At 38.9% G+C, this 128,614-nt stretch overlaps 40 protein-coding genes across 55 annotated transcripts in view; 20 read left to right on the top strand and 20 right to left on the bottom strand.

Moving 5' to 3' along the window:
* Positions 1-4,472, top strand: part of LOC117792388 (tropomodulin) — a 51,242-nt gene extending 46,770 nt beyond the window's left edge. For 3 of the 7 annotated variants that reach the window (XM_034632515.1, XM_034632514.1, XM_034632516.1), the window contains exons 6-7: positions 95-401; positions 1,181-1,325. In XM_034632515.1, coding sequence (XP_034488406.1) covers positions 95-401; positions 1,181-1,196 — 323 coding nt within the window. In that variant the 3' untranslated portion in view covers positions 1,197-1,325. Of the gene's footprint in view, positions 1-94; positions 402-1,180; positions 1,326-2,339; positions 2,668-3,120; positions 3,554-3,915 lie in introns of those variants that run through there. The other 4 variants (XM_034632513.1, XM_034632520.1, XM_034632519.1 and 1 more) reach the window with 4 other exon arrangements.
* A 572-nt stretch (positions 4,473-5,044) lies between these two features.
* LOC117792118 (sodium-independent sulfate anion transporter) lies at positions 5,045-8,182 on the top strand. The gene is made up of 3 exons (XM_034632109.1): positions 5,045-5,629; positions 6,175-7,264; positions 7,325-8,182. Exons 1-3 carry the CDS (start codon positions 5,261-5,263, stop codon positions 7,894-7,896), a joined length of 2,031 nt encoding a protein of 676 aa, XP_034488000.1. The 5' UTR covers positions 5,045-5,260; the 3' UTR covers positions 7,897-8,182.
* On the bottom strand, positions 8,139-9,057 carry LOC117792119 (axoneme-associated protein mst101(2)). The gene is made up of 2 exons (XM_034632110.1): positions 8,954-9,057; positions 8,139-8,900 (listed from the first exon to the last, which is right to left on the bottom strand). The coding sequence occupies exons 1-2, from the start codon at positions 9,035-9,037 to the stop codon at positions 8,178-8,180; spliced, it is 807 nt and encodes a 268-aa protein (XP_034488001.1). The 5' UTR covers positions 9,038-9,057; the 3' UTR covers positions 8,139-8,177.
* Positions 9,058-9,138: 81 nt separating this feature from the next.
* On the top strand, positions 9,139-9,900 carry LOC117789462. Its single transcript, XM_034628493.1, has one exon. The coding sequence runs from the start codon at positions 9,139-9,141 to the stop codon at positions 9,898-9,900; it is 762 nt and encodes a 253-aa protein (XP_034484384.1).
* Positions 9,901-10,107: 207 nt separating this feature from the next.
* LOC117790555 (eukaryotic initiation factor 4A-III) lies at positions 10,108-11,776 on the top strand. Its single transcript, XM_034630036.1, has 4 exons — positions 10,108-10,347; positions 10,420-10,786; positions 10,846-11,037; positions 11,093-11,776. The coding sequence occupies exons 1-4, from the start codon at positions 10,215-10,217 to the stop codon at positions 11,598-11,600; spliced, it is 1,200 nt and encodes a 399-aa protein (XP_034485927.1). The 5' UTR covers positions 10,108-10,214; the 3' UTR covers positions 11,601-11,776.
* On the bottom strand, positions 11,740-13,487 carry LOC117790554 (4-hydroxybenzoate polyprenyltransferase, mitochondrial). Its single transcript, XM_034630035.1, has 2 exons — positions 12,317-13,487; positions 11,740-12,258 (listed from the first exon to the last, which is right to left on the bottom strand). Exons 1-2 carry the CDS (start codon positions 13,346-13,348, stop codon positions 12,043-12,045), a joined length of 1,248 nt encoding a protein of 415 aa, XP_034485926.1. The 5' UTR covers positions 13,349-13,487; the 3' UTR covers positions 11,740-12,042.
* Positions 13,488-15,221: 1,734 nt separating this feature from the next.
* Positions 15,222-16,380, top strand: LOC117791880 (high affinity copper uptake protein 1). The gene is made up of 2 exons (XM_034631794.1): positions 15,222-15,398; positions 15,861-16,380. The coding sequence occupies exons 1-2, from the start codon at positions 15,321-15,323 to the stop codon at positions 16,308-16,310; spliced, it is 528 nt and encodes a 175-aa protein (XP_034487685.1). The 5' UTR covers positions 15,222-15,320; the 3' UTR covers positions 16,311-16,380.
* Positions 16,381-16,524: 144 nt separating this feature from the next.
* Positions 16,525-18,215, bottom strand: LOC117789460 (paired box pox-meso protein). The gene has a single exon (XM_034628492.1). The coding sequence runs from the start codon at positions 18,213-18,215 to the stop codon at positions 17,127-17,129; it is 1,089 nt and encodes a 362-aa protein (XP_034484383.1). The 3' UTR covers positions 16,525-17,126.
* Positions 18,216-20,451: 2,236 nt separating this feature from the next.
* On the top strand, positions 20,452-21,199 carry LOC117790938 (formin-1-like). Its single transcript, XM_034630555.1, has 3 exons — positions 20,452-20,563; positions 20,622-20,682; positions 20,762-21,199. Exons 1-3 carry the CDS (start codon positions 20,462-20,464, stop codon positions 21,016-21,018), a joined length of 420 nt encoding a protein of 139 aa, XP_034486446.1. The 5' UTR covers positions 20,452-20,461; the 3' UTR covers positions 21,019-21,199.
* Positions 21,200-39,375: 18,176 nt separating this feature from the next.
* Positions 39,376-40,234, bottom strand: LOC117790153 (cytochrome c oxidase subunit 7A, mitochondrial). The gene is made up of 3 exons (XM_034629466.1): positions 40,079-40,234; positions 39,579-39,929; positions 39,376-39,515 (listed from the first exon to the last, which is right to left on the bottom strand). Exons 1-2 carry the CDS (start codon positions 40,094-40,096, stop codon positions 39,675-39,677), a joined length of 273 nt encoding a protein of 90 aa, XP_034485357.1. The 5' UTR covers positions 40,097-40,234; the 3' UTR covers positions 39,376-39,515; positions 39,579-39,674.
* A 56-nt stretch (positions 40,235-40,290) lies between these two features.
* Positions 40,291-41,080, top strand: LOC117790152 (ADP-ribosylation factor-like protein 2). The gene is made up of 3 exons (XM_034629465.1): positions 40,291-40,437; positions 40,502-40,856; positions 40,920-41,080. Exons 1-3 carry the CDS (start codon positions 40,373-40,375, stop codon positions 41,052-41,054), a joined length of 555 nt encoding a protein of 184 aa, XP_034485356.1. The 5' UTR covers positions 40,291-40,372; the 3' UTR covers positions 41,055-41,080.
* Positions 40,870-42,737, bottom strand: LOC117790151 (uncharacterized protein F21D5.5). Its single transcript, XM_034629464.1, has one exon. The coding sequence runs from the start codon at positions 42,637-42,639 to the stop codon at positions 41,065-41,067; it is 1,575 nt and encodes a 524-aa protein (XP_034485355.1). The 5' UTR covers positions 42,640-42,737; the 3' UTR covers positions 40,870-41,064.
* A 641-nt stretch (positions 42,738-43,378) lies between these two features.
* On the top strand, positions 43,379-43,967 carry LOC117790507 (cytochrome c oxidase subunit 7A, mitochondrial). Its single transcript, XM_034629968.1, has 2 exons — positions 43,379-43,468; positions 43,530-43,967. Exons 1-2 carry the CDS (start codon positions 43,439-43,441, stop codon positions 43,812-43,814), a joined length of 315 nt encoding a protein of 104 aa, XP_034485859.1. The 5' UTR covers positions 43,379-43,438; the 3' UTR covers positions 43,815-43,967.
* Positions 43,844-46,781, bottom strand: LOC117790505 (probable Dol-P-Man:Man(7)GlcNAc(2)-PP-Dol alpha-1,6-mannosyltransferase). 2 transcript variants are annotated; one of them, XM_034629965.1, is made up of 5 exons: positions 46,123-46,781; positions 45,880-46,053; positions 45,668-45,821; positions 45,233-45,604; positions 43,844-45,168 (listed from the first exon to the last, which is right to left on the bottom strand). In XM_034629965.1, exons 1-5 carry the CDS (start codon positions 46,379-46,381, stop codon positions 44,040-44,042), a joined length of 2,088 nt encoding a protein of 695 aa, XP_034485856.1. In that variant the 5' UTR covers positions 46,382-46,781; the 3' UTR covers positions 43,844-44,039. The 2 variants fall into 2 exon arrangements, with proteins under 2 accessions (XP_034485856.1, XP_034485857.1); XM_034629966.1 differs by having other exon boundaries at positions 46,127-46,194.
* A 108-nt stretch (positions 46,782-46,889) lies between these two features.
* On the top strand, positions 46,890-48,319 carry LOC117790506 (26S proteasome regulatory subunit 6B). The gene is made up of 2 exons (XM_034629967.1): positions 46,890-47,470; positions 47,585-48,319. Exons 1-2 carry the CDS (start codon positions 46,945-46,947, stop codon positions 48,256-48,258), a joined length of 1,200 nt encoding a protein of 399 aa, XP_034485858.1. The 5' UTR covers positions 46,890-46,944; the 3' UTR covers positions 48,259-48,319.
* A 248-nt stretch (positions 48,320-48,567) lies between these two features.
* On the top strand, positions 48,568-52,223 carry LOC117790685. The gene is made up of 6 exons (XM_034630207.1): positions 48,568-48,826; positions 48,890-49,388; positions 49,449-50,549; positions 50,612-50,858; positions 50,919-51,061; positions 51,123-52,223. The coding sequence occupies exons 1-6, from the start codon at positions 48,642-48,644 to the stop codon at positions 52,194-52,196; spliced, it is 3,249 nt and encodes a 1,082-aa protein (XP_034486098.1). The 5' UTR covers positions 48,568-48,641; the 3' UTR covers positions 52,197-52,223.
* LOC117790686 (serine/threonine-protein phosphatase 5) lies at positions 52,211-55,298 on the bottom strand. The gene is made up of 8 exons (XM_034630208.1): positions 55,035-55,298; positions 54,529-54,770; positions 54,319-54,469; positions 54,111-54,232; positions 53,778-54,048; positions 53,266-53,716; positions 53,125-53,206; positions 52,211-53,061 (listed from the first exon to the last, which is right to left on the bottom strand). The coding sequence occupies exons 1-8, from the start codon at positions 55,201-55,203 to the stop codon at positions 53,002-53,004; spliced, it is 1,548 nt and encodes a 515-aa protein (XP_034486099.1). The 5' UTR covers positions 55,204-55,298; the 3' UTR covers positions 52,211-53,001.
* A 267-nt stretch (positions 55,299-55,565) lies between these two features.
* LOC117790292 lies at positions 55,566-56,995 on the top strand. The gene is made up of 2 exons (XM_034629701.1): positions 55,566-56,065; positions 56,137-56,995. The coding sequence occupies exons 1-2, from the start codon at positions 55,814-55,816 to the stop codon at positions 56,749-56,751; spliced, it is 867 nt and encodes a 288-aa protein (XP_034485592.1). The 5' UTR covers positions 55,566-55,813; the 3' UTR covers positions 56,752-56,995.
* A 1,004-nt stretch (positions 56,996-57,999) lies between these two features.
* Positions 58,000-64,089, top strand: LOC117789459. Its single transcript, XM_034628491.1, has 9 exons — positions 58,000-58,984; positions 60,045-60,147; positions 60,923-61,095; positions 61,157-61,261; positions 61,401-61,786; positions 62,433-62,484; positions 62,857-63,053; positions 63,106-63,295; positions 63,359-64,089. Exons 1-9 carry the CDS (start codon positions 58,003-58,005, stop codon positions 64,087-64,089), a joined length of 2,919 nt encoding a protein of 972 aa, XP_034484382.1. The 5' UTR covers positions 58,000-58,002.
* On the bottom strand, positions 59,300-61,295 carry LOC117792512 (probable serine/threonine-protein kinase clkA). Its single transcript, XM_034632685.1, has 2 exons — positions 61,181-61,295; positions 59,300-59,947 (listed from the first exon to the last, which is right to left on the bottom strand). The coding sequence occupies exon 2, from the start codon at positions 59,935-59,937 to the stop codon at positions 59,467-59,469; it is 471 nt and encodes a 156-aa protein (XP_034488576.1). The 5' UTR covers positions 59,938-59,947; positions 61,181-61,295; the 3' UTR covers positions 59,300-59,466.
* Positions 64,090-64,141: 52 nt separating the features above from the next.
* On the bottom strand, positions 64,142-65,597 carry LOC117792511 (charged multivesicular body protein 3). Of its 2 annotated transcripts, XM_034632684.1 has the most exons (4): positions 65,434-65,597; positions 65,063-65,303; positions 64,580-64,996; positions 64,142-64,504 (listed from the first exon to the last, which is right to left on the bottom strand). In XM_034632684.1, exons 1-3 carry the CDS (start codon positions 65,476-65,478, stop codon positions 64,590-64,592), a joined length of 693 nt encoding a protein of 230 aa, XP_034488575.1. In that variant the 5' UTR covers positions 65,479-65,597; the 3' UTR covers positions 64,142-64,504; positions 64,580-64,589. The 2 variants fall into 2 exon arrangements, with proteins under 2 accessions (XP_034488575.1, XP_034488573.1); XM_034632682.1 differs by having other exon boundaries at positions 64,142-64,996.
* A 271-nt stretch (positions 65,598-65,868) lies between these two features.
* On the top strand, positions 65,869-68,458 carry LOC117792509. Its single transcript, XM_034632679.1, has 6 exons — positions 65,869-66,184; positions 66,275-66,532; positions 66,595-66,735; positions 66,798-66,937; positions 66,993-67,123; positions 67,186-68,458. Exons 1-6 carry the CDS (start codon positions 65,939-65,941, stop codon positions 67,686-67,688), a joined length of 1,419 nt encoding a protein of 472 aa, XP_034488570.1. The 5' UTR covers positions 65,869-65,938; the 3' UTR covers positions 67,689-68,458.
* A 305-nt stretch (positions 68,459-68,763) lies between these two features.
* On the bottom strand, positions 68,764-73,257 carry LOC117792510 (GTP-binding protein Di-Ras2). 2 transcript variants are annotated; one of them, XM_034632681.1, is made up of 4 exons: positions 72,532-72,546; positions 71,114-71,412; positions 70,863-71,048; positions 68,764-70,800 (listed from the first exon to the last, which is right to left on the bottom strand). In XM_034632681.1, exons 2-4 carry the CDS (start codon positions 71,282-71,284, stop codon positions 70,462-70,464), a joined length of 696 nt encoding a protein of 231 aa, XP_034488572.1. In that variant the 5' UTR covers positions 71,285-71,412; positions 72,532-72,546; the 3' UTR covers positions 68,764-70,461. The 2 variants fall into 2 exon arrangements, with proteins under 2 accessions (XP_034488572.1, XP_034488571.1); XM_034632680.1 differs by lacking the exon at positions 72,532-72,546 and adding an exon at positions 72,967-73,257 and having other exon boundaries at positions 69,802-70,800.
* A 135-nt stretch (positions 73,258-73,392) lies between these two features.
* Positions 73,393-74,061, top strand: LOC117792513 (metallothionein-1). The gene is made up of 2 exons (XM_034632686.1): positions 73,393-73,564; positions 73,809-74,061. The coding sequence occupies exons 1-2, from the start codon at positions 73,543-73,545 to the stop codon at positions 73,910-73,912; spliced, it is 126 nt and encodes a 41-aa protein (XP_034488577.1). The 5' UTR covers positions 73,393-73,542; the 3' UTR covers positions 73,913-74,061.
* Positions 74,062-75,630: 1,569 nt separating this feature from the next.
* Positions 75,631-79,873, bottom strand: LOC117789870. Its single transcript, XM_034629034.1, has 4 exons — positions 79,056-79,873; positions 76,762-77,310; positions 76,508-76,702; positions 75,631-76,000 (listed from the first exon to the last, which is right to left on the bottom strand). The coding sequence occupies exons 1-4, from the start codon at positions 79,402-79,404 to the stop codon at positions 75,783-75,785; spliced, it is 1,311 nt and encodes a 436-aa protein (XP_034484925.1). The 5' UTR covers positions 79,405-79,873; the 3' UTR covers positions 75,631-75,782.
* Positions 79,874-80,011: 138 nt separating this feature from the next.
* On the bottom strand, positions 80,012-81,178 carry LOC117789872 (40S ribosomal protein S29). The gene is made up of 3 exons (XM_034629035.1): positions 81,038-81,178; positions 80,474-80,573; positions 80,012-80,406 (listed from the first exon to the last, which is right to left on the bottom strand). The coding sequence occupies exons 1-3, from the start codon at positions 81,097-81,099 to the stop codon at positions 80,398-80,400; spliced, it is 171 nt and encodes a 56-aa protein (XP_034484926.1). The 5' UTR covers positions 81,100-81,178; the 3' UTR covers positions 80,012-80,397.
* Positions 81,179-81,307: 129 nt separating this feature from the next.
* LOC117792364 (testis-specific zinc finger protein topi) lies at positions 81,308-86,786 on the bottom strand. Its single transcript, XM_034632474.1, has 4 exons — positions 86,156-86,786; positions 85,114-86,101; positions 82,149-82,420; positions 81,308-82,086 (listed from the first exon to the last, which is right to left on the bottom strand). The coding sequence occupies exons 1-4, from the start codon at positions 86,508-86,510 to the stop codon at positions 81,359-81,361; spliced, it is 2,343 nt and encodes a 780-aa protein (XP_034488365.1). The 5' UTR covers positions 86,511-86,786; the 3' UTR covers positions 81,308-81,358.
* Positions 86,787-87,893: 1,107 nt separating this feature from the next.
* Positions 87,894-90,873, top strand: LOC117791118 (formin-like protein 14). Of its 2 annotated transcripts, XM_034630779.1 has the most exons (5): positions 87,899-88,045; positions 88,350-88,621; positions 88,741-89,187; positions 89,249-90,283; positions 90,348-90,873. In XM_034630779.1, the coding sequence occupies exons 2-5, from the start codon at positions 88,379-88,381 to the stop codon at positions 90,516-90,518; spliced, it is 1,896 nt and encodes a 631-aa protein (XP_034486670.1). In that variant the 5' UTR covers positions 87,899-88,045; positions 88,350-88,378; the 3' UTR covers positions 90,519-90,873. The 2 variants fall into 2 exon arrangements, with proteins under 2 accessions (XP_034486671.1, XP_034486670.1); XM_034630780.1 differs by lacking the exon at positions 88,350-88,621 and having other exon boundaries at positions 87,894-88,045.
* A 147-nt stretch (positions 90,874-91,020) lies between these two features.
* On the top strand, positions 91,021-92,036 carry LOC117791124 (flavin reductase (NADPH)). The gene is made up of 2 exons (XM_034630789.1): positions 91,021-91,229; positions 91,289-92,036. The coding sequence occupies exons 1-2, from the start codon at positions 91,157-91,159 to the stop codon at positions 91,837-91,839; spliced, it is 624 nt and encodes a 207-aa protein (XP_034486680.1). The 5' UTR covers positions 91,021-91,156; the 3' UTR covers positions 91,840-92,036.
* Positions 92,037-92,917: 881 nt separating this feature from the next.
* Positions 92,918-95,586, bottom strand: LOC117791122 (N-alpha-acetyltransferase 80). Of its 2 annotated transcripts, XM_034630786.1 has the most exons (3): positions 95,190-95,586; positions 94,076-94,181; positions 92,918-93,992 (listed from the first exon to the last, which is right to left on the bottom strand). In XM_034630786.1, the coding sequence occupies exons 2-3, from the start codon at positions 94,106-94,108 to the stop codon at positions 93,489-93,491; spliced, it is 537 nt and encodes a 178-aa protein (XP_034486677.1). In that variant the 5' UTR covers positions 94,109-94,181; positions 95,190-95,586; the 3' UTR covers positions 92,918-93,488. The 2 variants fall into 2 exon arrangements, with proteins under 2 accessions (XP_034486677.1, XP_034486676.1); XM_034630785.1 differs by lacking the exon at positions 94,076-94,181 and having other exon boundaries at positions 95,190-95,581.
* A 94-nt stretch (positions 95,587-95,680) lies between these two features.
* LOC117791121 (mediator of RNA polymerase II transcription subunit 6) lies at positions 95,681-97,167 on the top strand. Its single transcript, XM_034630784.1, has 4 exons — positions 95,681-96,333; positions 96,392-96,566; positions 96,628-96,733; positions 96,790-97,167. The coding sequence occupies exons 1-4, from the start codon at positions 96,143-96,145 to the stop codon at positions 97,089-97,091; spliced, it is 774 nt and encodes a 257-aa protein (XP_034486675.1). The 5' UTR covers positions 95,681-96,142; the 3' UTR covers positions 97,092-97,167.
* Positions 97,092-99,067, bottom strand: LOC117791119 (sal-like protein 1). The gene is made up of 3 exons (XM_034630781.1): positions 98,352-99,067; positions 97,462-98,289; positions 97,092-97,404 (listed from the first exon to the last, which is right to left on the bottom strand). The coding sequence occupies exons 1-3, from the start codon at positions 98,902-98,904 to the stop codon at positions 97,184-97,186; spliced, it is 1,602 nt and encodes a 533-aa protein (XP_034486672.1). The 5' UTR covers positions 98,905-99,067; the 3' UTR covers positions 97,092-97,183.
* A 717-nt stretch (positions 99,068-99,784) lies between these two features.
* Positions 99,785-101,769, top strand: LOC117791123 (synaptosomal-associated protein 25). 2 transcript variants are annotated; one of them, XM_034630787.1, is made up of 2 exons: positions 99,785-99,982; positions 100,043-101,769. In XM_034630787.1, exon 2 carries the CDS (start codon positions 100,099-100,101, stop codon positions 100,735-100,737), a length of 639 nt encoding a protein of 212 aa, XP_034486678.1. In that variant the 5' UTR covers positions 99,785-99,982; positions 100,043-100,098; the 3' UTR covers positions 100,738-101,769. The 2 variants fall into 2 exon arrangements, with proteins under 2 accessions (XP_034486678.1, XP_034486679.1); XM_034630788.1 differs by having other exon boundaries at positions 99,785-100,000.
* On the bottom strand, positions 101,763-103,319 carry LOC117791120 (mannose-6-phosphate isomerase). Its single transcript, XM_034630783.1, has 3 exons — positions 103,234-103,319; positions 102,466-103,094; positions 101,763-102,409 (listed from the first exon to the last, which is right to left on the bottom strand). The coding sequence occupies exons 2-3, from the start codon at positions 103,040-103,042 to the stop codon at positions 101,796-101,798; spliced, it is 1,191 nt and encodes a 396-aa protein (XP_034486674.1). The 5' UTR covers positions 103,043-103,094; positions 103,234-103,319; the 3' UTR covers positions 101,763-101,795.
* A 116-nt stretch (positions 103,320-103,435) lies between these two features.
* Positions 103,436-106,628, top strand: LOC117790259 (dipeptidyl peptidase 3). Of its 2 annotated transcripts, none has more exons than XM_034629622.1 (4): positions 103,436-103,553; positions 104,225-104,534; positions 104,602-105,493; positions 105,558-106,628. In XM_034629622.1, exons 2-4 carry the CDS (start codon positions 104,259-104,261, stop codon positions 106,556-106,558), a joined length of 2,169 nt encoding a protein of 722 aa, XP_034485513.1. In that variant the 5' UTR covers positions 103,436-103,553; positions 104,225-104,258; the 3' UTR covers positions 106,559-106,628. The 2 variants fall into 2 exon arrangements, with proteins under 2 accessions (XP_034485513.1, XP_034485512.1); XM_034629621.1 differs by lacking the exon at positions 103,436-103,553 and adding an exon at positions 103,991-104,127 and having other exon boundaries at positions 104,219-104,534.
* LOC117790260 (luciferin sulfotransferase) lies at positions 106,588-107,747 on the bottom strand. Its single transcript, XM_034629623.1, has 2 exons — positions 107,383-107,747; positions 106,588-107,318 (listed from the first exon to the last, which is right to left on the bottom strand). The coding sequence occupies exons 1-2, from the start codon at positions 107,715-107,717 to the stop codon at positions 106,703-106,705; spliced, it is 951 nt and encodes a 316-aa protein (XP_034485514.1). The 5' UTR covers positions 107,718-107,747; the 3' UTR covers positions 106,588-106,702.
* A 1,002-nt stretch (positions 107,748-108,749) lies between these two features.
* Positions 108,750-112,305, bottom strand: LOC117791732. Its single transcript, XM_034631600.1, has 5 exons — positions 111,043-112,305; positions 110,657-110,805; positions 109,597-109,876; positions 109,056-109,349; positions 108,750-108,960 (listed from the first exon to the last, which is right to left on the bottom strand). The coding sequence occupies exons 1-5, from the start codon at positions 111,841-111,843 to the stop codon at positions 108,880-108,882; spliced, it is 1,605 nt and encodes a 534-aa protein (XP_034487491.1). The 5' UTR covers positions 111,844-112,305; the 3' UTR covers positions 108,750-108,879.
* A 709-nt stretch (positions 112,306-113,014) lies between these two features.
* Positions 113,015-114,051, bottom strand: LOC117791690 (ADP-ribosylation factor-like protein 3). The gene is made up of 4 exons (XM_034631508.1): positions 113,844-114,051; positions 113,650-113,790; positions 113,347-113,583; positions 113,015-113,285 (listed from the first exon to the last, which is right to left on the bottom strand). The coding sequence occupies exons 1-4, from the start codon at positions 113,988-113,990 to the stop codon at positions 113,151-113,153; spliced, it is 660 nt and encodes a 219-aa protein (XP_034487399.1). The 5' UTR covers positions 113,991-114,051; the 3' UTR covers positions 113,015-113,150.
* Positions 114,052-114,066: 15 nt separating this feature from the next.
* LOC117791688 (ADP-ribosylation factor-like protein 3) lies at positions 114,067-115,460 on the bottom strand. 2 transcript variants are annotated; one of them, XM_034631507.1, is made up of 4 exons: positions 115,325-115,460; positions 114,692-114,820; positions 114,500-114,631; positions 114,067-114,439 (listed from the first exon to the last, which is right to left on the bottom strand). In XM_034631507.1, exons 1-4 carry the CDS (start codon positions 115,325-115,327, stop codon positions 114,164-114,166), a joined length of 540 nt encoding a protein of 179 aa, XP_034487398.1. In that variant the 5' UTR covers positions 115,328-115,460; the 3' UTR covers positions 114,067-114,163. The 2 variants fall into 2 exon arrangements, with proteins under 2 accessions (XP_034487398.1, XP_034487397.1); XM_034631506.1 differs by having other exon boundaries at positions 114,500-114,820.
* On the top strand, positions 115,297-116,935 carry LOC117791687 (RCC1 domain-containing protein 1). 2 transcript variants are annotated; one of them, XM_034631505.1, is made up of 5 exons: positions 115,297-115,373; positions 115,451-115,683; positions 115,745-116,273; positions 116,335-116,410; positions 116,483-116,935. In XM_034631505.1, exons 2-5 carry the CDS (start codon positions 115,590-115,592, stop codon positions 116,906-116,908), a joined length of 1,125 nt encoding a protein of 374 aa, XP_034487396.1. In that variant the 5' UTR covers positions 115,297-115,373; positions 115,451-115,589; the 3' UTR covers positions 116,909-116,935. The 2 variants fall into 2 exon arrangements, with proteins under 2 accessions (XP_034487396.1, XP_034487395.1); XM_034631504.1 differs by lacking the exon at positions 115,297-115,373 and having other exon boundaries at positions 115,438-115,683.
* Positions 116,936-128,614: the final 11,679 nt, after the last annotated feature.

Raw genomic sequence — 128,614 nt, 5'->3', positions numbered from 1 at the left:
TGATTAAACTGTCCTCTGTGTATATTAAACAAATGCAACCCAACAATCAATCAACCCACCAATCAACCAACAACAACAACACAACGAATTAAAGTTTTCCGCGTGCAAAAACTAAAACCGAATTTGCCCAAATTGATATTGCCCAGCAACATGGAGATTGAACGTGAGCTGGGCAGGTCGGGTTATGGTTCGGCCACGCCCACGCCCTCGCCATCGCCCTCACCATCACCGTCGCCACAGCCGCCGATCGACTATGATGTGGAGGTTGATCCCGACAACATGGTCATACGCGGCGGCGGCGATGCCTACGATCCAGAGATCGATCCCGATAATATGGTGGTGCCGGGCAGTCGCGCCGTAACGCCCAACTACGACGACGAGGGCGTCTATCAAGCGCACACGTGAGTCACAGTGAAGCTATCCAAGCAAGCACCACCACAGCCACCACAGCCACCACAGCCAACACAACCACCACCAACACCAGCACACAACAGGAGCGGAGTCCGCCCAGACACAGTCACAGTCACAAAAATATATATAATGTACAGACAGTCGTATATACCCCGCACCATGCCTCACCTGCTCCGTTGTAACGTTGTTGTTATTGCCTCTCTCTGTCTCAATTTTCTTACTTGACCAATTGTGTTTTTGTGTTTTGACCCTGGTGTAAAGTAAGCCAAACAAACTTAACGTCTTGCAGACCAAGAACGTGTATATAAAACTCAAAACAAAACCAAACAAACAACAATTCTACATTCATCGATATAGATATAGATATATATGTTGTCGTTATCATATTGTTTCATATTGTATATAACTGGGACACGACCATGACCACGCCCACAATCCATCAGCTGCAGCTGTGCTACTAACCGCCCACCCGCCCCTAGAACAGCCCACCAACAAATCTTCTCTTCAGCGGGCTGTTCGGGCTGTTTTTGTATCTGTTTTTATCCCTCTCCGACCCAAACTCAGTCGACTTTTTGTGACCCCCAAAAGTTCCTTTTTTAACACGACAGACAAACAGACTGACAGAAAGTCAGAGTATCGACTCAGATTCAAATTCAGTTTCAATGCGCTTTACATTTTATTTCTTTTGTTTCGTCTATTGTCATTTGTTTTATGTGTATTCTTTCTCTCTCTCTCTCTCTCTCCCTATCTCTATGTTTCTCGTTTACAGTAAGAAAAGATCTTGAATTACGCCTGCAGTTCAGATTTTTCAATAATCTGCATAGAAAATCAACAAGAATTCAATAGGAGCCAAGCGAAATCGCAGATATAAAAGAAAGAAAAACAAAAACTAAATAAAAACCAAATCAAAGCAACTAAAAATTAAACAAAATTTCTAAAGCGTTTTGTAATTGAAAACCCAGTTAAAAAAGAAAATGAAAAGTTTAAGCGAAATTAAACGTGTAAAAAAATATATAAAAAAAATAAATGCTATCTAAGAATCAGCAGCTGCAAAGTTCGCAACAAAAAATATGTTAGAGAGACCAAGAAGTAAATAATATAAACTATATACACATACATATACACATATACATATTTATAATGCGCAAAACGAACCACTGATACATACATACATACATATATACGACTTTATATGTATATGTAAATATATCTACGATATAAAAATAAAGAAATGAATGAACAAATATATATACAAAGAGAAGATATATTTGAAACTGATTTACGACAAAAGTCAAGGCATCTAATACAAAACAAAAACTCTTTAGGCGTAATGTGTATAATTTTGTCTAATTAATTAACACAGGTATATATAAACAATCTGAAATACTTCGTTTTTTAAATACTTTCTAATCATGTTTGCAAGCGTCGACGAAGACTCGCCTAACCCAAAAGCATTTTCGAATTGGCCAATATAGCATATAGCCCCAATATATATATATACGTATCTATATAAATGTATATCTATAGCGACGCGCTTTTGCAGTTTAGATACAATGCGAATGCAGTTTGCTGTAGTCATAAACTAAATTAAATCCTTTAACTCAAAGACTGTTAGCGTACTGATCTTTTTGTACTACCCAAAAACAAAAAAAAAAGAGAAAAAATAAGCTCTATCATCTTGTTTTAATCGATCAGTCATGCATCCGCTAATTGCAACTGCAACTGCATCAAAATTATCATAATTCTGCATGTTTATTTTATTTATTATTTAAGCCCCTTGTTACATTTGTGGCATGCAACTCACACACGCCTCACAACTTTAAAATCCCTCCAACAACAACTAAAATCTCCATCTGGCTTTGTTAATACTTTAATTCAAAAGTTGCTACCGAAATCTACAGAACTCTAATGAACTTCTCTTCGTATAGGAAATAAACTGCGATGTACATTTTTAAGTGAAACTAAAAATCGAACAAATAAATACAAGCAACAACAAATAACTGCAATAAACAATTAAAACTAAATAATAATAAATTTAATTTTAACTCCACAAAAATAAAGTAAACTTAAAACATAAAATGTCAATGGAAGCAACAGAAAATATGTTTATGCTCTTTTATAATTCAACCGAAAACCAACAACAACAACAGCAGCAAAAGCAGTGCCACTACAACAACAACAGCAACAACAACAATGCCAAAACAAGCTACATGAAAATGTAGCATACTTTTCAGCGCAAAAGATCTATGTGAAACAGTTGGTACCAAAAAAATATTCCTCAGCTCAGTTTGTTGTTTGTGCCACAGCTTTGCAGCCAGCATTAACAAGTTGCCAACTAATAACAAAACAAAAACCCAATTCCCCAATTTGCCCAGCCCGAACTAATGCAAAAAAAAAAACAATAATTACTAAACCTAAGATCTTTTTGCTCGAACTTCCTGACTTGTGAGCAGTTTATTTTGCTGTCTACTAAAAAAAAATGACCACAAATTGGCAAAGTGATTTGAGTCTTTGCCTAAAATTGAATGTTATTCCTACTCAATTTGATTGATTGATTGAATATTTGACAATATTTGTTGTAAACTTTGTATTTTGTATAACCCGAACATAATATTAATTATTTCATTTGTGCAACAACTTGACTAATCACAATGTATTTGTTTCTTCTCTTCCCCCCCAACCCACTATCTTTCTCTCTATGTCTTACAGTACGTGTGAAACGCCTAAATCAGCGTAAATAAAAAGACACAGTCAACCAACAACAGCAACAACTACAACAACAATCAAATTTGTGTGTGTGTGTTTGTTTTTACTGTCCAACTTTCTACTAATTAACAACAAACCAGCACCACGAACAACAACAACAACAACACTACTACCACCACCTGAAGAAACAACAGCAACATGAACAACAACAACAGCAACTACTGCAACAACCATTCTATGTGTTCAGCTCAACAACTACAACACCAGCCATGTGATTTTTCCCCTCCTTTGTTAAACAACAACATCAACAACAACCACCACACCACCGCCCTATGTGTAATTGCAACAACAACAAGTACAAGTACAAATAGAACCCAGACCTACACCCACCTACAACCAGCCGCCAACTAACACCGAAGAATGATGTTAACATGCAGTACGTAAAGTATCTGATAACTACATAAAGTATCTTTAAGCCAGTTCAACTCGCGTAGCAATAAAAGTAGCTTGTAAGTAGCTTAGTAAATGTTTATAGTACAACTTATCAGGTCTCCTCTCATATCAATCTACGTATTTTTTTTATTTTCAACTCAATGTTGACACTTGAAATCAGCTGCAAGTGTTTATCGTGCGTCATGCCTCGTTTTATAAATATATATATACACATATAATCTATAACTATTTAACCAATTTTTGATCCGCTGTTAGTGTTGCGTCTCTTAACATGCATATATATATATATATCTATATGAACAATTGAAAACGTTTATTGATTGCACTTTTCATCCATTATTGCAGTTGGTCGTCAGCGTCGCATGGGTCATCTGAGCAGGAATTACACCATTGGCGTTTGGCAATAGGCGCTGAGACGTTTTGGAGCATCTGGGCAGATTATTATCATATACTTATCTATGTATACATCATATACATGCTTATATGAACTAGTTTAACTGTCAACGTTGTTGTTGTTGCCGCCCACTCAGCTGGTTGCTCATCTTTTGTTCAATGTTTGTTGCGTTCGATCATTTAATTTAATTTATTTTTACCAATTTTTTTGGCCACATATTTTTGGGTCTTGTGTTCGGTTATCATATGCCTAATCATTTGTTTGTTATTCGAGTTATGCAAATGTTTGTTGTCTTACACACACACACACATACATACACAGACAAACACTTGAAATTAAATGAATGTTATCTAGATACGATATGAACAATTGGCATTTGTAAAATTCTGCAATAACCAAAAAAAAAAAAAACGAAACAAAGAAAAAACTGAAGCCGCTTTTATTGTGTCGAGTTGTAACCTTAAAAAACAAGATTTTTCCTTAAACAATTTGTCAATTGTTGTTCAGATAAACGCTGCAGCTTTTTATTTGTTGTTTTTAGAATTGGGTAAAGTCAAAATTTGTTAGTTTTAATTAATGCACAGGAAAAGTGCTTGAGCTTATATTTACATACATACACATACATACATAATACTTATATATATATACATTTATATATAGCCATGGTCTCTGAAACAATTTACTGCTATTGAATTATAAAATTGCCTAAACATAATATTACAACTATGTTTAAATATGCATAAAACAAAGAGAAACAAACAAAAGGATACAATTTGTATATTGTAATGATATATCTTACTTTATATGATCTGATATAATGCAATGCTTTTAAAATACAATTTTTAAAAATCATTATGTAAAAAACATTAAAATTAAATAAACCAAAAAAAAATTTAAAAAAAAAAATAAATCAAATGTGACTTTTATTTATTTATTTTTGGATTCATTCAGCAAATCAAAGTCGAGATTTGTCATTTAAGCAACAATCGAAAATATTTGTTAATTTCAATATTTGCGAGCACTATTTGTGCAATTGATGAATGGAAAATTTGTGGCAACGGTGACAGCTGTGCCAGGTGACAAGTCAAACACTGATCTGGTTATGGCCAAGACGTGTGGCCGAAACAAACAACCGATATCCCGTTTCCACATGCTAAGTTATCTGTGGTGACAAATATTGGCGCTTCGATAAGATATCGTTTAGCAGCAGCCCAGCATCCGACATTATCAGTTAGTCAGTGTCTGGCCAAGTTAACGGACGGACCCACCGGATTCACGTGTTTAAACAGTGCTACAATGTCCACAATCGAGAATGAGGTGACCTTCCGAAAGCAGGCGGAAGTGAATCAGAATCTGGAGGCCCAGTTTCGCAGCTCCTCCACAGACTTTATACTGATCACAGATCATCGCACGTCCAAGTACAAGAGCCTCGAGCAATTGGAGGCAGCCAAGCAGGAGGAGGAGTTAAAGCCCTCCTGTTGCACGAACTATGTGCGGAATACATTTCGCATGAAGACGCTGAAGAAGCGTCTGCCCATAATTAGCTGGTTACCCAAGTACAACAAAGCAGATGCCATTGGAGATATTATAGCGGGCTTTACAGTGGGTCTGACAGTTATACCCCAAGGCCTGGCCTACTCCGGCGTGGTGGGTCTGCCCGCAGAGGTGAGTGTGACTGGGATTTATAAAGGATTTAAAAAAAATATCATACTAAGAATCAGGAAAACGAAAACAACCACTTCAATTTAAGTATAGGAATCGGTCCTATTTCGATCAAGGCTTGGCTTCCAAATTCATTCTGCATTGAAATTTAATTGATTTAGTTTAAAAAAAAAAAGCTTTTGGCTCTGGATCTCGGTTTCGATTTCAATATTTTCAATTCCCCCCTTTGGAATTTTAAAAATTTTAATTTTTACAACTCAATTTTTCACTATTAATAAGCTTTTTATAACGTAGAAGCATATATTTCTTAAAATAAATTTGAAAAAAAACTTTGGTAAGCCAAAAATTTTGAGAAAACGAGAATAAAACTTTACAAAATTTGAATAGAAAATTCAAAGTTACTTTTTCCAATTTTAACTAGATTTTTTATACATTTTGAACAATTCTTTATCAGTTGGTTTCCCTTTTTGCCATCGTAATTTTTGATTTTGAATTATTTTATTTTCTTTTTATTGTCTACACTAATTAATAATCCAATAATCACCTAGTCTGGACTCTATGGATCGTTTCTGGGCTGCTTTGTGTACGTGTTGTTGGGCACTTGCAAGGATAATACGATAGGAAGCACAGCTGTGGCCTCATTGATGACATTTCAGTTTGCTCAAGGATCCTGGGCACGTTCTGTGCTGCTCACCTTCCTCACCGGCATCATTGAGATTCTGATGGCCGTCTTCAAATTGGGCTGTTTGGTGGAATTCGTTTCGGGCCCGGTCAGTGCAGGATTCACCAGTGCCGTTTCGTTGATTGTGCTCACCTCGCAGATGAAATACATTTTGGGAGTAAACGCGGATGGTGCGTCCTTCCTGCAGAACTGGATTAGCATGATGAACGACATAAGGAACATACGCATTTGGGACACTTGCCTGGGATTCGGTTGCCTGGCGCTGTTGCTGCTGATACGCAGCCTGAGCAGGATTCGAATTGGACCCAAGGAGAAGGATCAACGCAGCCGACTACAGTGTGTGCTCAATGAGGTGATCAAGTTTGTGGGTGTCACACGGAATGCTTCGATTGTCATAGGTGCCACCTTGGTGGCCATGTATCTGGAGGGGAATGGTAACAATCCGTTCCGCTTGACAGGCTACATTCCACCAGGACTACCGAAGGTGTCGCTCCCTCAGTTCTCGATTGAGGCACAACACGGCAATGCCACAGCCGGCATTCCAGAAGTGTCCGGTGAAAGTTTCTTCGAGATGGTTCAGAGTTTGGGCTATGGCCTGATCATAGTGCCCATTATAGCGCTGCTGGAGAACGTGTCCGTCTGCAAGGCTTTTGCCAAGGATAAACAGATTGACATTAGCCAGGAACTGTTTGCTACCGGTGTGGCAAACATTGCCAATTCCCTGGTGAGCGGATATCGCAGCAATGGAGGCTTGGCTCGTTCCGCCGTCAACAATGCCAGCGGATGTCGCACCAACATGTCCAATCTGTACATTGGCATTATTGTGGTGCTGTCCATCAGCTACCTCACCGAGTACTTCTTCTTCATTCCGAAAGCGGTTCTGGCAGCTATTATCATATCCGCCGTGGTATTCCAGCTGCAATATCAGATCATTATGCCCATGTGGCGCAGCAAACGTGAGTTCCAATCAATCAGCATCCATCTCTAGTGTTTTTAAGAGATTTCTTTATTTACAGGTTCCGATCTTGTGCCTGGCGTTCTGGCTTTTATCACCTGTCTGGTGCTGCCCCTGGAGATTGGCATCATGGTGGCCATTGGAGCCAATCAGCTCTTCATACTCTATCATTCGGCCCGTCCCAAGGTCACTCTGGAGCAGCTGGAGACGGAGCAGGGCATTAAGTTTATAAAGATCACACCGGATCGCTGCTTGATATTTCCCTCCGTGGAGTTCGTTAGGAACATGGTGCTCAAGTCTGGCAGCAAGACAACGCTGCCCGTGGTCATCGATTGCACCTATATCTATGCTGCTGACTTCACCGCTGCCAAAGTCATCTCCTCCATGTTGGACGACTTCCGTCGACGTCAGCAAAAGATTATCTTCTTCAATCTCAAGCCGAGTGTGGTCAGCATCTTTGAGGGACTCAAGACCAAGCTGGTGCTCTGCTACAACACCCATGCACTCAATCTGGAACTTTTGCCAAATGCTACAGAGAATCTCTCGCGCTCAGTGGACTCACTGGACAATGTGGAAGGAGGCGAGAGTGTTAGCATGACGAGCAACAGCACTTTATCCCTGGCGAGATTCTAACTAAAGTCCAGCTCTTGGCATTTATTCGAAATTGCATGAATATTAGTCAAGTAGAATTCTCTATATTTTTCCACCTTCTGTCTGTCTCTAAACGTCGATCTCAGACACTATAAGAGCTAGAGGCTCCAAAAATGATGTATAGGTTCCTGGATACCATAAGCACAACACCGACATGTTAATTTTTGAATAGCTTAAATTTTAATAAAGTTCTTTGCATTATAATGTAAAGAGTCTTCTCTAAATAGTAATAAATTAGTAATAAATATAACATTGACAACATCTTAAATATTTGTATGATGACGTCGCAGTTTGGCGCGTATTTCAGCTTTGCGACGCTCCCGTGTTGCACGTTGCTTGGCTTCTTGAGCGGCACAGGCCGCATGCTCAGCGGCTTTCTTGGTATTCTTGAAATCAGATCTTGCAACATCCAATTGCCGCAGCAGTAAGTCTACTCTCTTCTTGGCCGCCTCAACCAGTTGTTGTTTCTCCGCCAATTCCTGCTGTGCTCCGTTTGCCGCCTGATCCGAGTTGTGCACATTGGCCTGGGCATTCTTGACGGCTTCTGCTAACGTTTTTAGCTGCACTCCTGCCTGCTTCGAGGCCTGGGCAGCTGCATTGCAATTACCCTGTGAGTTCTGCAGAGAGGCGGCCTCCTCTTGAACAACAAGTTCCCCCTCCCGCACCTCTGTTTCCAGCTGCTCAACGATCTGTTGTTTTCCCGATAAAGCAGCTTCAGCGGCTTTAGCTGCCGCCAGAGCCTTGTCTGCCAGCTGAATTATCACTTGGTGAGCTGCATTTTCCGCAGCCGGCAGTTGGGCATCGGATGCAGCCTTTGCCTCCTGGGCGGCTTTGATGGCTATGCTGGAGGCTCTGTGCTTCGGATTGGCGACTGCATTCATGTTGCAGCTCTCTTTCATATGGTTGTGTTCACCACCGATATCCAATGAATTGCTGCCATCGTCATAGACCAAATTGGACACAACCAGCGCCTGTTTATCTAATTCCTGTGATATGTTATATATTCCCACGACTCATCCATTCTCAATTTATGACTTACCTTATCCGACGTGTAGCCAAAAGCTGGAATCAACAGCATCATCAGCATAAGCTGGATTAAAAGTTGTCCAAGCTTCAAAAACATTCTATATCATTTGAGATGTTTTTTTCTAGTGCCAGCAATAAATTGATTTTAAATGTGACGACAACAGAGCTTGGAGATTTATGTAAGATGACAAATTCCCAATGCGTTACGAGTCCTTGGTATTGATCTTCATAGTGAGCATAGTACTGATGGTCAGTGCAAAGTCATCACACTATCAAAAGAAATTCAGATCGGGACTCTGTGCAGGCGGCAATCCGTCCTTTTGCAAGATCAATCTGAAGTCAACAAATATGGCCTCAAAGGCTGCGGATGAGGCGAAAGCTGCTAAGGAGGCACAGACGTGTGCCGGCGAGGAAGCCAGTCATCGGGCCATGGATCAATTGGCTGACAAAGCTGAGCACGCGGCTCGAGCAGCGGAAGCTGCTTTAAAAGGTAAAAAACAATTGCTTGATCGGATGCTTAGCACTCGGAATGGGACCGATGAAGTCATTGAGGAGATAAAAAACGCTATGTGCATCAGTCGATCCAACATACAAGCAGTGGCACGAGTAACTTCAGACTTTAAGCAGACTTTGGAGCAATTACAGTGCTGGCATGACGAAGCCCAGGCTAATCTTGTGAGTCTCCGGGAAATAGCCGCCAATATCAGAAAAGATGTAAAGGAGAAGCAAAAAGTTCTGATGGAATCACAGCAGCGTGTTAATAATCTAAAGAAATGTTTAATGGAAGCTACAGAGGATCTCGATCGTACCGAAAAAATTGCCGAGCAGGCAGAAAGTGCGGCCCAGGAGGCCAAGGAGAGGATCAACGCCGTTAAAGATGCTTTTGAAAAAATTAAAAGGCTCAGGAAGAAAGACGCAAGATCACTAAGATGGATTCTTAAAAGACTAGTCAAAAAATAACATTTAAATAATTTATTCATATTTATTACAATAATAAAGTCGTTTATATATTTTTATTCAATTCAAATAGTTGCCACTTGCTTTTATTTCGGTGGCAGCGCTAACACAAAATATCGATATGCCAAGGTGGTAGCACCATCAGAGCTAATAGCAAAACCTATCGATATATCGACGCCTCATTATCGATAGTTCCGTCTAAATAATTTTTCCATCCCCAAGCCGCATGAAAGTTGACGAAAAAAAAAATATTGGAAAAGTTCTCGATTGTTGGTGAATCAAATATAATTGTTTTATAAATACCACTCAAGTCCAATATGGCACGAAAAAATGCGCAGGCGGAGGATCTCTCGAACGTGGAGTTTGAGACAAGCGAAGATGTTGAGGTGATACCCACCTTCAATGCCATGAACCTCAAGGAGGAGCTGCTACGCGGCATTTATGCGTACGGTAAGTGTTTGCTGCATACATGTATTTCTAGTATTGATCTAATGTCTAAAATTCATCTTATTTCTAATTTAGGTTTCGAAAAGCCTTCGGCTATTCAACAGCGCAGCATCAAGCCGATTGTGAAGGGACGCGATGTTATTGCCCAGGCACAGTCCGGCACAGGCAAAACAGCGACTTTCTCCATATCCATACTGCAGAGTCTGGACACAACGTTGCGGGAGACACAAGTGCTGTGTCTGTCGCCAACACGCGAGTTGGCTGTGCAAATCCAAAAGGTTATTCTGGCGCTGGGCGATATGATGAATGTCCAATGCCATGTGTGCATTGGCGGCACCAATCTGGGTGAGGACATACGCAAGCTGGACTACGGTCAGCATATTGTTAGTGGAACACCTGGACGTGTTTTCGACATGATCAAAAGACGTGTACTTCGCACAAGGTAAATAGCTACAAATTACAATATTTTTCATTTAATATATTTAATGTACCTGTTCGCAGAGCTATCAAAATGCTGGTGCTTGATGAGGCTGATGAGATGTTGAACAAGGGCTTCAAGGAACAAATCTATGACGTATATCGTTATCTACCGCCAGCTACTCAAGTGGTGCTCATCTCTGCAACACTGCCGCATGAAATACTGGAAATGACATCCAAATTCATGACGGATCCTATTCGAATTTTGGTCAAACGGTAAGCGACAATCATAATTATTAGTTTCTTTTTCTAAAATCCATCTCCATTGCAGTGATGAGTTGACTCTGGAAGGCATCAAACAGTTCTTCGTGGCTGTCGAACGCGAGGAATGGAAGTTCGATACACTTTGCGATCTCTATGACACTTTGACCATCACACAGGCTGTCATATTCTGCAACACCAAGCGCAAGGTGGATTGGTTGACTGAAAAAATGAGAGAAGCCAACTTTACAGTGAGCTCCATGCACGGCGACATGCCGCAAAAGGAGCGTGACGAGATTATGAAGGAGTTCCGTGCTGGCCAGTCTCGAGTCCTCATCACAACTGATGTCTGGGCGCGCGGCATTGATGTTCAGCAAGTGTCTCTGGTCATCAATTACGATTTGCCGAACAATCGTGAATTGTACATTCATCGCATTGGACGTTCCGGTCGTTTTGGCCGTAAAGGTGTTGCGATTAACTTTGTCAAATCCGATGATATTCGCATTCTTCGCGATATTGAGCAATACTATTCAACGCAAATCGACGAGATGCCCATGAATGTGGCGGATTTGATTTAAATTTCATTTCTACTAACCTATGTAGTTGCTTTACACATTGTAAAACTGTAATCCACTTTTCTTAACAGTAGCTAATACTGCGACAACTGAAGTTAATACAATAGAAAGAGTATTTGTCATTCACAATACACCATAATCTGTATATGTAATAATAAATAACAATTAGATTTAATACAGAAACCGGTTTGTTTTTAAAGGTTACGGGTCGATAAGCTTCAAAGATATCAACTACACTCAACCTGTTTTGCGTTCTTTGATTTTAACGAGGTATTTTTTTATATTGTAAAACAATAATTCACCTTGGATATCGTTAAAACAATTAATAATTAATTCCATATACAATATGCATAAACTAATTAGCTAACTACAGACTTTGGTCTAGTGCGAAGAAAAGGCGCAAATGATGATTGAAATTAAATTAAGCCAACTAACCTAAGACATTTCAGCTAATTACATCTGGTTTGGATTGTGGTAATGGTACATAGGCAGTAGCTGCTGCTGATGAAGAAGCGGTTGAGGATCTCCGCTGACTTTTAGCATCTTCCGACTTGAGGAGTGTGCCCAGCACAATGCCCAGAAATAGAATAAGGCCGACCTGGTGATTTGAAATGAATTTCTTGGCACAATCACTCGGATTGTCTATGTTAAGTGAGTAAATCTGTCAAGAGAGAAAAGCTTAATAAAAGGTAATTAAATATACACCATGGCATGCTCACCTGTTGGATTAAATGAGCGCCAACGACGCCAACTGCAGCATAGTATGGAAGCGTCTGGTCACAGGCATATCCAGCGGCTGAGAGTCCCGTCAGCATTGCTGCTGTGAATCCCGATAGCCAAGCTTTTGTATTCTCGCCGAATCGAAGCGCCGTAGACTTGACGCCAATTTGCAAATCGTCCAGCTTGTCCTGGTGAGCATAGATGGTGTCGTATACAATAGTCCAGCAGACTCCTGAAAGGTATAGGGGCAAACAGGCATCCAAATTGACAGTGCCCTGAGTGGCACACCATCCCAGCAAAGCGCCCCAATTGAAGCACATGCCGAGCACCAACTGGGGCCAGTAGGTCACCCGCTTCATCAGTGGATATGTGATGACAAGACCCAACGAGCTGGCACCCAACAATATGGATTGCCAATTGAGCTGGACAAGCACCAGTAAGCCCAGACTAAGTTGTGCCGAAAGAAAGACAATGGCATCAAATTGCGAGATCTGACCGGAGGCTAGCGGGCGTGTGCGGGTTCTCTCCACCTTGGCATCTATATCCCGATCCCACAGATCATTGATGGTGCAGCCGGCACCACGCATGATTAACGCACCGGTAGCAAACAAACCCAACATGGTCAAGTCTGGCCAACAACCGGCATCAGCGCTCAGTGCAATACTCCAGCCACATGGCCAGAAGAGTAAATAAGTACCAATAGGCCGATCAATACGCATCAGATGTGCGTAAGGCTTTGTTGCGTCTGCCAAATCCTGTAGAAGCGATGATTTGCCAGGCGGCTTACTTTGCTCTTCCGAAGCTGACAGTGTGGTCGATGTTCTTTGGTGTTGCGTCCATCTCGCCATGTGCTCCTCCAGCATCAACAGCCTTTGCCTCCGATAATCTCCCGCCTGTGTATGCATCCCAATTAACACACGCGCCGGCACAGCTGGCATGTGTTTTGCCTTTGTTGTTTTTGTTGCTGCCGATAGGTACGGCAAATGTATTTTGACTCTGGCATGCAGCCTTAATTGTCGTAACGCAAACATATTAATACTTTGCCAAGTAACTAAACGGGTTTCTTATTGGAATGACGTACACATTGAACTATACAATTGGAGCTATCAATTCAGAAACACTGTTCTTTTCGTATAAAAAATGGCAAGAATTCTGTCTAGAGTTGTCAATACAACGATTCGATAATCGTACGGAATCAGTGCTGTTAACTTTTCAGAGGGAAACAGCTGTTTCTGGCTGGAAAGCATTAAAATTTGCTTTTGTGAGCACTCTTGCACAGTTTTAGAAAACATTAATAGCAAAACATATCTAAGAATATAATTTAAATCGACAGATTTCTGGCTAATAGCATTTTCCAACTTTTCTAGCAAACGAACTTTCAAAATAGCCAGAACTAGCTATAAAATAGCTAAGCTAACAACAGTGACCATATGTCTCAAAATTTCCCTACTTTTGCGTTGCCATATCAATAAAAATAGAATAGCAGCCTTGATGCCTGGTATAAGAATTTGAAAGTAGCGGGTTTGAATTCAAATTGCTTAATCATTAAGAATATTTTGATAATAACGAAAAACAAAATTATAATATGAATGAGATAGAATAGAACTAGTTAATTTTTCCTAAATACAAACATAAATAGGTAAATCGAGCATCAAGAAGTTTGCATCCGTGTAAACTGTTATGCGTAAGGGCTCAAAACTTTCATATATACTCCATACCCTTGCGTAGTATTTGCTAAAAGCTTTCACCAAAATGAAATCCAATTACCAAACCATTTAGGACAAGCCAATATCGTTAACAACAATTTTTTGCACCCGTTACCAATTTTTCGAAATCTGTACACTGCCACCTAGAATGGTCGTAACTTTTGCACACGGCCGTACAGTTTTGCACACGGCCATCAATCTCAACGTTAGACCTCACCAGTTAGAAACAGAACTGAGGAAAGCCAAGTGGGCCTTAAGCAGACATACAGCAAAATCGCTAGAAGACGGTTGCTATCGCTCGAGCTCCATTTAAATATGTAATCATTCTTGTATTTACCCATATGCATAAACAGAGCGCATACCAAACAATAAATCTACAAAAAAAAGAAATGAAAAACAAAATAACTGTGAACACGTAGTAGATCAATGACCAATAATCTTAATTACCACAATATAACTTGTCGCTTTTAAGTATAGTTGAACTTTAGCAAATTCATAAATTATTTAACAGAAACATGTAGTCAAATGCAATATAGATTTTGTACCGCAAATGCTCCCTAGGGAAATACCCTCGGCTGATGAATGATGTAATCGCAGGATGATTTTATAATTACCATGTAGATTATAGTTTCTTGACCTAACTTACAAATATGTAATCAACTAAATGTAAATTTTTAGATAAAAAATAAGCCTATCTTTATACCAAATTTAGTGACTGCAGCTTAGATTGTCTCTGAGATTAATACCCGGAGGCTGGATGCCTCCTAAATAATAACTGTCAATAATATAACATTTATTACAAACCTTTTTTACATTTATGATACCTTCCGCAAGCATGTAGAAATACAGGGTATAAGAAGAGAAATTTAATTTAATTGATTCGTGCAGACTAGGTGACAACCGGATACACAGAATACACATCTGCTAATTACTAAATAATAATTTACACACATACATATCTATGGGTCCAGATTATTACCCCCCGCCCCTATCGCTTTCCCAGATGCCTACCTGTTGGCAATCAATGATGTTGACATCGTTCTCTTTACCCGCTATCGTTGATATCGCTGCTTGCACTCGGTAGTCACTGATAACGCACATTTCTCAGAGATAAGCGCACGGCCCTCGGCTCGGCGGGATAAGTGTCAGGTTTTCTTTAAAAAACAACATTCGCTCGATTGTACCAAGCAGTCGTCGCCTCACTCTCAGCAGTTAAGCAAGTGTCCAAGTGATTATCACTAAACACAAGTATTTTAGTTTGTTATTTATTTGTGAATAATTCATTTACATATTAGAAATGGATTTGATGACTATGGATCACCACCATGAAGAAGAAGCAGATCCATCTGTCAAATCTTGCCCGATGATTATGGTGGTAAGTTTCATAACAGTTTAAACTGCAACTAAAGCTTTTTATAGACATCGAAATTTTGATTTTATTGAACTGGAATGCTGTAAAAGTAACATCGCTCTCATTCGCATCCAGCAGCGAGAGCAGAGATTTCATTTAATTTAATTTGACTTCCAAATATTGTGATCTGTGTGAGCGAGCATAGCATAGCCTATGTATGTATGTATCTCACACTCTCTCTGCACAGGTTCGCTCTCCCTATCACGCGCTCTCCCTCTCGCTAATGCCTAGTTACGCTCTGCTCCGGCACATGCTAATGAATTTGATATTGAGCAAAGCGCAAGCCAAAAAATATTTGTTGTAGCGGGTGCTTCGTTAAAGAGAGTACTGCAATTCCAAGCTATCTTATCTTATTTACCTGCATTACCCTGTATGTCTCTCTTGTCAATATCTACTTAAACTATTGCCCTCTCTTCCTCTCAACAGTTCCATGCGGGCCACTGTGAGCGAATTCTATGGCGTGGCTGGGTAGCAGCGACAGTCACCGAGTTTGTGCTCTCCGCCATTGCCATCTTTGTGGTTTCCTTTCTGTACGAGTTGCTTAAATTTCTGCGAGAGAATCTGATGCGAAGAGAGGCACGCAAGGAAGCTGAACGCATGGCGGAGGAGCTTCGTCAAAAGAGTGTTGGCAATAACTCGGAAACACATCTGGCTGAAGTCAGGGAGAAGACCTACTGGCAGCGTATCTTTGGCTCAGCGCATATTATCCAATCACTACTGAATCTGCTGCAAATTGTCATCTCCTATTTGCTCATGTTGATCTTCATGACATTCAACTATTGGCTCTGCTTGGCTGTGGTTCTTGGCCTGGGCGTCGGCTACTTCTTCTTCGGCTGGGTTAAGAAGGATCCCAAAGAGGGCGAGTGCTGCCCGTGAGAGCCTTATTCAATATACTTATAACTTCAAAGCTTATATATCTGTATAAACTTTTAAGTAAGCATGCAAATGAATAATTTCTGTTTTTATTATTAAGCTAGATCGGGATAGGTAAACGAGCATGTATCTTGTCACCCTCTCTTTACCGCACAGTTATTACAACAAATTAGGCTTCAATGTATTGCTTAAAAAAAAAACAATTTTATTTTTAAAATTTAAAATTTAGATTTATGGCATAAATTAGTCAACTAGCATTTACTTAATGAGCATAATGTACAAATAATTATGAGAACAAGAACCTAGTTAAGCATACACGTATTTACTTTTGTATTGTAGATTATACATTTTATAACAAAACTCAATACTAAACTTTATATTCGTTTTATTTTATAGTTTTATACAATCTTGTGTTGTCAATAAACGTTAGAAACAAAAGAAAATCTCCAAAATTACATAAATAAAATTCGTTAAAACAGAGCTCGTTGCTCGTGCCACAGGACATGGAGTTCCTCATGACCTGGCAGTTCTACACTTAACTAACATTTAAGGCCCGTTGTCACTATTTCTTAGCATTAATTCGATATCAGATAATAATATATTCATTTGAAAATTTTGTTAGAGATCCAAGAGAATCTTTCAGTAAAATTGGGAAACTGTCGGTTCTTTTATGGACACGGGCCTTAGAGTATCTCTTAAACTGTACTCGTATATTTATATGTATAGTTATCGTAGTTAAACCCTTCACAATTCGAACTGGTTCGCAACCAGATCAGCTTACACCAATGACTAACTGGACGAGGTGGATGCTTGGTTAGCTCATAAGCCAGTTGCTCCGGCCGTCATCATGCCTCCGTGATGATGATGATGATGCATGCCACCATTTTGAAAGTACATGTAGTAGTTGTAGGGTGGCTGCTGTGCCGCACCCCCCTCACAATCGAGCAGCGGTTGTCCGCCGGTCGCGGCTGTCACGGGAGACGGAGTCATGGGCAATGGGGACACTGTGTTGCCTTGGCAGCTGGCGCGCAGGGCAACGGCCTGGTGATGGGCCAGAATGTCGGTCACGGAGTGCGATGATGGCCAGTGGCCGGCTGCCACGCCTCGCAGCTGATGTGTCTGCCCCGCCTGGGGGGGAGAGGGGCTGCCACAGGAGACGGCCTTCATGCTGTACGCGGCAGCCGCCGTATACGGCTGATAGATGGAATTGTAGAGATGGGCGTGGGCATGTGCATGATGGGCACTGGCCGCCACAGCGGCTGCCGTATGCTGGTGATGATAGTGATGCTGATGGGCGGAGTGTGAATGCTGTGGTGCATTGCCACCGTTGTTGGCATTGTTGTTGCCACCAGTGCCACCGCTGGTGCCATTGCTGTTCATGCCCAGCGTTGCAGATGCTCCGCTTCCGCCACTGTGATGATGTCCAATGCTGCCCAGCTTATTCCGCAGTATCCGTGAAATGGAACTCACGCTGGGCACATTCGTCTTGTCACAGATGCCCTCGCTGAGCAGACGATCCCGTATCTCCCAGGCAAAGATGCCCGGATCCCGTTGCTTCAGCTCACGTATATAGTTGACCACCTTCGGTGTGGTGACACGTGGCTTGGAGCCACCAATGGCGCCCGGCAGTATGGAGCCCGTCTCATGGTAGCGCGCCAATATCTTCGACACACAGCCATGACTCACCCGCAACTGCCGCGATATGTCGCATGGTCGGATGCCCAGCCGGGCCAACTCCACAATCCGCATTCGCGTCGCATTCGGCAGTGGACGACCGTTCACAAAGACGCCGCCCAGCTGATTCACTTCGCCGTACTGCGGACACTGCGACTCTGTAAGTAGATGGAGCCGAGGGCAAGAGTATGTGGTGAGTAAGAGAGCATAGAAAACAACAACAACAATATGCATACAAGTATAACAAACAACAGCAACTACAAAGAGCAATGCCGAGAAACGAGAAACGAGAAAAGGCGAACAAAAGCACATTTGCGTCTAATTAGCTCCGGTTGGCAAAGGGAGCGATCCGGGAGCGGTTCGGGGCTCTATGGATCTTTGTTTCGTCTGAAAATCGCTACACTTTGCTTCCGAGAACCGCGGATGTGTGTAGGTGTGTGTGTGAAAGTGTGGGAGTAAGTGTATGTTTGTATGTGTGTATCTTACTAAAGATTGTGGGACAAATGCGCCGAACGTGCGGAAATGCGTTTTGGATGCGGACCCAGAGATTACAGAGAGCTGGTAGAGCTGTCCCAGCAAAGACATGACCATTACCTAACTGAACAAATCAATGGTTAATATAGAAATCCTTTACATTACTTAGAGAGTTTAATTGAACCCATTGAAATCTCTAAAATATTAGAAACAACAACCAAAAAGTTTAAGAGTTTCGAACCGAACCCTTTAAAGCTTATATCCCCCAAATCTGAACTCCTTTTGAAAAACTTTCTGCAATTAAAAGTTTAGATATTCAGAACTAAAGAGCTATACCGAACCATTTACATTTTTTTTTTTTTTTAGAAAATGCTTTAAAGATCGGGAAAGAGCATAGACCTTTTATATTATAAATCCTATGATCCTAGCTGTCATTCGAAAAACTGTCTATAATAAAGTATTGTCTCTTGAACTCAGGACTTAAAAGCTGGGACCGTAAGAATTATAAATTTTTAAATAAAATTATAAAATACAAATAATATGCTGATTTTTATAAAAAAGTTGAGAAATCATAGTTAATTTCAATTTTTTTTTTTATAAAAATTTAAAATAATAATTTTTATAAAAAAAAATAAAAATAATAATTTATTCCAATTTTTATTGTAAATTTTTATTGTATTGTAATAAAAGTTGAAATTAATTATTATTTCTAATTTTTATAATACAAATTGAAGTTTAATTTTTTTATAATAAAAAAAATTATTGTTATTATTAAACGGTTTTATAAAATATTTGTTGAATTCAATTTTATTAAATTCATAGCTAATGTTTGCAGACCCTGCTTAAAAGATATACTTCAGCTTCGTTGTAGGACATCTATAATTAAAGCATATAGGATCACCTGTCCTTTTGACCGTTTAAAGTTCGTTATATTAATTTAGCATTTTTAGATAGGTTCTCCCTTTCTCTAATTCCATTAGAATCGCAGCATATTGATTGAATCACCTGCACTTCTGGCAGTCCCCCTTTAAGCTGTATAGTCTGTTCATTACAGTCACTTAAGAAAATTTGCACATCTGCGCCGACTGCAGTCGTCTAATTTAGAAGCATGTAGTTAGCATCATGTTTCACAACAACAACAACAACAACAACAGCAACAAGAACAACAGCAACATGAACAATACAATAGCAACAATAATATAACAACAACTTTAACGAAGAACACGTACAAGGGCCAAGGAAAAAGTGCCTCGAACAGCGCCATAAAAATCACAATAGGGCTGCCGAGTTACACGCGCCAAGTTGCATGTGGCAAGCTGCATGTGGCAAGTGCAAGAAAGCAGGAAGGAACCAAACAAAGACCACTGATTCGAAATGTGTAGAAAGAGCAAAGTCTAAAGAATTAAAAAGAAAACACAAGTGTATCGACCTCGATTGTTCATTCATAATTGAAAATTGCAGTTAGTAGGCGCACTCGTTTTTAGGTGTTATCGAGGCGTTGCAAGTACTCGTTGCAGGTTACTCAAATTACCGATTACAATTCCAATTCGATGCCCATTGGACACTTGTTGCATCCACTGCATCGAATTTCATGTACTTTATGCGTTATGCATTTGCGCATTTGTCAATTGCATTTCAATTATTTCAGTTAGTTCGCACTTGGGCCCATTTGTTGTTGTCGAATAGCCAAATAACCAAATGGGCCAAGCGTTACGTGCAGCTGCATAAATAACTCCCCCCCTTTGATACCCAGCACTTCCAGTTCGAGTTGACTTCCATTGAGAATCTCCAGCTGCGTCTGGGTATCTCCAACTCGTGCCCAAAACCCCACATAATTCTAATTGTTAAACGCCTCGTAAAGGCAACTATTATTTACATATGAGTTGAGTGTGACCTTATACTATACTACCTATATATACAATATATATATAGTCTGGTCATATCTGTTAACTGTGCGCCTATAAAAGGCAGAGTCGCGTATATCTCGTTTGTCAGTCAAAGTCAAGATGCCGATTGGAAGTAAACTAGTTATATTATTGTGCCTCTGCTTGAGCTTACGCTATCCGACAACGGAGGCTAATCCTGCAGAGAATCGTGTGGCAAGATCGGTATGTTTTAACTTATAATTTGCCAGGATTTACTGAAAATTTGTAAACGTCTTTGCAGAGCAACGATCTTTACGATTGGCTCACAAGTCTGTTTGACTATGAGGATTCCGAGGAGATTTGTAAGATTAAAATATTTTTTAATTTTTTGTTTACACTTTATCCAAGCTGAACTAAACGGATTTCAACAATACTTTTCAGTACTCTGTCGCAACTGCACGGTTGTAGTCAGTCAAGATCACCGCAACGGCACGGATACCACAGCAGCTCCTGCAACTGAGGCACCAACTCCTGCACCAGCTCCTGCACCAACTCCTGCACCAACCGCAGCACCACCGAGTGGAAATGATGGCGCACCCAATGTTGCACCTACAGCCGCAACTGCAGCCCCTCCACCTCCTCCCACAGTCGACCCCGCAGCTGTAACACCACCAGCCGCTCCTGCTGAGGGTCAATAAGGAACGTATTCCTCGCTAACCATTTGAGTATTTCCCCTTTTGACTGCAAGGAGTATTATATAACTACCATAGATATTTACATTTTAAGTTAGTTTCGAAAAGGGATTTCGTATACGAGACAAAGGAACGCAAATTTTCAACTTCTCACAAGATTGTATTAAAATAGATATTTAACTGCTTTTTCGATTTGTATAATAATTTACGGTGATGGTATTGCTCTAATGATTAGAGTCTAATCTATGTTTTAATAAATTATCTTAAAGTATATACAGTAGAGTGCATCAATTTTTTCAAAAAACAAAATGGTAACCCAAATTCGTAATCTACGGTCAATTCTAAGATGTTGTCACCAAGAAACCATTGTTCTAAAATCAATTCCTTGTTCCCGATTTTTGAATTGAACAATTTTGTTGTTTTAGTCCAAGATTATATCTTAAGGACAATAAGACCTTTGATATTATAATAATTTTATATACAAGTTTTAGACCTCACAAGTGTTTTGACACTAATCTTGTCAGGATCAGACTAAAAACACTAAAGATATGCTAAAAAAAAAGCATGATAACAATTTCGAAAAAATAAATTTTTGTACTCAAAAACCCGGAATTAAGAATTGACTTTAGAACTATGGTTTCTTGGTGGAAACACCTAAGAATTGACCGTAGACTACGAATATTGGTTACAATTTTTCGATGCACCCTAATATACAGCCTTATATAACATATCTCGAGAATAAACTTCAATGAGAGCAGAAATACTGCCAGGTAATTATTCTAAGGCCCCAAGTAATGCTCTCTTCAGCAGTACATCGGATATACACAATTGTTTTGACATAAGTCACAACAAATCGGCTGGCGCTCGACATAGACCCACACGCATTGCCTGCCGTCTGGTTGTGGTCTGGATCTGGGTCTGGGTCTGGGTGTGAGTCTTTTGAGGGATCTTCCTTTCATTCAGCAACGGACTCGGTGGTTTTTTCTGTAGTCGTATCTGTGAATCTGTCGTCTTTGAACATTTCGCTTGGCAACGTGAGGCATTTTTCCCAGTGACAGCAAAATGTGATACGAAGTCAGCCCAACTTGACATTATGTTTGACATTTGTAATCTTGCGATCGTTAATTATTTTCGAATTGAGTTACAAAGGGAGAACCACAGCCACACAGGAGCCACACAATTTTCCTGTGAGGGAAAAATCACACATTCGACAAATGCTCAACGTTGTTGTTGTTTATGTGCTTCCCCTTTCCATTCATTGCCTGAATTTGTTTCTCGTTTTTTTGTCGTTGGCATTTGTGGCATTCTCAGTGATAGCCACAATTTGTTGCTCTACTCAACAACATTATCTTCGAGTGCTTGACTTTTGCGCTAAACGTTCATAAATTTGTCTCCACAAATATATTTCAGTTGTCTTCCCCAATGAATGATGCCCCTCGTTTTCATTCTATCATTGGTTTTTTTGAAGATCAATGCTTGCTGCGTCATTTTAATGGGTTTTCAAATACGCATCACATCAATTTTGGGCAATTATGGAAGATTAATGGGCGACAAAGTTGACCATTTAAAGATGTTACTTAATTATGATATTCAGTTGTTCCTTCTCCCTTTTGAGAGAACTGATAACAAACAACGACACACACTAACTAGCCCGAATAATTGGACATTATATGTACCATAAGAAGTTGATCTATTATGCAGTTATCAAAAGAAATATTAAATTGAAAAATAAAGACACAACAGCTTAGATCTTAATAAAGTTTTCGATTTTTTCCATATTAAATGATTTATTTCAGATATTCATTTTCTTGTAAAAAGTCATGTCAAATTGAATAAAAATGTTGACTTGTAGAGTTAATAGGTCAGAGGTTGGACCAACTTCATACTTGGATAACTTTGTCAAAACTTTACAGATTTTAAAGCGGAATATCATTATGTTCATGGTTTAACCTCTGTATTTATTTTGCATTCAAATATAATTCAATTTGTAAAAAAAATGTATTTCCTCTAGATCTTGGCTTTGATGCTAAGGGTCCCCCCTTTGAAATTTTGAAAATTTAAAATTTAAAATCCCAAGATTTTACTTTTAATCGACTCCTTATATCATAATTAGTATAAAACAACACTTCAAACTTGACTCTGAGACCTTTTATTTTCTTGCATAAAATCATGTCAAATTGGACAAAAATTTTGACTTGTAAAGTTATTAGGTCAAAGGTCTGACCAACTTTAAACTTTCATAACTTTTTCATAACTAACCCGATTTTCAAGCGGAATGTCATTTTGATCATGATTTGGCCTCCAAATTAATTCTGCATTCAAATATAATTCAATTCGTTAAAAAAATTATCTGCCGTAGATTTAGGCTGAATGCCTTTGAAATTTTGAAAATTTTAAATTTCATGATTTTACTTTTAATGGACTCCTTATAACATAAGGATATTAATATTAAATCATTAATATTAAATTGTAAAGGTCAAAGGTCAAACCAACTTTAAGCTTTCTTACATTTGTCAAAATTTAACCGACTTTTAAGCTTTATGTAATTTTGAACGTGGTTTGCCCTCTTAAGTCTTTAATCATGTTCTTATGGAAGTAAACTTTCGATTTATGATCCATAGCCATATCCGGCCCTCGTCAGAGTCAAAGTCCCCATGCAAATTAGTCACGTATTTTTGCAGTTAGCGCAACAATTAAATTCCTTCAGTTTTCCCATTTGGATTATGGATGAATTGTAGATGAGTCAAGAATTAATATGGAAACGGGGGCACGTCCAAGCACACATACAATTTTGATATATTTGATATATTCAAAGGTCGAAGTTAACATTGATCTGTTAAATATGAGATGATCTTGTTAAAAGACAAGAAAAACATAAAACAATCGTAACTGAAAACAAAGTAAATGCTTATTTAAAGATTCTATTGCAATGGGCGTGCGGAAAGTAAACACTACTTAAGACCAAAATCCACACAAGAGATTTACCAGCGAGCTACCGTCGCGACGGTTTGACGGATGGACGGATTGACGGAATTGAAGGGATCGGATGGGATAGGATGGAATGGGATGGGGTATGCCTGCGATCGTGCCACAATGAACCGATCTTGGGTTATGTCGCTGCCCCGTCGGCGTTCGATTTTTCAGTTTGTCTGACGGTGTTGGTCTTATTAAAGGTGCAAACATGCCACCGCCGTTGAGGATTCAAATTCAAGCGTTGCGTCGGTTACGATCAGAGAGCGCACTATTGACCGGTGTCCACCAACTCGACCCCCTTCCCTCCTTCCCACTCCCTGCTGCCTAGTTCCCTGCTCAGGTGCAGTTGAAGTGTTTGCCCCGTCGCCGTTGGGTTTATTTTGCATGTTTGTTTGCATTTGGGAACCTTCGAATCTAGAGAGGCCACTTTTCATACATCTGAGAATGTATGTGAGTATGTATGTTACCTACTCGTATTATTGTTTATTTAATTTTAGGTTACGCACAAAAATGGGCTTGGGCCTTTAAATGCATGCTTCCGACCATGTTTACAGTGATGTCTATGTCGCTAATATAAAATCTCGCCCAGTTAAGCGATGTCAATTCTCAATCCCTAGTGCAACTTTGTCTCTAATGAGTATCCGTATCCTGGCATTTTCACTAGTCACTCAGCTAATCAAGGCAAACAGAACGCGGTTGATCCAAGTAGCTGCAGCTTCTGTTAATGAAATGTAAACAGCTACAAAATGTGAAGAGCTCGGGCAAACAGCTTAAAAAATCATAAAATCGATTTTATTTTCAGGGACAGAAACCAGATGAAGTTGTGCCCTACCAATATTTGCACATGGATTTTCGTATTTGGAAATCGCTGCGGGTTAGTGATCCTTATGCGGGTCCTCCGTCTGCATCGTCTCCTACTCCTCCAGTTATTTTTCTTAGCGGAAGTCGCTAGCGGTAGCTGCATCATTAGCCATGTTGGGTACAAATGGCTTACAAATGGTTCTGTTTGCATTGAAATTCAACACTTTTTCGAGCTGGACACGCCTGAATGACGCTGGCAACCCTGGCAGCCTGGCAGCCTGGCATGACATACCCTGCCACAAATACCATGCAGGGCATGCATACATCCAACATGGCCCAGACCAGCCCATAAAAAGCTCAATTAAAATTGTCTATAAAGCGAAATTATAATTCATAAATTCTGGGAAATTGCCGAATACAATGGAGTGTCATTGTTCCACAGTAGACGCTGACTTTGACGGACGATAAACAAATTACAGCAGAATCGAGCAACAGTAGCTGATGTAGTTTGAGCTAAATGGTTTTATGGTATCTTCGCTTTTCCCCTTCTTGGAATTATGCAAAAACTTTCGCTTTGACAAAAACCGCACTCGGAAATTCCTTTTGGCAATTAAGTTGAGGCAACTGCATGCCGCATTTGAAGTGTATAAATTATATAAAAGATTTTTAAAATCGTTAAAAGTTCACCCAAAACCCTCAGTGAAGCATGCAAATCCAATTACAGGAGCAATTAACAAATGTTAACTAACTAGAACTAATTAAAAATAATCATATTTTGCTTAAAAAAATGGACGCGGTCGACCGCAAATAAATATAAACATATAAAATTGACATTAGCAATAATCATTTAAATGACTGTTTCATATCAATTCAAAGATTTCGAATGAAAAAAAAAAACATTTACATAATTTTATTTTTATTTTATAGCGGTTGACTCGAGAATACCCTGTAAATAGCTGATCGAGTCAGTTGTTGTTGCTATTCAAACAAAAGTATGAACTTTGTGTTTTTTTATTTTGGATTATTGTGAATATTTGTATATAGTGAATGAATGTGTATAAAGTATACACAGTTATTTACTTAATTTTTATACCTAAGAACACTTTTGGATAAAAGGTACGCTTTCTGTACTCACATTTTTCATTTTATTTATATCCCCTTGTGAACACTTTGAATATTTAAATGGTATACGATAATGCCGAGGCAAATTTATTTCCTACTTCGTCTGCTGATAAGCAACGTTTGAATCCGTTGAACTGTCTATATTTTCCTATTTTTTTTATAAATACTAGTAGTTTTCCACAGATATTACATTAAAATATTAGAAATTTTCGCTGACAGTCTTCAAATGTCAAAAGGCAATAAACTAATTTCATGCATAATTGAATTGAACAAATTTAACAGACAACTGAACATTTGGCCAGCTGATAAGCAATTTCGTTATGAACACATTAAATACTTTGTATTATTTATGACTTGGATTATGGCATGGGCAATAAGCATTTAATCAGCGATTCGCAATTCAGCGACCCCAACAATGACAACAATAGAAAATGCAATATTTTTTTATAAAATAAAATTAAATTAAATAGAAATAATGCAAATTTCAAAAATTGAAGAATGAGCGATACGTCAATTAACACGTTTCCACTTCAAACGAAGCGTTCAATACAAATTGCCATTATAATTTTAATCAAAACGTTGAGAATTGTGTTTAATTAGCTCAACAATTTTCAGGCAAAAGGCAACTTTCAATTAAATTAAATGCAACTAAAATAAATAAAATGATTAATAAAATGGCCGACTGGCAGTTTGTTGCCATCTCTTTTTCTCTGTCTTAAGATTATTTTCAGAAATTGAATATAAATTTGGCATGAAATGGCGTCTTCTTTTTTAAATATTGAGGACATTATCTGTATTATTATTATTTTATAGTCTCGCCCCAAAGCGGATTGCCACAAAAAACTGTAGAAACTGCAAAAAAAGCATGGCAAATTAAATTTCCTTTTTTTTTTTTTTGAAAAACTACAAGTTGCAATATGGCTGTGACGATGCCATAAATCTTAAGCTCTTGGCAAGCACCGATCCAATGTCCCACTGTCCCCCGTGTTGCCGCAGTGCCCGTGGCAACCCTGCAATTTGATTGACAGTCTGTATGCCGATGCCAAAGCCAAGAGGGGAGAGCATCCGAATACCCTATGTATAAATATGTTGGGTATATTATATATAAGGAACTTTAAGCAGGAAGATATTCCTGATTACCCTTTCATTGATTTCATTTTGTATAGATGTAAAAATATCACTACGTTAATCGATAAATCTTTAATTACTTAACAAGCCTTGTTTAAATTTGCTGCTAATATTTCGTCAACATCTATTAAAAGTTAACACTGTATGTTAACGTGCTGTTAAAATCATTAACAAGTTGTTAAAGCATGAAAACACTTTCTGCATATATAGGGTATCTGATAGTTAAGATTTCGCTTTAATTATCATTTTGTTTCGTAAAGAGAAATGTTGATTTTGTTTCGTAAAAATGCAGAAAAAATTAATTTAACAACTCAGTTGAATTCTGTTGAGGCTTTTCGCTAACGCTTACACATTACGTATACGCAGGGTTAGCCCCCAAATATTTCTGCTTATAATTTAGAATTTTAAAATTAATCCTTTCACTTGTTTGTTGACGATTAAACAGCACGTTTAATATATGTATTATGCATATACTAAGTGCGCTGTTAGAGCTTGTCGACAATTTCGCATTCGGAGCGTTGCACAATTTGCCGCACAATCGCTTTTATTTATCAGTGAATTTTACAATTTTTACAAGCAAGCAAGAAAGTCACCAAGTCAAGAAGAAGGAAGCAACTGCCACGCAGACTGTCCATTCTATATGTGTGTCCCTTTTGAACTGTGGCAATGTTATTTCCATTTAATCAGCAAGAGTTCAATTTCCAACGTTATCAAGCAAAAAAAGTCTAAGAGACTACGAATCATCATCTGTTTACTTAACAACGACCGATCTTTAATTTCTTTTTTATATTTTCTTAATACACTATGCAGCACTTTAAAGGGAGTTTAAGTTCCTCCAGAAGTTCACTTTAGTTGAGAGTAGAAAAAGAGGAAATTTAATATAAAATATATCTCACATATCAAGAGTTCACGGAGTCTTCTATTAATCAGATAACTTGAGTATATACTGTAGCGAATAAGCCAGACTTGTTGGATGGTAATAATCTGGAAAATGGACAGGGTCTCGATAACGAAATAACATTGCTTATAAATAAATAAATTGCATCATATAGACGTCTGTGAATGTTCTTCAACTTCAGATTAGCTTCATGTTGATCCACTGCAAGTGCTTTAAATTATAAATTAAGCTCATTACTTTGGATGAAACAGATGCCCTCGCCCTCGTGGATATCAAAAGTACATAAAACTAAATAGATTCCTTCTCAGCGTCAACAACTTTGTCTGTCAACAGAAATGAATGGGTCCATAAATCACGGCAGGCACCACAAAGTGGCGTCGCACTAAACTCACTGAGTTCCACTAGAAGAAAATATGACAGTGTCTACACTGATAGAAAAAATTTTTCTAAAATTAAAATATTGGTCTTAAAACTACGATTTTTGGTCTAACAAATGTGTAGAGAATATAAAATTCTTAGATTAAGAAAACACATCTTGGTTAAAAAAAACAAATGGGAATATAAGATCAAATGTTCTTAATATTTAAGTAAAAAAATTTTTAAACCTATAACTTATTTACCTATTAATAAACATTTTATTCTGGTTTGGTAAATTTTTTAAATGTTATTTTTACTTTTTTTTATTGTAACTGAGTGGGGTTCGAACCCGTGACTGCTTTCTGCCGAAGCGGCGACTCTAACCAGAACGCCACGGCACCACTTTTGTTTTGAAATAAAATATGGCATATTTTTACTTTCCTTACAATTTAAGATTATTATTCTTGTTTCAAGAACCTCGATTTTTTTCGATTAATATTCTTAGAACTAGAAGTATGGTCTTAAAATGATTTTATTTTAAGAATAAAATATTTAAGATGAATGTTCTTGATTTTTGAAGTTTTTCTTTTTTTTCAGTGTGGTGGCGGATTCGAACCTCAAGATTCCCGTTGTGCCCGTTCCCGTTTTTGTTCTCGTTCCCGTTGCCTGGGCATGTAAAAGGGGGCGCGCCCAAGAAATGCTGCGGTGACTTCAATTACGCGTACCAGGAATGTGGACAATGCAAGCTAGCGTTGCCGAAATGCCTACAAACAAATGCTAAAGCTAAATACTAAATGAACAGATCCGACCAATCATTGCCAATGTACTAGAACCGCATCCCCAGCGTTGTTGGCATCCCAGCAATGTGTGAGACAAGGAAACGCCCGTTGACAAACATAAATTTTGTACAAGTTGTACATATGTTTGTATCGAGAAGACTGCAGTTCCGGTTGTAGGTCGTAGTTCTTAGTTCGTAGTTCAAAGAGCAGGCCTTCGGGAATACTAGAATGCCATCAAGGGGTTAGGGTTAGGCCTAGACTGAGTTGAGTTCAAAGAGCTCCCCAGATGTGGTTGTGGTTGCCATCAGATTGATGTTCTCGCATTAATTACCCAGCAAGGAACACGTGCCTCCCTCCTGGCAGATGCAGTGATTAGAAAATCATTAAATTTATGTTAATGAGCTGCAGTAATGTTGTTCTGTTGTTCTGTGTTGGAATGCTCATGTTGCACTTGCACTTGTCACATGTCAGCGAATCCTTTGGGAGCGACAGCAAATGCCATGTCTCCAAGTGGGCGGCCATCATAATGAAATTAACGCACCAGAGAGCAAGCGAAAGTGATTTAATTAAAGTCGTCCTCTCTTTCGTCTGCGGGCCAACGACGCCATATAATCAAGTCAGTGAAGCGTTGGCCAAAACTTGAACGCAATTAGGGAATCGGGGAATCGGGGAATCAGGGAATATCAGACGGAATCACAAGTTTTATGATGCCCTGACCACACTGCAAGTTCCATTCCCATTCCCATTCCCTGTCCCAGTCTCAGTTGAGATCTTTGCTCCTGAATTTGTATGTACATATGAGTGTAGTACGTATGTGTATACTCATCCATTAAGGCGTGCACACATTGACGCGACTTTTTCGTCTCTCAAGTGTTTGCCTGCATTTGTGACCGACCGTCATCGTCTTGCTCTTCCTCTTCCTCTTTGCCTTCGTTCTCCTTTGCCGTCTCAGTAGTCGTTGTTGTTGCCTTTTGTTTTACTGCCCATTTCTGTGATTTTAGCATCTCGCTCTGTGCTTTTTATTTTCATGTTTAGCCACCGAAGTAGATGGCTACCGGTAGCCGTTAGTCACGCATTTCTGCATCTTCGTAGCCAGTGCCAGTGGCTCCAAGTCTCCACATCTGTGTCTGTGTCTACGTCTACGTCTGGGTCTGGGTCTGCAGCAGCGTCTGGAGCAGCTTGGCAAACAATGCTGCGTACAAACAATATGTCAAAACATCGAAAGCAACTCATTAATGGACCGATCTGTGGCTTCACTAGCTTTAAATGTCTAAGAACAGCCGCTTCGTGGGTTACATTTGCTAAGAATAGAGAAGAGAGCGAAATAGACTGGACAGGACTGTCAATAAAATCCTGACATGATAATATAATACTATTCGATCATCCTAACATTTTTGGTTGTTGTATATAGAAAGAATTAGACTTGGCTATATCTACTCTATTATATTTACTGACCAAGAATAAAAATATACTTAAAGAATTTCTTAAATTTAAGGCTGTAAGCCTCCAAACTAAAAGAAAGATTCGGTTCAATGGCTCAAATCTTTGAACTCAAAGTTTTGGTTAAAATTTATACTATAATTTGTATATAATTTCTCAATTGTTTTAAGTTTTTTCTTAATTTGTTAAGTCTTTAAAATTAAATAATTTTAAAATTGTTAATTTTTAAAGAAATTATCTTAAGAAAATAACTATATTATTAAAATATGGACATGAATATAAGAAAGGGATGAAATTTAAATTAATATTTCCTTCCAAGCTGCACTTTAAGTTTTGAAGGAGTATTAGATATTAGTTTAGCTGAAATGATTAGCTACTAACTGTTTTGGATAAGTCTAAATTATGAAATTAGGTCTCAAACTCATAAATAAAGACTACATATTTATTATAGGCAGTGATGGCATCAGGTTCTTACATAATATCAATATCAAGCACTCAGTCAACCACCAATGATTTGCAACGCATGCCAAAATATGGAAATGTTGTTTATTTTGAAGATTGCGCATATGGTTAATTGTGGATCGGCAATTCAACAAATGCGACAACCAAAAAACAAATCTCAATATTTATGGCCAATGATGTAAAGTTTTTTATTTTTTAAGATAAGTGATGACAGGGGAGTGGAGTAAAGCAAATGGACAAACAGAGACATGGACACTTGGCGGCAAAAGTGAAGACCGCACGACAAACATCGGCACAGACCACAAACATTACAACGATCATTAGTTAAATTAGAGGCAATGGCAACGTCGCCACCAGAGGAGACAGACAGACAGATATCTTCAACTTTGGCTGCAACGCCAGCGTCAGCCATCTTCATGGTGAGTAAACAGTTGTCATTGCTACCGGGAGGCTGTCGATCATGCGCAGAAGGCAGCAAGCGGCGTCGGCGTCGGCGCTGCTCATCTTTTGAAACGAAAATCAAAGGCAAACAACAAGTAACAAGTACACATACCGAAAAGTGTCTTGGACTTGGACTCGAAGGTAGCTCTGCTCACTGTTTGCATTGGGACAGATTGCGACAACAAGTCAGGTGCACTCGTACTCGCACTCGTATACTTGCCCGACTGGGCTAGCAGGATGTGGATGTGCCGAAACACTTTATTTTGGACTTTCATAACAACTCGAATTTCCCCACTCAACATGTGTTGGTAAAACACTTCAGTTGAAGTCAAATTGTTATTAGCCGACGGCAAATTTACAATAATAATTCATACAACTTATCATGGTTTAAAGCAAGTTTAACTTAAATTTTAATGAATCATAAAAAAATTAAGCACAATCTGTAATTTACCTGGGTCCATTTCCAGACTGAAGAAATCCACAATTGTATCTGATTTAATCAAACTCAACTTAGCTCAAAACTGCTCCCAAATCCAATACGAATACTTTCTCTGTTATCGTTGCTCGTTCGTTGCTTGCGATTCTTTTTATCGTAATCGGGCAGACGGCAGGAGGAGAAGAAGGTAGCTGTGGTTAGCCGTTAAGTACTTATTCGCACTTGGCTATATTGTTAGTTTCAATTAAGGCATGAAATTTGTACAAATTGACGGCATTCGATGACGGCGCGACGCCAGTTGGGTTGCCTGATTGGATTTCGATTGGATTTACGTTCCGTGTTTTTATTTTTATTTTTTTGGTTGTTTTACAAGTAGTTTTGGATACGCGATACTTGCGATGAGCTGTTGAACCACAACTGTAATCTGATTAGCACATTTTGGCAGCCGATCGGTAACTTTTGTTCGAAAATTATCACGCACTTTTCACACCTGATTTCTGTGTGCGGTATTTTATGGCCACTCTGGCTGACACTGAAAATCGTTGGCCGATTAATCGTAATCGATTTTGATCACACAACACAAAGACACGCACAAAGATTACACCAATTCTTGTCACTTGCAATTCCGCATTAAAATCCAATTATCCGTTGCTTGCTGTTACTGATCCGTGATCCGTTTTGGTTGCATCGCACGTTTCACAGCACAGCTCCAACTTGTTGTTGTTCGTCACCCGTGTCTGCTGAGACTAACGGTCGCTCGTATTCATCAATCCACAGCCACATGCGAAAAGCACCAACAGTCAAACAGTCAAAGCGAACGACACAGCGACTGCGACGCAGCATCCCAAGATCTCGCTCTTTCTCTCTCCATCTCACTCTCGCCAGCCGCTAATGTGCATATGTGTGTGTTTTGCTCTTTTCTCTTACATTCATACTGCACACACACACACACTCACTGAGGGCGGCGATCGCTTTGTATTTGTTGGTTTTAATGGCGTTGTTGCTGTGTATTGGTGTGCGTGTTTTGTAGTTGGCTGGCAAAATAACAAAAATGAAGAATGTCTTCAAACGAACAGGAGCGCACTCGGTTGAGCGTGCGCCCAAAAATAAAAGAAACAAAAGTATTATCTTTAGAAATAAATATCGCTATTTCTTGTAGTTTTAATATGTATTTTTTAATGATTTTATATATTTTTTTTTATAACAAAAATTTATAAACTTTCAATTAAACACATAATTCTGGAGTATATCATTATCTATGTTTATGCATATAAGTAAATATTTCTGATACTTCACAACCCCCGACTAGATCTAAAAATAATTTGGGGCCCAAAACATGACAGATGACCGCGATGCGCTCTTGTGCTCCAACAACGAAGAGTGCATACATATGCATGTTTGTGTGTGTATTATGTGAGTGTGTGTCTTGTAGTTGTAGGTTCGTATCTCAGCTGCGCACGAGTAGTCTGCGCTTGTGACTCTGACTAACCATACGCAACCGGGCGGAGTTAATTTTTGAATGCTTGAATGGCCAATCTGAAGCAAGTAAGCGTATCCGTAGCGTTCCGCAGTGTGCCCGTGCGATGTCATGACTTTTTAGTATCACACACATACATACACACACAACTGACACTAGCTGAGATTGAGGGCGGGGCCGAAGCAGACCGCCGCCAAGTTTGTCAATGCATTTTCCTGATGATAGTGTGTGTATCTATTTTTGCTTCATTAACAAAATCGTATCATTAGAGCGATCGTTGTTCGCTAATAAAGCGGCACAGGGCCAAATCCCTATTCCCTTCTCCCAACTTGAGGGCATGGTTCTCCACCATGTCTCTGCTGCTTCGGCTGCTGCTGGTGCCGTTGCTGAGATGCCGCATTTCGATTCTCGCCGAGCCGTTGCGATTCGCATGGTTAGACTTAATTATAAGAAATGTTGTTGTCTTCATATGATTGTCACTAATATTTAATTTCGTCATTTAATGCTTGCTGCCAATTTTTGTTGTCGTTCGCTCATTAGAACAGCTCTCGTCTCACGTCACTCTATTACATGTTTGTACACACACACGTATTTGCAAATCAATCTGTGCGCTCTCGCTTGTATATGTGAAAGAGCAACCAACTTGCGATTGTGTGCATTGCTCTCACACACACTCGTGAGTGAGTTGGACACACCTCCTTGAGCTCGCTATGGCTTACCTGCGCATACCTTCCTTTGTTGCAAATTTGACTCGTTACTCTCTCTCGCACACGCTCTGACGATCGCCATTGTGAATAGTTTCACTGCGCTTCAAACTATACATTCATATTGACCATATTTTAATCATATTGAGAAAATTTAATTTATTAAGAGTTCAATGAAAACTAATATGCACTTTTGAAATCTAATAACGCATTTATAGTTATTATAATTCTTTATAAACTATTAACTTTTACAACTCTAAGTAAAATGAAACCGAATTTCTTAAAGAACATTTTATTCTTCTTGTTTTCTTCTGTCAATCAATTTATTAAGTAAAGTTAAATAATTTGCTAAAACTTCAATATTTTTGCTTTATTCCTTTCAATTTATCAAAAGGTTCAAAATGTACTATACTAAAAGGTATAGTTGCTTTCTTTTAACTCTCCAAAGTGTTGAGATTAAAAATGGAAATAGCTATTTCATTTTTTATTCAATACCTCTTTTTGAGATTCTTTATTTCTCTAGTTTTTCTTAAATAAATGAGCCGGATCAATCGATTAAATTTTTTCTTGGATATGTTTTAAAGTATTTTGAATGAACTCACTTTATTAAAAAAAACCTTTAATATAAAAAACCAACACTTTTTTTTTTGTATGCTAACTTGTAAATTCCCCAAAACCCAGATTTGTTGCCTTTAAAAACACCGAACTGCCGAAACTTTGATAAAATTGAACCGATATCCTTAGTGAATAAATTTTTGATATCAACAAAATTTTAATTCACTAAGATAAATTAATATTTGGTTTGTTTTATTAAATCAACATTTAATCCAAAAAAATTATAAAAAATAATAAAACGTATTACTAATGAAATTACTTAACCATATGTGATAATGGTGTTATTTTTCGACTTATATAAACATATGTATGTACATAAAAGATAATAATTAAACATATGCGAAAAGTCAAAGCCCCAAATCTCGATTGTGGGGATGCCAACCCAGATGGAGATGGAGAGCAAATTATCTGCGTTTAACAAATTGGATGACATGCTTTGAAGTTGCCGCCAGCAGCGACAAATGACAAGCATAACAAATGAATATTATGTGTTTTTCTTTCTCTTCTCAATCTCTGTCTTATTTTAGTGTTATTCAACATACAACAAAAATAACACCAGCGACAAAATATGCACGACACTTAAGAAAACAAAAGGCGCATCCGTGACAGAGGCGGGTAGAGGCTTCAAATGTCGTAAAGTGGGCAAAATGTGCTATAAAATTGACACATTCGGAGCAGAATCGAATCGTCGAAGACCCAACTTAAATGACATAACACCAAAGGGTGTAAACTCTGGACGGGAAGCGTCGAATTGTCTGCTGCCACTTAAGGTAGGACTGACCCATGACCCAAATCCATACCCAGTTAGATGGGAAGTAGTAACTGATGATTATGTTGTAACATACAATGGTCGGCAGGCACTTGAGTATTGGGTGTCCTTGACGTGGACATAAAACGGCTCAGCGCAACTGCAGTTGACGATGAATTATTGGAATAAACCTGAAGCGGCTCACTTGAGAGGCAACGCACCGCAACTGTCACCTGATCCGAGAGGTTCGCACCCGCGCATTGCTAACAAGCCAATGAAATTGCCTGTAATATTGCGCGGTAGGTTGTTAGGACTAGTCATCGGTTGTGTGAAAGATTTGGACACATGTTTCTACTTCTCGTCGGTTTCAGTTTCAAAGGCTAAAACATCTTCATCGCTTGTCGGAGCATCGGGAAATGGGAAGCGCATCTTTCACGCCGATTCGATTTTGTTGTTGCTGTTCCCATTCTCTTTCCCGTCTTTCCCCTCTTTCTCATCTGGGGGCGTTATGGTTTATAAATTTCAAATATGCATTTCGATATTTTTAAGAGTTTACTTTTCCAGCAACCATATCATCCGTATCTGTTTTTGTTTGTTTATCATAACACAATCCCCAAATTCAATCATGTATGAGCTCTATATAAAATATAATGTGAGATCTTTGGCGAAATGTTGTACCTAAATATGTTGTGATGGATGTACTTCAATGAATTTATATTAGCAAAAACACTACAATGGAAGCTGTGATGCGTTTGTTATTATTAACAGTTACGAATGCATTTTGCATGATCACTTCTTTCAAAAAACAAGTCTTAAAAGATTGCAATTCTCAGGAACAGAAAGTAGTAGTTGTGAAAGCAAATTTGAATAGGAAATATTCTACAGTAACATGGATTACATCCAAATTTCTATTTTAGGCGTAAATATCGTAATTTGTGTATTATTTTTTAATAATAAAAATAAATATCAATTTTTAAGAGTTGCAAATTAACCATGATATTTTAAAAAGGAACATTTATTTTCTATTTATTTTTATTATAAATCACTTTGGGCTGCAGTCCACGCTAGTGACGAGAGCAGACCACAAAAACACATAGGAATTTTTCTGTAACTTTTATAAATATTGAAAAAATCAAGGATAAAAGCTAAATTCCATATTCTTTAATCCAAGATGTGTATTACCAAAATTATAAACATTCATTATTTTTTCAAGTATCCTTAGATTATTTTTCTACATTTCCGTTTAATTACAAATATCTCAGGTATATTGATACTTTATCTCTTAATGTGTGTGTAAAATCACTTAAAATTCCATTAATATTGCGCGCGTATTTGATGTTTTTCTTAAATTATATTGATGGTGTTAATTAAAAACCTTCTTCGGTGGTTTACTCAACATCACTCGGAGTCGAAGTCAAAGTCGGTTCGAAAATGTGTCAGTGGCAGGGATTTTGGGATGTGTCGCCCTCTAACCTGTGCCAGTGGCACGGCTTTGTGGTTTCAAACAATAATTAAAAGCAAATAAATAAACAGATTTGTTCAAAGACTAATTGAAGCTCAAATAAATCAAAATTTAACTAAAAGCGTCGTTCAAGACCACCCAGAAAACCGTTGGCCAAGCGGCGGCAACAAAAGTTGAGTTGTAATCGAAGTGTTAATAGGCCAAACGGGTTTCGTTTTGGACGTGTTGGACGTGCCTAGATAGATCGATACACGAATTTTTTTTAAAGGTTTACTATGGACTCCTCATACTCCTCTTGCTACTACACCGTCTCCACCCACCGAGTGGAAGTAAAGAGCAGTATGACAAAGACGAAACGTTGACGTTGCTCACTCAGCGGCCGTTCATCTGAGAGTTGTCGAGATTTGCCGCAACGCAGAGTAAGATGAACACCGGGAGAGAAAGGTGGAGAGGGAGAGGAAGACGAAGACAGAGACAGAGGCGCAGTAGCAGCGAGTTCGCTTCACGCCCGTTGCACTTGAATGCTTCAACGACATTCTGATTTGTGGTTGCGGCTGCTGCGGTTGATGCGACAACGCTTGCAGAGCATTGGCAACGTCTTGGCCTGGGTCTTGGTTCAGGACTGGCACTGGTACTGGGAGTGGGACTGGGCCCTATGCCTGGACCTGAGCGCACGCCGTTTGCCAGGCAATATTTCACGTGAAAAATAAAGCTACAAAATTTATCTATGCCGTAGTAAAAACAAATAAATGCAAAGCGCCTCTGACAAAGGTGAAAGTTTCCTTAGTCTTCGAGTTATCTTTACCTTGGCCTTAGGCCCCGGGTAAAGTAGCCGTAGAACCAATAGTAATTTTGGTATTTTGGCGAAACATGAATTAATTTTGTACCTTAAAAATATTTTTAGACTGCTAAGTGAATTTGGCAGGCCGTTATGTTAATTATTGACTGAATATCTTTTTAGCGTTAAAACTAATTAGCCAATAAGTAAATGACCGCTAAACTGGACGTAAGTGTTTTTGGATAGGATCGGAGTTTTAATATATTACGATCACAATGGCGCTCTATAATAAATCTGTCTCCCTCGCACACCCCTCATCAAAGCGCGCCACAGTTAATTTCAATATGGCGTCGTTGTCGTTTCCGCATGGCGATGCTCAGTTTCAGATGCTGATGCTCAGTTTCAGATGCTGATGTTGCCGCTGATAGACGCGCTTTAAATGCATAAAATTGCTGACTATAAATAAGATTTAATGAAACACATTTTTCGATTCTTGATTCTGCATCGTACATCTTCCCGCCCTTCTTCATATTGTTTTTGGCAACGCAGAAGGCAAAGGGAAAAACAAAAATGGGGAAAAACATTTAGTTTCGCATCTTCTACGCATTTTGAGTTATTATTGTGATACCACAGTGGGCACTCGTGTGGAACGACAGCCGGAGTTGTGCTCGTAGTCGTTGCAGTTTGTAGATTGTAGACCAAGCCATAATTGGAATTGTTCATAGTATAACATTTTTCACAGTCTATGAAATATAATAAGTTTGCGACAAGTGCACATAATTTCTATCTCATGCTGTGTGCATTTAATTAATTAAGGAAAAATAGAAATTAGATGGTTTTTCGAAAGCAATCAAGCAATTCAGGGAATCTGTGCGAGAATTGAGAATTTACAATGTACTCCATATTGGGAAATGGGGATGATGGGTCGGGTTTAGTGCGTCTTCTAGGTACTTAGCCACCTACACACATCCATCTAAATATGTTAACGGTAAACTCGTGTTCATTTTATGCGGTTCGCGTGCACATCCAAAAATCTAAATGGTCCGTAACTGCAAATGAAATAGCAAAATTGTTGTTCTTCGTCTTATGTATTTCTCCCCCGAGACACACACACCTACACACACATTTACAGATACGAAAACAAACCGAAAGTATGTGTAAATTGCACAGAAAACTCTTAAAATGGCTATATTACAGTTTCCTCTCCTTTTCTTTTTTTCATTTTGCATTTTTCTTATTTTTATTTCAAATGCTTTAATTTTATTTAAGTGTTTATGGAGAAATAACTAATGAAAACGCCTTAAATTGCACATTACGCTGCATTTCCCTGGTGTTTTCTTATTCTTTTTTAGTTATTAATAAACACACACACACACACTCGCACACACATATGCTGTTGCTGGTTGTGTGTTGTGTTAAAGCGCAGCATGATTCGCTCGATTTAAAATACATTTCCATGCCAAAGGCAACGCGCCGAGTTGCCGCCCTTTGATTTATAAAACGGGCTCCTCGCCACATCCAATCCGACACATCGACACAGCGGCGGCAAAATTCGTTTTGCTTGCTGTTTGTTTATTTAATGTCAATGCAGTTTATTTAATTCCTTCTGTATGTGCTTAAGTGTGTGCAAACCAAGTCAAAATATTCGGCAAATTTATTATGAAAAATTGCAGACCATATGTCGTAAGACCTGGACAATCCTTTGATTTGCCGAAATTCGTGCAGAGTGAAAAACATTGTGATATCTTATAACTTTACAGCCAAGTTCTTATATTTCCACGATTGAAATGCTTTTGCGAATGTTCAGTTACACATTAAACTTAGAAATTCTAACACAAGCAACATTCTAGGACTGCGTACACATGGTTTTGTGGATTCAGTTCTGCAATTAATAATATTTAAATAATATTAATAGATAAGATTGTCAATATGTTTCTTTACTTACACTATCAAACCACAGAAATATAAGGAAAACTACGCTGCAATTGGGGATTTGCTGGTAATTGGCTTAGCTTAAGGGTTAGACTATACTGCTGGCGCCTTATTCCTCCTTCTGAGGCACACTGAGTTCCCAGAAGAGCTTGCCCATGCCACCAATGCCGACGAGGGCAAGTGCCATGGTGACGCGGTACAGCACACTATCGAAAGTGGATCCCTTCAAATGGACGGGCTTGCCATCATGCTTCTGGAAGTGCTCCTGAACCTTGCGGATTTCGAAATAGCCCTTCTCGATCTGCTCCTTGTTGGTGGCTGTGGCACGGCGAGTGCTTGCAGTGGCAAAGCTGCGAACAACGGCCTACGTACGATAACAAAATGTGCGGTTAGTTTGGGACTCCAGCAAACTTACGTAATTCATTTCCAATAATATGCTTCCAGGAGAATGGCATGGATAAATCACACATGCCATAATCCACAAAAGCTATACGATTTAACACATATACTTACTCTGGATAGGTTCATCATTTTGTTAAATATATTTTATTTTTAGTTGCTGAAATGCAAATGGTTCAAAGAGCTGAAGCGAAAAATTCACGGGCCCCAGATTATGACAGCTGTTTGACGTCTATGGAGAACAGAGTTGCCATATCCTGTCACAAAATACAGCTCTCATAAATTTGCCATTCACACATTGGCGGCATTCACAACAACACAAAAATATTGTTTTGCTTTGCCGAAGCAGCTGCTGAATTGAGATTAATTTATAAATATAAATAAAGCAACAAGCAGTTAAATTACACAATGGGATTCCTTACAGTATTGAAAAAGATGCGTCAAAAGGAAAAGGAGATGCGTATACTCTTGCTGTAAGTGACAGGCTGTTTATTGAATTTTCGAGTATTGTGATTCATACTCTATACTCTTTCCCAGTGGCCTGGACAATGCCGGAAAGACCACGATCCTAAAGCGTTTCAACGGAGAGCGAATTGATGAAATCTCGCCCACCCTGGGCTTTAATATTAAGACCTTGGAGCACAAAGGCTACACTTTAAACATGTGGGACGTTGGCGGCCAGAAATCGTTGCGTTCATATTGGCGTAATTATTTCGAGTGCACAGATGGCCTCGTCTGGGTTGTGGATAGTGCGGATCGTATGCGTCTCGAGAGTTGCAAGCAGGAGCTGCAGGTGCTGTTGCAAGAAGAACGTCTAGCTGGTGCAACATTACTTGTGCTCTGCAACAAACAGGATTTGCCTGGCGCTCTAAATTCAACAGAAATCAAAGAGGTCTGTTTTTTAGATAACAAACAATGGACGAGTAATTATTTATTAAAATTTTGTGACTTACAGATATTAAGTTTAGAGGACATTACATCACATCACTGGTTGGTAGTTGGAGTTAGCGCAGTAACAGGAGAAAAACTTTTAAGTTCAATGGATTGGCTTATAGATGACATTGCCAAGCGAATATTTACATTAGATTAAAGTCATTAGCTTACTTCTCAAGTAAATACATTCTATATAGCTTCTCATCCTTATCATTGGAAAAGTGCGGCTTAAAATTAACTTTGTGAATGGAGGCAAAACCCTCGTCTAATGTTGGTGCTTGGTACTTTTTCTTCATCATGTTGAAGACCATGTCACTGATTGACGAGTGTCCAGTGTCCAGAAGATCTCTAAAAGCTATATTATGTTTCGCCTGCGTTGGTGTGACATTCATCACGAAGCAACGACATGGAATTTTCAATTCCGCAGCCAGTGCCAGAAACTTTTTACGTGATGCCACATCCACATTGGTATTATCCACCACACAAGACTGACCCTCTTTCAGAGCACGCTGACAGGCGGAGAGACAAGCCTGTGTGCTTCCCAAGGTGTCTGCATTTGCGATCTTGTAGCCTTTACCAGCGAGAGCCTCAGCACAGAAGTGACTCTTGCCAGAGCCGGGAAGACCGACTACGATAATCATTTCACATTTATTTGTGTCGAACTGTGCATCGTTTGGCTCGAACTGATCAATTTGATCGTGCACACTGCTGGGTTCGAACTCAGGCTTGTTCCATTCCTCCACGCGTTTGCCGAGAAAATGAGCCTCGGGTGTGTAGAAGGAGACTCCAATATTGGCAGCAAAGAGGCGATCTGCAGAGGAATGATCCTTGCGTTGCTTGGTGACTCCTTTGCCGGTTTCAGGTCTTCCAGCTGCATCGCCAACAAAGAAGCAACGTTCTACTTTTATAGTTACATTGTCATTCATTTCGTTTTTTAAATGCTCCCACATGCCTGGCAATGGCTTCCGATAGTAACCACTACCAATAGCTATGAAGACCTGCACAGGCACATTCAATTTCTTAACAATGTTTTTGACTTTTAACTTGAAATCGTTGAGATCTACTTTGCCGCGTGCTATGCCAGCTTGATTTGTGAAGAAACATATCTTGAATCCGTCTTTATGCAGCCGTTGGAGCTTCTCGGGAACTTCGGGAAATATGATTTGCCAGTCTTCGGTGTTCTTGGGGAATACATTGCCAGACTTTGTCTTAATAATGGTGCCATCCATGTCGTAACCAGCAATTTTATTGGAAGCTTGCAAGCCGGCGCTACTGAAGATTACCAATTCACCATTGGCAGCTGAATCCCATCTCTCCTCCTCACTAGCAGCTGCTCTCGACATGGATTCTTCAATTTCCATGTTGTCATTTTCGGATTTTGGTATAGGATTAAAGATTACTTCGTACGGATGCCGCCCGTAAACAATTTCCAAAAGGTCTCCATGCTTCAGCTCGCATTCTGTGTGTTGCATGGCCATAACTCCATTGACCCCACAAGGATTGAGACCCAATACCTTTAGTTGAATACTTCCACGGTTTAAATCAACTTGCAGCTGCAGTTGTTTCTTGGAACATCGGGAATCTCGTATGCCGGTTTCCTTGCAGCGACCAACAACATTCTCACCGTTCGTCAATTTTATGGCACTGTGCTCGGCCTCCATCGGTTTCAATGTACAGATTCTCGACGCAGCATCTTTGCCGACTTTGCCCACTGAGCGATTTAAGTATTTAGCCAATGACATGTTTACAAAATATAATTAATTTGAATTGAGGAATTTCACAACATTAAAATCTGCGGGTCTTTTTTGTTTACGACCTAACAAAATAGACTTAAGCCGAGGGATGCCACTCCATTAAAAATTTGCGATCTGGCTTGATTTTTTTACTTAAAAAATACGTAAATTTTCTTAAGACAGAATTTTTTTAATTTTTGCAGAATTTTTGTTCGAATTTTGTCTAATTTTAAATTTACAATTTTCATCAACCTTATTAATTAATTTAAATTTGCAATTCTTATCAGTGTTGGGCGACAATATCGACAAAATAAGTTGACCATCGATAAGAAACGATGTTTTTGATGTATCGGTTTATGAATGTTCGATTATATACGTTAATGATATCGATGCTCTGTATTTCAAACTGTCATAACTTTGAAAAAACTTAACCAATTTTGATTACCTTTTGGACTATAAATTAATTATGCATCAAAATTCGAAAACTTAATTTTTCTTATATCAGTGTCCATTTTTTCACTATCAAGAACTTCAACCTGTTATATATTTTTTAAACTTAAAATCATTTCATTACGAATGTAAATTTTTTCGGTATTTCAATTAATATTGGAATAAAGGGACTTATTCGATTTAAAAACATTGCTCAAGGGTTATCAAATTTATAATGTTGTTATGGTTTTAAACATCAGAATGTGCCAGACTCATATGTCAACGTAGTAGGCTGTATATGTTGTTAGTTCATTCTAAAAACGTTTAACTACTGAAACACAGTAAATAATTTTTCTTCTGCTAAAAATCTCATTGCAAAATGCAGAGAATTTTCATTTCTAAATTTCGTGTAAGTATAAATATAAGCCCTTATATAATTATTCTTACAAATTATTATTAATGTTTTGCAGCCCCTATTGTGTGATATTACCAAGTGGGGTGCTATAGCTCCCATGCTGGCGGAGACACGTTCTTTTCAGGCATCGCCGGATCTAATGCAAAAGGGTGGAGTCGGTCCAGGAAAATTGACTCCCAAAATGGCCAAGCTACAACAGCAATTCCAGGCAGATAATGACAAGCCCGTTTTCCTGAAGGGTGGAAGCATGGACAGTATTCTATACAGACTTACTCTGATACTCGCCGCCCTCGGCACTATTGGCGATTTCTGGTTATTTTTCGGCTACATTGCAGCCTAAAATTATATCCTATAAATACTGAACACTGGTATAGTTGAATGACATTTAATACAAGTTTACAATGTGTTCAATGACTTTTACATCTTTCATTTTCAATTTAACACACGTACTGCAGCATCTCATTCCCAAACAATAAACATGACATTAGCATAATGAGTTTGTCTTTGAAAACAATTTTATTACAAACAACTATTTAAATTACAATCTTTTGCAAGAAACTCGACATCATACTTTTATGCTATCGTCGTCTATTTTGTCAATAACCTGCTTTAAGCAGTCCTTTGTTGATGTCTTTTCCAAGTCGCAGATGCGAGTCAAATCCATAGTAGCGATCTGCTCGATCATCTCCTTAATCTTCTCCTGCTTTATAATGGATTTAACCGATTGCCGCATTCCAGTACGTGCCCCTGTAGGTTTTGGCTGTTCTGCAGAATCGTTTTCGATATGTCGTCCCTTGGCTCTATAGTGTTGTTCGATTATCTTTCGTAATTTCAGTTTAGTTACTGCACGAGATTTCCGAGTCGTGTGTTCAAGTGCAAGATTTCGCAATTCCTGAAAATTGATTTCCTTAGCTACTTCGACAGCATCTGCTTGAAATTCTAATGAGGTTTCCTCCACAGTGGCTACTATACCATCATCGTCGTCAATCTCCACCTCGATCTTTGGCTCCACACTAGAGACTTGTTCTGAAAATTTATTCGAATCGTCTTTAATAGTCTTTGATTCCTCTTGAATTACATTCTCCAAAGGTGTATCCTCTACTGGATCTAACTTGTCTGTTTTAGTTTTATCCTTTTTACGTTTCGCTTTCGTGCTATCCTTAAGACTTTTGTCTTTTGGTAGCTTTTTTTCTTTGTGTAGATCTGTTACGACATTAAATCGTTTCTTAAGAATGCCAATGCAAGGCTTTGTCTTGATGCGTACTGGAAATAGCGAATTGTATTGGATGCCAATGCTGTTGAAGCAATCGACGAATTCCAACGTCTCGAAATCCTCCTGCAAAGTCGTCCACAGCTCCGTGTTATGCTTGTTTTTCGCCTCCACCAACAAGTGACTGTATCTCGCCATCTCTGCTTGAGTATAGTTCATAGTCTCATCCTTGCTGTATGTCCAATCACTGTGTATCTCCATAAAACGCGATACACCGCTCTGCGCAGCCAAATTTGCAATGTGCACCGAAACATTTGGATTGGTCGCCTCCAATCGATGCAGACGGGAAAGCGCCGCACCTCCAGGATAATTTGTGCCGGACACGACAAGCAGAAATATCGTAATAAGGACGTTGAACAGCAAATGTGATGCTGCTATGAGCGCTACGAAGCTATGCCATGCTGATTTGGCACTGTTCATCCACCTGAAAAGACAAAAGACAATCAAATAATTGGAGAGCTTTGAGGATACAATAGATTTCAAATTACATGCGTTGACAGGCACACGCCGCAGCAATGTTAAGCACGGGGAACACGTATATTATGAAGCGCAGCTCCTTGTGTGGCAGCAGAGAGTACAACAGCACAAATCCGAGTGCCGAAAGAGCCAAGGGTCGAATGCGCGGCTCAAAGTAAATGCCAATCGGCACAAATGCCAATGAGACACCCATGGCACGCGGCAGCGCAGAGTAAAAGTACCACAACAGCGGTGATGTGCCCCAATTGGAGCTCTTGTTAAGTATGGTGTTGTACCACAACACTTCGCCTTCGGGCCACAGCAGGCGTCGCCAAAAGAATGAGTCTACCAGCACCGTGGCAGCCAATATACAGACGCCCGCAGGCAAAGCAACCTTCAGCAAGCTGGGAAAGAGACATGCACATTAAACAAAGGAAATAATAAGTAGAATAGAATAACAGCCGTACCCATCAACGGATAACTTCTGCTGCAGTAAGTCCAGAGCTAGCAGCAATCCCAAAAAGAGTGCCAACTCGGATCGAAACACAATGATAGATATTCCCGAGCAAATGATAAAGGGCTTGTATTGTCCACGCATCCAATATGCGATCGCATAGAGCACTGTTCAAAAAGACATTATTTTAGCAAATTAAATATAGTTATTCTTATTTAACCATACCAAGTGGCAGTGCAAAGATGTTTGGTAGTGGGCGTGTCATATAGAAAATGAAATGAAATTGTGTTATTGTTATAGCCGTAAACCACAAACGCACTTCAATGCCATAGATTTTTGTCACAGCCCGACGCAGATTGTTCCACGCAACCGAAATGGCTCCAGCCAAGACGAGGCGAACTGTGAAAGAATTCGAAATACTGCATGAGAAGTAATCAAAGGTGGAATAGAATGGCCAGTGTCTTTTACCTACATATTGTGCCCAGAATTTATTAATGCTCATCGTCTCAAAGAGCACCACAAACGGAGCGGACAATATTGATACAATTAAGGGTCCAATAAATGTGCGAGGCACAACTCCTGGATACTCATGGTGATCATATTCCGTGAAATTGTTCCGCAAATATAAAATATCGTGCATGGCCTGCAGGTTAAAGCTCTCCTCGACTTTAGTGAAAGGCGTATAGACGAGATGAGCCGCCGCAGTCAGAAATACAAGTGCATCCATTTTAGCAGTTGCAGTCACAGTGGTTGCACCAACATCAAATCAGCCGAATTTTTGGATGTACAATTGGCATATTACATAATTGTCATCATTGTTGTGACAGAAAATGCTTCGGTTTTTGGTAAATGCACATATATATTCCACAGGTGACGTATTTTATTTCTACTATCACCAAATAACACAGCCGGCGTTCACACAGTTTCTTCTTATTTTCCAAGGAATTCAATTTGCCAGCATTGCCAAGCTTTTCGAAATTAATCTGGCGTTAAGTGTATGTGTATTTTCTTTGCAACAAATCTTACAATTCCAAAATAAAATCGAAATTTGATTTAAAAATAGAACGACAGTTCCACGTTGAGCAAAACAAGAATAAGAAAACGAAAGAATGAGAAAAAAAACCATAACAGACTTTGCAAACAGCTGTTCTTGACTAACGCAATTTATCGATAACATACGTCGCGACAGAGCTTATCGGCTTATTGCAACTGTCAACACTGTTTCAAACAATTTAAAAATTCAAGTCATTCTCTGTTCACCTTCCTGTCAAGAATTAAAGAAAATATAAAATGGTTCTATATAAGGAGGAATTGGCAGAAAACATTGACTACACCTTGGAAGAGGCTGACTTCTATGTGCGTTATAAGAAATTGCAACTACAGCTGGAACTGCTGCAAGTCCAGGAAGATTATATCAAAGAGGAGCAGCGCAATTTGAAAAAGGAGTATTTGCATGCCCAGGAGGAGGTGAAACGGGCCAAGGCTGTGCCCTTGGTCATTGGTCAATTCCTAGAGGCTGTTGACGAGAACACTGGCATCGTTGCATCCACCACAGGCTCAAATTATTACGTACGCGTCTTGTCCACCATTGATCGGGAACAATTGAAGCCATCGGCTTCAGTGGCCTTGCATAAGCAGAGTAACTGTTTAGTGGATCTAGTGCCACCAGAGGCGGATAGCACCATCTCAATGCTGACGCCGGAAGAGAAACCGGATGTGAGCTACTCGGATATCGGCGGACTTGATATGCAAAAGCAAGAAATTCGTGAAGCCGTTGAGTTGCCGTTAACACACGCTCATTTGTATAAACAAATTGGTAAGTATTTTTTTCCCCATCAGAAGAAAAGTAATTTTTGTATAGTCTTATAAAATTACTCAAAATTATCTTTGATAAAAATACCTTATAATGATTATGTTCTCTGATCTTTAGGCATTGATCCGCCCCGTGGAGTGCTGCTTTATGGCCCACCGGGATGTGGTAAGACCATGCTGGCCAAGGCGGTGGCCAATCAAACTACAGCCGCTTTCATTCGCGTTGTGGGATCGGAGTTTGTGCAGAAATATTTGGGCGAGGGACCGCGTATGGTGCGGGATCTTTTCCGACTGGCCAAACAGAATGCACCATCGGTCATATTCATAGATGAAATCGATGCAATTGCAACAAAACGTTTTGACGCCCAAACCGGCGCTGATCGTGAAGTGCAGCGCATTTTGTTGGAGCTGTTGAATCAAATGGACGGATTCGATGAAACAACCAACATTAAGGTTATCATGGCTACCAATCGCGCGGATACTTTAGATCCGGCTCTACTGCGTCCCGGACGCTTGGATCGTAAAATTGAATTCCCATTGCCGGATCGTCGTCAAAAGCGTTTAGTTTTCACCACCATAACGGCTAAAATGAATCTCGCCGAAGATGTCGATCTCGAGGAGCTTATAGCTCGTCCAGACAAAATCTCAAATGCCGATATTAATGCTATTTGTCAGGAGGCTGGCATGCATGCAGTTCGAGAGAATCGTTATATTGCATGCTCGAAAGACTTTGAAAAGGGATATAAGACTAGTGTACGCAAGGATGAAGCTCAGCACGAGTTTTACAATTAATTAGAGTATGCGTACATATATATTAACTAAATATAATTAAATCAGTCAATATGCATTAAAAGCTTGGGCTTTCTTTCTATTTTAAAAATACCGGTATGGACAAATTTTAGAAATTCTTTCAGTTTTTTCATCGCTTAATGTGATTAGCTAAATTTGTGCTAGGATTTCCCTTAAATTTACTTCCGCTGTTAACTTACAATTTTTAAAAATAATGGCAGAGTTTCCATTTTAAACTAAACGGTTTTTTGAAACGTAAACATATGAATGCCTCACAGTTGATAGAAACAGCTGTTGCTCCAGTTGGTCTGGCAACTCTTTCCAATTGACGCACTTTCGGTTGCTTGTTGTTCAAAATACTTGTTTGTTTTTTTTTTTGAGACAAAATGTCATCGCTGGAGGCCTATGTGATGCGCATTAAGCCGGCAATTGATGATTTCGTTAAACAGCCCAGCAAAACGACATTGGCGAAGGTGGAAAAGGAAGTGAAAGGATTTGATTTTGGACAATCGCGCATATTTCAGGTACAAATTGTGGTGCCACTTGTGATCAAGCTAGATGAACTCGTTGGGTATGTGGAATTGACAATACAAATGTGAGAAATTGATCTTAATTTCTGTTGAGTCCTTAACAGAGAAAGCCAGGAGCTGCGTACCAGCTTACTAGACTGCCTGCGGTATGTTGTTTCTCAGTTGCGCCTTTCGGATGAGAAAGGTTTGCGCTCAATACTTGTGGTGGCATTGCAGCAGTTGCGCGACTCAAAAGGCGCCACAATGCGACCCAATCTCTCCGAGGAAATTAAGCTAGCGGCAGTCCTTTGCATGACTGAAGCATTGCGACGATCCGCTAGCGATGTGTTGGAAGTATTTTACACAAAGGAGACGACGATTGTAATAGGACAAATACTGCTTACACTGTTGGAGCTCATACAGCAGGAGAAGTATCGAAAATTGGTCATTGCATCTCTGGATTGCTTGATGGTTCTTTTCTACGTGCACGATGAGGCCGAAGCAACGGATGTGGTTCTCCGCAATCAAGTAGCAAATACCATATTCATATTCCTGCCCAAAGTCGTTACAGTGCTGTTCAAGGCATCCAAGGCGGATGATAAGATGGGCGAATCCATCAAATCGGTAAGTGGCATTGAATCTATATTCAAGCTTTCTTCTTGACTATATGATATCTCATCTTAGATGGCCATCAAAGCCCTGGGTCGTATCACCTGCATTATGTTTGAGGAAACTACAGATGAGTTCTATATGACACGCTATGATGTGAATGCATTTCAAGCGCTATTTAATGCGGCGCCCGTTGAGAAATCGAATGATATACACATTTTTGGCAGCAAGCGTTTCAATCTTGAGCAAAACGAAGAGCGACTTAAGCAGCTTCAAGCAAATCTACGCTCAGCACAGTGGATTGCAGCTACATCGCAACATATGAGTCCGATTTTCTTGGAAACAACAATACTGCGAGCCCACGATAGTGTTAAAGTGCGACAAGCGTATGCCGAGATTTGTTGTCTTCTGCTCAGAAATTGTGCGCACAATTTAAAGCACAACTTTACCCACTTGCTGGAGAGTGTGCTGGCATTGTCAACTGATGAGGAACCGTCAATTGCTGAGCTGTGTCAAGCGACACTTTCGCATCTGCAACAGCAACCCAGTTTGTCAGGAATCTTCGACGAGAATGCGGAACTTCTGCTGGACGCACATCTCCACAAGTGGCCACGAATTCTACATCGCTGCGATGACAGCGAACAGTTTGTCGAGCTGCTCTTCTTCAAAGGACTCTTGCGCAATCTCAGTCCTGACAGACTGCAACTGCTGTTGTTGGTGCCCAAAAACCTGGAGCTGTTTGTCATGTGTCTGCTGTCGGCGCTTAATCAGCGTACATCGCGAGAACTGCTTAATGAGGATTATTCTCTCCGACAAATCGTTGAAGGCAGTACTAGGGACTTGGCTGCACAGCTCGATAAATTGCCTTGGCGGCAGTTTAAATATCTCAGCTCTAAACGTTGTGTTGATGTCCTTTACGATATTGCTGAGCTATTGGGCGCTGAGCCGACTATAAATCATCTAATCTTTGACTTTTGCCAAGAGTTGATCGAGCAACACAGTCCAGTCATGAATGAGTCTATACTGTTGCTGACGCTTATGGTGACGCCACAGCAAAAGATTGCACGAGGAAGTCGTTTAGTGTTGGCGGAACTTTTCCTGGAACAGCTTCTCGCTGATGAGCACTGGCAATTGGCACTGCAACCGGATGCAGCCTGGCGACTTAAAGTTGATAAGGTTGTCACACACTGTTTATTCATAATCTTGACTTATACAAATTGATGTGTTTATCCTTTCAGCCTACCTCTTGGTTTAAGGATCACACACCTGGCTTATACTCATCTGCTCTGGAGGTGCGCACTCAGGATTGTGACTCGGACGATGAGAGCGAGCCAGTCAACAGTCGTGTGAGCATTTCGGATGCTCAATTTAATGTGCTGCATACTTGTCTGGTTTTGGATGCTTTGGGGCATTGTGCTAAATTTATTGGCGATACATTTGACGGTCACATATTTCGCAGCTTGCACAGGGTATTACTTAAACTGGGTATGCTGCGTATTGGACTGCTCTTTAAATAGTATATCACAGCAATTCTCCAAATTTCAGCCAGCAGCAATACAACTGTACACCAGGCAGCTACATTTGCATTCATGTCTATGCAGCTTGCCTTGAAATATGCACAACCATCGCATTTCATAGAGTGTTCTACGGATTACATCACATTTCATCTCAATACGTTGCTTAAGAGGGTAAGTCTTACTTGGATCAATTACTCTGGTTACTACTACATCCGCAACTTCCTCTTTATAGTCACCGGAGTCTAGCGCTGCCGTTGACATTCTCACCGTCGTAATGCAGTACAGCACGCGTGGAAATGTGCCTCATTTGGATAGTATTTTTCAAACTATATGTGATGAATGCACCAAGTTGCATCAGACAGACAATGTTCATTCCTACCTGCGTGTCTTCAATGCATTTTTGAGACATGTATCAAGCTGGCAAACTAATGCAGCACAAGAGATTGGCGACATTCAAATGCAAGTGGATGAGGTGCAAGATATTTTAAGTAGTTGGCTAAATGTACTCAATAAGCCATCTCCCGACGGGCCTGTTGATTTGGAGAGTGCGCCAATCGAAGAAGCAGATGTAAATATGCCCGAAACAGAGGCTGAGGATCCTTCGACGATGGAGCCTTCAAAGCCTGTGCTGCCGCGTCATATTGAAATGACTAAGGAAATATTGGGACAGGCTATTAGATTTCTCTCAAACACCGAACAGGCACAACAAATTCTTGCACTGGATTGCCTTGCCACCGGTGTCCCACTGCTCGCAGACTATGAGAACGAACTGTTGCCTCTGGTTCATTTGGTATGGTTACCCCTTGTTGAAAAGTTCCGTCAGAAGGATTCGGTGGTGCTAAGCCGCTGCTTTAGCTTGCTACACATTCTCGGGCTGCATGCCAAAGATTTTATTTTAAAGCGTAGTCTCAGCGATGTGATACCACAGTTAAAACAGTTCCTCAAGGCAGCCAGCGTACACAGCTGCACGGAAAAATCGTTGGCACCCACTCAGGAGTACAAGCTTCAGCTGAAACTATTGCAGCATATTGCGCCTTTCATACGCAGTCTACAGATCGAGGGAAAGCACCTCCATGACTTGCTAACCATTGTGGCATTGTATCTGTCTCAGGGACAGCCCAAAGAAATGCAGGATCTTGCAGTGCAAGTATTCCTTAATCTATTTACCTATAACGGACCATTTGTATATGTAACGCTGTTGCAACGGGCTCATCTTAAGGATTACAAGACCAATGTGAATGAAGTTTTTCGCATTGTAGGATTAAGTTTAGCAGCACCAGTTGATGTCGATCTAGATCTTGAATAATAAAAGTCGATTGGTATCATTACACAATTGCTCTATTCTGTATTCCGCTCAATAGTTTAAGGTTACAGAATTTAATGCTAAATGTCTTTTTAATGCCTTTCGAATGATTGAACCAAACACATTGGCTTCCAAACAAGTACTATATACTGACTTGAATTAATTGCAAAATTGAAATGGATTATTGAGGTATTTGTTTCTATAATTTGCGTAATTTTATTAAAATGACTTGATATATAAACAAAAGGGTAAGGATGAAGTAAAAAAAATTAAATTAAGTTTAAAAAATGTAAAAATTTTGAAAAAAAAAATAGAATTACAAGGTATTGGTATTTGTGGTAGACTGTGTGGGCACGCAGATTATTGCCAATTATTAAATGCTATGCATACTCGTAAACATAATACAATTAGTTCACTCTACCGGTTTGCTTTGTTTTTTTTTAAATAGCATAAACACTGCAAAGTGAATACTCAGATGCTTAGCACCAAATAAACTTAGCATCTGACTTTTAAAGCCACATTAATGTAATCAACGTTTTTCTTTTGTATCAAATATAAATGAATTTGTTGTAAAGTGATTGCTATACAGCTGCTTCAGTCCTACATACCACAACAGTGCTATTTAATCATACTAGTAAACAGTAGAATGAATTTGCAAACTGTTGGCATAAAGGTCCATTGAGCATTTTAGAATCCGTTTTTTTGACTGTGTTTGCGACTGTGGGTTCTCAAGCGTGGGCTGGGGAATTCTTTTTATGTGTTTATAGTGTGCTTAGCTATTGTTATGCATAAGGACTGGCTGCTATGACTACGCCAGCCAGTTCATTAGACTATTGGCATATGCCATGGGCTTGACATCGGGATGTGGCTAAAATATACAATTAATATCATTATTATATTCATTCAGTTACTATTCAGTAGGAAAACTTACCACAGCCTCAAAGGATCTGATTTTTGGTGTTAGATTGTTACCAGTAATTGTTATAAAAGCGCCCATGTTGCCCATAGTATCACTGTAAACAAACAATATTAAAGTTGTTGTCGAATGCTGTCTGAACGGAGCTGGACCTACCAATAGTTTGGCGCCGAGAAGACTGTTATACATTGACCATTGTGTGCCATCTCATAGCCCATATCTTTAACCTCGTGGCTGCGAATGATGTAATCCAAGTTGTTAAGCTTACAGAACGTTTCAGTTACGTCGGGACCAAACTGTATGCCCACACCGCGCTTAGATGGACCGCGACCCATCCATTGCTGCGGATCCGACCAGAGCAGCTCGCACATGAGACCCTCCTCCGGTGGCTGACAATTGCGATCGATACGCCGTATGTTATCCAAAGTAACATCGTCTGATGAGAAGAGGCCACCATGCATGACGAGGATCTTCTGATTGATACAATGGCATAGTGGAAGCCAATTGAATACTTGCGTAAATATGTCGGCCATGGTACTAGTATACTTGGCGGTTACCTCGCCCGTAAATCCGTACATTTGATTCATATTGATGCTTTCGTGATTGCCTGAAAATAACATTCAATTAGTTGAGTGGAAAATAATTTACAATGTTGCTTTTTAGCTCACCGCGTGACAGGAAGAAGTGGTTGGGATACAGCAGCTTAAAGCCAAAGAGCGTGAATATACATTCTACAGAGAATGAACCTCTATCAACAAAATCACCATTGAACAGATACGGATTCTTCTCCGATGGCAGTCCGTTTATCTCAAAGATATTCATCAAATCATAGAATTGGCCGTGTATATCGCCACAAATTGTGAACTTCTCCTCACCCGGAACTTTAATGTCCACCAGGGACGGTTGTGCACGCATATACACATCAATGTCACAGAGTATCTGCAAACAAATACAAATTTTACAATAATTTAACACTACTATATGCTATAAAATTGTACTACCTTATAGGCGAATTTGCGATGCAGTCTCTTTTGTGCCTTATAGTGCTCCATAAGGTCTTTCATGAACTGTAAAGTAACCTTGCCATCCTCCAGTTGAGGACCCTTGTAGTCGTCTTCAATAGCTAAATAAATAACATTTGATTAACATCTAAACTACAAAAATCAAGTAATAATCATGTTATCATACAGCTATTCAAATAATACTTACTGATGTTCTCTAAATCTCTATACATCTCCGAGAGCGTCTTCTCCGGCTTATCTACCGCAATAGCTCGCTCAAAAGCGCGCATTTTTACAATTTTGTTGCACTCGTAATATTTGAACTTGGCGTCCTTATCATTGGGCCTGCATTTGGCCACCTGAGAAGATAGTTTATCCTGTAATTATGATTCATTTTCTTTTTAGATTATGTACTCACATATTCAAAATCGGATAGCGCCAGTTTAAACTTGCCCAAGGACATGTGGGCAGCCGCACGCCGATAGTAGCCTTTCAAGTAGCTGGGATCAGTTTTGACCGCCAAAACGCCATCCTGCAGAGCCAGACCAAAGTTTTCTTGGCGCAAATGCGCCATCGCTCGATTTGCATAGTAAATTGCACTGCTGGGATACAGTTCTATGGCTTTGGAATACATGTCGATGGCTTTCGAAAATTCCTTGGCTGCAAAACGTTGAAAAGAGGAATGCGATATTAAACATTGGATGACTTTCAGTTTTTAAAGATAAGCTATCCTCCAAATTGAGAGATACAAATTATCTCACACAGCACTAATGCCAATCCATTGGTTTTAAGGTTAGGTCGAGCAAAGCGTACTAAAAGCACAAGACGCGATAGACCTGTTTAACGTTCTTAGAGGGTTTTGCTTGCTTTACACAATATATCAGAATGTCTAATGACTTGTGTAAGTGATGATTATCAACTTACTTTTGAGCAAATCATTTCCTTTATTTTTGTACTGCTCCGCGGCGGCAAAATCTGGATCTCCTGCTTCCGGCGCTGAATCACGTTTGGCGGCGCTAGTCTCTGCATTGGTCGCTTGTTCCTGCAGATTATCCGTGGATTTCTGTTGAGTTTCCAGTTCGGACGACGACATAATTTGTTTTAATTGATGATTATTTGCTGCCTGACTATTTCTCTAATATTATTTACTGTCTGCAAATTTTCAAGTGTTGATCAACGCCAATATGACTAGAGAGGAGCAACAAGCGAACAGGCGCACTTATCGATATGCTACGACTTCGAAACTCAGATGACTCGAGGTATATTTATAAAGTAAAATATGTCAGAAATATTAATATAAAAATCAGCAGAAAACACAACAAGCAACAAGAATGTACACTTAAAATTTAGTTCTGTCCCTATCTCTCCCTGTACTAGAATCGGTAGCAGGTGCGGGTGCTGTATAACGCCGCATATGCTACTATCGATAACTTCAAAGCCGCAACAGCTGTTGTGAGCTGGGCTTTGCATTCAAGCAGTGAAAAAAGTTAGAAACGGGTTGTTGTTAGTATAGAAACTTTAAAGCGAATAGCAGTATTCAGATACGCAAGTAGAGTCTGGGTTCAATTAACTACAACTAGAATCTCAATTCACATTAGTCGCAACCACAAATTTCATTGCAAATTTACCATTTTAAAGTGACTGTGCGGGGGAGTGTGTGTGTGTGCCTGAGTGAGAACGTGGGAAACACAATATAAGAAAATATGTCTATGAGTAACTTATCAGTAGACGGAGAGTTCCGTTATATTATTCAATGGTTTAACGAATGGAGTGAACTGCAACGCGATGATTTTGTGTATGTATTTGTGGAGTATCTCACGAGAGACGCATCCGTGGGCGCAGGTGAAGGTGGAAGTGGAAATGGAAGTGGAGGCAGCACCTATGTAAATGGCGTTGTGAATTCCCTGGCCACGTCGGGAGTACAGGACAAGCCCATGAGCCTATTTCAATGCCGCGTAACTATAAAAGATACATTTAAATATCTATACATTTACTAACTGCCTGTTTATTTAATTGTCTTGAACAGATTAAACTGTTCCGGGAATGGAATCCCAAATGGCCGGCAGACTTCAAATCTAAACTGCAAGAGCAAATCAACGAGATTGACCCGAAAGTGGGGGAAAAGATCATCAATGAACTGAAGACGCCGCATTCTATGCACAATGGTGACGTATCTGTTCATTTAAATGTAAATGGAACTAGCGGCAACATCGATTGTGAATTGGAGCAGTCGACGGATGTCTCAGTCACAATAGAAACAACGCAAGCAACGACAACTCCAGCCGCCGTAAACGATGTTAGTGAGCAGACTTTGGAGACAGATAATGATAGCCATTTAGCAGCGGTATTGCGTCAAGAAACTCCAGTTGATGATGATGATGATCAGCTAGCCAACAATGATGGCAATACTGATACAAATGGCATTTATGCATCGTCGGCTGCAGTGACAACGATTGCGGTGAACGCGTCTCCAACTCAGCAGCAGCCACAGTCGGAGTCGCCGTCGCAATCAGAGTCGGAGTCGCAGCCGATCGCAGTCGAACCTGTAGAACAGGTCGAGAATCACGTTTCAGCTAGTGTCATTGTCTCTGTTGCTGCTTCTGCTGCTGCTGCTGCGCCAGAAGTAGTCCCGGTGGCATAGATCAACCGCTGCTTATGGCGCTCTTTCCAAGATCAAGTACGAGATACAAAAAAAGGCTTAACGGGAGCAACCTAATGCATTGCACGCCATCAGCATCAATACATTCCATACATACATACATTTCTAGAAAGTAAGACATTCTTTTTTAAGTAAAGTGCATTTCATACACATTTACTAAACATGTTAGTAATTTGTGAATAAGAATATAAGATCAAAATATATACATACATATATGACCATTGAACTGCAATAAACTATTTTTTAAACCTTATTTTTTTGATAAAAAGTAACTGAAAATCATACTGAGAGCAAACACAGCTATATGTATGCATGTGTGTGAGTGCACATGCTCAAAACATGTTTTTTGTATTGTTGTATGTGTTGTTTTTGTTTTTGTGTTGCCGGCACTTCAACGTACGCACGAGATGCCAGTGTGACTCGAATGTCGGGTCTGTTATGATCGCTCGTTCGCTCTCCTTACATCGGCCTGTACTAATTTATCTCTGTAGGCGCATGTGTGTGTGTGTTTCTTTGCATGTATTGTTAGCTCTTTCATAAGCTCAGCTTTTGGGGTATGTGTATAATTTGTTTTTGGTATTCCCTCTTTGTTTTGATTCGCTGTTGATAATAAAATTAAATAAAATTAAAACAAAAACAACAAAGCACGAGCGCCGCCGTCGAAATGAAAATGGAAATAAGATATACTCAGATATTGAACCAATTTATTTCAATTTTATTTTGCACCTCGACGGCATAAGTTGTGTCTGTGTCTCAAAATTCAATGATCAGCTGAGAACTTGCGTATCCGTGTACAAGTGTGTGTATATATGTGTATGTCTCTGCGGTGAGATTCTGTGTTGAAATAAATATCCAAAGCTACTCAAGGAAAGCTCAAAATGCATTGGCTGCCTACAAAGCTCATATACACAACAGTTATTTTCACAGTTTGCTTTCAATGTGAGTACAAATTCTAACGACTTAAACAACGAACTTAACACTTGGATATTTACATAAAGTGCTTTTATCGTTAAGAATGAGAATGAGGCAATTAATGTATTACGAGTAGAAATTAATTTGGAAGCAAAAGAAAAGAAACCAGAACAAACGTCAGCGGGGTGGCTGATTGGCAGTAGGTCATGGTCAATGACTAGAAATTCCCCAAGTAAATGTGCTAACATCATGCTCTGAGCCGCAAAGCGAAGGGCAATAAACTACACATAAATACAGACACAGTCAGACAGACAGACATATATGTATCTATGTATGTATTATAACGAAAACGATGGCAAAAGTGACTCAGTAATTGCTGTGCCGGACTTTTGTCTGGGCTTGTGTCTTGGCGCTCTAGGCACTTCTGGTTTGCAGATATTGACCTTGGTATTGGTATTGGTTTTTTTTCTTTTTTTTGGTAATATTAGCAAGTCACTTCACTTGTGTTTCCAATCCCCAATTTTTGCAGTTGTTTGCGTCACCGTCACCGGCTTCTGTCATTGCATCCGCATCAAGGACTGTCTGCCCTTTGTCCGACTTCTGCTCAATCACAGGTCGGAGGATCGCGTTGCCGTCTTCTCTAGGGTGCATTCAGCTGGCTGTGGCTTTCAAGAAATCGATCCGCTTGTCTGTTGTCCACAGCATCATGAGTCATCGCTACATAGTAATCGCATTATTCGCTTTGCCCCGCCTAGAGATCGTTGGGTCTGGGATGCTCCAATCAGCTCTAAGCCCGATCCTGGGTTCAATAGATTCATGGCATATGAGACGGAAATGCTTTTGCACAATTATCGGGATTTTGAAGCCCAACGTAATTGTCCCCAACCCCTTGATGATGATTATGATGAACATAATTTTGGCTATGATAATGCCAATCACTATGAGTATAAAATTGACCATGATGAGCAGCCAAGAAGTCACACACCGCGTCCTGCGCCCAAGGATAGACCAATTGTGTTTCCTGGAGACCTGCGATTTCACAAGTCCATAGAAAACAAGGGTGAAGGAGAGCTTACGGCCGCTGCAAGCCAGGAGCAAGTAGTACGAGATATGGGAATCCCCATCATGGTTACGCCCATATCCACGGGTACGCCCCCACCCTTTTCGAACCCCACATTCACACTGGCATCTCGCATTAATTCACCTGATTGTGGAATCAGCCTGACCACACGCATTCTGGGTGGAGAAGATGCTCAACCTGGACAGTATCCATGGCTGGCAAGGATCGCATATCGCAATAAAAGTAAGTAATTGAGTTTTCAATTGAAATGTATAAAAAGACAAAAAAAAAATCTTGTTGTGGATCGATTGTCAGACGATATATAGATATATGTCTGGTTTTATATATAGTTTTTGTCAGCATTTTTAGAAATCTCTTAAAAATGTAATTTAAGACTTCAGCGAGATTCTAATTCATGATTTTATTAACTTAAAACATCGTCAAAAAACTAGATTTAAGTTACTTGGAAACAGCTTTTTTCGATGTATTTTTACAAACAAATTTCCCAAGTTGAGCTTTCAGAGTTAAAAATATTAAAAAAAATGAACCATTTTAGAATTGAAATAAATGAACAGCACATAAAATTTTATTTACACCATCAACGAAGCATTGCAAATATTTTGGATGTAGTGGGGGTGTACAGATTTTTGTTACTGATGAAATACCGGCTTGTCAAGAAAATTAAATAGAAGTTCATTAAGAAAAGGGCTACGCAACGGTTGTTGTTAACCCAATTCACTGGCCACATTCACCATTTGCGAGGTCACGTAACAACCGGCACCAAAGACCAATACAGGCTTCAGGAGTGACCAGGTATTATTGTTTGTATCACCTTCGCCCTGTTGACCCTGTTGGGCATTCGGTTGAGGCTGTGTCCATTGGCTTCCATACGAATAGTCGCTTCCTTGGTTATAAGCATTATAGCCATTATTGCCTTGATTTTGTGCGTAACTGTTTTGATATTGATCATTATAATAGCCTTGGGCCTTGTTACGACAATAAACACAATTGGGACTTGGCTCATTGGCATTTTTACAGCAACATCCAGGTTTATTATAGCCTTGATTCTCTCCGTAATTGTTTTGATAACTGTTTTGATATTGATCATTATAATAGGTTAGCTTCTTGTTACCACAATAAGCACAATTTGGATTTGGCTCATTGGCACTTTTACAGGAACAACCAGGTTTACTCATTTTGCACAATCTGCAAAAGTAATAATCATAAAAATTATAATAGTATTACTGATAAAAGTAATAATAATATTTATATTAACTAAATTATGCAATTCTTTTAATGACAGCAAATGGTCGCATCAGTTATCGCTGCTCTGGATCTTTGATTTCCAATAACTATATTGTAACTGCCGCACATTGTGTTGTCAATTTGGTCACCGATCTGGAGCTGTAAGTACTACTACACCCAAATGACTCAACAATACTTGTAAATCTAATTGTTATTTATTAGAAAAAGTCAGTACTATTATTTCACTGTAAAGTTTTAACGCAATTTTCTTTGAGACATAATTTCCCTATTTTAATTATATTCTTGTAAAGTTGCGCTAGGTCAAAGGTTTGACCAACTTTTTACTTTCATAACTTTGTCAAAACTGGGCCGATTTTTAAGCGGAATGCCACTATGTTCATAGTTTTTCCTCAAAATTCATTATGCATTAAAATATAATTTATTTCGTAAAAAAATGATTTCCTTCTAGATCTAGGCTTCGATGCCAAGGGTCCCCCCTTTAGAATTTTGAAAATTGAAAATTTTAAATCTCAAGATTTCACTTTTAATCGACTCCTTATATCATAATTAGTATAAAACAACACTTTAAACTTGATTCTGAGACCTTTCATTTTTTTGTAAAAAATCATGTCAAATTTGATAAAAATTTTGACATGTAAAGTTACTAGGTCAATGGTTTGACCAACTTCTTACTCTCATAACTTTGTCAAAACTTGACAGATTTTTAAGAGGAATGTCATTATGTTCATGGTTTGGCCTAAAAATTCATTCTGCACTCAAATATAATTAATTTCGTAAAAAAAATTATTTCCCTCTAGATCTTGGCTTCCATGCTAAGGGAATTTATGAATCTTCTTAAAGCTACATTAAGCTTTATAGTTGAACTAATGTCATCGAGCCTTAATTAATCTACGTTTTCAATAAACCCTTTCACAGATTCCAGGTACGCATAGGCGATGATAGCCCCGGTGCAAGAGACTGTGCTGCAAGTGCTGGCAATTGCAGTACCCCGAATTTATTTGGCATTAACCGAGTGCTGGTGCATCCCAACTATGATCAACCAAAGTATGCCAATGATATTGCGCTTCTGAATCTTAATAATAATCTAGGTAAATATATTCTTTCCCTACTCATAGAGTAATGCAAGTGAACAGATTTTTATACTTTTAGCCAATTTCACGTCAATATGCTTACCTTTAAATAGTACATCGGCACTTGCGAATCGACTTATTGGTCAAATGGGAGTCGTTGCGGGCTGGAGTACAACTTCGGAAAGTAAGTAAAATAAAACTTTTTTTTATATCGTAAAAATAAAAATATTTTAAAACAATGAATAATTGAAATCAAATAAATGTTCCGTTCTCGAACTCTCTCACAAAAAAACACTACATTTCTCCGCCTACCCCGATTTCAGATAACATTTCAGCCAACTCTTCCAGCTCAACATCGGTGAGATTTATCAGATTGCCCATAGTTAATACCACGACTTGTGCCATTACCTATGCCAGTCTTAGCGAGAACTTTCAACAACCGATTGTCATCACGCCGAATCATTTGTGTGCTCAAGGACAACCGATGAATGATGTTTGCCGTGGGGACAGTGGAGGACCCTTCATGGATGATGGCATGTCGGGACTTCTCAATGCTGATGGACGCTATACGCTGCTAGGGATTGTGGCATTTGGGCCAACACTCTGCGGCGTTACGACTGTTCCGGGTGTTTATACGGCCGTCAGTTCTTTCATGACATGGATTTCTGATAGCATCCGTAATAATACTGCAATCCCAATGGTCAATACATGAACGCAAGGGAGGCATGAATACGCGTATATGTATATGTAAACAAAGCTTTTAGATGCCAAAGCCTACAAATATAGAACTAACAGTGTTATGTATAATGCTTACTAGAAAAATTAAAAATAATAATAAAAAAAAATATAAAACAAGTAAAGGAAATGTATCTTCAGCAAGGCGAATATTTGATAACCTTGCAGAAACTAGCTTTTAAAAATGAAATAATACTGTTGTGATATAAATCCAATCTTTTCAGGTATCCTGACTAAGGATGTATTAATCCAAAAAGTATAGTATCCGCTCCTTCTACAATACGTTACACATTAAGAGACAAAATTATAATATCATTTGAAAGGGTATATTAAGATTTGCATATACAAGCTCTCATCATCTTTTAACTTCTAGCTTTAATAGATAAAAGCAACAACAGCCAAATATGAAAAAGCTCTAATCAAAGCTCATCAAAGTTCTCTGTTAAGCCGCTCTCACGGCCAGCGGCCTTTCAGTTGTGTGCCAAGTCTGACTTTGGCATCTTCACCTGTTGCGAGGCGTAGAGTTCTACGGAAATCGACATTTACTAATAATACAAAATAAAAAATTACACTTTTGACATTTATATGTTATACATAACATATTAAAAAATATGATTAAGTTAATTGCGGTCTGTGCTTTCCTTGGAGTTTGTGTAAATGTGACAAGAGCGCGTAAGTAGGCAAAAGGGGAAGAAAGATAGAAGCGACATAAATAAGTAATTTATGTGCGTATGTATTGGTAGTCAAAGAAGTGTGTTGACTAAGTTAAAATTCACATATGAGTTCTAACTTAACTTGTTCTCAGAACCATAGCCAAAAACAGTAAAAAAAAAAGAATTTAAATAAATACGCATAAAAATAAAGTTTTGATCTTGTCAAAACACTTTCTTGACTATCTGTACATACATATGTATGTCTCTAAGCATGTTTGTTTAATTGTTTAAAGGGGCCTTCACATCTAACGTGCGAAACCAGTTTCTATAATCGCCGGACAAATAATATTATTAATCTACTACATTTGATTATTGTATTTTATTTTCACAGAATTTTATTTCCCCAATGAGGCGAATCAGGTGCCGAACTATGGACGCTGCATAACCCCGAATAGGGAACGTGCCCTGTGCATTCATCTAGAGGATTGCAAGTATTTATATGGTATATTGACAACATCCCCATTGAAGAACTCGGACAAGCTGTATTTAAGTCGCAGTCAATGTGGCTATGTTAATGGCAGAGTTTTGGTAAGCCTACAAAATGATATGTTAACAAATTAAGTAAATTTCATATTTTCAGATATGCTGTCCGGATCGATATCGGGATAGCTCACCGGTGACAACAGTGAAGCCACCTGCAAATAATACGCATATGAATTTGTTACCGTTGCCGGGACAGTGCGGAAATATTCTGTCGAATCGCATTTATGGCGGAGTTAAGACCAAAATCGATGAGTTTCCCTGGATGGCACTGGTGGAGTATACCAAAGGTAACCTATCCATTAGAGTTTGTGAATGACAGTGCAGCAATTTCAACACTTATTGTTTTATAGGCTCTGGAAACAAAGGTCATCACTGCGGGGGTTCACTGATCAGCACTCGGTACGTGGTGACCGCATCACACTGTGTCAATGGTGCTGCCCTGCCCGCCGACTGGCGTCTCACCGGTGTCCGTTTGGGCGAATGGGACACGACCACAGATCCGGACTGTGAGGTGGATGTGCGCGGCATGAAGGATTGTGCACCGCCGCACATGGATGTGCCGGTTGAGCGCACCATACCACATCCATCATACGTACCCAGTTCCAAGAACCAAGTCAACGATATCGCTCTGTTGCGCTTGGCACGCCAAATCGAGTTTACGGACTTTGTGCGTCCCATTTGCCTGCCTTTGGATGCGAATCTACGCTCGGCCACGTTCGATGGCATCTCCATGGATGTGGCAGGATGGGGCAAGACGGAGGAGCTGTCGGCTAGTAATCTTAAGCTCAAGGCTGCCGTGGATGGCTTCACTCTGGATGAATGCCAATCTGTGTATAGTCGCCAGAGCATTGTGCTGGAAAACACACAGATGTGTGCCGGCGGCATGGAAGGTGTGGACTCCTGTCGCGGTGACTCTGGTGGCCCACTTATAGGACTGGACACAAACAAAGTGAACACATACTACTTCTTGGCAGGTGTCGTTTCCTTTGGACCCACACCTTGTGGCCTTAACGGCTGGCCAGGTGTATACAGTCGAGTTGGAGCTTATGTGGACTGGATAAAAGAAACTTTGCAGCCATAAAAATAATTTACATCATTTAAATTCTGTTGCAATTAAAGACAAGCGGAGTGCATTCCCTTCAAAATGACGCCTTTTATTTATAGCCCAAATTTTAGGTCTTCTTCGTCTTCATTAATTGCAGTGTATTTTTGGGTACAGCCTAAATTTATGCTATAAATTTTCAATACACTAAAATGCTTGTAAATCAAATACACGTTAGCTTAGGCAATAAATAATATGTAAAATATTAAAATTTAATGTTAAAACAACTGAAGCTTAACATAATATGAGCCAAAGCATTGTATATAATTTAAACTTACAAAAAACAAATCAGATTTCATGACTCTTATTTTGGTGTTTACAATTCACTGTCGGGGATACGTAATGTGTTTTGGATTTTTGTGGCGTGCAAGATGTTATGATAAACAATCACAAGCTAATTTTAAGAATTCGAATCCAAGCATAAGTATATAATATATACTATATATGTATGTGTATATTAGACTCTTACAGCAACTTATTTACGAACGCAACGAAGCGAGACGACTTTGCATCTCCTGCAGCTCATCGCCCTCGTCATCGTCATCCTCGACCTCGACGGGAACTCTTGATGCCGATGCGGTTGCTGCTGCTGCTGGGGCTCTGTCAGCTGGCGTTGCTTCTGGTGGTAATGGAGCCTCTCCCAGTTTGCCATCTGTAATTTCCCAGAGTACTTTGTCAACCTCCTTGGCTGCCTGCTCCTCCAACTCCTCGGACTCTTCCAGCGAATCCATAGTCTCATCCAGCATCTCCTCAATAATACCCGCCTTCATCATTTCCTTTGACATATCACGCATAATGCCTGCCAACTCCGGATATCGAACTAGACTCTGCATGGCCTGCATGACTTCCGTGGATTTCTGTAAAGAACCCGCCACCCGCAACGTAGCTGAAAATCAAAGAAAACAGATGATTTTAAGAAACATTAGTTGTATGATATCCAAACTATACTTACACAATTGATTTTTCATTTGCATCTGTATCGAACTCAGATGCGCCTTTGAGGTGTAAATACGGTTTATTGCCTTGCGCGCGTTTACAATCTCCTTGGCGAGAATAATACAAGTATCCCGGTCATTCTTTTGGGCAGCCTGCTTGAGAGAGCGTTTCACCTTATCCTCCTCACGCTGTATGCTTCGTATTTGTCTATCAAGTTGATTGCCTTCTTTTCGTAATTTGTGCGTCCACTCTTGCACCTGCGAATGCAGATAAACAAATATAACAAATGAGAATCAAAACAACTGGAACATGACATCATTTCATGGTCATCAAACGGCCTTGTTAATGCGCAAAAATGAATTGGGCTAAATGGGAATGACGTCTAACCTGCTCCTTGGGATCCTTGCTAGGGGTTTTGCCAAATAAGCCCATTTTAAACTTTTTTTTTAGCGATACGCTAAGATTTATTATTATTATTATTATTAAATTATTTTAGCTCTACACTGCTTCTGAGTCATTTTTTTTAGTGCTAGGGTGGCATCATTACCTTATTGTTTATATTTTTCTAAAAACAGTCTGGCAGCGCCTGCTTCTGCTTGGTATGCAGCTCAGGCAAAATCCAAATATGTAAATTGCAATATTTATCCAAGTATTTAATGAAATAATATTAGAATCTGTTAGTAATAGTAAAAGTTTACAAATTACACAAAACCTAAGGAAAAATACATGCAAATATGTATTGTTTACTTATAGATCAGCAGACTATCCTTTATAGCTCAAGCACAGTTGAAACTTTCTAACACTGGACCGACAACCGCGCAATTGTGATCAGATGTTTGCCTGGTCAAGTCTTAGTTAATTTTATAGTCATCTTTATTCTAAAAATATCGCAATGCGGCCAAACGCAATCGTTAGTTGTTTATTATTGTTATTCCACAATGTGTGCTGTACCGAGGATAGTTGGGTGGAGCCCCACGACTGGACGAAAATATCGCTAGAAACGACCAATCGTCCCACTGAGGATTCATGCCAATGCCAGGCGCCAAGTGAGAAATCCCTTGCATCCATACAGGATCAATTGGCATTAATATATTTTAAAAAGTTCGTTAATTCAGTATTTAATCGTAAGAAACTGCAGGTAAGTTTGGGTGCTTTAGTTTCTCAAATTTGGCTAGATGACGTCATGTAAAAGCATTTATTTGTGTAACTTTTTTACAACATTTTTTAGTATGGCAAAACCTCTCAGCTTTACAAACGTTCACTGCTGTTTACATTGCTGCCGTCTGAAGTCGAAGAACTTGAAACCATACAAGATGTGCGGGATCTCGATATTTTGCTTAGTAAATTACTAGATAAAGCAAAAGATATGCCTTTGTTTTCCGGCTCTAACAACAACGACTATTCCTACGCACACCAAGAAATGGGAGTGCGTGCGCTTATTAAGGAGATGCTCAAGGATTTTGTACAATTGCTCAGAGTATCCGAGGTTGGAATTGCCTTCTATGGATTCCCCTGTTTTATGCTATTAAAAAAAACTTGTCTGACCAGGTAAAATTCATGCTGATGGTGCTGCTGGCTGTTGCTATCGTCTGGTTTGTGAGAAAACGTTATCGGTTCCCAGTTGTAGTAATTATACTAGGTGGTATATTCATTTATGGCTATTTCCATACGTATTTAGAATGCAATAGGGTAAGTTTTCAACTATACTATAGTAACACATGCAGAATTTAAATTTGTTTGTTTCTCCCTAGAAACTAGAAGTTGATGCAATGATTGAGGTAATTGATAATCATCAACAGCATTCGGATATTGCTGATAAATCCTGGTTTTCACGGATGTTCAGCTATTTTTCAAGCGAGTCTCAAGAAGTGCAACAGAAGAAGAAATTAATGTAAGTAGCATTCTTAAGAACTTGCAAGAAACAATATTATTTAATTTATTTGCAGAAAATCAAGCAAATTAAATATGCCATTTTGTCGTCCTGATCACGTTTTCATCATATACACGAGTGATATATTTCTTAAACAAATTGAGATGCTGCTAGAGAAGACAACCCACACAATATCTAGCCTAAGTAGTAAGTCTTAACGTTACTTCAAAGTTTGTCAGAAAATGTAATTCTTAATATTTTTTATACAGCGGGCTTATCGTTTCCTTATAACTTAATTGCTCCATTTGCACTAGTCTTCATGATCGGATATATGTTAAAGCTGACTTTCAAATATATCATAAGTCCCAAGGTATGGATGGGATTCGTTCATAGGAGATCCACTCCACCTGTTGCAGGCACGCAGCAAGCGGTGCTGGCCGATGAGGCAGCAGGAGATCGCTTGACGGGTGAAAACCTTAGAATGCTGCTTAATGTCGTGCACAGTTCGACCTTGGTCCAATCCCAATCCCAACAGCAGCCACAATTGGCTGTGTCTGGTGTTCAAGATGTGCTTGAGCCACTGGAAGCTCGGCCAGCATCACCAACGAATAGCTCACAAAATTCAAAAGACAATTCAATCGAAAAACCGAATTCAAGTAATATTTCAAATGAACAGCTCGACGTCAGCAGTTTTTCAGCAGATATTGCACAGGAGGCTGGATTTACAGTCGTGGATGACGATGAAGATGTGGATCATATTGTCACTTCTTAGCGTTTTACTGCAAGTTCTAAGCCCTACTTAGTATGTTGTTCGTGATCATATTTGTAGTTAAACATATTTTATCAGTTAATTGGCATAAGATTTTACACTATCAAACAATTCAGTTACCAGTTGATATTTTTGTCATAGTTAAATTATTCTTTATTTAAATTATTTTTGCGTGTACTTATTTCATTTTTGCACGATAATTATTATAAGTTAAATCTTCAACAATAAGATTTCATTAAGTGTCATTAATAGGCCTCCCAAATCATTCTATTACATGTTTATATTATTCTACCGGCCACTTCCAATTTGTATATACCAATAATGCCGTGTTGCTTAATTTGTTTGTTCATATATTTACAACATATTATTAGCATTGAGTGTGTCTCTTTGTTTTTATGAGTTGCATATTTGAAATGTAAGCAATAATCAAATATTCATCATGAATAAACTAGTTTAATATACAACTAATATGTTGTGTGTATAATAAGTTAATATATGTATATTGATAAAAAAAAATTAAAAATAATTCGGTGTAAATATATTCATTCGTTGTATTTTAAATTATACTTTTGAATTACATACATGTACAAACATACATAATTATGTTTGCTGTATTACATTATAAATTACATTTTTCCTTAAAATTATTATGCAACTAATTATTCATTTGATGTATTCTATGTCTATTGTTCTGTATTGTACTCCAATACGCGGCACGTACATTTAAGCCATAACCAGTTTCGCTGCCAAGAGCCTAACAAACCTAACTAAAACTATGGAAACTGAGGGATAAACGTAAAGCACGCGTAAATTTAAACTAAGGCTGGCATTAGGATTACATATACACATGTAATAATCATATATATAATTATTTATAATATATACTATGTATGTATTGTATCTATGGCAAACCGAGAGAATTTATCTAAATTGATTTCTGAAATCTTATACGCAAATTGGTCCGCTATCAAAATCTTGGTTAATAATTTTACTACACAAATTCAACAATATAGGTATGTATTAGGTATGTAATGTTAATATATTAATATTTATGTATGATCTTTTTGGTTTAATATTCCGTATTCAGTGCTTAACAACGAGCATGCGGCATTTTTAATATATGTATGTGTTTACAGTGTGCATAAGAAATGAGCAGTCATAATATAATAATAATAATAATAATTACAATAGCTTAACATCAGTTAACGAAAACAATTTTCGTTTTGTTTACATAATACATAATTTTTACAAAATAACTAATGCCATTTTAATATCAATTAACATCAAAACAACGCGAACTATTTTTTCCTCAAATAGACTAACTCCTACGACCCACTAGATAAATTGTTAAATACCACAACTTGTGAACTGTTTTTACTTCGAGTTAAACATACATATTTCATTAAAAATTTCGTTTTTAAAAAACAGGCAACTTATATGCTCCATTCTTTGCACATTTTCTCCCTATTCGATGTACATGGTTTAATTTTTCTATTTTTTTTATTAGAACTAACTCTACAATTTCTTAATGAGCGGCAAAAAATTGTGCTTATTGCTTGGTGTGAAGATCCGAATCCGGTATAATGCTTGCAAATCCGAACAATCAAAACAACGGATCTCCACGCGAAGCCTAAACTTTTGATTAAAGCTAATTTATTTTGCATTATACTTTTAATATTAATAAATTTCAGCAAATAATTGTAAATTAATACATATTCCATTATAAATACATAAAAGAAATGCATTTTTGTTTAACATTTTTTAGTGAAAACAATTGTTAAGAAATTAGCACGCGACTTTGGTTTGTGTATTTCCTAAGGATCATCATATATGGGTACGATTCTGAGTATTATTTATACATTTTCAAGCGACGAAAGTAGCAATTTTGTTGTTGGTTGAAAGATTTTGGTGGTAAATAGTTAGTTATACAGCAATTGATTGATAGTCAGAAAGGAGGCTTTGCAACAATTGGAACGGATTCCAACATTAATTGGGAATAATCATTCGGTTCGATTCAATTCCCAGTACAAATTCTCCATAATTGTCTTAAGTATATGTATTTGTCTTCTGTTAGCTAATGAATTTTATGTAAATACACATTGTAATTTATAATTTGTTTTTGTCGTTAGTATATATCGTTAGTTAGATAAAAATTGTATGTCTTTTTATATAGGTACTTTGGCTTTTCATTTGAGATATTTATATATCATAATCATTATGTTGATCTTACATTATGTATGTGCGAGTATGTCATGCGATGTATGTATGTATGTAGGTATGTATTATGTATTTGATATGTATGCCGTTACGTTTCAGATGTAATAGTTATCTTTGATTTTTGTTTTTTCATATTTTTGTTATTCTCAGAACCCAGAAAAAAATCAATATGTATCCATATATAATTCATATGATTTATGTGTGGTGCGGGTGGGAGGGGGAAAGGGAGATGTGTTGGCCGCCTTCTAAAAGGTGTTGTGGATAAAATCTATGTATGCAAAATATACTTGTAATGCTTGTCTTATTATTTTCATTTCATATTTGTCATCTATAATTAAATAATATATATTTTTTGTATGCAGCAGGCTGTTCTCCGATAACATCAGTCCCAAAGTGAAATATATATATGTATCTATGTATGTATATATATTACTCGTATATGTATATGTATAGTATATGCATATGTGGTGTGTGTGTGTGTTTATGGGATGAGTTTTCGAGTAGTGCCACTGTCCCAATGCGAGTATTTGTCTGTCACCAATATAGCTGGGAAAACACGTTACATAACACCACATTTTTCCTTGACGCCAGCGCCACTTGCACCCGCCTCACCGTTCTCCGGTATGGCGCCATTCGTCTCCTTGGATTTCTTCTCCTTTTTCTGCTTCTTTTGCTTTTTCGTATCGAGCTGCAAGGAAACGGTGCGCGTCTTCTCCATGTTGAGCAGCTCCTGAAATAACTCGGTTACATTGTGATTGGTTTTGGCCGACGTCTCCATAAATGATATGCTCCAGGTCGTCGCCTGGGCCTGTCCCTCAATTTGCGATACCTCACGCAGCTCAGTGCTCTCATCGCATTTATTGCCCACCAGCATCACGGGTATCGAGTTCACATCACCCTAAAAATAACTTAATTAATTTGACCTTCTAAATTCCATTGAATTTGGCATTTCAAAGTTACCTTCAGCTCTTTGATAAGCGCCCAAATCGGTCGCAATTCCTCGAGGCTCTGTTTGGAGCACACCGAATAGACCAAGATGAATGCATGACCCTTCGAGATGGACAACCGTTGCATGGCCGGGAACTGATGTGATCCTGTCGTATCCGTGATTTGTAGTGTGCAAATATTCTTATTGCAACTTATGACCTGCAGCAACAACAAACGTTAGATATAAGTTGAAATTCTCGTTGTGCAAATGATTCAACTCTCACCTGTCTATAGGTGTCCTCAATGGTGGGTATATAGCTCTCGCGGAATGTCCCCTTTATGAAGCGAAGGACCAGGGAACTTTTGCCAACACCGCCGGCGCCAAAGACCACGACACGATAGTCGTTGCTCTGTTCCGGCGCTGCCCGCGTCACTTGATTCTTTTGCTCCGTCATCTTGAAATAGTTTTCCTGATTTTCTTTTGTTTTTGGTTAGTTGCCAAAAAATTGAAGTCTGCCGCCTGTTTGCGTTGCTGTAGACCGGGTTGGAGTGTGTTTTACTTGAGCGCCATACTTTGGTTTATCTGCAACGATTAAGAAGCAAATCAATTCGTCATATTGCGCCCACACACGCACAACCTTATTAGAACACGCTCCGGTTGCGTCTGGATTTGGATTTTGGGTTCACAATGTGACACCGCGTGAGAGTTGTGCCAATTTTAGCACAGTTTTTAAGGTCGAGGTGAAGGGTAGTGTTATACCCTAGCAGGGCATATTATAATACTGTTCTACAAGGCGTGCCAGACGCCATTATGATATAGGAAACTAGTCTATGCAAATTAAGTCCTCATTTTTGAAAATATCTTGATGAAACTAGGTACAGGTTCGTATTATAGAAATGGTCGATCGAGGATCAACCTTTAGCTTGAAAAACTTTGTTTTTTTTTTTTTTTAAATATATCTCAATTAATTTTATATTGACCAAATTTGCTTAAAATTTGACTACTGTATCATACAGATGTCATAGAAACGTTCGCTTGATAATCAATCTTTAGAATGAAAAAACTTTGTTTCTTGACTTATCTCAATTAACCTCAAAGCTTGTGCATTTTGTATTGTCTTATTCATTTTAATTAAATTTAGTTAAAATCGGACTATGTATACTATATCATATTGCTGTCATGGAATACAGGACCCTGCAAGGGTATCAAATCTTCGGCGTGTCAAAGATAAGCTTTTTTTCTTGTTTTTGTATTGTTGTCAAAATTAACCGAAGCACAGATCTCTGCGTCGTTAGCCACATAGGCATAGCCATAGCCATAGGCAACGCCAACGCCAACGTCATTGCCAATATCATCATCATCCTCATTATTATTACGATTACATACTATTATTATTGCTACGTGGGCGGCTTGGGCATGAGGGGTGCGGGTGATTTTTTGATTGTGATTGGGCTCAGGTATCAAACTCGTTCGCATTATGGACACACACACATACGGACACACACACACATGCAAGCACACGCCTACAGTGTATAAATAGATGCTTTGAAGTGCAGGCGATTACAACAACAAAATTGCCAACAACAGTTAAATGCGTGGGTGAGCAAAATAATCGTTTGCTAGCCCTTCCTACACACGAACATACACTCGCACATATATGTATATTTATATATCAGTATGTCTGTATTGGTGACCACAAACTTTAAATTGTTCACTTCCGCACACTATGTCCTGTGTCGTGCGTTGCCACCTAATTTAATACGCAGTGTGGTTGTCATCCTTACTGTTTTGCTCTTTTTGTTTGCTTTCCCACGCCCACACACTTACACACACACACGCACATAGAGGCGCACACGCACAACATTTTGTACACAAGTTTTTCGTTGATTTTTGCTGATTTTATTTTGACTTGTATTTATTGATTTTATGTGTGTTGCATTTTCACCTACATGTATAAAACACGCACAAGCACACACACACATCCACACACACATTAACCAATAGCAAATTGAAATAGGAAAATACACGAAATGTTTATTGTTTTCTTGTTGTTTTTGTTGTTGTTGCCTTGTGGCTCATCATTGTTTATCAGTAAGGATAAGCATAACAATAACAATAAAAAAGCGTATTATTTACTTTTAGTTCTTGCATTTCGTTGCACTTAAATTCGTTGCAAAAATGTCGCACGACTTTTCCTGCTGCAGCCGCACTCAGAAATCGGAAAAACACTGACTCTCCGATGTACTCGCATTCGCATTCGCAGGCACATCCACAGCCGAAGCCGATGATGAATGGACAGATAGACAACAACGGGGCAACATTGAGAACGGTGTACGATAAGAATCCCAGTACCGCCCCATTAATCCACCACACGTTTTCTATTTCGTTTCACACGCACGCGCATTGCAACCTGAAATTTAGCAAAGACATGAACCCGACAAAAGCTTTCAAAGCTCCTACAGCGAGCATATATTGCACACGGCTCGAGAATTAATTGCCGGCCGGTCGGCGTGTGCAAAACTTGAATTAAATCGGCCGCTCGCCGTGTGGAAAGCCTCGTTTGGAAAGTGTATAAAATCGGACGACATCCGTGGATTGGGCATCAGTTGAATTCTGCAGCAAAAGCAAAGTGACTCAGCACTTAAGTGAAAAATCAAATCAAAGTTTTCTTCGTGTTCAGTGTTCAAGTGAATTCTATCAAATCAATACAAAATGCCTTGCCCATGCGGAAGTGGTAAGTTTATAAGGATCAACACCAAGATGTATTTTATATAAGGTGACGTTGTCATCACAGTTGCTCTCTTTTGAGGTAGCTTTTTGACAGTTTGATGGCAACGCCTCTCTATCTCTCTCTCTCTCTCTCTGAGAGTGAAGAGAGAATATTAGCTAGGAAGAGGAAGACGTCACCTTGCATCTTGATCTTATGTATATTGCTAATCAATGCTAATTATGGAATTTTTTTTTTTTGTTCCCTTTAGGTTGCAAATGCGCCTCCCAGACCAACAAGGGTTCCTGCAACTGCGGAACTGACTGCAAATGCGGCAGCGATAACAAGAAGTCCTGCGGCTGCTCCTCCAAGTGAAGCATCAATGGTCCAGCTTTTCTAAATTACGCCTAGAATCTAAAATAAACACCTCTATATACATATATATTATTCACCCACATTCACAGACACTTCCTAATTGAACGTCTGATTCTCACAATTATGCAATAAACCAAATTTAAACTCAACTTGCGCTGCGTCATTTCTAGCTTGTGCAATTTTTCAATTGTAGATTGCATTTTCTAGGTCTTGTCGTTTTTTACTGGCCTCACTCTTTTCTCTATTTCACGCTGTCTGCTTTGCAGCTTGTGGGAAATTTGAAACCTTTTCCCATTTGCTTGCAGTGCTTTTATAAAGCTGTCGTTGCAGCATTTAGTTTTTCTATGTAAACGTCAAGTACACATTTGGCCCGGTTAACGGCCTACAGAAAAATTAGTCAAACAGATAAGTTAGTCAAATAAATAAAATGAGGAATTTCCCATATTTTTTTATTTTTATTTTAAAGAAAATGGATCACATTATTTATTTTTTAATCTCTGCTACTAAGTACCAATATATGAGGAAAAAAATAAAAAAAAAAACAAGCATCAGGTATTATTTTTTTCTTTTTAAACAAAATTTGGAAAGTTTTTGTTTTGATTTAAAAAGATTTATTTGACGACTGTATGTACATAAATTTATAGAATGTTTCAAGGAAATACCTGAGGAAATTTTCCATATTTGTTTTTTATTTGAAACCAACCCAATGGTTTTTTAAATTTAATTTTAAAACTTGAGCTAATAGTCATTAGCACCTGTAATAAATGTGGGGACAAAAATAAGAAAAAGAAGATAAGGTACATGCATATTTGCAAAATAGAATACCTTTTTTTTCTGCTTCTTAAGAATAAATTGGCAAACTATATGTATATGTATAGAACGTTTTTGCTTAACTGTCAAACTGTAAAACAATTTCTCCGTACGTAAATAATGCTTTTGATGAAAAATTGCGTTGTGTCAAACATTTCGTGAGTCATCAGAGCAACAACTGACATTTTCCAGTTGTAGAAACTTAAACTTTAAAGTGTGCTTCAAGGTAGGAATAAAACCTTCGCGCTATTCTATTTCCATGTTGCAAAAGGCCGATGGGCCGAGAAGTAAGTGTACCCCCTTTAACCTTTTGCGCAAAACAAGTCAATGGCTAAGGTAAGCATTGCTTATGTACATAATTATATATATATATATATATATATATATATATATTTTAACATATATACATAAATGGCTGAGACGCAGTTAGGCCATAAAATAAAATGAAAATCAAGTGGTAGCTTTAACAAATCGCTTTTATTATCTAAGACTAAAAGTAAATTGTAAGTAGGTCTCATTACTGGCACAACCGTATCTACACACATATAACGGTTATCAGTTGAAGAACAATGATAAAATGCGAGAGTGAGAGAGAGAGAGAGAGAGAGAGAGAGAGAGAGAGATAGTGATATAATACAGGCGTTGTGTAAATAAAAGTATCTTTTACTTCGTTTATACGAGCAAAAGCAAATGCCTGTTGGATGATAAAGTTAAGGGTTAAATATGTTTACAAATTGTGAATTTTCGTTGCAAATAACAGGTAATAAATATATTAGCTCCTTTTCATTATAAATTTACAAAGTTTCTGGGTTTTAAAACATTTTTTCCTTTACTTAAAATTTACTTTTTCAAAAATAATTTGCTTTAATATTGGAAAAATATGTCTAAAAACGCAAAAATTTCATTTTATATTTTTTTGGTGAAAAGAGGTTATAAATCACATACAAAGTGTAAAATACATATGGAAAAGCATGGGTTAATCGCTAAAGTTGAACGTGTAAACGAGACTACAATGTATATAAATATGTACGTATGTATATTTATGGGATTATGTGTTTGTCTATTTGATAACAATATTTTGTGTTAGCCGCTTCACAAAGTCGACGTTGAGAAAATTGGCCATAAGTGTGAGAACAGATTTTTTGGGCGGTCGACAATGTCGTAGACCCGCCTCCTGACAGCAAACATTCGGAAAGCAATCCAACGTGGAAGTGCAGGCCTTGGGATGCAGGTCAAAAATAGGCGGTGGTGGAGCTGTGCACTCCAAGTACTCCGTCACTGTGAATGTTGAGGAAAAACAGTAAAAATCACAAATAAGAAAAAAAAATCAATTTAGGCAAGCCGAAGATTTGATACCCTTGCAATGCTCTGTATTTAATTTTTAACTGAAAATTGGCTATAATAGCTATAACTTTATAGCTTTATAGTGATTAAATTAAACTAAAATTTGTGAAATTGGTAGAGGTATGAATCTCAGAAAACAAAAAGTTTTCCGACAGAAGTTTGATTTTCGACTGCTTCGACTTTAGTAAAATCTAATCAGAATCAGAAGAAAATACAATAAACGTAAGCTGTAAAATTAGTTAAGATATCTTAAAAACAAAGAGTTTTTCAAACAAATATTAAATTTAAGACTAATCATTCCTATGGTAGCTCTATAGTGATTCAATTTTAATAAAATTAGAATATGTGTACTTTATGGAATCTCCACTTGAACGCATTCCACATTTCTGAACAAATTTATAATACCCTCTGCAAGGAAATTAAAAAAGGAGCTTAACTCACGATAGTCAAAGGAACGCTTTACGGGCACTGGGACCGTCTCCAGCTCCGGCTGAGAGGTGCGACAATAGCGTCGACGTCCGTCCGGGCAGCAGACACGTGGCCAGCAGTCCAGGTCCGTGCGACATTCCTGCACATCCCACCAGAGTTCGGCCAGAGGACGCGTTGGACATTTGCGTGGAATCAAACCGAGTATGGCTAAAAAGGGAAAATGATTAATGTCAGATCCTTGAGGTAATTTAAGGCAATCAACTGACGGGCATGAGATGCCTCCTCCAGTGGCTTGGCAATGCCCGAAACACAGCTGCTGGAGCCGAAGATGTCGCAGCAGAGTTCGTCTCGTTTCCACACAGCACAGTCCAGGTCCGTCTTGCAGATCTTTGGGAACAGCTGGAATCGCACCTCGTGCTCCTGTGGACAATTGAAACGCTGACGCAGATCGGCGGCAGCCCGTTTACCCTTCTCCTTATCATTGGAGCTGCCCACGGCGCTGGGAAACGTCAAAGTGGGCAACGCAATGCGGAATGGACCCTCTGTGGATCGAGTGGTTGTTGTTGTTGCTGGAGTCGTTGATGTTGTTGTAGTTGTTCTGCTGGAAGATTTGAATCCAGGCTTAAGTGCCGTCTTCTGTTGCTTGTGATAGCCAAGTTTCTCCTCCTTGGAACTGATTGCCGTTGAGTGTATGAATTTCTTGGGAGGATGAGGTTGCTTTGTGGGCGCACTGAGAGAAACAAGACTCTGTTGCCCGAAGCTCCAGAAGCTCGGATTGAAGAAATTGAAGCCATTGGCCAAGCTTGGACGCGGCGCTATGCGTGTTAAATAGATTGGGATTAGTCAACAATGGTCATTACCAGTTCTGCTCCAAATAGCAAACATTGCAAGACAACTAAAGCGCAGTTCCCGCCACCCAATAAAAAATAAAATAATAATGAAATAAAAGCTAAAAGTGAGCGTTGGTGCTGGAGCGAAAAGAGATCCCGCCAAAACGGCTAAAATACTCCTCCCCCCCTTGCCCACTTTTGCCTGTTGCCAATAAAAATAAAAATACGAATATAAATGCCCATTCACCGTTTGTACTCGCACTCTCTTAACTGGCAAACTTATTCCCTTACAAAAGCTATAACCATTCACTCATTAAATTTATAGTGAAGAAATTAAATGAAATCACACAATGAATTGCCTTTAACAAGTATTTCGATTGGAAATAATGTGTCTCTTTAAAAAATGTATGTCTTGTCCTTAAAATTCATTCTGCATTCAAATATAATTCATGACGATAAAATAAGCTTTTTTTCCTCTAGAAAATTTTAAGCCTCAAGTTTTCACTTGTAATCAACTCCTATTACCGTTATTAGTATAAAACAACTCTTAAACTTGATTCTGAGACCTTTCATTTACTTGTAAAAAATCATGTCAAATTGGACAAAAATTTTGACTTGCAAAAGTTGCTAGGTCAAAGGTCTGATCAACTTTAAGCTTTCATAACTCTGTCAAAACCCGACCGATTTTTAAGAGGGATGTCATTTTGATCTTGGTTGGGTAAGCGGTAATCTAATTACATGATATCCCGTAGCGAGCATTTTTCAGTTAAGGGCAACAAAAAGTTAACAGAATTAAAAGCTGAATACACAAAATTTAAAACTTTTGTAAAAGTATTTACATATTTTCAGACTGTGTCAGTAGATTGATAAATTGTTCAACAGATCTCAGCTTTCAGACCGAGCTCTTAATTATACACGGTGTAAGCAATAGAGGTCTAAAATGTCTATCTAGGCAGCAACTAAATATATTTGTATACATATTAGTTTTAACGGGAGCGTGTAACACAGATAAATCACAATCGCAATTGCAAGCGAACCTTAATGCAATTACAACCGTTTCAGCTTTGGGTTTTTGGGCTCAGGCAATTAAGGCCTAGTTGGAAATACGTATCAAGTAGTGCGACCCCATTGCCTTGATTAGCTACATGAGCAACGTCTTAAATCATTTCAATGACAAGTGAAATAAAACACGTAAAAATTCGCGCATCATAAAGCGAGCAAATTGTGAGTTAAGTTCAAGGCGCGCATATTCAAATTTATTGCCGCTGAATGTGTTAAAAATCTATATTCTTGATAAGGGCAATATATGATTTATGAATTACACCTTGAACCGAGTACACAGCATTACATTTGCATTTAAATTTGAAAAAGACTTGAGTTCCAAGTTTCTGGCCAAAAAGCTTATCAAGGTCTCGTTTGGTGCAGCTACAACAACAGTGCGAATTTGAAAGCTCTGTCGCTGCGACTGCGTCGTTAACGGCGGCGTCAGCGTCAGCGATTGCTCCAGTTATCGGCACTGACAATGCATAATTATCGATCGAACGAGCTTGTTTACTCTGCGCATTCAGACAACTTCTCAATCAGCGCAGTTGTTGTTGTTATTGTTGTCGCCTTTACCAATCTTTTTGGCCGAAAGCTAGGTCAGTGCCAGAGCCAAGAGTAGTTTACCTTAGCAGCGGTCAGACTTTTGGTCCAGTTTAATGCAATTAACTCCTGCCAAATCAACTCACTTGTTGTAGTCGTTGTTGTTGTTGTGCTGGTTGTTGTGGTTGTAGTTGTTGATGTGGTGCTGCTTTTAACTGGTCTGCGTCGCATAATCACTTGATTACGCCTGCGCTTGCTTTGCACTCGAGTGTTGTTGTTGTTGCTGTCGATGTCGCTGCCTCTGCCTCTGTCGTCCAGTGCAGTCGGTGCAGCATCAAGCGGCAGCTTGTATTGTGCAACACCGCGAGATCTTTGGCCGCGGGAACTGATATGGACAAAGGCCTCCGTTTGTGTTGCATTTGTTGCCGTTGCATCATTTACCGTGCTCACAATCAAAAAGCTGCTTAGAAGTAGCAACAACACTGGCAATTCCATTTCTTATTGAATTCAACTGAAACCAGGTCACAAAACTTAACGAGCGTTTTAAATTTTAACAGCCCATCAATGGAATTTGATTTACCACTTGAGTTTTTGTTTCAAATGTTAAAAGTCGCGAATTTTAATTATAGTTCAACATTTTCACATCCAATTCATTTTTCCCACCTCTTTTCTTTGGCGACTCTGCAAATGTGACGCGTTGTTTAGGCGTCGAGCAACCGAATCCAACTCATTGGACGAATGTGCAAAAAGTTAACTTTTGGCCAAGTTAACACAACACTACAGACCAACCAGCTGAGACCCGATCAGCGTAGGCACCTAAGAGAGTGAGAGAGCGGTAATACGAGTTCGCTCTTTACCAACAGTGGGCCACTATACAAACTGGTTTTATTTTTGGCGCTTGTTTACTTTTGCTCAAGAGCTGACTGAATGCAGCCCCTTTGGATGGATTGCATACCACCACTAACCCAATATTATAGAAATGAGGAAGTAACAAGGAGATAGAGAGAGCGCATTCAACTAACTTCCGTCATTTCAAGTGACATGGGGGACATGCAATAAGGATACAAATCTGTACATGTAAAATTAAAAGACATTTGTTTACTTGTTACTTGTTATGGGTTTAATCAGACGGAGATTTAAACGAATAACCTTCGTAGAAGGCAACAACTACAAGACAGGAATTACGCTTGATTTGAGATTGGGGCACTTAATCCGCTCTTGTGTGATTTGACTCGGTTGTATCCTTTTATTGATGATATATGATCCGGCATTTTCTTGCACTTTCCTTGTTGCTTGTTTATTACAGATTACAGATGATTCTGGGTGTGTTGTCATTTAAATCTCCCAATGATTATATTGTTGTTGCTTTGTTGTTGCTGTTGCTGTCGGCATATTAATATACGTAGTCCCCATAAAGCGACTGCTTATATTAATATGCCTATTTGTTGTTCGACACACTTATAGCATGTCTAACTTTGAAGCGGACATTTAATCCAGCTGAAAATCAAAACAATAGAGATAAGTATTTGTTTGAAATCGAACATATGTAAAAAGATTAAGTTACCTTCTTGAAGCCAATATCGTTGGCGTATTCCCTGAAGCACTGACGGCAAATGTTCAGGCCGTATTTACGGATCAGACCGTGACGGTTCGAGCAGGCGCGGCTGAAATTGAAATAAACACAAAGAATACTCTTTTAATAGGTGCCCATTGTATGCCAGAGCTGTCACTGTTAACTCAATAACATTGCATTAAATTGCATAGCTGTCGCTGCAGCAGACTGCACCATTCAATATTCAATATTTAAATGGCAACTGCCAGCTGCAACATTTGCTTTGGCCGCCCTTTATTAAGGAAAGTAGTTTCAACACATATTTCCGTACTCAACCGGGGGCAAAATTACATTGAAGCATGGAATTTGCACTCCACAAGCAAAAATACAAAAATACAGAAAAACATATGCAAAGTGTGTACTAAAAAAGTTGGAACACCATGCGAATTTTGGGCGTGCTTAACCTCAATTACTCAAAGCAAATCAACTATGCAACAAAATACAACTCAAAGAGCAGGCATACATGCAAATTATACAGCTTTCGATGTACAATTTAACAATCTACACAATATTTACCAGCATCGGGAGCCTTGGCCGTATTTACGGGGATGCGAGTACCAGAGAGTAGCGAAACCCATGTTGGCGTCTACGATGGAAAAATCGAAAAGAAAGAAGAGGGCAAAAAATGGCTGCTTGACACTAGAACTGTCATTCCCCAATGTTGCCAGCTTTTAAGAAAATCAAATGTTTTCCAGCACTACAAATTATTGAATGTTGTGTCCAGTGCTGCCATATGTTAAAAATTACTACAGCTTGGAAGCACTTGAACATAAAAACGAATTTAAATTTAAATTTGAAATCAATTTATTAACTTACGTCGACAATAAATTAAAAACATTAAAAATAAAACGGCTGCGCAGAATTATTTTCAACGACCACAACTTTAGCACTTTCTGTTGGAAATTGTGGCGTCTCAACTGGTTCCATACCGTCAAGCTCACCATAGTTAATGACTTCGTAATCTGCATTCTCAATTGGCATTTGCATTTGTACAAAATCGGGAGCTTCGCAGAACTCATTGGGATCTATCTCAACCATTTCAAATTGCTGTTCCGATATAACGGAAGATGGTGGCAAATGAGATAACGAAACAGAGGAAGTTTCAGCAACAAACTCATTGTCGCTGTTCTCCTGCATTTGCTTAGCCTTCAATGCAGCTGCGGTTTCCAGCTCGAATTTCTGCATCTGCATCATCAAGCGGGCATTCGCATCCAAGTGAGAGTGACGGGCCCGGACATGCTTATCACGATCACCACGCTGACGGAACGTTTTGGTGCAGAACGGACAATCGTATGGTTTTTCACCAGTGTGAATCCGCTGATGATTTTTCAAGGCATCAGCACGATAGAATCTCTTGCCACACTCATCGCACTCGTAACGCCGCTCGCCCCGATGGATGAGGCGATGCTGGTAGAAGACGGAGCCGGTCAGGAAACGCTTGCCACACACCAGACAATGATACGGTCGTTCCCCCGTGTGACACTTTCGAATGTGATCATTGAGATCCGGACGAATAGTGAACTTTCGGCCACAGTTCTCCTCCTGACAAACGAAGGGCTTCACACCTGGTAGCACTCATTGAGCATCATTAAAATACAACGAATGTGACAACTAAGACTCCACTCACCCTGATGGAAACGCAAATGTTGCCACAAATGGCTTGACTGTGTGTACGACTTGCCACAAATGTCACACAGATATTGACGAAGTCGCCCCACAGTAGTGGGATTCCCAACACTACGTATTTCCTTCTCTCGTTTCTTCTTATTCAGATGCTTCTCCTCATAATGCGGCTGGATCTCATGGGCATACTCAAAGTTGATGGCACAGAACTCGCAGGGAAGGAGCAGACGTTTGCCAGTCTCGCTGAGACGCGGAAAGTAGTGATAACAACTGTATCTGTAACAAGATAAAATTGCATTCCATATGTTTATTATTTATATCAAGGAAACAAACCGAAACAAATATAGGTTACGGTTTCGGTTCCGGTACGTCCCGAAATAACTATTTCGGTAAAAGGCTCTGTTTCAGTATTTTTCTTTCGGTTCCGGTATACGTAACGGTAAAACAAATCAATTTTGAAACATTTTCAAATGTTAAGATGTCGTTTTATAATAAATATGACATCGAAATAGATAGCTAGACCTAGAGCAAAAAAAATGTTTTGAACGTATAGAAAATTGGTTGATAAATGGCTAAGAATCGAAAAAATATCAAATTTTGATATAAAAATTGATGATAAAAATTTTAACGCTGAATTAATTTGGGGGCCAAATCATGATCAAAATGCTATTCCGCTTGAAAATCGGTCAAGTTTTGATAAAGTTATGAGAGATCATAGTTTTCGAATAAAATGTCAAGGGGTATGTATGGAAAATTGGATGATAGATGGATTAGAATCGAAAAAATATCAAATTTTCTAGATGATAAAAGTTCGAAAGCAAAATAAATTTAGAGACCAAACCATGATCAAAATGACATTCCGCTTGAAAATCGGTTAATTTTTGATAAAGTTATGAGAGATCAAAGTTTTTGAAAAAATGTCAAGGGGTAGGGATGGAAAATTGAATGTTAGATGGCTTAGAATCGAAAAAATATCAAATTTTGTAGATGACATAAATTTAAATGCAGAATCAATTTTGAGGCCAAATCATAAACAAAATGATACTCCGTTTGAGAATCAGTTAATTTTTGATGAAGTTATGAGAGATCAAAGCTTTTGAAAAAATGACAAGGGGTAGGTATGGAAAATTTGATGTAAGATGGCTTAGAATCGAAAAAATATCAAATTTTCTAGATGATAAAAATTTTAACGCTGAATTAATTTGGGGGCCAAATCATGATCAAAATGCTATTCCGCTTGAAAATCGGTCAAGTTTTGATAAAGTTATGAGAGATCATAGTTTTCGAATAAAATGTCAAGGGGTATGTATGGAAAATTGGATGATAGATGGCTTAGAATCGAAAAAATATAAAATTTTCTAGATGATACAAATTTAAACGCAGAATGAATTTGGGGGTCAAATCATGATCAAAATGCTATTCCGCTTGAAAATCGGTCAAATTTTTTTAAAGTTATGAGAGATCAAAGTTTTTGAAAAAAATGTCAAGGGGTATGTATGGAAAATTGGATGATAGATGGCTTAGAATCGAAAAAATATCAAATTTTCTAGATGATAAAAATGTGAATACAGAATGAATATAGAGGCCAAACCATGATCAAAATGCTATTCCGCTTGAAAATCAGTCAAGTTTTATAAAGTTATGAGAGATCAAAGTTTTCAAAAAATATGTCAAGGGGTATGTATGGAAAATTGGATGATAGATGGCTTAGAATCGAAAAAATATCAAATTTTCTAGATGATACAAATTTGAATACAGAATGAATTAAGAGGCCAAACCATGATCAAAATGACATTCCATTTAAAAATCGGTTAATTTTTGGTGAAGTTATAGGAGATCAAAGTTTTTGAAAAAATGTCAAGGGGTATGTATGGAATATTGGATGATAGATGGCTTAGAATCGAAAAAAATATCAAATTTTCTAGATGATAAAAATTTGAATACAGAATGAATATAGAGGCCAAACCATGATCAAAATGCTATTCCGCTTGAAAATCGGTCAAGTTTTTATAAAGTTATGAGAGATCAAAGTTTTCAAAAAATATGTCAAGGGGTATGTATGGAAAATTGGATGATAGATGGCTTAGAATCGAAAAAATATCAAATTTTCTAGATGATACAAATTTGAATACAGAATGAATTAAGAGGCCAAACCATGATCAAAATGACATTCCATTTAAAAAATCGGTTAATTTTGGTGAAGTTATAGGAGATCAAAGTTTTGAAAAAAATGTCAAGGGTATGTATGGAATATTGGATGATAGATGGCTTAGAATCGAAAAAAATATCAAATTTTCTAGATGATAAAAATTCGAATGCAAAATAAATTTAGAGACCAAACTATGATCAAAATGACATTCCGCTTGAAGATCGGTTCAGTTTTGATCAAGTTATGACAGTTTGAAGTTGGTCAGACTGCGGACTTAGTCATTTTACAAGTCCAAATCTTTGTTCAATTTGGCATGATTTTTTACAAAAAAATGAAAGGTCTCAGAATCAAGTTTAAAGTGTTGTTTTATACTAATTGCGATATAAGGAGTTGATTAAAAGTGAAAACTTGATATTAAAAATTTTGAATTTTCGAAATTTCAAAGGGGGGACCCTTGGCATCAAAATCAAATTTTGGTTAAAAATAATTAAATTTTCTAAACGAACAAAAATTGAATACAGAATGAATTATGAGGCCAAATCATGATCAAAATGACATTCTACTTAAAAATCGGTTCCGTTTTAATCAAGTTATGTGTTTTTGCTTCAAATAAAAAATATTTAAGCCAGAATATAGATAATTAAAAAAGAAGCTCATACGTTTTCAAATTAAAGTTTGGCGAGCAACTTTGTGTTTACTGATGTAACTGCGATGATTGTTCAATGTATCGATAAGATCTCGTGTTTGAAAGAATATAACTGAATTAATTCGGGCGCAGTTAGGTGAAAAAGGAATATAACACACATCTTTTCCCACTTACCGGTGCTCCTGGAGCAGTTCAACATTGGCAAACTTCAGCTCACACACGTTGCAGACAAAGTAACGGCTGGGTGACGTCTGTAACTGTTTTAATCCTTCGCGCATGTAGACACAGTCGGTCTGGTAGTGAACACTGGCTTCCTTGGCGGTGGTCATGCGCAGATCGCAAGCGGTGCACTCAAAGCGTCGCTCCGGCACATGGCTGGCCGAATGTACCAACAGGAAGGAGACATCGGCAAAGATAAAGTCACAGAACTCGCACTGGAGAACGTTGCTCAGAATGATTGAGGAGAAATATGCATTCTCCGAGTCTTGTGACATGTTTTCCAGTTGCTCAGCAACCGCCAATAGCTGCTCTCCCTCCACCATGAGCACGTCCAGCTGTCGCTTCAATTCCGACTCATTTTCCTTAACAATTGAGGATTTCTTGGTCACGACCATCGGCTGATAATGTACCAGGACATGTTCCAGCGCAAGTTTGACATCATAAAAGATGCGACCACAGAGATGGCATTTAAGCACGACGAGAAGTCCCAAAGCAGCCACTGACGTGTGCTGTACACTGGTCTGGGTGGGAATCAGGTCAAGAGCATGCTTCTCCATGTGTCGCACTAATCCCGAGGCATGGACAAACTTGCGATCACAAATGTTGCACTCGTTGGGACCCTTGGTGGATGACTTCTTGATCTTGGAGCTGTCGACACCCGTCTCCAGATCATACTTCAGCTCTTCCTTCATATAGCGACGTATGCGTACCTGATTCTCCACGATGATGCGTTCACTGGGTGGTTTCTTTGGTGGCACAGACGCCACTTTATCCGGTGGTGGTGCCATCTTTTGTGGAGCTACAATCGCCTTCTGATTCACATCGAATTCACAGCTGTGTGTCTGAAAAGCGGGTTGATCGAAGAGTCCACAGCAATTGGAGCACTTGATCACCTGCATCGCATTCGAAGGAGCAGCCACAGGTTGCGTGTACGAAGATCCTCCTACAGAAGCATCAGGATTAGGAACAGATCAAGTCGACGCTGGACTATACAAACCTAAAGGCTTCTTGCCGGCAATCTTATTGTTTGCTACAGCTAGAAACTCTCGCAATTTTTCTTGCTCTGCTTCTGGATCGAAGTCAACTTTACCATCGGCTTCCTGCAGTATTTGCTTTAGTGCCGGATCCGCCAATGTGCGCTCAACGGCATCTTCAGCCTGAATCTCAATCACATTACCAATATCAAAGAACTTGCTCAAATCTTCAAAGTTAACAATGCCATCGGACTCATTGGCCACCAGCACAGTGGCACCCTCGTGCAATTCTCCACTGCGATCCACCAAATCGGTTTCGCACTCGAACTCCGCCATCACGAACTCACCATCTTCAAACACTTGCAGATTCTCATCCATGATTTCCAAAATTGAAAAATAATACAAATATAGAAAAATAAAACAAAAATTCTGGTTTCAGTTGCGATGCTTCTTATTTCACAGTTCGACTTTAAATGAAAAGTCTGCTCAAATTCCTTGCAAGAATTCGTAATGTCAAAGGTGTTTTCTGTCTTGTGTCTTCTGTCACCTGCATGTCACTCAACACTTGTCACAATAATTCCCAGTGCACGACTATAAGATACCTTGTACTTTTCAACATTAAGCTACCCAATCGAAATTTAATAGAGAAACCAATTTTATATCCAATAATAATATCTTTCCTACTATTATGAATCCTAATACTTTTTGATATGATTTAAATTTTCGCGGTTCCCCGAATCCATACAACAATTGTTGATATAACAATTTTGGAGATAACCCTAGAGTGTAAAATTTTGTATTCAGTTCTAAATTATATAGAATTTATAAATTAATTTAGAAGTTTATTTAAAATGCCAATAAATTTTTTGAGACATTAAATAAATGCAAAAAAAAATCAAATACTTAAATTTTCTCAAAAAAATTTTTTTTGAATGTTCAAGCTATTTTAATTGATTGATATATTTTGAATAATTTCGTTTGAAAAATTCTGGTAAATAAATATTTATACTTTTATAAAATGTTATAGCTTTTATTTATCAAAGCTAAGTAAATGCTTTTTATAAATATTTTAGTTTTTCTCTGTTTTGCATAATTTGTTGTAATTTTATATAACTTTTCAGTTATTTCAATTAGTTCTTTGTCTTCGATAAGTTAAAATTTTTACATCTTTTTTAATAATTTGTTTATCAATAGCTCTTGAGAATTTAAATATATTTAATATGTATTGAATTTGCGGTCAATGAATCAATGGCAAGCTGGCACTTGGACTTGCGAGAATTCCAAAATCATAATATAAACTTTGCTTTTTAAAGAATAGTCACACTAAGGAGCACTTGGAGTATCCAGATTAACTAAAGTAAGCTCTACACACTTAACTATTTGTTTAAAATATTTATATTATATCTCTTGCTGGTACTTGGTGTGAAGTAGGCCAAAACTTGTCATTCTCTTCAGCACATATCAAGAGTTTATCAGTTAGTCATTTTATAGCCAGTTTGTGACTTTGGAACTTGGCTAAACTCATTCTAAATATATATAAATATCTTTCTATAGTTGCCCAAATAGTTAGACAATGCGCAATATATAATATTTATGCCTGCAGATAGATATATAGATAGTTTAAGCCAATTGTTTATATTTTCTTTTGGGCTCAAACTGTCGCCTCAGGTAAAGGTGATTACTGGCCCCTCGGTTATCAGTTATCAGTGTCGGCGTTTCCAGATAACAAGCTTCGCGAAATGAGTAAACGCGGTGACATACCACCTACGTTAATCAGTGCGTTACTTTAGCTCGGGTTGAACATCACGTTATACGCCCACAACTCCGCATCCACATTACGATCATTACAATTGGTCATCAAGTGAAGCTGCTGCAGGAGATTTGGTCAACGCTCCGTGGAACTGTTGCTCACGGTAATTGAATCTTGGATGTGATCAATGCTTTACTCTGTGTTGGCTCCACGGGCTATGCGTGTCTTTGTCTTTTGACGCAATGATTCATCAGCATTCAACGATAGAAATCCGTAAATTGATAGAAATACAAGTTGCGGCAACGCTTCTTATCGGCAAATTGCTACAAGATAATGCGCCAGCGTGGATACGTACGGATACGTACGCCGTACGGCTGTCCATGCATAGCCCTACGTTGTTTTGGCAGTAGTAGCTCTTTGATGGTAGCTCTATTAATCCAGTGCCCGCATACGTATCGCATTTTCAGGATGATTTCAGGGCTTCATCATCATCATCATGGATTTGGAAAGTGTCACGTACGCGTACATCTCCGAACCGGTTGAGTTTAGGCAACTGGAGGGCAGGGCCATCGATTTTCGGAAGACGTTCGATGTGCGGGGTCGCGGCACAGATGAAATGCTGCAGTTATATCTGCGCAAGGCACACCAGCCGGATGACGTTCAGGAGATGCCGGCGATGCAGCGGCGTGCCTATGTTTATGACATAATTAGAAGCAATAAAGCGCCTGGTTACTGGGTGGTAATTGCCAATCAAGCAAACATCAGCATTCACATGGATTAGTCATCATCACCATCATACAATCAGTGTGCATTTCAGTCGCAACTTAACCCGCAGCTTCTTTATCTGATTATTTGTAGCCACCCTGCATGCAGGTGAGCAGTGACGTCTTTTCCCAGCCACCACCCGCAGTTCTGCCTCCACCATCGACGAGATCCACTCCTGGAAGCGAACGCCGCCAACTAGCAGACGGATATAGCGTCAATATGAGCCACTCCTCATCGTCCCACAGTTTGAATAGCTTTGGTAGTGCACCGGGTGCTGTACCGGGTCCCAGTTTCGGCACCAGTGTGGTGGCTAGCAACAAGGGCTCCAAGTACGAGATAAGTGGACCCATCAACTTCCAGCATGTCTCTGGAGATGTCACAAGGGATCGCACGCGAAACGCCTTCGATTTAAGTGCTGGCGCCAATGACAATGTGTTGAAGAAATACATGAAGGAGCACGGTATAACCGAGGAGGACATTGCCGGCATGAAGCGCCAGGAGCTGATCACGAAGATTGTGCAATCCAACTTAACTTGGCTGGTAGGAAAGATTAAAAAAAAGTTAATTCACAATTTACGTAAATTACTTGAATACTTTACAGCCCAATAAGCAGCAGGAGGTGGAGAAACCCAAGACAAGTCCTATAACTCTTCAGTATGCCACCATATCAACTAACAACCAGATAACACCACCGCCTTCACCACCAACAACAGTAAGGCATCATCCTCCTCCTCCTCCGACCACTTCATTATCCAATTATGCATCGGTTACTTCACGATTTGTGGATATTTCTGACATGGAAATGCCAATGGTGCAGCCAGTTAGCAGACAGCAGGAAATTGGCACTGTGGTGCCAGTTCAATTGCAGCAGGCACAGCCAAACAGACCGAAAGTTCCGCCGCCTCCCTCTGCCGTCACTGCGTCCAATACACGACCCATAGAAGTGCGTCCTTTAAAGCCAAAGACTCCGAATGAAACATATGCTACAATTGCGCCACAGACACAGCGGAAGACGGCCACAATGAGAGTGCCACCACCAGCACCGCCCAAGCCATCAATAATTCCCAGCACAAATGGAACCACAGTGCAATATGCGCCGGTTAAACAGCCACCGCCTCCTCCTCCTGTAAAGATAACATCATTGCAGCAGCGAAATGAACCTGTTCACTTACAATATGAAGCTGTTCAGTCGCAATATGAGCCTGTTCAGTCGCGAAATGAACCAGTGCAGCCACGAAATGAACCAGTGCAGCAGCGAACTGAACATGTACCGAACCGATTCGCTTCCGTGCAGTCCCGAAATGAACCTGTTCAGATCCAAAATGAGCATGTTCCCAACCGATTCGCTCCTGTGCCAATTTCCCAAAAGCCAAAGGCTCCAGCTGTTAGCGCCAATGCTGCCATACCGCCGCCACCGCCACCTCCGCCAGTTATGGCAGCTCAAGCTGGAGCACCACCACCGCCGCCTCCACCGCCAACGGCAGGTAATGGTGCACCAATGCCACCACCTCCGCCCCCAGGTGGAGCCACTCTACCGTTGGCAATTAAAAAGTCTGAGAAACCAAAGCCAGCGGTCGCCGCGGGAGATGATCGCGACGCTTTCTTGCAAAGCATACGCAAGGGCGTACAATTAAAGGTAACAGCAATAATAATTCACTTGTATCATCGAGTTTCATTCTCATTTTTAAATACTGTTACAGAAAGTCGACCAGAAAGCCGCGACCATAAGTGGCATAAAACCGCGTGCTGAGAAGAAGCCAGCTACAACGGATTTCTTAAGCGAGCTGAAATTGGGCATTACCTTAAGGCGCGTAAAAAACCCGGCGGATAATCCTTTTTCCGCAGCGAACACGGATGAGTCGCAGGCGTAAATGTTGCGCGCGTAACTTTTGAAATTTCCGCTTAAGTGGGCAACGCTTCACTCTGTGAACTGAGCGACCACTTTTTTTTTAGTATTAAATCGATATTTTTATTAACATAACTTATGGCCACCCTGCAATGGAATTTGAAAATTGTAATATTTGAATTATTTACTTTATGTTGTACAACGCATTTATAACTTTTGTTCTTTTATTGCTCACTGATAAAAACATTAATTTTAATATGACAGAGATTAAAAATAGCAATGTATCACGGATATCGCTACTCATCCTAACATTTTTCATGACATTACCAATTACCAGTGAAATTTGTAAATAAATGTATTTGTAGAGGTCTGATAACTTATCTTTGTGATTAAAACTTTTAATTTTTCAAAGCTGGCGACGGTTATGAGCACTGTACACACCTATACGAATTTGTGCATGTGTGTGTAAGTCATAATCAGCTGGCCAACTCAGGTGGGTACAATCGGAGGCGGTAAAAAAAAAAACAACAATCATTTCTGACTTTGATTCGTACTCGAAACGTTTGGAGAAGCAATAGTGAAATTGCATTTTTGCATTTAAAGCGTTGTAAAATTATTCCCGTTCTTGTCAATTTGAGGTACTGATAACCAAATTGAAACATTATGCAACGGATTGCTGTTATTGGTGGAACCGGCATGACCGGTCAATGTGTTGTGGACTACGCATTGGAGAAGGGTAAATTAAACATTGCATTTGTTGGCTTTTTAAATTGATTTAGTACCTTTGCCTTGCAGGTCTTAAGGTGCGATTACTTTACCGCACTGAGCCCACAGTTCCAGAACGTTTCAAAAGCAAAGCTCAACTGGTTCAGGGCGATGCAACTAAATTGGAGGACGTTAAGAATCTGATTGAGGGTGATGGCGGCGTTGATGGCGTTTGTGTTATATTGGGCACACGTAATAAACTGGAAGCCACCACAGAGCTATCACGCGGCACCGAGAACGTCATCAAGGCCATGAAGGAAGCTAAACTCACGAAGTTCTCCATTGTCATGTCTTCGTTCCTTTTGCGTCCGCTTAAAGAAGTTCCCGCTGTATTCCACAAACTAAACGAGGAGCACAAACGCATGCTGGACTTGACGAAGGCTTCCGGTTTGGAATACATTGCAATTCTACCACCGCATATTGCCGATGAACCGGCCAGTGGTTATACTGTAGTCCATGATGAAGCACCGGGAAGATTGGTATCCAAAGACGATTTGGGCAAGTTTATTGTGGACTCCTTGGATCAGCCAGAGCATTATGGCAAAGTCTGTGGCATAGCCAAAAGTGCCAATGCCAATTAAGATATCCATTTAAATGTAAATGAACAGGAAAACGTACATCAAACTGTTGTCGGTTATTTTTTCAAAAACGTACAAATATCAATTAGATCCAAGCCTTTTACAGTTCAACTACCCAATTTATATAAATATACACACAAAGTGTGTAAACGTTCCATTTTTGATTCAATGAAAAGAGAATAAACAAATTTTAATTGCAATTACGTGCGGTATTAATTGGCAAACAAAATTGTGGAATGCATTCGATCAGACACCTGAAATTTTAAGCAATTAGCAGCTGTCGCGTAAGACGTCACAAAGGCATTTTAAAAATGTGCACCTGTAGAAATTTTACACAAACTACCAAAAAAAAAACATCTATGACTAGCTTCTTCCGCTTTAAAGCTCAATGCCAATAAATTCATTGAGCATAAAGCAAAGTGACCAGAGAGAACAGTGTGCATACGAAATAGTGAATATATACACTATGTCAAGTAACTGATTTGACAAAAAATTTGATTGCATATTTGATTTTTAAGTTTTTAGAATAGTTAAACACTATTTATCTTATAATTTCTGTTCTAACCTACAATAAAATTCACAATATTAAAGTACACATAAATGTTATTATCTATTATCAAAATAAAATCATGTCAGAGTTATATATTTAAAAAAAAGAACCAAATACGTCACATACTGTATTTTAAATAACAAAAAATAGTCAACTTATACAAGTATAAGAGCCAACGACTTATTAGAAAGATTACATTCTATATGTGCTGCTTATATCGAATGTATACTGTATTCACACACATGCATATTCTGCCTGATAAACAAATGCCTTGCATGTGTGCGCTTGGTTTATTTTTGTAAAAATCAAACTTTTAGAAGCTTTTGCTGTGTGGCGCTCGTTGGGCAGCCTGTGGAAAGTCATCGTGCCCCTTCCCATCCCGCTTGTTGTCAGATGCAGCTGTAATAAAAATAACATTACCGGGCACATCAATTTCTTGGCATGTCGTAGCACCGTGAACTTGAACTTGTCATAGATTTTTCAGACGAATGTTTCCGTAACGTCTTCCGTCATAAAACATAAACAATGGGGTTTAACATATTTATGTATCTACATAATTAATACAATTTATTGCCTTTCGTTTGTTGCCTTAATGCTACGGTTTCATCTCGATATGTAAATCTATGCTACGCTTTTCTTTTGAATTGGAAGATAATTGAGCTATCATATGTATAATATGTTTGTAGGTAGATATTGTCTAGTAAGCATACGAGCAAAACCACAATAAATCATACGAATATGAAATTTAAATTAACAATAATAATTAATAATTAAATTAACAATTAATATATGTATGCTATAGGTCTGTTTATAGCATTGTCGGTACATGTGCTTAAAGGTGTATCTAAAGCATTTTCCGAAAATGTAACAAAAAATACATGCGGAAAGTAATATTTAAAAATCAACACGAGCGTAATATGAATGTTTGTTTGTGTAATCTTAATGGAATCAGAAGTAAACGCTCAAAGGATAAACCTGTTACGGCAGTAAAAGTTATTCAGATGTTAGAGCCTCGAGCGTTTACCCAATTTGACTAGTTTAACTGACACGATCAAGAAGCTAGTGTTTAAGCGAACACTACTACTACTACTGGTGCTGACGTCTATAAGACCTTCTTCATGTATTTCTTATTACGACTGTGTAAACTGGGAAGCTCACAGTGACGCGGTCCATACATGGAAATTGGTTGGCAGTATTCATAGCCAATGCGTTCGTAAAAGCCATCCTGATCGATGGTCGATAGATAAATGGTATTTAAATCGAGCACTACACGGCAATAGTCCTCGGCAAACTTCATGATCAGTTTGCCAAATCCCTGGCCGCGATAGCTCTTGTCCACAACAACAGACTCGACGAAACATGCCTTCTTCTTGGCCGTTATGGGGCTGAGCTTCAGGTGTGCAATCACGCGGCACATGCCCTCCGTGGTCAGAACCAGACTACAGGGCAGTGAGTCGCATGATGCTTCGAGGGAGCGCATGCGCGCAGTTTCGGAACGTGGCCATTCCGAGTTGATGAGCGCGCATGTATCCTTCATTAGCTCTGGAAAATTGTGTATAGGCACGACATTGAACGGACTGCCGGAAACATTGAACGGTGGAAGCCCCTGTAAATAGATAAAACCAAGTTAGAAAAGCGAAAATATCGCAATTATAAAATATCTATTTCTCAAGGCGCGTTTTCAGCTACCTCATAGTACGGCTCCGGTTTAATATAGCGCATATCGTTTTAACTGACAAACTAACTGGGCCGACTGTCGTTCTGCCAGCATCGGGCTAAGAAAGTATCTCAAAATCTATAAGAAAACAGAATAGATTCTATTCGTATCGTTTCAATGCGAAGCGAAATTTTGAAACAACTTGTGATAACAATTATGTTTTATTTACATAGGAACAATAATGATATTAAGACAAACACACATATGGGGAGAGCACCCAACACAACATGCCAATAAAACATTATTAAGAATTAATTTAAAAGCGGAGTTTTGGCTTAATTTTAAAGCAAGGCTGAAGAGATTTTAAAAACATTAAACTTCCGGATTTTACAATAACATTGTGAACAAAAAAAAAAAATATTCATAAAAAATAACTAAAGATAATTTTCAATACAAATCAAAGAGGAGGTTGGTAAGGATAACGTTAGGGAATTTTTAGGAATTTTCAGCAAAATTCTAAATGGATTCCCTAACGTGAGGAAACAGCTAAGAAATGCTTGGGAAATTTCCTAAGAACTCACAATGTTCCTTAAGGATTCCTTGTTAACTAGAAAGCATTTCCTTAAGATTCTTCAAAAATGCATCATAAAATATATCAGACCTGCAGCTTTGATTAAAAGTGAATCCCAAAAATAATTTTTCTGGGCAAAATGATATAAAAATACACATTTAAACGTTACCAATGGTATATATAAATATATAGTCTTAGTGCCTGAATTTGTCGGCCTGTGTAGGCGTAAAGTCTTAGATAATATTTACACAGATAAACAATCCCGCAGTTGTATGCGAATAATTCTGTCCATGAAAATCAAGGTGAGGCATAAAAAAGAACATTTTTTCTAAACACTAACGAGACTTATGCGACCTTGACTGGCCAAATGACCACAAATATATACACTCAACAATATATTATACATATGTATGGATAACATAGTTATGATTAAATCGAATGACACATTTCAAGTAAATAAATATAAACAATAAAACAATAGTTGTATGCGCTTGTTGGAAACCGTATGCGCACACTTAAACAAATATTAATTGTTCAACAATGCGTAATAATTATTGATTTTCCTGAGGCTTTACCATTGTGAGCAATCGTTGCTCTGTTTGTTGTTGAATATTCTCACGAGCGCCACGGCGAAATGTACAAAGCGAACTGATATAGTTCCCAATACTGACGATCCAAAAAATGGGCCAAGTTCCGCTGACCGAGCAAATGTTTAATATACAAATTGATGTTGATGATAATTCTTTATGTATGTATGTATTTGTATTTGTGGCGGCAGCGGCAGCGGCAACAACTGCGTACGCTTCGTTGAACTTGCACATAAGATTTGTATGCCTTGATATGTATGCTAGCGCCGATTCGATGCTTTATTTTAACATGAATTTAATTTGAAACACGTCCGTTACGTTTTATTTTATTTTTAAACATTTTGTTTAATTTTTCATGTGTGGAGCGCTGTTTGCGTGCTGCCACCTTGCTTTGAAAACAGTCGCTGTGCCAACTCTGCGCCAAAAATGTATCGGCCAACCGCCACAAATGTATCGGTCAAATTAAAATATATCGAAATTTATAAACAAAATAAAAATAACAAAAAAAATTGTCTAGTTGCACATCTCGCAGCTACATTGGTGAAGTACATACAAAATTCACACATACTAAAATTAACAGTTTAACGGAACGGGAACTTACAGAACTATTAACGTAGAGTTAGTTATCAAAAGGAGCTGCAAATGAATTCTCCTGTTCGCGACACTGAAATATATATTACACAACATATAAATCAAATAAAGACATATCGAAGAATTGCAGCATCTTAAAATTGGCAGCGTGCAGTCTATAAATAGTTTGTAAACAAATTGAGAAAGAGGAAAAACGCGCGATCATGCAAATAGCGGCCAGGCATTGACACTGACCCACTGTTTGATTTGAAATTGTTGGCTGTCACCGGCTGACTCAAATAATTGTTGAACAATTGCCATCAAAAACCAATCAATTAATCAATCAAGAACCGCGTGCAGCTGCCTTGACCATGGCGAACCGACAAATGCCACCAGCTCCAGAGAATCATCTGCGTCTGTCCTGGCATGATACCCAGATGATGGCCTCCCTCAGTCCACAGACCGTAATGGACTACTTTTGCCGCAAGAGCAATCCCTTCTATGACCACTTGTGCAACAATGAGACCATTCGGATGCAGCGCTTGGGAGTTGAGCACTTGCAGTAAGATGATACACATCGCAATCCAACAAATTTCACTAATCTGTGTACTTTATTGTAGTAACATGATGGGACTCGAATATATACTACTTCATGTCGCCGAGCCGATTCTATACGTCATACGGAAACAGCATCGACACAATCCCTCGGAAGCGACGCCAATTGCCGATTACTATATCATTGGAGGAACTGTATACAAAGCGCCTGATCTGGGGAATGTAATAAACGCGCGTATTGTGAGTAAATGATTTAAAAGACCCTGTCACAGTCGGACTCACTAATTAGATTCACTTACAGCTCAACACGGTTGTAAATCTACAGTCTGCATTTGAGGAAACCAGCAGTTATGCCCGCTATCATCCAAACAAAGGATACACGTGGGATTTCTCGTCCAACAAAGTTTGTAAGTATCCATTTTACAATTGATAAGACTCAGACCTCTAACGCTTTCACATATAGTGTCGGACAAATCAAAGTCTGATAAAAAGGATGCGAATGCTGGAAAGGATGACAACAGTGGGACACTGTTCCAAAAACAAAGAGTCGATATGCTGCTGGCTGAGTTACTAAGAAAATTTCCACCGCCCATACCGCCAATGCTTCAAAATCTGCAACAACCTCTGCAGCCTGGACAGTTGCCAACCACAACGGGTCCGGATGGTGCGGCAACCAATTCGGCAGAGAATCATGCCACTGGGCCGCTGGATATTGCAACGGAAAGCATTGATATGAAGCCGCCGCCTGAGAAAAAGTCAAAGTGATTGGCTTTACAGTTTAATCGTATATTTGATTTGGACTGGTGGTTATAAGAATAAGCATTAAATTCAACACAACTTAGCCTAAAGTATTTGATTTAATCTTGAGCACTCGGTGCATTAGCTGTTTCCTGCTTTTGACTTTTCGAATGCATCGTGAGACAGTGGGTGGTATAGTCAATTATGCTCTTAAATGACTGCCCACAGCTGTGGCAGGGCACCGTCTTGGTAGGCGTACGATAAACGCCAGCATGGGCCACCTTTTTGGGCACCTTGCTCATCGACGGCGGCGCCATTTTGACGGCTCTTGGAGTTGCAGCTGAAAAAGCGGAATATGAAACAATGCTTATTCTTTGCGTCTTTGGCTTAAACGTACCCAGGGATTCTGATTCTGGTGCAGTCACTGGCACTGTGCTTTCCCGCGGCTTAAGAGTGGCTCCACTAACAGCTGGCGAGCTGACAACTAATTTCGGCAGCTGTGCTTTCTTCACGTGATTGAGCTCCGTGTATTGAAGCTTACGCTTTTCGGCTGGCGGAATCTTGTCACAATTCTGCATGAGATGTATGTGTAGAGCACGTTCCAAGGCAAATTTCTTGTCACAAAACTTGCAGACACCCGGCTTCTTCATGTCCATGTGTTTACGCATATGTAAATCGAGATGATTCTTAACGCGAAAGCTGGCGCTGCACAGTTGACATTTGAACTTGACCACATCAGCCACAGGTTTGGGTTCAAATTTGATAGCTGATGCTTTTACAGCCGAAGATGTTTGCATGGTCTGTGCGCTGATGCTGCAGCTACTCTCAGTGGAACGCATCAGTGTGGATCGGCGATAGCCTAAACCTCCAATGAGGCTTGGCTTAGCGGTAGGTAGGAAACTGCGGCGTGCACTGGGATTGGATGTAGCCAGCTTACGGGCTGGACTATTTAGTGTGGTCTTTACAACGATCGACATGCGCTGCTTGAAGGTCTGTCCACTGGATGTGGGCAAGAAGGAGCGACGTGGTCGTGGCAAGGCAACTGTCGGCAGCTTCGGCAATTGTTTCTGTTGCTCCTTGGGCTTCATTTTAACTTCAGTTAGCTTCAAGGCTTTGTTGATTAGCTCAGAAACTTCGTTTACCATGTTAACAACCTCTGATTCCTTTTTGTCCTGCACTACTGCAACTGGCGATGTCACCGTCATTGAAGGCTCTTCATTTGAGACTGAAAACAATACCCATGATTTTTTTTTAATGAAAAAGATTATAAATTAAAATAAGACTCACCTTCGGTTATGTTTTCTAGCAAGACATCGGCGCTTAATGGATAAATATTATTAGTCTTGTTGTTGCTCTCTTGAACTGAAATATCATTGAGTGTGTTGATCTTCACTGTTGATGCGGTTCCATCAATGGTTGATGACAACGTAGTGTTTTCTGCATCTGGTTGAGTGTTCTCCTTATTATTGGCGTCAATAACTGAAAGATCCTGACGCCCGTCTGTTAATGTTTTATTTTTTGTGGGCGTCGAGCAGAGTGCATTGTGTTTGTTCAGGAGACTCTGGTCAAAGGGACGCAAGGGTGACTGCTCTCTAGTACTTTCATTTTGAATAAGAGACTTTAACACTGTCTTTTTCTCTATAATCATCTTCTCCCCCAGTGTCTCATCCAGGTGTTGTCCCACATCCATGCTTTGTTGCATCTCCAAGTACTGGCTGGTCTGGCTTGCCATCACTGATTGCCATTTGCTGGCGAGCGTGTCATCTGCATCGGTGTCAAAGGACAAATACATGCTAATGCTGTCCTCGCTGTGCGCAATCGAGCGGCGCGAATTCTCCATTGTGTTTACGTTGTTTTTAACAATTTATTCAATTCTTTCAGTTGCTATTCAATTCGAAATCGTCAAAATTTATCTTAATAGCAAAAATTTACACACTAACGACGATCACCGACGCTCGACCTTGGCTGTACCAACAAGCGTTAATATTTCAAATGTTATTTTTCAACACTAAACGCGCCATTCAATTCCGAACGGCGTTGTTTATTAAATTGCAGCTTCGCAGTAGTAGAAGTACAAAATTTTTAGTAACTAGACTTTTTGTTAAATTTTTTCTTTCGAATTATTCTAGTCGTAGGATTATGCTATTATAATATATTTTAATTTAAAAGCTTGCTATGAAAAAATGTTTTACTTTTCCGGCCTGTTTCGGACAAATTGTGATCTTAAGCCGAAGGCTGCCACCCAGTAAAAATATCCGATCTGGTTCGATCTTTTTTAATGTAAATGTACCTTTTTTAAATCTACTAAGAAATGAGGTGCCAACTTGTTTCTTTGTTTGTAAAAAGTTGGAAACAGTGCAGAAACGTATATTTTCCTATTCCAGCACTGATAAAAATTAAAAATTTAACAATGCAAAACTTAATAAAAATTAATAAATTTGATGAAAATTTAAAATTCGAAATTAGATAAAATTAAGGTAAACATTTTAATGTAGGTTTGAGGTTCGTCAGCGATCGGGGAGAGAAGTTAGAAATAACAAAAATTCTGCAACATCTAATAAATTCTAGCTAAATAATAAAAAAATTTGAAAAAAGGTACAACAATTCCGAATATCTTTTTTTCTGTGGTTTATCTATTTTGTTTTTGGATAAGAAATCTAGCCAGATCGCAAATTATTACTGAATGGGCAACCCTCTGGCTCAACGACAAACAGCTGGCATCACTGACTCTATTTGTATATACACAATTGGTTTTATTAGTTAGTGTTGTAGACTTGCCAAAAGTATTGTACAAATAAATATTTTAATTAACTTTCGAAATCGGAATATTAAATTCAGGTTCCTGCAAAGTGCAAGCAAAACGAGCTTAAAATAACGATAACTTGCATCATCACAAACAAGTGGCGTCAGCAGTGATTGTGAGTCATTTGCCAACAATTTTTCCCAGACTCGCTAATAAATTCGCAACCACTTGCTAGTCATCATCACCAGTAACAATAAGTAAGGTCATAACCGCAAACTCAATAGTCACGCTATGTCTGCCGCTGTGGATAATGAGCCGCGCACGGAGCTGCAGGAGTTGCAGCTCAAATCTGCTCAAGTTGCCGATGAATCATTGGAGAGCACGCGTCGCATGCTGCACCTGATGGATGAATCTAAGGAGGCTGGAATACGTACACTGGTTGCCTTGGATGATCAGGGTGAGCAATTGGATCGCATTGAGGAGGGCATGGATCGCATTAATGCTGATATGCGAGAGGCCGAAAAGAATCTCAGTGGCATGGAGAAATGTTGCGGTGTCTGTGTGCTGCCCTGGAAGAAGGTCAACATCAAGGACGATAGCGACAATGCCTGGAAGGCCAATGATGATGGCAAAATTGTGGCAAGTCAGCCACAGCGAGTGATTGATGAGCGCGAACGTGGTGGCATGGGTGCACCACCGCAATCCGGTTATGTGGCACGAATCACAAACGATGCACGCGAGGATGAGATGGATGAGAATTTGGGGCAAGTGAACTCAATGCTGGGTAACTTGCGTAACATGGCACTGGACATGGGATCCGAATTGGAGAATCAAAACAAACAAGTTGATCGCATTAATGCCAAAGGTGATGCCAACAATGTTCGCATGGATGGTGTTAACAAGCGCGCAAATAGTTTGCTCAAGAGCTAAGCAGCTGAAATATTAATAATGAAAACTCAAAACGATAACGATAAGGTTAAAGCACAGCTCCCTCGCTTCCGTTGAACCCCCTACCTCCATCCCTTCCAACAGATAAACCAGCAACCTCCTACTATCTCACTCTAACCTTAACTTTCACCAGTAGCAACAGCAGCAGCAGCAACAACAAAAGCGACAAAATCAACAATTATCTACGTACTGGGAACAAATGTTGTGGGCACAAAAGTTACTACCGGTAGCAGCTCTATTAGTTGCTTATAAAACTTTTATATTAAACGTATACACAAACTTCTTACAAAGCAAACTAATATCGACTAATGCAACTAACCCATCAAAATATGTTACATATATTTATATTTACCGTCTAACTAACTAACTATCTAAAGGTAGAAAAAAACACAAAATTTTATAATGAGATTTTCGTATTGATGTACTCATGTTTTTGGTACAAACTTTTTGAGGCTTTTACGACCTTTATGAATCAAACTAAACAGAACTTTGTATTTGTATGTAGTTCTTATGAAAAAATATTTACAACCTGAACAATAACCCGAGGTGAGGCATTTATAAGAAGGAGGAACATTAGCGATGATCCGGATTGATTAAAAAATTTAAGGGTAGTGTCATATTCGTAGCCAATTGTTGTGCATTCTTTGTGTGCACAAGTTTGTTAATACTATACAAATTATATACATATACTCCCCTTATATTGAATAACATACACATATATACTATATATACGACGGGAACCAAATTAAAAACCCAGTTTTTCATTAGATTAAGTAAATAAAGCGAGTTGTGTTAATTTATCTGCAATAATCCCAAATTGTTTGTACACATACACAATTTTATTGAAATTGAAAAATAATATATGTTTATTGCATATTACCACTTATGTATATTGAATAGATATGTAAACCTTCGTATTAACTGCTTATAATAGTTATTATTGCCACTTTAGTTTCTATTCTAGCTGTTATCAATTGCAACTATTATAACTGAAATGAAATTAATTCACCACCATGAGAAAAGTTTTGTTTTATTCTTTTCTAAGCCTTTCTGAAATAATTATAAGTAGCAATGTAAGCTGTGAAATCTTCGCCACAATCTTCAGCATGTAGAAATTCAATTTCCGGTGCAGCTTCGACTGGAATGTAAACGATGCTTCCGCGGGACAAAGCTATTTCCTTGGGACCCTGATTGGTTTTCAGTTTCAGAATACGTGAGCCCGTCAATGTCAGGAGAATAGATCCATATGCCTGTATCTGAAGCTTGTATGAATCCACGATGTGCTTTATGTTCACATGCATAACAGCAAAGTCATCAACAGGTGGGACAAACACCTGTACTGTGTCATCGATACGAAACGGCATAAAGAGCTTAGAGTGTGGGGCTGATCCATCGAATATCACGGAGGAAACAAGCTGTTCAACATCCTTGTATTTGGGTGTGAGTCCGGCTCGAATCACATTATCGGAACAGGCCATGCACTCGACACATTCGCCATCCAAATAAGCGTGAATCTCATTGGCACCCAAGTAGATAGCCTGACCAGGCTGTAGACGCACCAAATTCAAAAAGAATAGACATAATGTGCCCACGTCATCAGGAAAGTCCTGGTTAATTTTGTTAAATATATCCAGCAATTCATTGCGCTTCAGCTCTAAAATCCAACTTAAATGATTAATTGAGAAAAGGATTAAGAATGATTGCTCTCACCTGTTTTATAGTTCTTGGCGATATCTTTAATGCACTTGGCAATGTCCTTTTCATCGGCTTTCATCATGATCTCATAACAATTCTTTAATGCCTCCGAGTTTCGCTTTTCATGCAGTTCCATTACCGCCTCCTGACCAATAAGCTTCGTTAGAGGCTGGAACTCATCGATATAATCAACGATATCATCGACTGGTTGGAATCCAACCAAAGCTAAGAAAGGCGTTATGGCTATGCTAAGCTCCGGCTTATGATTATCATCTTTGTAGATCTCTGGACGCTCCTTGTGCAGACGCTCTGCCTCGCATTTATTGGGATGCACCTGTATGCTGAGTGCCTTCCTTATGCTGAGCACCTTGAAAAGATATGGCAGGTCTTTCTTTAGCACACGATCAAGGGTTTCGCCCGTCTCCTTGACAATGGAAACTCCACAGAAATGGGTTCCCATCCACATTTCAGCGTAGGTTTCCTCATCATTCAGCACAAAGTCAGGATCGTTGGCCATTGCCAATTGGGCAACCGCTGAATTAATTCCTTGCTTGCCCCAATCATAGGTCTTAACCCAGCCAGTAAGCTCCATTTTAAAAGGGTTTTGCGGACAAAAATTTTTCTTGCTCAACTCTGAGGTCAACCTGAAGGTGATAAGGAAACATATGATTGCAATAATATTATGGGTGGGTGGAATGCACCACCCGATTATTTGCTGCTTCGATAGCAGTTACAGTCGTGCAGATGATAAGAGTAATTGTATCGAAAACAATTGTTACGTACTTAGCCACGTCCCCACATTACTAATAATTTCGAGTAAATTAACTTTTGTTCCCACAAATATTTGAATATATGTAAATATGTTTTAAAAATATCAGACAGTGTGACCGCCAGTGCTGCCAACTTGTTAGAACAGTCATGTCGCAAAAAATAGCGGTCGATCATTGACAATAGTCAACCTTGCTATAAAATAGCTAGCTTGGCAACAGTGGTTATGTTATACCGGCGATAGTCTTCCATCTCTAATATATATATCGTTCATCTCTAAAGACAACTTGCACTTTTTCAACATTTTTTTTAAGTTTGCATTTGTTTTTGATAAGGTACGTACGTATTATTTATATTACTGTTTGCGCTAGAACTGTTGGGGCAATATGATTCTTTGTTCTGCATTTATCGTTTTCGCGTATATGTATGTATCTGAGATGCGAATAATCGCAAAGCCTTCTGGAAAGTACCTGCATATACACATACGCAATGTATGCTGTGAGTGCGTTCCATCTGTGCAAACATACTTTCGTTTTTTAAGTAGTAAATCTGCTTCTCCACGTTATTAATAAACTCACATTCATGTTTCATTTATGTAGTTGATATCATTTCGAAAAAAAAATCATTTAACATTTTACAGCTGGACAACCGTCCGGCCTTATGACGTACACACATATATTTGATTGTTTGAGTGTATATTTGCATCGCAGAGTTTTTAGTAAAATAAATCAAAATTTAATCATAGTCAAAATTCTCAGTCATGTTGCTAGGTTGGAAAATTCTTAGATGCTGTCAACTAGGCCAGCTTTGCCAATTACGTTTACGTACGGTCAGTAATTTCACTGTTGCCCAAGAATTCAAAAAGCGAGCAACGCGTCTTCCAAATTACAGTCAATTAAGAACATCAGCTGCATTTTCAGCCGTACCTTACAGGTATTCCATGGGTTTTTCTTTTTATTATTAATATTACTTATGTATATCTATCTGACTTTTGTGTTAATTGCAGCTCGAGTATAAATTTACCACAGCCTAGTTCAAACATGGCCAGCAAAACATCCCATTTCGTACTGCCAAACACGCAGCCAATTGCCGATTTGGATTGCAAGAGCGCATTTCAAAATCTAACGGATAAGGAGAAGCTGTATGCTCACTACTTTAGCAAGGCATCGTGGGATGGTGGCCTTATCGCCCTCATACAATCGAGTCCCGAGGCACCTCTTATTTTCTCGCTCTTGCATCGCATTTTTGTTGCCGAAAAACCTGCCGAATTAAAAGTTAAAGCATTGGAAGCTGGCGCGTCCGAGGAGGACTTTACTGTGAGTATCTAAAATGCTGATAATTGTTAATAATAATCATATTAATTATATATATTGTCTATTTCAGGCATTCCTTGTTTACGCTTGTGGTGTGTTTGCCAACGCTGGAAATTATAAAGGCATGGGCGACAGCAAAATTGTGCCTAATCTGACAGAGGATAAGTTTGAGGCAATTGTACGCTCTTCGGCTGCCTTTAAGGATGAGCCACGTGTGTCGAAAATCTATGAAAAGGTCAAGGGACTCGTTTATGCTCTAGAATCGCGCAATGAGATTCTTGGCTTTGCCCCCAATGGCATAACCACCTATTGGTCCGACAACTGCACCAAGGAAGATTCCGAAATCGTCAATAATTGGCTGACATCGAAGCGCATTGAGCCATACATGTGTCGTACGTTTAAGATGATTGAAAATGGCAAAACCCTCTACGATATTAAACTGGGATCGGTTGCCGAATCCAACAAGGAAGGTATTACCTTACCTGTAGAGGAATTCAATGGAAATAATTTCCGTGTTACCCGCGGAGATTACCAAACGTTGTTGAAGCGTGTCAACGAAAACTTGCTTGAAGCTAAAAAGTATGCAGCCAATGAAAACGAAGCGAAAATGATTGAGCACTATATTAAATCCTTTGAGGAGGGCTCGCTGGCCGAGCACAAGAATGGCTCGAGATGGTGGATCAAGGACAAGGGACCTGTTATTGAGACCTACATTGGTTTCATTGAAACATACCGTGATCCCGCTGGCGGTCGTGCTGAATTTGAGGGATTTGTTGCCATGGTAAACAAAGAAAGCTCGGCGAAATTTGCAGAGCTGGTTGATCGCGCTGAGAAACTTGTAGAGTATTTGCCCTGGACGCAACCCTATGAGAAGGACTCGTATTTGAAGCCAGATTTCACCTCGCTGGATGTACTGACCTTTGCTGGAAGTGGTGTACCTGCTGGTATCAATATACCCAACTGTAAGTATTATTAACTATCTACAAATAATATTTATTCATAGTGCAAATAAATATATTTTTACAGACGATGAGATTCGACAGGATGAGGGCTTCAAGAATGTGTCATTGGGCAACGTATTGGCCAATATTAATCGCAAGGATCCCATACCTTTTCTTTCCGGCGAGGATCAGACGCTCATGAAGGAGTACAAAGTGAAGGCCTTTGAAGTACAAGTGGGTCTGCACGAGCTGCTTGGCCACGGCAGTGGCAAATTGTTCCGCATCGATGAGAATGGTGTCTACAACTTTGATGTGAAAGAAGTAAAGAACCTCATAACGGGTGAACCTATTACCAAGTGGTATATGCCTGGCGAGACATACGACACGAAATTCGGTGCTATCGGCTCATCATATGAGGAATGCCGTGCAGAAGCTGTCGGTCTTTATTTGTCGTTGCAGCGAGACATACTCGAGATATTTGGCTTCAAAGATGCTGCCGAACAAGACGATATTATTTACATCAATTGGCTGAGTCTGATTTGGAATGGCATGGGCGTTGCCTTGGAAATGTACAATCCCAAATCCAAGCTTTGGATGCAAGCGCATTCACGTGCACGTTTCGTCATCATGAAAGTTCTGCTCGAGGCTGGCGAGGACTTTGTTACCATTAAGGAGACTGAAGATGGCAAGAATCTGTTGCTCACATTGGATCGCAGCAAGATCCATACTGTTGGCAAGAAAGCGCTGGGGGATTTCTTGACCAAACTGCAGGTATACAAATCCACTGCCGACATTGATGCCGCTTCCAAAATGTACGAACACTTCTCGGAAGTCAATGAGAGTGGTTCTCATCCCTGGGCCAAGTGGCGTGATATATGCTTGGCCCACAAGAAGCCCCGCATCATTCTGGTCCAGGCCAACACTTCGGTCAATGATGGCAAGGTGGATTTAAAGACTTACGATGCGACACACGAGGGCTATATCCAGTCATGGGTCGATCGTTATCCAACCACCGATATTGATAATGTGCTGGAGGAGATTGTTGAGAAGGACAAAAAGTATTTCCCCATTGCATATTCAAACTAGAAACCGCCTCGAGAGTTTACATTCATGTATATTCTGAATATATATATTAAAGATCTTTAGATATTTTTAATGCTTGATATTTTGTGACTAAGTGACGTAATTAATGAATTTTTAGGTTGTATTAATTGTATTTCTTAAATAGTATTAATTGTAATCAAATGTTAAGCCACTGCCCCGCAAGTGCTCCTCGCTCCAGGCATCGAATTTAGCGGACATTTCGTCGCTCATGTGATTTTTCCAATCGCCAATTTTGCCATTACGTATGAATTTCGTTTCTCTCTGGGGCAGAATCTTCTCCAGATTGATGGCTTCATTGCTTCTCATGCTGTCGAACTGCAGGTGATCGCAAATACGTTTCATGGATGTTTCGTTGAGCAGCTGGGTAACGTTAAGGAATTGAGCACAGCGTCGGACGACGGCGGGCAGATCGTTGATCATGTCCTCGTATTTGATAAATAAGACATTGTCATCATTGCTGCGCTTCCAGAAGGGCAACACGTGCTTCCAGTAGGAACCCATGGGCGTATGTCCGCCCAAAAAGAGTTCCACAAATTGTTCAAAGTCTCCGTTGATGCCATGCAGCAATTTGCAGTAATGATAGTAGGAGACACACAGATCTTTCGGATTGCGTGCCGTATAGACGATCTTTGGCTTGACACTTTCAAATTGTTGTGGTAGAAGTGGCCAGGAGAGATGTGATCTGGCATAGCGTGGGCGTGGCAGATTGCGCACTAGTTCCACCGTGTTACCAAAGGACTCGCTGTGAGTTGCAGATAAATAAATAAACGCCAGTGACCATATATTTAATAGGATTCTATACATACGCCACCCACTGATGGTGATCCGTGCTAAAGAGTGCCGAGAGCTCAATCATGGGTGAGCGCTGTGTTAACAGCTGCTTGGCCATCTCATAGTCCAACTGATGACCCAACAACCAGACCATTTCCTGTGCCCAAGTAGAGCCGGTTCGTGGATACGACACCATCCAAACATCATCTTCATAAATGGGCAGTTGCCTTATGGATTCCCCCAGTTCCACATACTTACGGGGTATAATCAGTTGATCGGGCAACACTTCCACAAAGCAATCCTGCGCCGGAAATATAGCATTTGTGCGACGCACAATATCCGCATCCAATTCCCTATAAATGAGCTGCATTTCGTTCCTTCCGTTGCCCTCAGATGGCTGCAGTCGACTGACTCTGACTTCGACTTCAAAGTGGAAAGTGAGCCCAAGCGTGTGGTGAAAGTCACGAACAGAAATTCATCTCAGTTTTTCCGCAACTTGAACCTGTTTTTGTTTGCCAAACCGGCTCCATGCAACTGCATGGAGAGTAGTGCATTAATTGTCGATTTTCTGTGAGCCAACTAAAGCTTTTGCAGAATTGCCTAACACAAATATGTATACTCTCTTTCAAAAAGTCAAGCTAATAACTTTATTTTGTATTTTTTTCTTAAGTCTAATTATATACCATGAAAGTTGCTTCCCATACCAGCTAGAGTATTTTTATAGGTATCCTTTATTGTTTTATAAAACAACTTACTCAAATTTCAAATTGGTAAAATATATATTTTTTGTCATAGTAAAATTAGAGGAAGAAAATTCTACTTTATAACAAAGTAATTGTACTCTCTGGCAGAGTAATTTAACTTGAAAAGTTGCACAAATCTTTAATAAAAAGATCATGCAAACAAGCAGTTTGTTAGAGTTTATTAACCTTATAAACATTATTCTTAGAAATATCTATGGTTGATTGTAAGCAAATTTCAAATTAGATTCTTTAAAAAATTACCACCTTTCTATCGGCTTCAAATATAAAAATTATTAACAACTTTTGAGAAAATAATACAAAATCTTCTTCAAAATTTTGGAGGTTTGCAGGCATGATATATATTTACTGTTAAATACTTATTTTTGCAATGTTCATTGACCTTTAATTAGCCGAATGAAAGATAATCATAAACATCAATGTAACTGAAACCTTGGCATTGTAAACAAGTTTTTGTTAATTAGTTTGTTAGTATATATTACATAACATCTAATATTACAGTTATTCGAATTGGATAATACAGAGCCAACAGTTTAGGTTAAGTTTAAAACGTAATTTATGAGTTTGCCCTTTTTAAATAATGGAATAACGGAAAAAGATATTGTTGCCCTTTAAACAATCAATTAGTCAACGAAATAAAATTACCAATTAAATTAAAATTTATTTGCAATTCGTAATACTATGTACACTTGAAATCTTTATCTCGATTACAACTAATTCGTCTTAATGAGCACTCTTAAGAATCGGCTGTTAGCAATTTTTGGGGCGACTCTACAACTCGTTGTGTACGTATTCCGTGGTCACCTTCGCCTCTCCCTCATGGAAGCCATTGCAGTCCACTGGATATTTCACCTGTTGATTGCATTTTTTGTGGTTCCACAATAGTAACGGTAACAATTAGAATCGATCGAGATATGTATGTTTGTGTTAGACGGATGTGGACTCACCTCGCAATTATATGGCGCATTGATTACACCAAATAGCGTCCAGAATGGTGTACCGGTTTCAGTGCTAATGAAGATCGCTGCCCCCATGCTCCCGATCTTGACAATTTTCGGACTGACGCCGGCAATGAGACCGCCAGCCGAAGATGCTGCTGTCGATTGTTGTCTAGATTGATCTTGTTGCTGTTGCTGGTCTAAAGCAGCTGCATTTAGTTGGCAGAGCACATAACGATCGCATTGCGGCGACTTGGAGATGTATCTATAGGCGCGATGTACTTTTAGCACTGGCTCGATAACCTGTTTGATGTTGGTAGATGTTGAATGTTGAATGTTGGATTGTGGGTTGGAAATGGATGCGTGCGCCATGAACACAAAAAGAGAAAATTGTAGCGTAATTAATTTAATTTGTGTTATTGCCTCGTTGGTTTAGTTTTGTTATGTTGTTAGTTTTTTTTTTTTATATTTTTTTCGAGTTGTTATTGCAATTGTCGGTTTGTTAATTGCCCGACAACCCAATTCTCTGGAATAAGAACAGCTTGCTTACCTCCAGATTGAGTGTATCCGTTAATCTATCACTGATCTCGGTGGCATTGAACTGCAGCAGACCACGTGCTTGGCCCAATTTGAGCAGCTCCTTGGCATATCCAACAGCTGGCTTAACATATTGACGCGAATCGATTTTCACATTCAAATGATGCTTGGCTACGTGGTTCAACAGATTTGATATAGTTTCGCTTGGTCGCTGTGGATCGAAATAGGTTTGCTTTGGATAACCTTGAGACTTTAATAGGCCGTTAAACATGATTTGCGCCGTCTGGAAATATCTGTGGTGTGGTGGAAAGTGGCCAAAAATGTAAAGAAAAGAAGAGAAAAATGACAATTGATGAGCTTATAATGATGACACAGCATGACCAAGTGAAAGGGCTTTGCTAGAAAGTGGAAGTTATTTCTCCTCGTTGTCTAATCATAAAAGTAATAATAATAATAATGATGATGATGATGATGATGATGGGGCGTATACTTATGCCAAATACGCATACTTATACCGCATATAAGTATTTAAATTCATGTTGACCTAAATAGCTAGACTTTAGCTTGTACCTTGCCTTTGGCCCATTTGCAGAGGCAAAAACCGGTTTCGAAATGAACCGTACTGTCTTGTTCTGGCCATAGCTTGTTTCGTTTATTTGTTTATAGTATGCATGAAGCCAACAACTTTGTAACTGTAACAGACACACACACACACACAAGTCCAGGGTTTGGAATTGAAATTGGAATTGGAGTTGGACTTGCGACTGTTTTGTTGACCAGTCCGATTAACAGCCAGATTCTAAAATGTGCCAGCTGCAAAAGTGTGTCAAAAGGTAAAGCAAGCTACAGTGTGACTTCAAACATGTTCGATGCCAAACAGGTTGCAGTTAACGGTAACTCTACAGGTAGCAACAACAACAATCCGACAATCTAAGAATCAGAATCGTATCACAGCTAGGTGCTAAACTGTTTTTCAAAACCGTTAGAAAAGCAGAACGTGATCAAGAATTAACATTCATGGATCATCCTCACGATTTTGGTTCTATACCACATAAATAATTCTATGCACATACCTCAGATAATTATCGGGATTAGCCAAGTAACTGGCCCAATCAGCCAGGTACAAAGTGGCCGACTTGATCCAGCGACGACGGAAGGATTGATTGTTCAGCGATTCAAAGAGCTTGTCATAATCCACCTTGCCATCGCGTCCCTTGAAGCCCTAGAAAAGGAGGATAATAGAGTTAGAAAATTCATAAAACTTAAAATTCAATACAATATAATATCATATTATTATAAATAATAATAATGGCTAATCAGCTAATACTCATTACTAAAATATGTACTTAATAAAATACTATACACGTGTATATACTTTATTGAAATTACGAATATATTTTTCATTTAATAATATGGTATGGTATTGTTTTTCGAAGAAAAAAACTTTAAGAATATTTACCTTCATAATCTTATTAACTCCAGATTTTTCGTATAATGCATCCGCCAGCTCCGAGTTGGAAAAGTGATCCCAGAGCACGTGCAAATGCTCCAGGAATGGTGGCAGCACCCAAGCATGACTCTTGTGGCGTTCCTGTGTGCTTTGACCCTCGGGACCAGCAAAGGAGCTAACTGCCTGCATAATCAGTGGCAACAAGTTCATGAAACCATTCTCGGACTCCGGCTCCTCGGGTAGCGATCTCTTCTGCTGATTGTGTTGAGCATGGTGGGTTGATTTCTTCTCGCCGCCACCTTGAGTGTTCATAAAGGCGGATGCTACTTGTAGAATGGTGTCCAGACCAATGCCAGAATCGGAACCAGCTCCATTGCTGCTGCTGCGCTTCTGTTGTGCGCCAGAATCCTCGTCATCACTTTGGGTGAACATCTCCAGGACATTGCCAATGATGGCCGGGTCAAAGCCACCGCCGCCGCCACCACCGTTGCCGCCACGTGCATTGTTGGCCAACAAGCTGCCCAGACCGGACAGGATTTGCATGGCGCCACCGCCGCCGCCGCCTCCTCCTCCAGCTTTACCATTGGCCTGCATGAAGCTGCCAACCAGGGAAGCGATGCCCGCCAGTCCAGCGCCAGCACCGCCACCACCACCACCAGCAGCAGCACCACCGCCATTCTGATTACTCAATGCCTCCTGTATGAACATGGAGGCCATGTCCAGCAGCGGATTGGACTCCTCCTCAGCCAGATGGCCATAGGGCTGGGCGCAGAGCAGCGCCAGCACAAACAGAGCTCGCTTCATATACATTTATGGGCAGGAACTTTCACAATCACACACTTGAGATACTTTATATTTATTTTCTACTCTTTTTTTGTTGTTGTTGCTATGTTTGCTTTGTTACTGTAGTTGGGCCAATTAAACAACGCAGCGACGAAGACGAAAACGAAGAAGAAGAAGAAGAGAACGGCGACAACAACAACGCGACGGACGCTTCACTGCGCAAAACGACTTTGAAAAATTGCACGCAAATGGCAAAAATCCGTTGATATTTATCTTTTTCCTCTTCTTATGAATTTGAAGAAGGAATTCCGAGCCGCAAACACAGCCAGCACAGCCGAAAACTTTCTTTCTTCTGTGGCACTGAGTCAGTGTGTAACACTTCTTAAGCCGACTTCCAAGTGTCTTGTCTCGTCTTGGCCCGGCTACAACATGTTGCAACGTCTGTTCGACTCTCCCGAACTCAGCTGTGATCATACGCTCTCTCTCCGTCTCTCTTTCTCTCTCTCTCGCTTGGCATTCTTCACGCCTGCGCTGTCCACGTCAGTTTGCTGCCCGCATACAAATTCACACACACTTACACATTTACATGCATATATGCATTTGTGTGTGTGTGTCTGTATCAAAAAATACTTTTGCGCTGTGTTCTTTAGACCTGTTGCTGTGGATTTAACTTTGTTTATCTTTCTACCCACTTTCTTTTTACACACGCTCATTGTGTCCGTCCCTCTGGCTCTCTGGTCAAAGTCAATGTTTCCCTTTAGCACTTTATGCTAAATTCAACCTACGTGTGCTTATGTATGTATATATGCATTCTATATACACATGCATACATACACTTATAAGTGTTCACAGATTTGCAGAAAGTTGTTTTATTACGAATTTGATATGTGGGTGAAGTGACAGTCACCTTCTTTTTTAGCGGGTATTAAAGGGTTTTCAGATAGATTTAAACTTGAAGAATTACGCTAATTTACACCAAGTTTTTAAGGCATTTTTTTACATAATAATAGTTTCTTTAGAAATTCTGAATTAAATCCATACTTTATAGAGCTAAGACGAACAGTTTTCAAATCCTTTTTTTATTTTTTGTTTGCTGCAAATTAGACAAATAACAACTTAAAAGAGTATTCAATCTTCTTTTCTTTGTTATATACAAATTTCAACCTTAATTTTTACTTTTTTAATGTATATTCAGAAGTAAAATGAATGCATAACATATTTTATTTATTTTTCAGTCGTTATTCTCTCTTTGGATTATTCTGATGTGTGCCACGGCCCATTTCCAGTTTATTTTTGACAAGAATAGATTATACTGTGCCCGATGCATAAATTAATTAAGCGTCCACCATGGGTCGACGACAGTCTAGTGGACATATCTGTCCAAAAATGAATGTGGGATTTAATATTTTCTGAATTCGACTTGGCGGCTGTTGTTGTTTGAAGCTTCTATAGATCCACTCAATGACTTTCTGTGGTGTTATAAGAAATGATTAGAAATTAGTTAAAATATGAGATGATCTTACTACTTACAAAGGAACCATCGCCTGTTAATGTGGAGATTTCCTGTATCTTCCAGGCACGACCTTCCAAACGGTTTAAGCCCATTAATTCAACAATCATGGAACTGGACAAAGCACCGTTCATATCCTGTTTGTTGGCCAACACCAGCAAAGGCACCTGGGACATCCGTTCATCCAACAACACATCACAGAGCTCGCAACGTGCTTCACTCAGACGCGACACATCCGTGCTATCGATGACAAAGATCTGTGAAGCATTTGGTTTAGCTGGGAACTGGGTTAAGATTTGAAATAAATGACTTTCTGCTCATACCAAGGCATTGGTATCTTGGTAATAGGTGTGCCATGACTGACGCATTCTCCACTGACCGCTCAAATCACGCATACGTACTCTTATATTCTTAAATGCCAAATTCTTCTCATTTACACGAACCGTAGGGTTAGTGTGCCTTAACTTGAAAAAAATATAAAAGTTATCTAATAAAGACATGCTTATATGCAGCTTACAGCCTCCTCGGTTTCCATGCAAAGACGCCCGGCCAACGTGCTCTTGCCGGAATTGTTTAGGCCCAGGATAAGCAAGTTAAACTCCGGCGTAGCCTTCGGTCGGAACTTACGGATCCGCGTAGTGACATTCTTGCAGAATTTGAGCATTTAAGATGTGTTTTAAATTTTTCTGAAAATTTGAGAAGTACCTAGGCTACTACTAAGATTTAGATTGAGAGTTAAATTTATGTTCTTAAATAATTAACAAAATATGCGCGTGTATTTCATAAATTATAAAATTTCTGTAATCTTACAAAAGCGTAACTAGATAAACGTAGAAACTATTTCTTCATATTTTTGCACACCCAATCCATGCCTTCCTTAAGGCCAGTACCGTCTACAGCAGTGCAAGCCTTGATCTCCCAGGTGCGCTCCTCCAGACGCACCAGACCCAACCCTTCGGCTACTTCAGAGGCGGTCATGGCATTGGGCAAGTCCTGTTTGTTGGCAAACACCAGTAGGGGCACTCTCTTCAATCGATTATCCATAAGCATCTCAAATAGCTCACTGCCCGCTTCAGAGAATCGTGTTCGATCCGTACAGTCTATAACGTAGATCTGTAATTTCCAAATGTTATATAATTACTTATTTTTTATTCACACTTAATTAGAAATTACCAAAACATCAGTATTGGCAAAATAATTTTTCCAATAGGGTCTTATCTTCCACTGGCCTCCAATGTCCCACACATTAAGTTTAAAGCCATCTGCAGCCACGGATTTAATGTTAAATCCTGCTGTGGGCGTCACCTGTGGATCAGTGCAACGATTATTAGGAAAGCAAAAACGCATCTGTTCTATGATACTCACCGTTGTTATATCCTCCGATGCTAGTTGTTTGAGAATTGTTGTCTTGCCGGCATTGTCCAAACCAAGCAGCAATATACGTGCTTCCTTCTCCGGATTTGGTCGCAGCTTTCGCAACAGCGATAGTAGACCCTGAGAATTCAAATTGCGATTATTGGCGGCAAAATATATGCAGTCGATACTATCGTGATTGCTGTAAGCTTGTATGGTAGTCGATACGACTATCGGCCACTCAAAGTTCGATGACAGCATTTATTAGCAATTGTTATAACATTGTCTGTTAAGTGACCAATTGGAAATTAAATTTAAACTTCATTAGGCATTTTAGCTGCCCTCCAGAAGATCTTTTTTATGAACAACACACAATGTTTTGCGAAATGTAATCAAAAAGTACGATGTATTTTGAATATTGCAAAACCGAAAAAAGTTGAGTAAACTGTTATTAACATAAGCGCAAAATGTTAAATTTTGTTTTTGTGTTGTTTATGTTACTTCATTATCTGGCAACACTGGTTGTCATAGTAACCAAATTTAATAAACAAATTATATTTTCGTGTAATAATAGTCAATTTAAATAACATTAATTGGTATTCATAATCGTTTCGTGATAGTAAACTTTTTCGCCAGTTAACCTACCATTTTGTAACAACAATAAACACGAATGCGCACAAGGATCAGTTCAATTGTACGAGCCCAGCACTTGGAATTTTAACACGATTTGGTAAAGTTGATTAAAAACTACCACCGACAACAACATTACAGGTGCAATGCTATGTAGCAACTAAAAGTCGGTCGACCAAACAGAGAATAGAGCAACAGCCGCAGGTAGCGGGGCGTCCCCCACCCCCCACCTGTGCTCGTCGCTGCGCAACCGCCGTCAGTCGGGACGGACGAGCGGAAGATGAGACAGTTACTATTTACGGGCTTCAATGCATTTGGGCAACACAATAGCAACAACACTGGCCGCACATCCGGTCGGGTAACTGCCTTAACCGGTTCGTAATTGAAACAAATCACATACCCAGAATATTTACTAAGTAAATCCTTAAATTATAGAAATACATGTTCCGGGCAATGAAAATGACAACTTAATAATTGCACTCAGTTGGCGTTATACAGCCTATGCTGTGGGGAATAAGATATGGCTGATTGGACTGCTCGAGTCGACGCCGGGGGAATGTCTGGAACTGGAGGCTCCCATGGCTATAAAGGCTTTAGCCGCCTGTGATTTGCATTGTTTGGTGCTACTGCAAAATGGAGATCTGTTCAAGCTGCCAGTTAAGTTGAATGCCAAACTACAGCAGATCAGACTGGAAACACCTGCAACTCCTGCTGCCACAGCTACCAAGCGGACTATATTTGGCACAGCCAAAGCACCTAATGAAGCTTCTAGTGCTATCACTCACATTGCCTGCGGCTCATACATTAATGTGGCCTTTAGTGCCGGGAATACCGTCTATAGTATACCCAGCTGTCTGCATCAGTTTCCCCGGCTCCAATGGAGGCTGCAACAGTTGGTTTGCGGCCAGGAGCATGCGCTATTGCTCAACGGCAATGGAGACGTCTACACCTGGGGCAATGGGCTGTAAGAGGAACTATCTTCATTCATATTAAGTCGTATCTATATTTTTGCCAACATTATACAGCCGCGGGCAATTGGGTCAGGCGACACTTGGCGTGGAGGAATCGCCGCAACTGGTGGAGGCGCTGGCCGGCATTAAAGTAATAGATAACTTTGTGGTTCTTATCTCTGTCTGATTATTTAAATAATCTATCTGCCAACATTCTTTTTAGATAACTCACATTGCCGCTGGTGGCTGGCACAGTGCGGCAATCTCCGCATTTGGAGATCTCTACACTTGGGGTCTTAATTCCAATGGGCAACTGGGTATGCGTGTCATGAAACCCGCTGGTTTGCTTAAGGAGCCTACGGTTTACCCCCTACCCCAACTACATGATTTGCCTGCATGTTGTGGACCTGACGATGATGCTGATCTCTGCGCGCCTGTTCAAGTATTTGCTGGTTCACGTCATACATTGCTTTTACGTCGCTGTGGACGGCTCTGGGCCTCCGGCTGGTGCACGCACGGACAGCTGGGCAATCAGTTGCATAAACAGGCGTATTTGGATGCCCTTCAAGCAATATACGATGGGTGCAACGACAGTGAGTATAGTGTTACCTGTGGCCCTTGGTCCACTTTAATTACGGTGTTCAAATAAATGTTATCTATAAACAATTTTTATACTTAAATATGTAACTTGTTGACGTTGTAAGAGGGTTTATATACATATGCTATTTATTTTAATTTGTGGCAATTTTAAAAATTTTATGATTTTTGGATACATTGAATTAAATAAAATTTGATGACTTCTCCCCCTGTGGCACAACGAACTCACTGCATTCAGAAAAAAATTCACCTTTAGTTTCGAATTAAAAATATTCATTAAACAATTTTTTAATTGCGCGCCGTTGGCAATTTTTTGAACAGTTTTGTTGCCACAATTTTAGACCGTGTGTAAACTTGAGTGCGAGAAAAAAAGACCGATAGCTTGAACGTCTGGCAACCTTTATGGGTGAACAACGGTTATGCTCTTGCACATTTGAAAGCTGCCTGCTATAAAATTGTCTTTGCGCGTATTGTTGTCTCGTTCTGGCGCTTAGTGTCTTTGCTTACGCATTAGCACAGTTTGGCACCAAGCCGTTCATTTCGAAGTGGTGGATGTCCAGGAAAATTGATTTGAAATTACAATTAAAGAAAAAAATTATAAGAAATGATTTAAAGATTTTAAGGACTCACCTTGATCCTGGATCAAGTTATGCCCTCCCTCACAGCCGTCCCAATAGACACTTAGCAGAATCGGACTTTTGTTTGTTTTTAATTATTTGACTTTTTATTGCCTATCAAAAGTAAACAGAGAACGTTGTCATCGACTGCGAAGCACAAATTTTTTTGTCTTGGGATAGGTCCGAGGCCGATGTGCCATTGTCGCTGTTGTTGTTGCGGATTTTATTGTTGTCATTGCAGCCGGGGCATTTAATCAGTAAATTTTATTTTTAAAAATGTTATTAAACAATATTTGCTTTAGCAAAAGTCAGACACGCAGTGCAATAAACTTTTCAGCACTTGCGGATCGTCTGACGCGACACGACGACTAAATCACTAACTGACGCACCGACAGACGGCCGGTTTCGTGGGTATTTTCTTTGTCTGAACTTTATGTGGGGGTATTTCTTGATAATTTCGTTATTATGGGACTTGTGTATAAGTATGTACTAAATATAATTATTAAGAAATAATAACAGTTGTTGTAATTATAATATATATATGCTCATACGTATTGGTGTGATTAGGTCATCTCTTAGGTGATTAAAGGGATAATTTTGACTATGTCTTTTACGGCAGAAACTATAATACTTGAGCATATTTTCCAATTTTGATGGAGAATCAAATAAGTGGCCAAAAACTAATACAAATTTACAACAAGCAACGAAATGATGATTTGACAAAATAATGACAAGGAGAAAGGATGAAAAAAATGGACAGTGATGGAAAAAAAATTGAATTTTTAAATTTTCATGCCGAATCAAATTAGTGGCCAAGTAATGATAAATTTCGAAAAAATTGAGTATCGATTATGGATGTATTTTTACATTATTACTACACATATTTTCTTTAAGATAAGTCTTTAAAATATAATTATTTTTTTTGTAATATTTCATTTCAAGTGTAGCGCCTTGAATGCTCAGCATAGCTGATCCTCCTACTCGTATCTATATACCTATCTCAATGGTGTACAGCGAGTTCAACGTTTTTATGTTATTTGCCAAATGAAAAAGTAAAAACAAATGTTTATCTTATAACGCACTGCAAGTTGTGAGTTCTGAGTTGCGAGTTGAGTTCAGTGTTCGGTTCTGGCGGACCGGGCGGGACGTAGATAGAGAGAATACGGTCCGCAAATAGGCTTTGCTTTTGGGCTTTACATTTTTATGAGCGCCATTTTTGAGTAAACTTTGTTATCAACGAAAAAAGAGAAATAAAATAGAAAAAACTGCATAGCAGAAGACGTGCATTGTCATTTTTAGGCCGCAAAACGATTTGCTACCAACAATTGTCGCTGAGCACAGGAGGCATGACTGAGGGGAGTAGGCTGGAATTAGGGGGATGGGGGAGGGGGAAGTAATCGGGGGACGAGTTCAAGCGCCTGACTCAAGGCGAATGTGGTTGAGTTTCCGTTTCTTGAGCTTATCAGAGAACCACTTGAAAAGTGCGACCAACCCGTCAGCCAAGTACAAAAAAAGTGCTAATTGTAGCACTCCCCACGTTTATCTCTATAGTGTGTATGTGTGCTTCGGGTGTGTGTAGGTGTGTGCTTCTGTGCGTGTGTGTGTGTGTGTGTGTGTGTGTGTGGGTTCATGTGGTTTTCGTTATACGAAAATTATAATTCATGCGTGCCAGCAGACGCCAAAGTTTCAACAGAAATCAGTCAATCATAACCAAATATATAAAAAAAAGGTGGCAAAAGAAGAGGCATAGTTTGCTGCAAGTGTATGTGTGTACGTGTGTGGCACATGCAACAACATGCCCCTTGCCTCTCTCACCCAATTAAAGGGCGACTCCTGCCTGGTTCTTCATGTTTGCTCTGTGTAAAGACTGCGAGGTCTCATCACTCATGCTCTCCTCACCCTTCATCCCTCCATACCTCATCCCTGACCTACCTTGGCGCCCAGCCTATTTGCATTTGGGCGTACATTGACCACACGAACTTGTAGACTCCGCTTTCTTCCCCTCTCTTCTTCTATCTCTCTTGCATGCCCTGTATTTAAACAGTTCACAGAGTCAGTAAGGTATGTGAGGATAAATTTCTTAGTGTGAGACTATAAGAGCTAGATCCACCAAACTATAAATACTATGCAAGTAAAATTTTTTTTAAAGAAATTTCCTTTTTTGTCATGAAATAAGAGGCCAAACCATGATCAAAATGACATTCCGCTTGAAAATCGGTTCAGTTTTGATCAAGTTATGATAGTTTGAAGTTGGTCAAACTGCGGATTTAGCCACTTTACAAGTCCAAATTTTCGTTCAATTTCACATGATTTTTTACAAAAAAATGAAAGGTGTCAGAATCAAGTTTAAAGTGTTGTTTTATACTAATTACGATATAAGGAGTTGATTAAAAGTAAAAACTTGAGATTTAAAATTTTGAATTTTTGAAATTTCAAAGGGGGGACCCTTAGCATCAAAATCGAATCTTGGTCGAAAATAATTAAATTTTCTAAATGAACAAAATTTAAATGCAGAATGTATTTAGAGGCCAAATCATGATCAAAATGACATTCCGCATGAAAATCGGTTCAGTTTTGATCAAGTTATGATAGTTTGAAGTTGGTCAAACTGCGGATTTAGCCACTTTACAAGTCCAAATTTTTGTTCAATTTCACATGATTTTTTACAAAAATGAAAGGTGTCAGAATCAAGTTTAAAGTGTTGTTTTATACTAATTACGATATGAGGAGTTGATTAAAAGTGAAAACTTGAGATTTAAAATTTTGAATTTTGAAATTTCAAAGGGGACCATTAGCATCAAAATCGAATCTTGGTCGAAAATAATTAAATTTTCTAAATGAACAAACTTTAAATACAGAATGAATTAAGAGGCCAATTGATGATCAAAATGACATTCCGCTTGAAAATCGGTTCAGTTTTGATCAAGTTATGATAGTTTGAAGTTGGTCAAACTGCGGATTTAGCCACCTTACAAGTCCAAATTTTTGTTCAATTTCACATGATTTTTTACAAAAAAATGAAAGGTGTCAGAATCAAGTTTAAAGTGTTGTTTTATACTAATTACGATATAAGGAGTTGATTAAAAATGAAAACTTGAGATTTAAAATTTTGAATTTTTGAAATTTCAAAGGGGGGACCCTTAGCATCAAAATCGAATCTTGGTCGAAAATAATTAAATTTTCTAAATGAACAAAAATTAAATGCAGAATGTATTTAGAGGCCAAATCATGATCAAAATGACATTCCGCTTGAAAATCGGTTCAGTTTTGATCAAGTTATGATAGTTTGAAGTTGGTCAAACTGCGGATTTAGCCACCTTACAAGTCCAAATTTTTGTTCAATTTCACATGATTTTTACAAAAAAATGAAAGGTGTCAGAATCAAGTTTAAAGTGTTGTTTTATACTAATTACGATATAAGGAGTTGATTAAAATGAAAACTTGAGATTTAAAATTTTGAATTTTGAAATTTCAAAGGGGACCCTTAGCATCAAAATCGAATCTTGGTCGAAAATAATTAAATTTTCTAAATGAACAAAAATTAAATGCAGAATGTATTTAGAGGCCAAATCATGATCAAAATGACATTCCGCTTGAAAATCGGTTCAGTTTTGATCAAGTTATGATAGTTTGAAGTTGGTCAAACTGCGGAGTCCAAATTTTTGTTCAATTTCACATGATTTTTACAAAAAAATGAAAGGTGTCAGAATCAAGTTTAAAGTGTTGTTTTATACTAATTACGATATAAGGAGTTGATTAAAATTAAAAACTTGAAATTTAAAATTTTGAATTTTCGAAATTTCAAAGGGGGGACCATTAGCATCAAAATCGAATCTTGGTTGAAACAGAATGAATTTAGAGGCCAAATCAAAATTGAAATGACATTTCGTTTGAAAATCTATTAAGTTTTCATCAAGTTATGATAGCTGATAGTTGGACAACTCTTTGATCTAGCAACTTTACCACAACCGTACCGGTACAAGCGTTTCGGTATTCGGTTCTTGACAGAGGATTTTCCGGTGTTATTCCCTGGTTTTAACAGATTAAGTACAGGGTCTCTCGAAGTTGGGCTCCCCCTATTAGTTGTCTTTTTATGTGTAGTTTGCGTAGACGGGCCAACTAATCATCACTTTGTTTTTACACCGCGCATATTTACACCCCCTCTCTTTCACACACTCCCTCTCTCTCACTCACAGTCTATTTCTCCGTCTCTTTCAGTCTCCAGTTAGCCCCGTCTCTATGGAGCTTGTAAACTTGCATTAAGTGCAAAAAAAAAGAAAATACATGTACGAAGAATAAAAAAAGGAGTAGAAAAAACGTGTTCATAAAACGTTTTGGCATCCCAAATGTACCAAATGGATGTGAAAGAGTCGTCGCTGCTCGAGTCTCGTCCCCCGACATGCTATAAAAATTATGCATGAATGTATTTGCTTCATTTTACACATACTCACATGCACATTCATTCACACTCACACGCACACATACTCATCATATTCACATTCCTGCCCAAATAAAAAGTTGCCCTCGACTAGCCCGAAAAAAAAGGAACTGAAAAGAGGAGGGAAAAACGAATGCAGCGTCGCATTTTTACGGCTCCATTCATGTGACGACGGAAGTGTCAAGTGGCTGTTGGCAACTCGTCGACAACGACAACCAACTCTCATCCTGCGCGTCCTTTTCGTCAACGTTGACGTCGACGTCGCCGTCGCTGACGACGTCGCTGTCGCCGTCGTTGCTTCTGTGCATCGAAAATGCCGTTATTGTTGCCAGTTGTCTAGAGCGCACCCTGCATCACTGCCCCCACTACCCCTCTCTCTCACTCTCTCCCACTCTTCCTGCCACCCACACATCGTGTCTACGTGCGGCAAGTTGCATTTTGACTCTACGTCTCTCTTTTGGCGTCTGCCGTTGAGTGGCAAACTTTTTTTTTTCTTTTTTTCTACATATCGCACGGCTAAGTATGTGTTTCGTCTTCTTCATCTTCTTCTTCTGCTACTCCTCTTTCTACTCCTTTTTATTTTTTCGTACTTTGCGCCATTTTTATATGCCCTTCATTTAGGTGGCTTTGTTCTTTTTGGGTACAGTTGTGTTTTCTAGGGTTAAGTGTCGACTCGGCAAATATGCTCTTGAAATTTGTTTACAAGACGATTCATGTGAATTTTTAGTATGGTTACACTTTAGCTTTCTACAAAGAATTGCAAAAGCTCTTCTTGTTTTGATAGCCTTTATGTAATTAAAGAAACTGTACCATACAAATATTTTAAACAGATATCATTTAATCGAGTTATTTACTTAGAAAATTATTATTAATTAGTTTCTTATAGTTCGTATGAAAGCTTTATGTTTTCTTTCATTTTCTTTCAAAGTGTTCTTTAAAAATCTTGTTGAAAATTTATATGATCTACTATATTTAATCTAGTTCTGCTACTGATCTACATTTAATAAATCAAAATAATATAATATTTAGATTTTAAGAGCAACTTTTAGGCGTAAGTTTCCATAGACAAGTTACATTTTAGCATGTAGCATAAATTTACTGAAACGATAGCTGGACATTGAAAAATTGAGCTCAGTCAAATAAGGTGAAAACTAATAACCTCTATCCACACAATAAATTTAAATAAACTAAATAATAAAGAGAGGCTGTAATTAAAAATACAATTAAGAATGTCTGAAATATTGTTTTATATTGAAAAAGTATTATCTTGAATTTATTTACCTGCTATCTTATATTAATTGATATTCCAATTGGGAACTCATTTAACATTACCACATAGAGAGCTATTCTGTTGAAAATTTAAGAGGGAGTATAAATAAGGCTATATAAGTAATTGGCTAATAATGTGTGTTAACTACTTGATAATCGCTATTAAGCAAACGCCCAAAAGCAGCGACTGGATTACATGGTTATGTGGCAGAAAACTTGGGGCATGACCCACAACGAGCCTCCGATGCGACTCTGTGAAACCGACAACAGCTTTCACTTTCGACCCAGTGAAACTTGGCTTGCCACAGGCTTCTTTTTACCCTCCTCCTGCTGGACCAGCATTTAATGGGCAGCTGTTGCACATTTGCATTGCGTCTGTGCGTCTAATGAAATTCTGTTGCCAGCGGTCAGTGTTGAAGTTGCCACAATCCGTGGCGACCTTCGGCTCAACTTGCTGCACTTTTTGGTCAAAACAAAACGCCCAAAAAGCGAAGTCCATTCATGGCTGCAGCTCGCCGTTGATGCCACAGTCCGTTCTGCCTGTCTGGTTGGCTGCCTCGTCGTGTGGCTGCCACACAGTGTGGCGGTTGTTATTTTTGGCATCGCAGCATTGGAACGTGCCCAGGCCGGCATCGCGACTGTGTACAAGTATCTATGGCATTGGGACGACACACAGCCAGAGAAAGAGCAAGAGAAAGAGTAAGGGAGAGAGAGAGGGAGAGAGGAAGAAAAATGGATGAAGTTGTGGCATTGCATCCTCCACGTTGTGGCATTGGCATTGGGAAAAACTGTGGCACCAGGCAGCCAGCCAGCCAGTCGACTATTGTTGTTGCTGTTGTTGTTGTTGTATTTTTGGCATGCCGTCTGCCAATTGCTGCCACATTGCGTATACGTAACGTGTGAGGGTCGCGCCTCTATTTTTGTTCGTGCTATTTGGTGATTCATGTTGGCGTCGTTAATGCGCTTAAGGGATTGCATCCAACGGGCAGCTGTAATCACTTCTAGGAAGTATGATGTTGCATTGAGTCACTTAGCATAATAGTTGCATTATCAGAGTTACAGTTGCACTTATAATTATGGTATGGCCTGTATATACGAGTATATACATATATACACGGTAAATGAAAGCAATGGCTCAGACTTAAGATCAGACCATCTCAGAGACTATAATAACTGGAGCTAACGAGATTGTACATAAGCATGTTTAAATAGTTATACATTTAATTATATTTATAATGCTATTAGCTATATTTAAAATTTATTAAGAAATTTAAATAAAAGTCAAAATAAATTAAGACAGCATTATAACTACCACAAAACTATAAAACTTACAATTAAATTCATTTATGCATATATTTTTTGAAATTAAAAATTAAATAGTAGAAGAGTGTAAATTTCTGCGGATAGATACTTAGTAAAGTTGACAGGAGTATCACATTTATGTTTTGTATAAAAACCATTACTCTCTCTGCTTCAATTTTTCAAAAAGAATACTCATGAATGCGAAAGAACTCAGTCTTAGATAAAACGTATAAAAATAAGTATGAGTTTCGTTTACTGAGAGCCAAAGTACTTGACTATTTATTCTATTTATATATGTAGTTTAATTGTCGCTTCTTTTTACTTCCACTTAATATATAAAACAACTGTGCTTATTATGGGATACCAATAAAATAGATATAAGGATACAATAAGGATAGATATAAAATGTTGAACAGTTTGTGTGTCTTAAACCTCAATTAAATTAATTTATATAAGAAATTATAAATAGTTTTTTAGATTTATGGAAGACATTTCTATTTGAAAGCAACTATTAGTCTGTCATTTATAAGATTATAAAATTTAAGTACCTTTGACTCAGAAATTTTTGTGTATTTTAAAAATAAATAAATTTATTATTTACATTTTACTTAACTTTACTCAGACCTACAAGTATCATGTTTTAGTTATACCCTACTCCAAAGTCGAGAGTTTAGAACTGTGCAACAACTCAATTGGCTTCGACTTTTGCAGTTTTTAACTCAACTCTGACTAAGTTATCGAAGTTTCTTGCTGTTTTTATTGTGCGGTAAGTTCGACTATATATATACATATATCAGCAGTTATATATATAAGTACATTTACTTTTTTACACATTTCTTTTTTGCGCTGTCTGCCCAAAAAAAATTCGATGAAGCACATTTCCCGTGTGCCTGTCTATCTATTCGTTTGTCCAAGTGTCTAGCTGAACCTCTGTCTGTCTGTCTGTCCCTCTGTCCGTCTGTCTGTCTATTCGATTGGCCGTAATGTAATATGCGTTTATGGCAAGCTACTACTGGGAGTAAGTGTACTTCCCATGGTTAAGTCCAAATGCCAGCACATTCGATTTATGCTTCGATACTATTTTTTGATTCTCTTTTTCCATCTCTCTCTCTCTCTCTCTCTCTCTCTGTCTTTTTCTTCTATCTTAATCTTTCTCTCTCTCTCTCTCTCTCTTTCTTTCTAGTTGCAGGTTTTTTTATTTATATTTTTTTCATCTGCTTTTCGCTCGTTTGCATATTAAAATTTCATATGAATTTTTTGCTTTATTAATATCTAGCTGTTATTTTTTGTTGTCTGCCTTGGATTGGTTCGATTTGCTGGTTGCGTTGCTTTGCGTTCCGTTGCAGCTTCGTTTCTGCCCCATCAAGCTGCACGTCGAAATTAAATTTTATTTTTTTTGTCCATGTCTGTGTGTTGATATGCCAAATGAAACTGAGCTTGCCAGTCTGAGAGGCAACTGGCAACATGCAACTTGGAAGTAGAGGGGGGGCAACTGTGGCAAGTGGCAACTGCGTTCTTGGGTTCTGGCATTTGGAATTTTTGTTTTTTTTTTTTCAGTTGAGTTTTGGGTTCCTAGCTAAGCGCGATTTATTGAATTATTTAGCGAGCAGCTGTTTAACTCGATTTACTTGACGTCTCTGCACATATGAGTATCTGAAAGTGTTTGCCAATTTCCATATCTACCCTCTATATTTGCTCTTTCTCTCTCTTCCATTGCACTGTATAAATTTGTTGCCATCTCTTTACTAATTTGTTTTTCCCTCAGTGCGTTGACGACGTCATTCAAAATTAGACAAATTGAAAGAGTCAAAATGGCAGAAAAAAATAAAATACTAAAAATGAAGTATTGTCTATATGGACAGTGTAAAAAAAATAAGTGTAGAATCGCAATACTGTTGCGCTATCAATTTGCAAACAGCACACAGACACACACCAATACATATGTACACACAAAAGCATGTCATTTAAGTAGCCCCCAACGCACATTCACACAAATACACACACGCATACTCACACTTACAGTGACTCACAGCTTTTTATTGCTTAATGCAGATATATTTTAGGTAAAATATTCAACGAAAATTTTTTGCTTAAGTTTGAACATTATTTAGCGAATTCTCGTTTATATTAAAGTTATATCCTATTGCCTATCAAAACACAAATCAGGGAATAATACAGGTTACAGAACCAAAAACCGAAACGCTTGTATCGGTACGGTAAATTATTTTAAAAGTAGTTTTTTCTTTCTTTGGGTGTAATATATATATGTATATATATGTACACCAAAATTTTTTAACCCAAATTCGTATTCTACGATCAATTCAAAGATGTTTTCACCAAGTTACTATAGTTCTCAAATCAATCCCCGCATTTTGGATTGAAAAACAATTTTTTTTTTCAATTTTGAGCATAAAATTTTAAATAGTCAAAATTTTGAAAATCAAGTTTCAACTTTAATTTGGACTATTTCAACTTTTTGCAAGACTAAAGGGTCAAATCAGCTTTGAGCCACTGTATACGCTCACACCGATGACACACTCATGCATTTAGCGACATTCTACGCTCTTTTTGGATTTCTGTCTCTGTTGCTTCTTCTTTTCGTGCGCTGCGACGCATCGAAAGTTGTGAGTGAGTGTGTGTGTTTGTGTGTGTATGTGTGTGTGTTTACGTGCGTGTGTGTGTGAAGTTTATTCAACTAAACGAGCGGTTCATTGAACTTGGCCGAATGGCGAATATTCGGTTGTCGTAGGTTAGGGCACCCATTGTGCATTCACAAAATGAAGTTGTGGCGAGTTAAGCATACACACACTCATACACACACACACACACACACACACTTGAAGACGACTAACTGACAGACTGCCTGACTTGATGACTGACTGGCGAAATAAGTGACGAAAAGTGCAATGGCAAATGCATTCACACACACACACACTCATCCCACACACACTCACTCACACACACTCGCGTATCAAAAGTGCATAAAAGCAATAAATGAACACTTTATGGCACTGAGGCAACCTTAAATGTCTCCCTCTATACGGTGGATAGGGGAAATTGCGTGTGGCAGGGGGCATGACGATGTGAGGCACGTTTAATAATCCCATTGATAAGAGTGTAAATGCAATCGGTAAATTTATTTTGCAGCGCTCATTATGCTCTGGTTTAAGAATGTGCACACTTATTTTATATGCACAAAAATATATTAATACATAGTGATGTATGTAAGAATAAAATATATTAAATTTGTAGTTAAGGTAATGATTGACAAAGGAATGAGAGCTGCACATCGGGAGGTATTTATTAGTTTGAGGGAATTGCAGTTGCTGCGAGTTTATATTAAGCCCGTTTCAAAAATGAACTACTTACTATGCAGAGAAATAATTTGGATTATTATTATTATCTTAACCAATGACTCATTAAATATAATGCCAAGTAGAATTCATAAAATTTAAAAAATACTTAAAAAAAACTATATTCGGTTGATAACAGTGTTTTTGCTGGTTTTGCTAGTATATCTAGTGGTTTTTTTTTCAAAGCTTGATAGTGCTTAAAAATAAAAATTCACCCGTTAATCATTTAGGGTATTCACATAACGTAAAATCGTTGTATTTTTATAAATTTACTCGACCTGATAACACAATTTGTACTTCAAAGTTTAGGAAACGACCGTTGACTTCTGAAAAATATTGCAAAGCTAAACAAAGTGCAAAATTTACACTGTAAATCTTTACAGAAGTTTATTTTTTTGGTAAACTTTATAAATATAAACTACATAATGTGAACACCCTTATTGGTTTTCTTTTTGTGGGTTATTTTTTCATCTAGTTTTTTTTCCAATTCCAATTTTTCCACAGCAGATACCACCCATGTTGTTGAAATTGTCAACTTCCTTGAAGAGGTTTTGCATAAATCGCCAGCGTTTTACCAAAATAATTAAAATAAGTCAAAGCAAAGCTAAAATTGTTTGTTATCTTACGCTCTGTTGCATTGCTTTATACGAGTACTCGTAGCTGCTGCCCTTCAATTGCCACAAGTGTTGTGTGTGTTAGTGTCTGAAATGTGGCAAGCAAAGTCAACTTACCACAAAATCTACAAGTCGTCGGACTGACTTGGTGGCATCTTGAGTCGG

Source organism: Drosophila innubila (assembly GCF_004354385.1).
Source record: "Drosophila innubila isolate TH190305 chromosome 3R unlocalized genomic scaffold, UK_Dinn_1.0 2_E_3R, whole genome shotgun sequence".
Lineage (NCBI taxonomy): Eukaryota > Metazoa > Arthropoda > Insecta > Diptera > Drosophilidae > Drosophila > Drosophila innubila.
Note: the sequence above shows the minus strand (reverse complement) of the source record. Positions and strands in the feature narration are given on the sequence as shown.

Excerpts from the sequence above, each read along its gene's own strand:
- LOC117790152 (XM_034629465.1), top strand. The coding sequence starts at position 40,373 with ATGGGATTCCTTACAGTATTGAAAAAGATGCGTCAAAAGGAAAAGGAG. Across the intron at positions 40,438-40,501 it reads GAGATGCGTATACTCTTGCT|TGGCCTGGACAATGCCGGAA; the intron begins GTAAGTGACAGG and ends ACTCTTTCCCAG. Across the intron at positions 40,857-40,919 it reads ATTCAACAGAAATCAAAGAG|ATATTAAGTTTAGAGGACAT; the intron begins GTCTGTTTTTTA and ends TGTGACTTACAG.
- LOC117791118 (XM_034630779.1), top strand. The coding sequence starts at position 88,379 with ATGGATTTGGAAAGTGTCACGTACGCGTACATCTCCGAACCGGTTGAG. Across the intron at positions 89,188-89,248 it reads AATCCAACTTAACTTGGCTG|CCCAATAAGCAGCAGGAGGT; the intron begins GTAGGAAAGATT and ends AATACTTTACAG. Across the intron at positions 90,284-90,347 it reads GCAAGGGCGTACAATTAAAG|AAAGTCGACCAGAAAGCCGC; the intron begins GTAACAGCAATA and ends ATACTGTTACAG.
- LOC117791732 (XM_034631600.1), bottom strand. The coding sequence starts at position 111,843 with ATGTATATGAAGCGAGCTCTGTTTGTGCTGGCGCTGCTCTGCGCCCAG. Across the intron at positions 109,877-110,656 it reads AATCCCGATAATTATCTGAG|ATATTTCCAGACGGCGCAAA; the intron begins GTATGTGCATAG and ends ACCACACCACAG. Across the intron at positions 109,350-109,596 it reads CGGATACACTCAATCTGGAG|GTTATCGAGCCAGTGCTAAA; the intron begins GTAAGCAAGCTG and ends AACATCAAACAG.
- LOC117790259 (XM_034629622.1), top strand. The coding sequence starts at position 104,259 with ATGGCCAGCAAAACATCCCATTTCGTACTGCCAAACACGCAGCCAATT. Across the intron at positions 104,535-104,601 it reads CGTCCGAGGAGGACTTTACT|GCATTCCTTGTTTACGCTTG; the intron begins GTGAGTATCTAA and ends TGTCTATTTCAG. Across the intron at positions 105,494-105,557 it reads TGGTATCAATATACCCAACT|ACGATGAGATTCGACAGGAT; the intron begins GTAAGTATTATT and ends ATATTTTTACAG.
- LOC117790507 (XM_034629968.1), top strand. The coding sequence starts at position 43,439 with ATGCAGAGAATTTTCATTTCTAAATTTCGT. Across the intron at positions 43,469-43,529 it reads TTTTCATTTCTAAATTTCGT|CCCCTATTGTGTGATATTAC; the intron begins GTAAGTATAAAT and ends AATGTTTTGCAG.
- LOC117789460 (XM_034628492.1), bottom strand. The coding sequence starts at position 18,215 with ATGCATATTGTTGTTGTTGTTTTCTATGCTCTCTTACTCACCACATAC.
- LOC117791119 (XM_034630781.1), bottom strand. The coding sequence starts at position 98,904 with ATGGAGAATTCGCGCCGCTCGATTGCGCACAGCGAGGACAGCATTAGC. Across the intron at positions 98,290-98,351 it reads GCTAGAAAACATAACCGAAG|TCTCAAATGAAGAGCCTTCA; the intron begins GTGAGTCTTATT and ends TATTGTTTTCAG. Across the intron at positions 97,405-97,461 it reads ACCAGAATCAGAATCCCTGG|CTGCAACTCCAAGAGCCGTC; the intron begins GTACGTTTAAGC and ends CCGCTTTTTCAG.
- LOC117792364 (XM_034632474.1), bottom strand. The coding sequence starts at position 86,510 with ATGGATGAGAATCTGCAAGTGTTTGAAGATGGTGAGTTCGTGATGGCG. Across the intron at positions 86,102-86,155 it reads TGCCGGCAAGAAGCCTTTAG|GAGGATCTTCGTACACGCAA; the intron begins GTTTGTATAGTC and ends ATGCTTCTGTAG. Across the intron at positions 82,421-85,113 it reads GAACTGCTCCAGGAGCACCG|ATACAGTTGTTATCACTACT; the intron begins GTAAGTGGGAAA and ends ATCTTGTTACAG.
- LOC117789872 (XM_034629035.1), bottom strand. The coding sequence starts at position 81,099 with ATGGGTTTCGCTACTCTCTGGTACTCGCATCCCCGTAAATACGGCCAA. Across the intron at positions 80,574-81,037 it reads GGCCAAGGCTCCCGATGCTG|CCGCGCCTGCTCGAACCGTC; the intron begins GTAAATATTGTG and ends TTTCAATTTCAG.
- LOC117791120 (XM_034630783.1), bottom strand. The coding sequence starts at position 103,042 with ATGGAGCTTACTGGCTGGGTTAAGACCTATGATTGGGGCAAGCAAGGA. Across the intron at positions 102,410-102,465 it reads CGCCAAGAACTATAAAACAG|AGCTGAAGCGCAATGAATTG; the intron begins GTGAGAGCAATC and ends GTTGGATTTTAG.
- LOC117790938 (XM_034630555.1), top strand. The coding sequence starts at position 20,462 with ATGCCGATTGGAAGTAAACTAGTTATATTATTGTGCCTCTGCTTGAGC. Across the intron at positions 20,564-20,621 it reads AGAATCGTGTGGCAAGATCG|AGCAACGATCTTTACGATTG; the intron begins GTATGTTTTAAC and ends ACGTCTTTGCAG. Across the intron at positions 20,683-20,761 it reads TGAGGATTCCGAGGAGATTT|TACTCTGTCGCAACTGCACG; the intron begins GTAAGATTAAAA and ends AATACTTTTCAG.
- LOC117790686 (XM_034630208.1), bottom strand. The coding sequence starts at position 55,203 with ATGTCGTCGTCCGAACTGGAAACTCAACAGAAATCCACGGATAATCTG. Across the intron at positions 54,049-54,110 it reads ATCGCAAATTCGCCTATAAG|ATACTCTGTGACATTGATGT; the intron begins GTAGTACAATTT and ends ATTTGTTTGCAG. Across the intron at positions 53,062-53,124 it reads TCAGATCCTTTGAGGCTGTG|CCACATCCCGATGTCAAGCC; the intron begins GTAAGTTTTCCT and ends TGTATATTTTAG.
- LOC117792118 (XM_034632109.1), top strand. The coding sequence starts at position 5,261 with ATGTCCACAATCGAGAATGAGGTGACCTTCCGAAAGCAGGCGGAAGTG. Across the intron at positions 5,630-6,174 it reads TGGTGGGTCTGCCCGCAGAG|TCTGGACTCTATGGATCGTT; the intron begins GTGAGTGTGACT and ends ATAATCACCTAG. Across the intron at positions 7,265-7,324 it reads GCCCATGTGGCGCAGCAAAC|GTTCCGATCTTGTGCCTGGC; the intron begins GTGAGTTCCAAT and ends CTTTATTTACAG.
- LOC117791688 (XM_034631506.1), bottom strand. Across the intron at positions 114,440-114,499 it reads TTGCCAATACTGATGTTTTG|ATCTACGTTATAGACTGTAC; the intron begins GTAATTTCTAAT and ends TGGAAATTACAG.
- LOC117792509 (XM_034632679.1), top strand. The coding sequence starts at position 65,939 with ATGCGGCCAAACGCAATCGTTAGTTGTTTATTATTGTTATTCCACAAT. Across the intron at positions 66,185-66,274 it reads TTAATCGTAAGAAACTGCAG|TATGGCAAAACCTCTCAGCT; the intron begins GTAAGTTTGGGT and ends AACATTTTTTAG. Across the intron at positions 66,533-66,594 it reads AATTGCTCAGAGTATCCGAG|GTAAAATTCATGCTGATGGT; the intron begins GTTGGAATTGCC and ends TTGTCTGACCAG.
- LOC117792510 (XM_034632680.1), bottom strand. The coding sequence starts at position 71,284 with ATGACGGAGCAAAAGAATCAAGTGACGCGGGCAGCGCCGGAACAGAGC. Across the intron at positions 71,049-71,113 it reads TTGAGGACACCTATAGACAG|GTCATAAGTTGCAATAAGAA; the intron begins GTGAGAGTTGAA and ends TTGTTGCTGCAG. Across the intron at positions 70,801-70,862 it reads CGCTTATCAAAGAGCTGAAG|GGTGATGTGAACTCGATACC; the intron begins GTAACTTTGAAA and ends AGTTATTTTTAG.
- LOC117792513 (XM_034632686.1), top strand. The coding sequence starts at position 73,543 with ATGCCTTGCCCATGCGGAAGTG. Across the intron at positions 73,565-73,808 it reads GCCTTGCCCATGCGGAAGTG|GTTGCAAATGCGCCTCCCAG; the intron begins GTAAGTTTATAA and ends TGTTCCCTTTAG.
- LOC117791123 (XM_034630787.1), top strand. The coding sequence starts at position 100,099 with ATGTCTGCCGCTGTGGATAATGAGCCGCGCACGGAGCTGCAGGAGTTG.
- LOC117789459 (XM_034628491.1), top strand. The coding sequence starts at position 58,003 with ATGTATCTATGTATGTATTATAACGAAAACGATGGCAAAAGTGACTCA. Across the intron at positions 58,985-60,044 it reads GATCGCATATCGCAATAAAA|CAAATGGTCGCATCAGTTAT; the intron begins GTAAGTAATTGA and ends TTTTAATGACAG. Across the intron at positions 63,296-63,358 it reads ACTGGTGGAGTATACCAAAG|GCTCTGGAAACAAAGGTCAT; the intron begins GTAACCTATCCA and ends ATTGTTTTATAG.
- LOC117792511 (XM_034632682.1), bottom strand. The coding sequence starts at position 65,478 with ATGGGCTTATTTGGCAAAACCCCTAGCAAGGATCCCAAGGAGCAG. Across the intron at positions 65,304-65,433 it reads GCAAGGATCCCAAGGAGCAG|GTGCAAGAGTGGACGCACAA; the intron begins GTTAGACGTCAT and ends CTGCATTCGCAG. Across the intron at positions 64,997-65,062 it reads GCAAATGAAAAATCAATTGT|CTACGTTGCGGGTGGCGGGT; the intron begins GTAAGTATAGTT and ends TTTGATTTTCAG.
- LOC117791121 (XM_034630784.1), top strand. The coding sequence starts at position 96,143 with ATGGCGAACCGACAAATGCCACCAGCTCCAGAGAATCATCTGCGTCTG. Across the intron at positions 96,567-96,627 it reads ATGTAATAAACGCGCGTATT|CTCAACACGGTTGTAAATCT; the intron begins GTGAGTAAATGA and ends ATTCACTTACAG. Across the intron at positions 96,734-96,789 it reads TTTCTCGTCCAACAAAGTTT|TGTCGGACAAATCAAAGTCT; the intron begins GTAAGTATCCAT and ends TTTCACATATAG.
- LOC117790685 (XM_034630207.1), top strand. The coding sequence starts at position 48,642 with ATGTCATCGCTGGAGGCCTATGTGATGCGCATTAAGCCGGCAATTGAT. Across the intron at positions 50,859-50,918 it reads CAGGGTATTACTTAAACTGG|CCAGCAGCAATACAACTGTA; the intron begins GTATGCTGCGTA and ends TCCAAATTTCAG. Across the intron at positions 51,062-51,122 it reads TCAATACGTTGCTTAAGAGG|TCACCGGAGTCTAGCGCTGC; the intron begins GTAAGTCTTACT and ends TCCTCTTTATAG.
- LOC117790506 (XM_034629967.1), top strand. The coding sequence starts at position 46,945 with ATGGTTCTATATAAGGAGGAATTGGCAGAAAACATTGACTACACCTTG. Across the intron at positions 47,471-47,584 it reads TCATTTGTATAAACAAATTG|GCATTGATCCGCCCCGTGGA; the intron begins GTAAGTATTTTT and ends TCTGATCTTTAG.
- LOC117790554 (XM_034630035.1), bottom strand. The coding sequence starts at position 13,348 with ATGTTTGCGTTACGACAATTAAGGCTGCATGCCAGAGTCAAAATACAT. Across the intron at positions 12,259-12,316 it reads GCGCTCATTTAATCCAACAG|ATTTACTCACTTAACATAGA; the intron begins GTGAGCATGCCA and ends CTCTCTTGACAG.
- LOC117791122 (XM_034630785.1), bottom strand. The coding sequence starts at position 95,435 with ATGTGCAAGTTCAACGAAGCGTACGCAGTTGTTGCCGCTGCCGCTGCC. Across the intron at positions 93,993-95,189 it reads AGCAACGATTGCTCACAATG|GGGCTTCCACCGTTCAATGT; the intron begins GTAAAGCCTCAG and ends ATCTATTTACAG.
- LOC117792512 (XM_034632685.1), bottom strand. The coding sequence starts at position 59,937 with ATGAGTAAACCTGGTTGTTCCTGTAAAAGTGCCAATGAGCCAAATCCA.
- LOC117790292 (XM_034629701.1), top strand. The coding sequence starts at position 55,814 with ATGTCTATGAGTAACTTATCAGTAGACGGAGAGTTCCGTTATATTATT. Across the intron at positions 56,066-56,136 it reads TGAGCCTATTTCAATGCCGC|ATTAAACTGTTCCGGGAATG; the intron begins GTAACTATAAAA and ends TGTCTTGAACAG.
- LOC117790260 (XM_034629623.1), bottom strand. The coding sequence starts at position 107,717 with ATGCAGCTCATTTATAGGGAATTGGATGCGGATATTGTGCGTCGCACA. Across the intron at positions 107,319-107,382 it reads GATCACCATCAGTGGGTGGC|CGAGTCCTTTGGTAACACGG; the intron begins GTATGTATAGAA and ends TGCAACTCACAG.
- LOC117792119 (XM_034632110.1), bottom strand. The coding sequence starts at position 9,037 with ATGTTTTTGAAGCTTGGACAACTTTTAATCCAGCTTATGCTGATGATG. Across the intron at positions 8,901-8,953 it reads TTGGCTACACGTCGGATAAG|GAATTAGATAAACAGGCGCT; the intron begins GTAAGTCATAAA and ends AACATATCACAG.
- LOC117791687 (XM_034631505.1), top strand. The coding sequence starts at position 115,590 with ATGAGACAGTTACTATTTACGGGCTTCAATGCATTTGGGCAACACAAT. Across the intron at positions 115,684-115,744 it reads TCGGGTAACTGCCTTAACCG|AAATACATGTTCCGGGCAAT; the intron begins GTTCGTAATTGA and ends CTTAAATTATAG. Across the intron at positions 116,274-116,334 it reads TACACCTGGGGCAATGGGCT|CCGCGGGCAATTGGGTCAGG; the intron begins GTAAGAGGAACT and ends AACATTATACAG.
- LOC117791690 (XM_034631508.1), bottom strand. The coding sequence starts at position 113,990 with ATGCTCAAATTCTGCAAGAATGTCACTACGCGGATCCGTAAGTTCCGA. Across the intron at positions 113,584-113,649 it reads ACCAAGATACCAATGCCTTG|ATCTTTGTCATCGATAGCAC; the intron begins GTATGAGCAGAA and ends AATGCTTCACAG. Across the intron at positions 113,286-113,346 it reads TAACAGGCGATGGTTCCTTT|AAAGTCATTGAGTGGATCTA; the intron begins GTAAGTAGTAAG and ends ATAACACCACAG.
- LOC117790555 (XM_034630036.1), top strand. The coding sequence starts at position 10,215 with ATGGCACGAAAAAATGCGCAGGCGGAGGATCTCTCGAACGTGGAGTTT. Across the intron at positions 10,348-10,419 it reads ACGCGGCATTTATGCGTACG|GTTTCGAAAAGCCTTCGGCT; the intron begins GTAAGTGTTTGC and ends TTTCTAATTTAG. Across the intron at positions 10,787-10,845 it reads AGACGTGTACTTCGCACAAG|AGCTATCAAAATGCTGGTGC; the intron begins GTAAATAGCTAC and ends ACCTGTTCGCAG.
- LOC117791880 (XM_034631794.1), top strand. The coding sequence starts at position 15,321 with ATGGATTTGATGACTATGGATCACCACCATGAAGAAGAAGCAGATCCA. Across the intron at positions 15,399-15,860 it reads CTTGCCCGATGATTATGGTG|TTCCATGCGGGCCACTGTGA; the intron begins GTAAGTTTCATA and ends TCCTCTCAACAG.
- LOC117789462 (XM_034628493.1), top strand. The coding sequence starts at position 9,139 with ATGCGTTACGAGTCCTTGGTATTGATCTTCATAGTGAGCATAGTACTG.
- LOC117790505 (XM_034629965.1), bottom strand. The coding sequence starts at position 46,381 with ATGGATGCACTTGTATTTCTGACTGCGGCGGCTCATCTCGTCTATACG. Across the intron at positions 45,822-45,879 it reads CATCTTTGCACTGCCACTTG|TGCTCTATGCGATCGCATAT; the intron begins GTATGGTTAAAT and ends CTTTTTGAACAG. Across the intron at positions 45,169-45,232 it reads GCGTGTGCCTGTCAACGCAT|GTGGATGAACAGTGCCAAAT; the intron begins GTAATTTGAAAT and ends TTGTCTTTTCAG.
- LOC117790151 (XM_034629464.1), bottom strand. The coding sequence starts at position 42,639 with ATGTCATTGGCTAAATACTTAAATCGCTCAGTGGGCAAAGTCGGCAAA.
- LOC117791124 (XM_034630789.1), top strand. The coding sequence starts at position 91,157 with ATGCAACGGATTGCTGTTATTGGTGGAACCGGCATGACCGGTCAATGT. Across the intron at positions 91,230-91,288 it reads GGACTACGCATTGGAGAAGG|GTCTTAAGGTGCGATTACTT; the intron begins GTAAATTAAACA and ends TTTGCCTTGCAG.
- LOC117789870 (XM_034629034.1), bottom strand. The coding sequence starts at position 79,404 with ATGGAATTGCCAGTGTTGTTGCTACTTCTAAGCAGCTTTTTGATTGTG. Across the intron at positions 77,311-79,055 it reads AACAACAACGACTACAACAA|CGCCGCGTCCAAGCTTGGCC; the intron begins GTGAGTTGATTT and ends TAACACGCATAG. Across the intron at positions 76,703-76,761 it reads GGAGGAGGCATCTCATGCCC|CCATACTCGGTTTGATTCCA; the intron begins GTCAGTTGATTG and ends TTCCCTTTTTAG.